General features: G+C 37.3%; 5 protein-coding genes across 6 annotated transcripts in view; 3 read left to right on the top strand and 2 right to left on the bottom strand.

Annotated features, from left to right (window-relative positions):
- The first annotated feature begins 9948 nt into the window (after positions 1 to 9948).
- LOC121399314 (cell wall protein IFF6-like) lies at positions 9949 to 65011 on the top strand. 2 transcript variants are annotated; one of them, XM_041579673.1, is made up of 14 exons: positions 9949 to 10084; positions 15574 to 15627; positions 17682 to 17741; positions 23102 to 23164; positions 27928 to 27999; positions 28531 to 28590; positions 30077 to 30139; positions 33329 to 33433; positions 49763 to 49870; positions 52561 to 52638; positions 56433 to 56522; positions 58570 to 58594; positions 62605 to 62666; positions 64590 to 65011. In XM_041579673.1, the coding sequence occupies exons 1-14, from the start codon at positions 9961 to 9963 to the stop codon at positions 64640 to 64642; spliced, it is 1017 nt and encodes a 338-aa protein (XP_041435607.1). In that variant the 5' UTR covers positions 9949 to 9960; the 3' UTR covers positions 64643 to 65011. The 2 variants fall into 2 exon arrangements, with proteins under 2 accessions (XP_041435607.1, XP_041435608.1); XM_041579674.1 differs by lacking the exon at positions 28531 to 28590.
- A 21119-nt stretch (positions 65012 to 86130) lies between these two features.
- Positions 86131 to 87892, top strand: LOC121398349 (DNA damage-inducible transcript 4-like protein). Its single transcript, XM_041577540.1, has 2 exons — positions 86131 to 86308; positions 86745 to 87892. Exons 1-2 carry the CDS (start codon positions 86296 to 86298, stop codon positions 87224 to 87226), a joined length of 495 nt encoding a protein of 164 aa, XP_041433474.1. The 5' UTR covers positions 86131 to 86295; the 3' UTR covers positions 87227 to 87892.
- An 8590-nt stretch (positions 87893 to 96482) lies between these two features.
- On the bottom strand, positions 96483 to 112004 carry adh1c.S (alcohol dehydrogenase 1C (class I), gamma polypeptide S homeolog). The gene is given in 9 exon segments (NM_001090095.1): positions 96483 to 96619; positions 97568 to 97706; positions 99180 to 99315; positions 100090 to 100350; positions 101868 to 102087; positions 105589 to 105676; positions 108734 to 108875; positions 109765 to 109866; positions 111936 to 112004. Coding segments are annotated over 9 exon segments (1131 nt in total). The 5' UTR covers positions 111954 to 112004; the 3' UTR covers positions 96483 to 96594.
- A 17133-nt stretch (positions 112005 to 129137) lies between these two features.
- Positions 129138 to 133232, top strand: h2az1.S (H2A.Z variant histone 1 S homeolog). The gene is made up of 5 exons (NM_001088140.2): positions 129138 to 129272; positions 129850 to 129927; positions 131992 to 132105; positions 132645 to 132774; positions 132975 to 133232. The coding sequence occupies exons 1-5, from the start codon at positions 129270 to 129272 to the stop codon at positions 133034 to 133036; spliced, it is 387 nt and encodes a 128-aa protein (NP_001081609.1). The 5' UTR covers positions 129138 to 129269; the 3' UTR covers positions 133037 to 133232.
- Positions 133233 to 140764: 7532 nt separating this feature from the next.
- The window catches only part of dnajb14.S (DnaJ heat shock protein family (Hsp40) member B14 S homeolog), a 17189-nt gene continuing 13774 nt past the window's right edge, over positions 140765 to 144179 (bottom strand). Inside the window, 3 exon segments of the mRNA NM_001087175.1 lie at positions 140765 to 141648; positions 143052 to 143218; positions 143852 to 143961. Of these exon segments, the coding sequence (NP_001080644.1) occupies positions 141524 to 141648; positions 143052 to 143218; positions 143852 to 143961 (402 nt within the window). The 3' untranslated portion in view covers positions 140765 to 141523.

Genomic DNA, 144179 nt, shown 5'->3' on the forward strand with positions numbered 1-144179 from the left:
CACTGCCCAGAATTAGACAACGTGTTATCTACAAAGACCCCTAGATCCTTTTCATTTAAGGAAACTCCCAACACATTGCCATTTAGTGTATAACTTGCATTTATATTATTTTTGCCAAAGTGCATAACCTTGCATTTATCAACGTTGAACCTCATTTTCCAGTTTGCTGCCCAGTTTTCCAGTTTAGACAGATCACTTTGCAAAGTGGCAGCATCCTGCATGGAACCTATAGTTCTGCACAATTTAGTATCATCTGCAAAAATAGAAACAGTACTTTCAATGCCCACCTCCAGGTCATTAATAAACAAGTTGAAAAGCAAGGGACCTAGTACAGAGCCCTGCGGTACACCACTAACAACACTGGTCCAATTAGAAAATGTTCCATTTACCACCACTCTTTGTAGTCTATCTTTTAGCCAGTTCTCTATCCAGGTACAAATACTATGTTCCAGTCCAACATTCCTTAATTTAACCAGTAACCTTTTGTGTGGCACTGTATCAAATGCTTTAGCAAAGTCTAAGTAAATCACATCCACTGCCATCCCAGAATCGAGGTCTCTACTTACATTCTCGTAAAAAGAAATTAAGTTAGTCTGGCAAGATCTATTACGCATAAAACCATGCTGGCACAAACTCATAGTATTATGATTTGCTATGAAGTCCAGTATCTTTTCCTTTATTAACCCTTCGAAAAGCTTTCCTAATACTGACGTCAGACTAACTGGCCTATAGTTTTGAGGCTGAGAACGGGATCCTTTTTTGAATAGAGGCACCACATTAGCAATTCGCCAGTCTCTCGGCACTATGCCAGATCTCAATGAATCCTGAAAAATTAAGTAAAGAGGTTTGGCAATCACAGAGCTAAGCTCGCTAATTACCCTGGGATGAATACCATCTGGCCCTGGACCTTTGTTAATCTTAACATGTTCAAGTCTCTTTTGAATTTCTTCATGTGTGAACCATGCATCATTAGTTGTATTACTAGAATTGGGAGTGTTAAGAAGGAAACCTTCACTTACTGGTTCTTCATTTGTGTAGACAGATGAAAAATACGAGTTCAGAATCTGCGCTTTTATTTTGTTTTCATCAACCAGCTGACCCCCCTCTGATAGTAAGGGTCCCACCCCTTCCTGCTTCATTTTTTTACTATTGACATATTTAAAAAATAATTTTGGATTTTTTTTACTGCTTGCTGCAATATCCTTTTCTATAGCAATTTTAGCTTGCCTTATAGCTTCTTTGCATGATTTATTGGCCTCCTTGTACCTTATAAATGTTTTGGCTGTACCAGCTAACTTGAAAGCCTTAAAAGCACGTCTTTTCTTACCCACCTCAACACCAACGCTTCTATTGAACCAAAAAGGTTTTGCTTTGCAACGACGTTCCTTGCTTACAAGTGGAATATACTGACAAGTATATTTATTAAGCAGCATTTTAAAGACTTCCCATTTTTGTTCTGTGTTTAACCCTGTGAAAAGCATTTCCCACTTAATATGTTACAGAGATGCCCTTATACTGTCAAAGTTTGCACGTCTGAAATTTAGTGTTTTAGTTACTCCCTTATAGAATTGCTTCTGCAACAGAATCTCAAAGGAGACCATGTTATGATCACTATTCCCTAAATGCTCACCCACACAAATGTTAGAGATGAGTTCAGTATTGCTAGTTATTACAAGGTCCAAAAGAGAGTTATTCCTAGTAGGTTCTTGAACGAGCTGGAATAAAAAGTTGTCATTCAGCATATTTACAAACCTACTAGCTTTTTCTGTCTTAGGTCCTCCCCCATGACCCCTTACTAACCCCACTGCCCCGTCTACACTAGCTTCCCCATAATCCTTTATCTGACCCACCCCCCCTTGCCTAGTTTTAACACTCCTCCAACCTCTTAGCCATTCTTTCCCCTAGCACCGCGGACCCCCTTCCATTGAGGTGCAAACCGTATAGGTTGTACCCCAACGAAAAGTCAGCCCAGTGCTCTAGGAACCCAAACCCTTCCTTCCTGCACCAAGACTTGAGCCACGCATTAAGCTCCCTAAACTCCCGCTGTTTTCCTAAACTTGCACGTGGCACAGGCAAAATTTCAGAAAAGATTACATTGGAAGACCTTTCCTTGATCTTAGAGCCTAGATCCCTGAAATCATTCTTTAAGGTCTTCCATCTACCATTTATTTTATCATTAGTACCGATATGCACTAAGACAGCTGGGTCGTGCCCAGCCCCACCCAATAATTTGTCTATCCGATCAACCACATGCCGAACCCTGGCACCAGGTAGACAGCAAACTGTTCGGTTGTAGCGATCTGGATGACAAATTACCCTATCCACTTTCCTAATAATTGAGTCCCCTACAACCACAATCTGCTTAGGCCTGACTCTATTCTCCTCCCCACCACTACTAGAGAAACTGGTCTCCCGGCTGTTAGAGAGATCAGCCCCATCTAGAATTGTACTACAAATCTCAGCATCCCCGACACGCTTTGTCTTTGAGCGGGTGTCTGTCGGTAGTTGTTCGACTATTATAAATGACAAATTACTGCTAATAATGCTTTCTGATAAATAAAAACTCCCAAGTGAAATTAAATTCCATGGACTTGAGATGAGGTTTTTTTAAAATTGAATCTGGCCCATTACATTTATTTTCAACTATTACCAGAAGAAAATGACTCTTCAGTGAACCTAATAATTGCTTATAAAAAAAACTATAAACTTTCACCAAAAAAAATACATGAAAAGTGATTTCATCCTTATGTATTTATTTTACCCGAACAGAGCTTTGCAAAGATGGAAAGAGGAAACTGGCACGTTGCAGCCGAAATGACAAGGAAATAGGTTTCACACGTAAACAAGCCAACAGCTGCAAAGACAATGGACCATAAAATGTTTATTTTTCTTGGGCTGATGGTCCCAAAACATGGCCAACATATCACATTCAGATTACTGGAAACAAATAATTAATCTGGATCATATTTTTAGATGAATGATCAAAGCTTTAAAAATAAAATGAACCAGTTTCAATGCAACCTAGTAGCATGGAAATCCTTGTTTTGATTCTTTTTTTTTTCTGCTTAAAGCAAAAGCCTAGGACATTTTCCTTCTTTGTCTGGGATTTAGTGTGGATGTAAAAAAAAATGGTATAATTAGAGAAATGAGTCAGACGTGACTTGGTTCCACTGGCTTGAAATGACTTTAAATAATTTCATACAAAAGATCAGTAATGTGAGAGGGGCGCAGTAATGTTATAGGATCAAATAGAAGACTTCCAAGTCACGTGCGCAGCGTTTGTGCACTGGAAATATTAGGGCCATCATCATTATGGCAGCGCATTACTTGATAACGGACTTTATTTTCTGGTAGAATCACTTCCGGCAGCCATTATGAATCGTGTTCAGGGGATGTGGGCCCATTTACAGATTTAGGACTTGAGTCACATATTTTGGTGTAGCAAATTGAATTAGGGCAAGTCAACCCCAATATAAAAAATTGCCCAATAAAAGTAAACATTATTCTAAGCAACTTTGCAATATACACATACTTTACAATATAATCATTATAAATTTCTTTGCAAGCAAAATAATTCATGGCTTTATTCAATATAAAGCGACACAGGGTTAGAAATACATGAAGTCGTTCAGAATAATGCCAGGCACAATCACAGGTATAGCGGATACGGACAGCATGGCACTACTGAAGGAATAGCAGGGGGAGTTGAAGTAAACACCTTCAAGGTTGTCAGTACCTCATATAGTCCGGATTCCTACAGTAGACAGGGAACGGGGATACAACAATAACCTAATTCTCTTGTCAGTACTGTGGTCCCTTCACTACAGGCAAGGACACCCTTCTATCCACCTTGTTGGATCTGAAATGCTGCTCTTGCTAACTAATGCTCACTGACTCACTCCTCCGAATGCTATAACAGTGGCTATCCTGCACACTAGCTAACCTCTTTCACGGGGTCCCTTTTTCTCGACTTCTCTAAAGTTGTTGTCCCTTTAGGGCCTAACCCTCCTTGTTGACTCCAGGCTCAATGGAACATCCACCCAGATCATATGCTGCAGGCCAAAGAGGAAGGACCTCCCCCTGCTTAGCACTATGTTACAGAGAGGCAGAAAATCAACCTAAAGGCCAGTGAACTGAGTATGCAGAGGTAAGGAATGAAGCCATAGGGGCCACTGTTCCTATGGGTCCCTACACATTTATATTCTATGTGTACTGTATATAGTGAGTGGGACCCTAAGCTCAGTAAGTGACAGCAGCACAGAGCATGTGCAGTGAATCAGCAGGAAAGAAGATGGGGAGCTACTGGGGCATCTTTGCAGGTACATATCTTCCCTGCTAAAGGGATGTGGTTGCCTCGGGCTGGTACAGAAGCCCAAAACATAATGTAAAATATTTCTCCCTACTTCTTTAGTTACGTTTTTTTTAAAAAAGGTATTATTTTTTTTTTTTTTAAAACAGCAAACATTGACAAGACAATAAACATTTATGTTACAAACATGTGTCACTGGATTGTTTTTCCTTGCATCGTACCATTCAGCTATTAGCAACAGGTTTTCCTCGTTCCCTCGCCATATCCTATCTAGGTTGAGTGCCAGGGCCAGATTCCCACCATGGGAATAATTATATTTTTCTTTGCATAATACAGTAATGCCCTAAATCTCCCTCTTGCATGGACTTATGTACTAATTGGTCTACTATCCCCAGTATACACACCATAGGCGATAGCACCTGTGGGAAGTCAAGGGTGTTTGCTAGGGCTGCTATTACCTGAGACCAGTATGAATTGAAAGCACAGGACCAGGCAAAATAACCTGAGATGGCTGCATACACACCATTATTACAACTAAATAAAATACAGTTGCTGGTTCAGGAATGAAACTTTATATTGTAGAGTGAATTATTTGCAGTGTAAACAGTGTAATTTAGAAATAAAAATGACATCATAAAAATCATGACAGAATAAGCTCCATACAGTGATATTATCACATTGCTGATTGCTAAAGCCGAACAAAGGGTAATTCATTTGTATAGATTCTTATCACACTGAATGCCATCCTATTCTTGAATTGTTGATTTTGTTCCTGAATCTCAGCTGAGCTATCATTGCTCTGGCTACTACATCAAATGGTTTGATATCAATAAACCAACATGTCTGCCTGTTAAAAGAAGGATAGACACATATAACTAAAAAAAGAATATTTAAGGAGCAGGGACAGAATGAGGCCTACAGAGACTTTAAGATTGGACACCAATATGTAGAAATATGACAGACCATTATACACAAACTGTCACCTTCCTCTGGTCACAACACTTCTAATCAGCCCTGTGCCTGCGGAGTCAGGTGTAATTCTGTTTGTTCTTGGCTCTTTCAGAGCCTGGAGGAATCCAACTCACTGCTTCTTTTTCTTTTATTGTTTTACATTGTAAAGAAAGCAAATCAATGACACAGTTGCTGTAATCTCTTAATAGACAGCATGTATTCCAGGCAAGTTATAACTCAGTTTTCTCATACAAAATCCTTTTGATAGCGTTTCATGCATTCTAATTAGTATTGTTGCTGCTAGAAATTGGGAGAACCTGATTTTTCTCCAAATATTAATTGCAAATAATAACTGTCTAAGTAGGTTCTGAACATTGGGTGGATGGTAGGTGCTTTTAAATGACCTTACAGTGTATTAAACACAGGCCTTGATAATATTACTGTGATAGTAGAGATGTAATTTCTTCATATTCATCAAATGGGCTTTTTGTTAAGTTGATGTGGCCCTGTGCTTCAATTCCTTGAATAGAGTGGACAGTTACTCAGTGCAGGATGCCTCTAGTTACTAGCAACAGCAACAAAAGCTCATTAATCAAGAAAAAAACATAAAAGTCTTGACATCCTACAAAAAGAACCCAAAGTAGATTTGCTGCGTTAAGAAAACACATAATTAAAAGACTGACCAATTAATGAAATATGGATCTATTTTGTAGAAAACGTAAAGGGCAAAAAGATGCACATGGTCTGTAGTTTCACCACAAACAAGGAGGGAGAAAACACACACACACGGTTAGAGGCAACTTATGAAGAAGCAATTGAAAATAAAGGAACTGATTTGTCTATCCTTTACCAAGTATATCTCTATTAAATACAGACACAGCACAGCTGTTTCTCACATGACCATGCTAAGGTTACTGGAACCCAGAAGAATTCTTGGTGGTACGAAACTCTAGAACAGTGATCCCCAACCAGTAGCTTGTGAGCAACATGTTGCTCTCCAACCCCTTGGATATTGCTCCCAGTGGCCTCAAAGCAGGTGCTTATTTTTGAATTCCTGGCTTGGAGGCAAGTTTTGGTTGCATAAAAACCAGCTGCCAAACAGAGCCTCAATGTAGGTTGACAATCCACATAGGGGCTACTAAATGTCCAATCACAGATGTAATTTGGCACCCCAGGAACATTTTTCATGCTAGTGTTGCTCTCCAACTTCTTTACTTCTGAATGTTGCTCACAGGTTCTAAAGGTTCCCTGCTCTAGAACTAGTGACTCTATCAATATACATTTTAGTGGGCACCAGTGCTGATATCATGTGGTTACAAGATTGTCAATCACACAATTAGGGTCAGTGGTGAAACAACTAGTACCCACTTCCAAAGAAAGAACCAGTTATTTGAACAGGCAACACAGTGGAATGCAAGGCTGTCTTGGATTCATTTCTTGAGAAGCGAGGAACTGTTACCCTGTCTGAACTGGTGGTTATTCCTTCATGGCTCAGTGCTAGAGCAATGGGCTAAAGGATAACAACTATCCAGAAGCTGTTGGTTCAGTTCTGGCTCTTTGGTGATCTATATTTTTCCCCTCTCTGGGTGCAAAAATAACGCCTCCCTGGCCAATAAAGTTAATGCTTGATGCCAATGTTTTTAATTGGGAGGTAGAATAAAACATAAGGCTGGTATTTTTGCCAAGAAATGTTGGCAACCCTAGATCTTACACGCACTTTACACGTAAACAATTCCAAACAACACACCCATTTTACCAAAACATATCCGAGACATGCCGGTATAATTGCTGCAGAAAATTTATAATAAGCATATTAACCTCAGACCTGCAAGTATATTCACTAAATAAATACACACTTAACCCTTTTAAAATTCATAACTTAAAATATTGCATTGTACAATTGTATTGGCAACTTTGCTTGGGGAAAAAGTAGGTCTCATTTATAAGTCTCCAAGGTTGTTCTGTAATTTAATTCAGCCCACACATTATGTCATTTCTTAAAGCCTACTTGTGCTAAAAATATAACACAGTGTACTCATAATAACTGTGGTATTGTATCAGTATGTTTCAATAAACATAAAATATTTACAAAATACTTCAGAATCAAATATAAAATACTCATCTAATAAGAAAATTATTTGTAGTTATGAGATGGTTCATAATAATCATCATCATAATAATTAAAAGTAAGACCAATGAGAAATATTAAAGAATAAAGACTTTAATTAGAATGCAAAGAACTGGCTGAAGGCGCATTAAACTATTGATTAAAGTTATATTTATGTTCCTCTTGAAACTATTCTATTATGCTATAATTTTTTTAAAAACTATTTCCTGTATTCTGGGAATCAAGTTTATCTACAAATGGGTCTAGTATTTATTGTTGTTTTGTGGAAAGGTGGTTGAAAACTAATCTAACTCTTTATGGTTAATAAAACTAAATGTCCCAAACTGTCTATCATCCCTGCTGTGTCCATCAGTCATAGAATGTGTCATTGCTACACCATGGTTAATATACAGATGCTTAAGTTCTCGAAATTTAGGGCAATCTTAGAATACTGGGATACCCTTGACCTGTATGGGCAAGATAGCATTTTCTTGTAGTTGGGGTCCTAGCTTTGAGGTTAAATGGCTCCTGATAAAACTGACCATAGTCATGGTGTTTGTAGGGGATATGGGCTCTTATATTATAAGCTCTACTAAGGCAGGAAGTAATGTGAATAATGTATAATCTCTGTAAAGTGCTACAGTATATATTGGAGCCCTAACTACAGAATAATATTGAATAATAATATTTGAACAATATGGATTTAAGACCCATACCATCTGTTATTCAAAAAATCAACTACTGTATTATCAACTAAAGAAAGTAAAGTTAAAAATCTTTTCTACAAATTTTTAAAGTAGGAACTAGCAGCAGGTTTGGTGGAAACCAATAGATTTGTATTAGTGGATTCCACGGACAAATGGTACCAAATTCAGATAAAATTTCAAATGTATAAAAGAAGTATGCACATATAAATGCTGCCAGTGAAGTTTGAATGTTTAAGTTCTCTACACTTCTATGTTTATGCATTTGTTCCTAATATAGCACCTTGCATAAGTATTTAACCTGTGCTGGTGTTTCCATATTTCTAAGGTTACAACCTTGAATTACATTGGAATTTTAGTCACTGATCTACAAATAATAGTCCAAAATGTGGAACTAAATAAGAATGTACACAAATGACAAAACAAAACAAACAAAATATCTTGAATCTTTAATATATATTGTCTCATTATTCTAAAAGTTCTAACTGTGCTCTGGTACAGGCAGCACATAGATAACTTGTTGAATAGTTTGTGTACACCTGTTACTGGAAGGTCGTAAAGTTTTTTAATGAACATGAACAATGAACAAAAAAACATTACATTTGTCTCGATTTTTCCAGACAAATGTAATTGCCTTCTATAAGGAGGTAAGCAGGAACCTAGACTCTGGGTGGCAGTGGATGTGATCTACTTAGACTTTGCTAAAGAATTTGATACAGTATAATATAGAAAGGTAATGGTTAAATTAAGGAATACTGCCGGCCTGAAACATACAGTAGTATTTGTACTTGGATAGAGAACTGGCTGAAAGATAGATTACAAATAGTGGTGGTAGTAAATGGAACATTTTATAATTGGACCAGTGCATGGGGTCTGTCTTGCTTTTTTGACCTGGAGGTGGGCATTGAAAGTACTGTTTCTATTTTTACTGATGATACTAAATTGTACAAAACAGAACTGGGCAGCAGACTGGCAAATGAAAACATATACTGGGTGACATTTTTCCTATAAAAAAGAACCAGAAGCCCCCCTTTAGGTTAGATTAGAGCAATGGGATTTTCATTCAAAGCAGCAAAGGTAGTTTTTCATGATGAGGGCAGTGAGGTTGGGGAATGCCCTGCCGGGTGATTATGTGATGGTAGATTCTATTAATGCCTTCGAGAGGGCATAGATGATTTTTTGAATAAGCATAACATCCAAGAAAATACACCAGCTACAAATTAGCTTTATTTTAGATCTAGTTTTTATTAATTTGGATTTTTTCATTGGAATGTAACCTCCATCTTGAATGTGATCAATCACAATCTTTGAGTGTTTCTGCACATCCAGAATTTAGACTGAAATGCCAGAATTTAGCAATTGCCTAGCTGTTCTTCTGTTTCAAGTGCTTCTGTTAATTACACAGCATTTTATGGTTCTGACACAAGGGGGTGTTAAAGCAATTTTTTGCTTGCTGTATTTAAACTTTTGGTGTTATTATTGGTTGATATGTGTTTGTATATACATATGTACATATACCGTACATATATAGCTATGCAATATATATATATATATATATATATATATATATATATATATATATATATATATATATATATATATATATATATATATATATATATATATATATATACTTTAACATTTAAAATAATTTAATGTAACCATTTATAGTATATCCATGTTGCAGCACACACATGGTTAAATCAAAGCCTAACTTTTATTCTTGAAAACATATTAGCCTGTCAACTGAAAACAAGTTCCTGTGAAGAATTTAAACAATACATTCCCCCCTTGTCCTGAAATCCCAGCGGGGATTTAGTGTTTCCTCCAGTTCTTTATCAGTCCTAAAATAAGCAAAGAGAGGCAGTGCCAGTACACACCTTTTCCAGATGATAATTAAGTTCCAAACTGCTTGGAATAAGGAACCAAGACAATGCGAAGGGAAGCCACAGAGAACCATGAAGTCCCCAGCAGCTGCAGTCCTGTTTCTAGTGCTGTTTAACCTTGTTCTGGGTAACTATACAATTTTTCAATGTGTTTTCTATGTCTTTTTTAACCATTTCAAAGGGGGGGTGATCTGGGGCTGCTGTAGGGGTCCTGGGAATTCTAGGCCTTGGGCACCAAGACAGTAAAACTTTTCAACGTTTCCATGCAGCATAGTAGCATAGTAAGTTAAGTTGAAAAAAGACATATGACCATTGGTTCATCCTTTTAAGTCCATAAATAACCTGCCTACTGTCAGTTGATCCAGAGGAAGGGAAAACCCCATCTGAAGCCTCTCCAATTTGCCTCAGAGGGGAAAAATTCCTACCTGACTCCAAAATGGCAATCAAACTAGTCCCTGGATCAACTTGTACTATGAGCTACCTTCCATAACCCTGTATTCCCTCACTTGCTAAAAAGCCATCCAACCCCTTCTTAAAGCTATCTAATGTATCAGCCAGTACAACGATTCGGGGAGAGAATTCCATATCTTCACAGCTCTCACGGTAAAAAAAAACATTCCATAAAATTTAGGTGGAACCTCCTAGCAATACCAAGCCCTCAACTCCTGACCAAGACCAGCAATATCTGGACCCAGTGCTCCTTGAAAAGAAAGGGTGCTGGTCACAGGGACATTTGTTGAGCCCTGTCCATTTATTTTGCTCTTTCAAGAGTGCAGTAGCCAATTAAATATGTTGGATAGCTCTATCAACATGAACATTCTCTACTAAAGTACACTGGATAGTGAAATAAAGGGACAGAATTAACATCTGCTTAACAGATCTTCACAAAAGAGACTTGGAAGAGCAAGAAAATGATTTATTATCTTATTATGATTGGTATCACAACATTTATACTCTGTGTTAGGAGAGGCTGTCATTGTGCTACTCTGCAGGCTGCTCTGAAACACCATATTAGCTTTATCACAGAATGCCCATCAGCGGCGATTGTTAGTAGGAAAACAGTAACTCTAGGAAAGGGGCATTTTTAGCCTGGGCATGGAAGGCAATTGCCCTGGGCCTTCAGCATTAGAGGGAAAAAAAGTACAAGGACGTAATTTGTCCGGTTTTTTAATTATATGCACTGGGAATATGCAACCCGCATCCCCCAGTTGTGAAATTATAGAACCGACCGCTGTAGGATATAACATGGTTCTCATAAAGAAACATCACAATAATCACTGTGTTACAATGTATTTTTGTAGGCAGGGGTTGGGGTATTTTCTAAACCTCAACAGAATCAGAGAAATTCTGAGGATTCATTTATGAAGGTAACAGTGTGTCTCGTCTGTTGTCTATTTCATGATAAATTTGATATCTACTCAGCATGCAGTAATAGTTCAGCAGTGTGCAGAAGCTAAATATAGTGTATCTAATTACAAACACTAATCCCTAAATGTAATAAAACACATTACGTTTGCCCATAAGCAGTAGCCTATAACAACCGAATGCTGTGTATATTCATGCTAATTGGCTGTTGCAATCAAATACGTGAAGGCTACAGCAAGGACAAATGGACATATAACTTGTTTTTTAAACTACATTTCTCATTTTCTTTAAAAAATCATGGATTATTGCGTGCATATTCATAATACTTTACTTGTTAGTGTAATAATATACACATTGTATGCTACAAATCTGATCCTCCATGTTGTAATGTAAAATCTGATGAGATGTTTCCTGACATCTAACATCTAGCCTCCTCCCAGTGATTTTCACTTTGCTTGTCCTTTAAATTCACTCTTCATGAAGAATACGTTTTGAACATATTTTTTTGTATGATTGTAAATTTGTATGATTTTTAAAGGTATGTATAATGATAGCAGCCCATACTATTTCATATTATTTATAATAATAACAGGTACAGTTTAATTTGACACTGGGATGCCCCCCCCCCCATTTTGCAAGCTTCTAATTCAAGACATACAGTGGAGCTGGAAGTCTGCATATTATTTGATATGTTTTTGTGCAATATGATGCTTTGATAGCTAAAGATGTTATGTTTTTGAAAGCGGAGACCTGCAGCCACCCCCATCAATACAACGCTGCATATGTTTGGGAGTAGTATATTCATTTGGTGGGGTAAGGCACTTTAAGGTGCTGCCCACCATGTTTTTGCACTGTGCACCCTTCCTTCCATGCTAGATGACTCTGCTACTTCAGTCCGTTTTTTTTTTTAAATGACCCTTATTTTCTTTATAGTTTTTAACCACGTTTGTCTGCTGAATGCATAAAAGTGAGCACATTTTGTTTTTGTTTTTTCCTTTGTATTTCTGTGCCATTTTGAAATATCCTATTAATTGTGTTTTTTATTGTCAAACCATAAAAAACCATGTATTTATTTGAATATGAGACTGGTATATGAATAGGAGAGGCCTGAATAGAAAGATGAGTAATAAAAAGTAGCAATAACAATAAGGGGGTTAATGATTAATGTCCGAATGTTGAAAAATTTGAGTTTTTTTTTTTACCATGAAATCCAAATTTTAATGGAACCTTTAAAAACCTCAAAATGTTTAAGATTTATTATCCCCCTCCCCCCGGATGGAAAAAGTCAGAATTTGAAAATCAGGCATCTTAGACCTGCCGAGGTTATAGTCAATGGGAGAGGTCCCTATACTATTTGGAAGTTTCTGTGCTCTGCGCTGAATTAGCCCAAAAATCTGACTATTTCGGACTTTTTGGGCAAAAATCAGAAAAAATTCTGGCTTTTCGGGAAAAAGCCCGAAAAAAATCAAGCGATCCGGAAAAAAACACACAGTTCAGGTTGATTTTATCGAGTTTATCCCCAATCCTATTAAATTGTGGATTCTAGTTTGGTCAGAAATTTCTAATTTAAAAATTCTTTGACTAAAATGTTCATTTTGCTAAATAAGGCCCCCATGCGAAGCCTTACAGAGCATTTGTTTAAGGATGCAGCCAGTGACCTCCATTAGAAAGCTGGAAGCGATTCAAAAACTATAAAAAAGAAATAATAAAGGCCAATCGAAAAGTTGCTTTGAATTATTAATGCTGTGACATATTGAAAATTAACTTAAAGGTGAACCACCCCTTTAATATTTCATCTGTTGTGGTACAATTCATAATACTAAGATTACACTTTTTTTTACCATAAACGCACATAACTATACACCGACAACTGCGCCCTTACATGCATAATGGAAAATGATTTACAGGATAATAGAGACATGGGGGTCATTTACTGAGACCCTGAACACGAGCGCAACAGCATGTCTCTTAGAGCGTCATAAACTGAAGAGGTCAGCTGTAGTTACTCTGTGACAAATATACTACAAAACCAACTGATTTTTATTATGTGAATAATGTAAATAAATTACATAGGTTTTTTTCCCTACCACTATGCCAACTGGCTTTTGGCTTATAAGCTCTTCATATGCCTTTATAACCATCTGTAGGAAGGATCACTGAGCATTATGGCGTCATTCACACAGGCGTAAGGGGGCACAATACCAAGGTACAAATGAGACACTGGGCATTAACATGTCTAGCACAAAGCCCACTTTTAGCCGTTCCACTTAAAGACACACATAACATATCCTTTTTAATAGATAAAGAAGTGGAAAAAAGTAATTTAGGAGCTTTTAGTCATATTTTAATTCTACTTTTAAGAAGAAAAGTGTCAATTTTGTTTTTGCTACTTTTGTTTTTTCCCCAAAGGTAGAAAAAACCCACCAACACTAATTACAATATTAACAAATTAACAGGCATTAAAACCATTTTTTTTTAATATACCGGTAGTAGGAAAAAGTCTAAGGGGCACATTAACTTAGGGTTGAATATCGAGGGTTAATTAACCCTCGATATTCGACCGTCAAAGTAAAATCCTTTGACTTCGAATATTGAAGTCAAAGGATTTACCGCAATTCGTTAGTTCGAACGATCGTAGGAAAAATCTTTTGAGCAAACGATTAAATCCTTCGAATCGAACGATTAAATCCTTGGAATCGAACAATTCGAAGGATTTTAATTCATCAATCGAACGATTTTCCTTCGATAAAAAAAATACTTAGAAAGCCTATGGGGACCTTCCCCATAGGCTAACATTGTACCTTGGTAGGTTTTAGGTGGCGAAGAAGGTGGTCGAAGCTTTTTTTAAAGAGACAGTACTTCGAATATCGAATGGTCGAACGATTTTTAGTTCGAATCGTTCGTTTCGAAGTCGAAGGTCGAAGTAGCCAATTCGATGGTCGAAGAAGCCAAAAAAATACTTCAAAATTCAAAGTATTTTTTATTTTATTCCTTCACTCAAGCTAAGTAAATGTGCCCCTAAGTGTGTGTTGGACAAGCTTTTGTACTCCTTCAATGACACCACCACATACCAGTGGGGAGAAGGAATAACCCCCCCAGGGTGTAGAGCACTATAAGCACAGTGCAATATAATCTCATTGCTGTTATAACAAGATTTCTCCTGCTACTGAATTGGTAAGAAGAATACCAAAAACCTAACTCCAAAGTAGTTTGAATTTCCTGACACAGGATAGCATTATATAAACAGACAGAGGAACTACAATCATAGCTGCAGCTGAGTTAGAAATAGAAGCCACACAAGTTATAACTAGTAATAACTATTCAGATATTAAAGGGGTAATCTAATGAAAAAGGGCCATAATGATATAGTTGGTGCTGCACTAACTATCCAATGATATCGATCTGCACTGGGGATAAATAAGATGAGCAATTAAAATCAGTGGACTGTGTATGATGCAGAATATTTGGTATGAAATACTGCATATCCTAATATGATGATATTTCTTGAGGCTTAACTGGACCTCAACCTACATAACTGATCCATTGAAAGTCCAAATATATTTCTGTGAGGTTTGACAACTTCTAGTTGCCCCAGTAGTCAAAAGACATAGAAGATGATTCTAAAAGAAAAAGAACTGAAGAACACGGCAGACAGATGGTAAGGGTTGGACAGTAAAACAGACCGGCAGATATACGAGGAAGTGTACAAAGAACAGTGGCCTGAATGCAGCTGAATGTAGAGCAGATATTTGCATGAAACTGCAACTGGCACTTCTGCTATTCCTGTATGTTCTTTCGCTATTTTACAGCTCCTGATAACCCATCATATGCCTTACTGAGTCTGAAACTAGTGGAATGTTAGACTCTGGGAAAATTGGTAGAGGATAATATTAAAAAAATCTGTAATATCTGTGGTTTCAAGTTTATATGAGAGGATGTTTCCATTTAAATGAAGCTAAAAAGGGGTATATATACAAGAGCTATCTCACCAAAACTATGACTTTAATTTATTAAAGAATATAAATATTGCCTTTGAATCACACAAATGTAGTCAGCCGGAAGAACAGAAATTTCCTAATCATTCTAATTTGTGCGTTATTTTAGTACCACACTATGCAAATCACTGAATGCCCATATTAAACTGGACAAGGGTTTATTATGATGTTTTTTTGTTGTTATATAAAAGATTTCCGTGTTTGTGTTGAACAAATATGATTATTCTTTAGCTGTTTTTTATTTTTAATTCCCCAGAATCAGATACTACAGATCCCATCAATACTCCTACTGTTTTGACACCCAAACAAGGTACGTTCTATAATTACTCTCAATTGAATAAAGTCTTGCCTTGGATCATGTTCCTCAACAAACCATTGCCTGCGATTGTGGCAAACCTGGAAATGTCAGTTAATAGGCCTGAAAATGCCAACACAGCAGACTGGCTTAAGAGCCCACAACCAACATTAATGAGGTGGAAAGGCACAATTATTTGGTTTCTGAATGCATTATAGGGTGATGTGATCCAGCCCAAAGAATGGGTAATTAATTAGTTATAGCAACTATATATCAAATATAATTAGAGTCTCTTCCCTACTACTATTGAAGCTTCCTACACCATATCACTTGCATCCTTCCCCTGAGTGTTCATCTCCTGGTAGACAACTTGTTCTAAAGCTCTCAACTTCCTAGAATGCATTGACAGCAGACATGTAGGAAAACACTACAATCAATCATTGGCTGTTGGTAACACCTTTCAGGAAGGAAGTGGCGTCAGGACACTTTAGGGCTAATCCAAAAACAGTCACAAAAGTTTTTTTAATGTGTTATTTTTTTATGTGCCTATATTGTATGACACGACCACACTAAGATCAGTGGGGGGAAAGCATAGACCCCCCAGAATGAAAAAGACCTCCATTAGTCCATTCATCTTGTCGCTGTGTAGGACTAAAGGAATACATCCACATATAATCTTGTTACTGATATAAGTATATTTTTCTCCATTGTCTTTAAAGTCATCAAGCCTTAAGACTTTCTTCAGCAGCAGCAGCAGCAGCAGCAGCAGGTTTTTCTTCTATTGAATTGATTAGAAGGATACCAAAAAGCTAACTCTGAAATACTTCGTGACACAGGATAGCGTTATATAAACAGAAACTACTTATTTTTAAAGAGACATAGTCATCAAAATGTTCTAAGAGAAAATATAAGCACATACACACACATACCTTTAACCATCATATCTGCAACTGAGATACACAGAAAAGCAAGCCAATGCATAAATAGAAATATTTCAGATATTACAGGAAAATCTAGTGACAAAAATTAGTCTGTTTGAAAACAGAGGGAAAATTGCAATGGAGCAGGCACTCAGAATAAAGGCATTCTTCCAACAAGTTGTTCAAACAAAGTAGAAAAGGTTTATTGTGTCTACAGCCTTACGCATTTTGTGTTATAAACACTAAGGGGGTTATTTACCGAATGCAAAAATCTGAAAAAATTTGTGATTTTTTTTTTATAAAACCGGATTTCAGAATTTTTCAGAATTTATTAAACCCAGAGGATGGAAAAGTCCAAATCAGAAAATCCAGCATCTCAGGCCTGTCGAGGTTGCATATAAGTCAATGGGAGAAGTCCCACTGATTTTTTGATGTACACTGGGTTTTATGCAATACCCTGAAGTTTTTCAGAGTTTTCGGGTGAAAAATCCGAAAAATCATGAAAATCGGATGAAAAATTCGAAAAAATTGTGAATTCTGATTTTTTTTTCCCGCAAAGCAAATTTTCAGGAAAATTTAATAAATAAGTGTAAAAAACCCAAACGGATTTGATCGGAGTTTGTAGCAGGAAATATTGAGATAAATTCAGACTTTGATAAATAACCCCCTAAGTGTTTATAACACGAAACGCGTAAGGCTGTGGACACAAATCTTTTCTACTTTGTTTTAACAACCTGTTGGAACATTGCCTTTATTCTGAGTGCCTGCTCCATTGAAAATTTCCATTTTGTCCGCTCCCCGTGCTGAGGGCTCAGGGCGGTGCACCTGGGCCACTTCCCAAATGTGATATTGATACGATGTTTTGGAGACCCCTATTTCAGTTCATCATACCTTTGAAAACAGAGGGAACTTATTGGTGCCAAATGGTTTTGCCAAAACATCTACATATTTCAGATGAGCAATTACAATGAGTGAACTATGGGTGCATGTACTGCAGATTTCTGCATGGGACCACAACTTCCTATTTAAAAAAAGCAGCAGAGGGTTTATGCATGTGTTGTCTCACCAAAACCTTGACTTTCAATATCTAGAGGTTTGAAGGCTGTGTATACTGTATATAATATATATATTTATTTTATTGATTTTCAGAGTCAGATACTACAAATCCCAAAAGTAGTTCAACATCAGATGATCCAACACCCAAAACAGGTGCGTTTTAACTCACAAGTGAAAAGTCTATTTGCTTGAATCATGCCCCTCACTTGCTAAACTTACAAAGCACATAAAGCTAAAATTATGGTACATCTGCCAATGTAGATTAACATTCCTGTGACTATTACTGCAACATGAAATTGTTGGGTTATTGGTTAATCTAGAATCCAGTGACCCACTATGCCCCAACCACCTCCTGGGGCTCTATCTATAGACCTTTAGACCTTGAGCAACCCAAACTCCTCCTACGCAAATACCCTATATACTGGTATGTAACCTGTTATACAGAATGCTCTGGGACCTGGGGTTTTCCCGATAACAGGTCTTATTGTAATTTGGATCTTCATACCTTATGTCTGCTAGAAAATCATGTAAACATTATATAAAACCAAAAGGCTGGTTTTGCTTCCAATAAGTATTCATTATATTTTAGTTTGGATCAAGAACAATGTACTGTTTTATTATAATAGAAAAAAAAAAAATTATTATTAAAGATTCAGAATATTTGGATAAAATGGAGCCTATGGGAGATGGCCTTTCCATAATTTGGAGCTTTCTGAATAATGTTTTTCTGCATAATAGATCCCATACCTATATAAGCCCTATCTTTCTTTGTGATCTAAAAATTAAAAATGTGCTTCTCTTTACACTGCGTTTTTTTTTGTGAACATTAGTGAGGGAGAAATGTAAATGCATTATAGGTTAATGTGATCAAGTACAAAGAACCAGTAATTTGTTAAACTGTAACATAGTCATCCATCAATAAATGGCCCTGGCTGAGTTTTTAATCATACAGTTTCCCTAGGTGGCATCAGGCTGATCCCATGAAAAACAATCCACTAGCTACATAACACAAAAGTTTTCTTGTATTTGTCATGTTATATAACATATATCACTGAACACTGAATCAACACTTTTAGACAACATGGTATGTATAACTCTTTTATATAGATTTTATGTTAAAAAAAAGGCATCATTCAAAACACATCTATAAGTGTAAATATACTTACCACAAAGGTTGCTAGATGAAAATGCAGATACATGTGATGTGTAACCCTATGAGAAAAGTTGTAATTACAGTACATATGAACCACTATTGGCTCTTTATGGTAACGCACAATTTCAGATCAAACGCTCTTTTCTTACTTCCTAATATCATTTCTAGAGGCAAGAAAAGAGACAAACACATTCATAAAAAAAGTCAGTTATTTTGATTTTTTACATATTGCCATGGATATGTAGACTTATTTTATGCTGTCGATTCAATGTGCATTGGTATATATATATATAGTCCAAAAATAAAAGGAAGCACTCACGGCATAAAGGTTGTTAGAAGTCCTTTACTGAATCATATAAACATTGATGTTTATATGATTCAGTAAAGGACTTCTAACAACCTTTATGCCATGAGTGCTTCCTTTTATTTTTGGACTTTATATTGAATTGGTTTAGCACTCTGCGAAATGATCGAATGGCGGAGGTCATCTGAGTACTGGGGTGTTTTCTGAACAATGATTTTTAGTGAAGCAGTATTCAGTATTTGACTGTACAAAAATGTGGGTACCCTTGTAATTTTGCTAATTTAAATGCATGTAACTGCTCAATACTGATTACTGGCAACACCAATTGGTTGGATTAGCTCATTAAGCCTTGCATGTCATAGGCAGGTGTGTCCAATCACGAGAAAAGGTATTTAAGGTGGCCAATGGCAAGTTGCATGCATGGGATCCTCAAAGCAGCGTTCAAAAGATCTGAAAACAAAGATTGTTCAGTATCATGGTTTAGGGCAGGGCTGTCAAACTGCCCCCCCCTGTGTGGCCCTCCAGATGAAAGTCTGACTGCTATATTTGCTTACCTTGTGTAAACTTTAATAGGTATCACTACAGAGATTAACTGGCATCTGCATTGTTTAAACAATGCCCGCCAATGCCCACCCCATGCTCCCTAGGTGTGCCATACTCTGCCCTATTCTTCTTGGGTGTGCCAAACTCTGTTTGTGTGCCATACTCTGTCTGTGTGCCATACTCTGCCAGTGTGTGCCATACTCTGCCTTTCTCTATGAGAGAGAGAGAGAGAGAGAGAGAGAGAGAGAGAGAGAGAGAGAGCTATAACTGTCAACCTTGTAATGAATAAATGAACAATATTACATATCAAATCATGACTTTTCATTCTTACTTTCATTTTTATACCATTTAAAACATTCATTACATTCCCTAATTTTAATCAGAGGTGAACTTCAATTAATTATGTGATGTCATGCAACTTTTTTGTGAAACCTTTTATGATATATGTACTTTCCATATAAATACTATTTTGTGTAGATAAGTGACAACATTTCCAATTAAATCCATTTTAATACCATGTTGTAACAAAATAGAAAAAAAAACCCAAGGGGATAAATACTTATGCAAGGCACTGTATACACTAACACCCCTAACAGAGTAGTGTATACCGTAAATTGTATGCTTCAATTTTTTGGTCAAACTTATCATTAAAAGGAACATTTCTTATGTTTAGAAATATAATTCTCCTGAAGTTCGTCACGGTTATGGTTTTGAAAAGAAGCAGTAAAATGTAATGGAGGCACAAGATTCATGGACAGAAAGCAAGCATTGCCGTCATAACTGCCTTGTCTCAAAGGCATATAAATATGTACTTCCTGAAACAGGATAACGTTATGTAAACAGAATAATAAACTAGGAGGTTTTAAAGAGACCGTAGAATGAAAATGAAATGTTTCTATTGTCTTATAAAATATTTGCTGGATGAATGTTGAAGCAAAAAAAAAAAAAAAAAAAATTGGGGCAATTTGTTGCTCTTTGCACACTGTCTTCATTGAAAATGATCCCTATAATTTTTATATATTTTATAAGCATTTGTAGTAGATATATAGGGGTTCATGTTTTTACTATAACAATTAGAATGTTTAGCGGGATTTATTAAAGCCAAATGCTGTAAAAAGCCGAAAATCTCAGACCAATCAATGGGAGAGTTGCCTACAGGCTCGGATTTGTGGAAAAGCCACCAAAGCCCGGGCCTAGGGCGGCCAGATTTTAGGGGGAAGCGGCATGCTGCTCAACCACACCCACATTGGTTCAGAAACACTGGGGATGCGCAGGAGATATGTTTTTTTAATTTCCCGTTCTCCAATACCCATTGCTCTGGTCCCAATGCCAAAAATATGCCCAAATAAAGGGGAGGAGGGTGACAAACGGCAGTGGGCCTAGGGGTGCCCACTATGTAAATTCAGCCCTGGGTGCCTATCCTATTTGGAAGTTTCTGGAATTAGCATGAAAATCCAACTATTTCTGGCTTTTTGGGCAAAATTCCAAAGAACTTTTCTGGACTTTTCTGGAAAAAGCCCAAAAAATTGAGCAATTCAAAAAAAAAAATCAGAAAAATGTGTATGATTCAGATTTTTGCTCGATCTTATTGAGTTTTTCCCTGACCCGATTAAATTGTGCTTTTTTTAATAATAAATAAGATTGAATCTAATTGTCTGACTTTTTGTTAAAAAAATACTCAGAAAAGTTTGGATTTTGATAAATAAGGCCCTAAGTTCTTTTCCCCCTGATTGGGTTATTTAGAATAGAAAAAAGTTAAAGGGAATACAGAAATAAACCATGTATTTCAAAAGAAGAATAATATAAAAATAAAACATTAAGGGGCAGATTTATCAAGGGTTGAAGTGAATTCGAGGGAATTTTCTAAGTAAAAAAAATCGAAATTCGAAGTAATTTTTTGAATACTTTAACCATCGAATAGGATACTACGACTTCGAATTTACTTAGACTCCGATTAGAAGTAAAAATCATTCGTCTATTCGACTATTCGATAATCGAAGTAATGTCTCTTTAAAAAAAACTTCGACCCTCTACTTCGGCAGCTAAAAGCTACCGAAGTCAATGTTAGCCTATGGGGAAGGTCCCCATAGGCTTGCCAGCGTTTTTTTGATCGAAGGATATTCCTTCGATCGTTGTATTAAAATCCTTCGAAACGTTCGATTCGAAGGATTTAATCGTTCGATCGAACGAATAATCCTTCGATCGTTCGATCGTAGGATTATCGCTAAATCGTTCGACTTCGATAGTCGAAGTCGAACGATTTTAGTTCCTAGTCGAATATCGAGGGTTAATTAACCCTCGATATTCGACCCTTAGTAAATCTGCCCCTAATAGTTCGCCAAATTAAACCTGCCGAAGTGCTATGTTAGCCTATGGGGACCTTCTACAGCATTTTTCTAAGTTTTTGAAGTCGTTCGATTCGAAGGATTTAATCGTTCGATCATTTGATTTTACTTTAACCGCAGAATAGCCAAATTCGATGAAAATAATTTCAAATTCAATATTCGAAGTATTTTAATTTGATGGTCGAATTTCAAAGTATTTTTAACTTCAAAATTCAACCCTTGATAAATCTGCCCCTAAATATATAAAATATAAAATATTTTATAAACACATTTTTTTAGAGCCCTAACATATTCTGCAGCGCTGTAAAATAAATGTGTTTAAATAATATTTTAGATATGTAGGGGCACATTTACTTTTACATTTACATTTAGCTCGAGTGAAGGATTAGAAGGAAAAAATTTCGAAGTTTTTTTTTGGCTCCTTCGACCTTCGAGCCATCGAATTGGCTACTTCGACCTTCGACTACGACTTCGACTTTGAATCGAACGATTCGAACTAAAAATCGTTCGACTATTCGACCATTCGATAGTCGAAGTAGTGTCTCTTTAAAAAAAACTTCGACCACCTACTTCGCCACCTAAAACCTACCGAGCACCAATGTTAGCCTATGGGGAAGGTCAAACTATTTATCAAAAGTATTTTTTTAACAAAAAATCAGACCACATTAGATTTGACCTTATGTATTATTAAAAAAGTACGATTCAATCGAGTCAGGGAAAAACTCAATAAAATTTAGCAAAAATCTGAATCATACACATTTTTCTGATTTTTTTTTTTGAATTGCTTAATTTTTGGGGGCGTTTTCCAGAAAAGTTCAGATTCTTTGTAATTTTGCCCAAAAAGACAGAAATAGTAGGGTTTTTATGCTAATTCCAGAGCAGACCACAGAAACTTCCAAATAGGATAGGCACCCAGGGCTGAATTTACATAGCGGGCACCCCTAGGCTCACTGCCGTTCCTCACCCTCCTCCTCTTTATTTGGGTAACTTTTTGTTATTGAGACCAGAGCAATGGGTATTAGCGAATGGGAAATTTAAAAAACTATCATAAATTATAAATTAAAATTGGTGTGTATGTGGGCACTCCAATCCAATGGTTTAAACAATTACAGCTATACCTTGCTTGAGTTCATTTGGTATTAGTTAAATATACTTTTTTTTTTTACAGATGCTGACAGTTTTGCACAACCGGATGCTACTACTGCTACTACTATTACTACTACTGCTACAGGTAATCTGGCGTAATCTGTCTATCTGGTATTATACATTATTTATTGTAGAATCTTGTTAGGTTTTGGGATTATATCAAAGATGAATCATTCACCCAGAATATTTGTGGTATATTTAATTCCAAAACTTTTTTTGGATAGGCTGTTGCAGAATTTTCCACAGAAACATAAATAACCCTCCTTTCCTCTAACATCATAACATTTACATGGTGTGGAAGGAAAGGGTGGGTAAAAAAGGCAGCATTGTGGACTATGGAAAAGAATGCAGAAAGAAAGTTCAGATTAGAGCAGACAGAAAGTAATTCAGGCAATAATAACATTAAAAGAAGAACACGAAAAGCAAATCAACGCTGCACATATGAAATTCTTAATTATCATGTATTCCAATGATTGTGCCACATTTACAATGTCATTTTTAATATTACTTAATTATATAGCTATATAGAGTATAGATAGTTAGGCATAAACACATTTTTGCAGGACAGCTTTTAAACCAGTTAAGAAAGAATGTACAGGTATGGCATCTGTAACCCAGAATATTTGGGACCTGGGGTTTTCCAGATAAGGGGTCTGTCATTTGGATCTCCATACCTTAAGTCTGCTACAATTTAATTTAAACATGAAATAAACCTAATAGGATTGTTTTGTCCTCAACAAGGATCAATCGTATATTACAAGGTACTGTTTTATTATTAGAGAGAAAAAATAAATTATTTTGAAATTTTAATCAAAATGGAGTCTATAAGAGATGGCTTTCCCATAATTCAGAGCTTTCTGGATAATGGGATTCTGGATAACTGATCCCATACCTGTATATGTCAGCACTATGGATTAGTTTAGATTGCTGCCAGTCATATTGAGTAGTCCTCAGTAGTTAACAGTTGCCTTCAATGGGGATGAACCCTGATTTTGAAGTGGGCAAATACTATTTCTTTCTCCCAACTATGTCATAAAGTAGGAAACTCTTTGACTCATGAATATACAAACACATCACTTATCAAACAATTCTGTATGTTCTTTGTATAAACCCATTTGTTTGATAACGCTGCAGAAAAAGTATGTTCGCACTTGAAAAAAATGTGTTAATAATAATAATTGGTTAATTTCGTCAGTTATATATGTTACCTATATATAAATACATATTTATATATATAGGTTTGTTATCTAACTTTTGCCACAAATATATTATTTTAAATATTTCTTATAGGTGAATCTGATAGTGTTCAGCTTAACCAAGCAGGCTCTCATTTATTATCGCCCATTTTGTATAACAATAAATATAACAATTTGAGTCAGCCGATCCAGCAAATTTCTGAAGTTTTTTTTTTTTCTTCTCTGCCTTTATTCTATCAAATAATTAAGCTTTATTGTCAGACACAGTAACAGGTTTTTTTTTCTTTAACGATGGTTCACTGATAGAAATTCCACATCGTCATTTGGTAGCTATGGCAACCAACCAGCGGTTCTGCTGTTAGCTGCTGTTGCGGTACTAAAACCAAAGCTATAACTGTTTGCAATTTTTGTTTTATTTTTTTTTCTAGACGAGATTTTTGAAAAAGATGATTCCTTTTTTTTATTACTATTTAGATTTAAAGGAAGAATGAAATAGTTGAAAAGACGTATGTGAGAAGTACAATAAAAGTGCATAAAGGACTCAGCTGTGTGCAGAAGGAAGGATACTTCAATTTAATACAGTTCCAGATAACATGACAATATCTCAAGTCTAGGGATTTTCCAAATCCAACATTAAACCATGGGACTTGTTTCTGTTAGCTTTTTTAACCAAAATAATGCCATCAAAATATTTCACTTCATTTTACGCAAAGATTTCAGTAATCTTTTGAAAATGACTGCTTCTCTGGGCATTGTCTAAATAAAGGCATGAATATATATACAGATATTTATTTCCCTCTAACTCAGTGGTCCCCAACCTTTTTTACCTGTGAGCCACATTCAAATGTAAAAAGAGTTGGGGAGCAACACAAACATGAAAAAGTCCCTTGGGGTGCCAAATAAGGGCTGTGATTGGCTATTTGGTAGCCCCTATGTTGACAGGCAGCCAACAAGGGGCTCTACTTGGCACTATACTTAGTTTTTATGCAATTAAAACTTGCTTTCAAGCTTGAAATTCAAAAATAAGCTCCTGCTTTGAGGACCCTGAGAGCAACATCCAAGGGGTTGGAGAGCAACATGTTGCTCGCGAGCTACTGGTTGGGAACCACTGCTCTAACTCTACATTTAGTTGATAGTAACTAAAATGAATCTCTCAATCCACAACTAACCTTGATCATTGCTGCCGCTCTGGCCAGACAACCATATAGTTTTCTAGATCTTCTTCATCAAAAACAGAGGAGTCAGGTGGACATCGGGTACATCCAAATATTTGTCAAAGGAAAGCAAATCAACTAACACATGAAAAATCTCCATCTTGTATAAGAGCCGTAGGTTTTTATTTACTTTTTAATGATGAGTAATTAGCACATTTAAGGAGTAGCAATAATGTGCTCAAGGAACCAACATTTTATATCTATTCTGACCATAACTATCCATTATTCTACCAGGTCTTCTACCATGGATTAATAAAAAAAAATGCTGACAATAAAGCACAAGTTATTAGAGTAGAGCTGATGCTCCAGAAAAGAAGGGGAGGTTAAAAAAACCAAAAACAATGGCAAATATTTGCTACAAATACAGATAGATTACAGATAGATTGAGCCAGTGATTAAACTGTAAAAAGAGAAAGACAGAACCCGTATAGATAGGTGTAAGAAAAAGAGCGGATGGCATACACAGTCAAGAGTCCTGAGGGGGCAGAGAGAAACAAGGTAAAAAACAGAATTAGGGGGGTATATTTAGTAAAACTGAAATTTTTCTCATTATATTAAAAATAAATATTCAACCTAACTCGCAACCATGATTTGGCTTCGTTTACTAAAAACTGCATGTGCAGGAAAAGTCTCAAGAAAATTGCGCGACAGTTTGAACCGTGCAACTTCTTTGAATTGTCGCCGAAAAACTCCATCAAAAATCATTGTCAAACAGGCCGAAACCCTCAAACATGACAAAGGCAAAAAACATCTTCCAATTATAAAAGGGGACATCTGTCATTGACTTCATCATGACTTCAACAGGTTTTAGCTGGAGTATTTTCAGTTTTGAAAAAAAATCAAGTTTTTTTCCCCCTTAAAAACTGAATAAGAAAAATTTGAGGCTTAGTAAATAGGCCCCAAGGAGTCCAATACCTCCCGGTGATTTTTTTCCAGAAAGAGAGGCGTGCTGGCCTGGGGAAAAAACTTTGTAATTTGAAAAACTGTTTTAATTAAAAGTGAAACATCCTTTCTTATATTTTTTTTTTTCAGAGATTTACAGAGATTATTTTCTCACTTAACTGCCTTAGATTTAAAGGAAGAATGAAATAGTTGAAAAGACACATGTGAGAAGTACAATAAAAGTGCATAAAGGACTCAGCTGTGTGCAGAAGGAAGGATACTTCAATTTAATACAGTTCCAGATAACATGACAATATCTCAAGTCTAGGGATTTTCCAAATCCAACATTAAACACTGGGACAAGCATTGATTTGTTTCTGTTAGCTTTTTCAACCACAAAAATGTCATCAAAATATTTCACTTCATTTTATGCAAAGATTTCAGTAATCTTTGAAAATGACTGCTTCTTTGGACATTATCTAAATAAAGGCATGAATATATACAGATATTTATTTCCCTCTAACTCTACATTTAGGGGGTTATTTATCAAGGTCCGAATTTATCTCAGTATTTCTAAGTTAGAAATCCGAGCAACTCTGATTGCCTGAATGGACCTTATTTATGAATAAAAAGCCAGAAAAAATAGGGTAAAGCTTCGGAGCGTTTCCCGAAAACTCAGAATTAATAGTGGTTTCTGTGCAAAAAACTCCAAAAAGTTTGAAAAAATAGTTTTGGAGTTTTTGTGCAGAAACCACAAACTCATTGAATATCGGTACGGACATCAGCGCAAACACTGGGACCTTCCCCATTGACTTATACAGGACCTCAAGAGCTTTTAGATGCCAGGGTTTCTGATTCAGAGTCTTTAGACCATTGGACTTTAATAAATCTCGAAAAATGCGTAGGTTTTTTTCTCCGAAAACTATGAATTATTCGATGTTCGGATATTCAGAGCTTGATAAATAACCCCCTTAGTTGATAGTAATTTAGATCTAAAATTAATCTCTCAGCCCAAATCTAACCATGACCATTGCTGTCACATTCTGGCCAGACAAACATATCGTTATCTAGATCTTCTTCATCAAAAACAGAGGAGTCAGGTGGACTCAGGTGGTACACCCAAATATTTGTCAAAGAAAAGCAAATCAACTAACACATGAATAATCTCCATCTTGTTCGAGAGCCTTAGGTTTTTATTTACTTTTTTTTTTTTAAATGATGGGTAATTAGCACATTTAAGGAGAAGCAAGAATGTGCTCAAGGAACCAACATTTTATATCTTGTAATTTAAAAAACTGGCTTAATTAAAAGTGAAACATTCTTTCTTATATTTATTTTTACACAGATTATTTACTCACTTTGCTGCCTTATTTACTCTCCAATGTAAACAATACCAACTCCCACTATTTCTATAATATACTTTTTGAAATCTAAAGACCAAAATTGTATATTTTACATGGGGCCATACCAGTGATGCACACACTATAATCCGCATTTCTATAGAACCCCACGGGTGGGCCACATACTAATGTAATATTGTATTTTTGGTTTTTTAGCAGTCAACAACACCAAAACAGGTGCAGCATCCACTACTGTAGCTGGCAACACAAGTATTACAAGTACTGCTGGTATGTTTTTATTCTTTTATTTGTAACTACATGTAAATACAGTTTTTTCTTATCCTGTATACAATTAGCAGCTATAATGTCACCCACATGGAAAAAAAAACCCCAGACAACTAATTCGTTTGCCTACTGCCTACTAAAAATGTGAGGTTACAGCTTGATCCTTAACTAAACCTATCTGCAAGGGAGAAACATCATCCTGTAATGTATGGCTGAGTTATGTTTTTGACATGAGGCCCAATGAAAACCGTGCCTAAGGGGGTGCTATAGCAGGGGTAGCCAAGAGCTGGGTCTGGTAACTTTAACACTTAACAATTTTTTTTAAACCGGATATCTGTTTTTTAATGTAGAAAAAAGCATTGCAGGAGGGTTCCCAGACAACCAAATTACTAGTGGCGGGATGCCCTTTAACCAGAGAAAGGGGTAGTCTCCCTTTCATTGGACAATAATCACTGTAATGTTTGTTACTAGTACAGTATCTCTAAACTATGGAGAACATTATACTAATGGGTAGTTTGCCTGATTTTTTTCCAGAAATCAACGGTTCTAAAACAGCAGCAGCTACAGCAGCTGGTAACACAAGCTCCTCAACTGGTATACCATTTTGTGTAGTTATTTATTTAGTAAGGACAAAAGTGACTGTTCTAAAACCTGTAGCGCATTGCCATCCTTCTTTACAATGTCACTTTTGTCTCTTTCTGAGAAGCCATCTAATTAATTTCATGTAATTAGACTTCTTTTGTGCATTTTTTATTGTATATAGTCATTATATAAACAGATTTGTACTGGTTTCTGAGCTGCCATGTGATTACAATATAAATTAATTACTTATTAGTATTTAGTATTAGTAAGTCCAAATTTACAGTATCGCAACATGTTCTGCCAAAAACTCCTAATTACATCTGCACAGGTTTTTTCCGCTTATTTATTATTAGATTTTCCTGACAATGTGGTTTGCGGGAAAAAATCTAAATTTCAAGATTTTTTCAGATTTTCCACCTGAAAACTCAGATTTTGTATGCCACCCAAAAACTCAGAAATCTTCGGGGTATTGCATGAAACACAGCGCACATCAAAAAATGTTCTCCCATTGACTTATATTCAACCTCAAGAGGATTTTCTGATTCTGACTTTTTAAATCCTCAGAATATAATAAATTCAGAAAAAATCATGATTTTTTAAAAGTCAGATTTTATACAAAAAAATCACAAGTTTTTTTCGATTTTTTGCATTCAGAGTTAAGTAAATAACCCCCTTATATTCTCTCTCTCTCTCTCTCTCTCTCTCTCTTTCTCTCTCAGGATTTGAAAAATAGCAAAAAAGATTTATTTAAACAGAAAATACATGCAGAATTCTGTTTCGGTTCCATACAGGACCAGACTATACACAAGTAACCATGCTATTTTTGAAATCCTGAGAGTGCAGCAACTTTCATGTAAAATCTTCACCTTTTTTTTAGTACATCATATCAGAGTCCAACGTTTCATTTCTCAAGGATATACAGTGTATATGTATGTGTATACATATATATATATATATACTCCTAAAACATCTAAACACCTAAAACATCCATGTGTCATCATGATGATTTCCCAGACTTAAGTGATTGACTGTTCATTTAGGAGCCAAACATCTAGATTTTGTTTCATTCCCATTAGTGATGGGCAAATCTGACTTGTTTTGCTTTGCTGAAGATTCGTGAAAATTTGCCAAATGCATTGAAGTCAAGTTTTTTTCACCCATTGGAGTCTATGGGCATCTTTTTTACAGCGAAACCTGGCATAAAAGTTTGCTCATCCCTAGACTTCCCATACATTAGTCAGAGTGGAGGGATTCTGTTTTATTTTTCTAAACAAATCAAGCAGAAAATGTTGGTTGTTAACAGGAAAAATTTTTTCTAGCTAATTAGGATGCTGACCTTCACCTTTGCTCTAAGGTTTCTGTTTTTGTGGCTCAGTAGCAACAAATAACACTTTCCTTTACCTTTCAATGCAATATGCTTCATATAATTATATTAATATTGCATTATCTCTTGACTATGGAAGCTTATATATTGATGGAAAATATATTTCATTTTCAGGAAGCATTACCACTGCTAAAAATGAAGTAGCAATACCTACTGTAGCTGGAAACACATCTACCGGTATGCTTTTTATTATTACTTACTTATAGCGTTTCCGTTTTGATACAGGTCATATTCTGATCCTTCAAAACATGTTTATAGGTAGGGGATCCGTTAAATATATATTGTTTTTCACTGTAATAATAAAACAGTACCTTGAACTTGAGCCAAACTAAGATATAATTAATCCTTATTGGAAGCAAAACCAGATTATTTGGTTTATTTAATGGCTAAATGATTTTCTAGTAAGGAAAGATTCCTTATCCAGAAAACCCCAGGTCCTGAGCATTCTGGATAACAGATACAGTACCTGTACAGTGCAACTAACACCCAATCCCAACACACACACACTTATCATAAACGCATACTAGCATACACGCATATATTCCAATACAAAACATGCCTTCCCTACCAACCCCTGCTGAGCAATATTCACCCCCATCTGTTAGGATGCCAAACTTCCTCTAACAGAACCTACTGTGTAAAAAACAGCCAGATCTACTGTGTGTGTATGATTATGTGTACTTTTAAGTTTGTTCTTTATTATTGACACTAACTATAGTACATGAACATAAGGGAGATATGAAAGATGAAATACATCTATGAAAATAAATTGAATTCATCATCAAGAAATAAGAGGTTTATTTGCAGTACGTAGATAAGGCAAATGGATTTACTGTTAAACCTTGTAGTATGAAGTACTATTTCCATAATGCTTTTGCTCTTACCATGCTTTACAGCTAGATGAGTTTTATCACCCCAGTAGCCTTTATCATCCTATTCAGTATGAGTGATTCATTTAGTTAAGGGTTGAGGACTGAGGATAAAAATACATGACCGATGGATCACAAATATAACTGCAGTAAGTACACCACCTTTACATAGATATTTGTTTAGTTTATACTATTACGTCTGCACCAAAAATCTGATGCAAGATGTAGAAAGCAACTCAAACAGGGGCAATTGGTCACTGGCTAAATGCATTGTCAGTTCAGCTATTTTGCACCTAGTTGAACTGCAATATCCAATATTCAGGCCAAGTGACTGCCCACAAATGGGAATATGGATTCCAGTTTGGTCATAAATATTTGGCTAAGATGCCAACAACTCAGTAGGGTAATTGGTAAATAGTAAAAAACTGAGTATGCCTAGATTTATCCTACAGTCTCTACACAACATAACATATGAGCGGTTCTTTTTGCGTTCCCCCGAAGTCAGTTTTAAATCGTTCAGCTGCAGAGGGGAGAAGGAAAAAAGCAGCCTATTGATTTAAAGGGGCCCATACTCACACAGAGTACGGAACGCTGTATGTTGGCTGTGTTCAATAGACTGTGTTTCTTTGTACGCTTCCCTGCGGCTGAATGCTTTAAAATTGACTGCAGGGGAATGAAAGAAGACCTGCTTGTCTGTACAAGCCCTTAAAGGAAAACTATACCCCCCCAAAAAATTTAGGTCTCTATAAAAATGTATTGCATGAAACAGCTCATATGTAAAACCCTGTTTCATGTAAATAAACCATTTTCATAATAATATACTTTTTTAGTAGTATGTGCCATTGGGTAATCATAAATAGAAAATTGCCATTTTAAAAAATAAGGGCCGTCCCCTGGGATCCTACGATTCACAGTGCATACAAACAAATCATCCATGTTCGGTCAATATTTACAAAATCCAGTTTGGAAAGAATCTTTAATATGCCACTTAAAATTACATAAGCATAAGTATTAATTTTGGGGGTATAGTTTTCCTTTAATTAGTCTTGTGTAAATGCACATGGTGTATGTGTGTCTAATAGAGAGCAATGTTCCCAGCTGTTGACCACAAATTAAATTGACTGTATGCTCCATTTAAATGCCTTACTATGGCACATTTTAATATTAATGCTCATCATGCAACAGAATAAATACAAAATTCATGGAGCTAAAAGCATGAAAGTGCTTTGTTATGATAAATAAAAAGACTTACAATTTACCAAAACCACAAATATAGCTAACATACAGTAGGGGCTCATTGATAAACACTGGGCAAATTTTCACCTAGGCAGGATCCTATAGCAACCAATCAGTGATTAGCTTTTCTCAGATAGCTGCAGGTAGAACAATGTAAGCATGCATCTGATTGGTTGCCATGGGTTACTGCCCTAGTGCAAATTTGCCCTGTGTTTCTAAATGTCTAGATGGACACAGGGTCCAGTGTAAATCCTTATTAGGATAAGTGCCTGTAAGACATATGAATTATTGAGATCCAGGTGTACAGATACATGGGATAAATCTTTAGCAGAATTCTAAATTCAGTTTTCCTACTAGTACAATTACAAATGTTAAGCAGCTGACAAGGGACAAGTATTAACAGGGTAACCCTGGGACTGACAGACCTTGTGTGGCCTGAAGCTCTGGATGCCTCAGTCTGAAGATTAGGGAGTGAGCTGTGAGTAAATGCCTATATATGATCATGGATATTCTAACTATAACAGATCTTTCTTTTTTGTGTATTTCTATATAATACACAAAAGCCATGAATATCTTGTAAATTATATCCTTATAAACGGTGAGTTCTGATGTCATCAGTGATAAACGGTGAGTAGTGATGTCATTTCTGTCACATGACTCACTGAAATTTGTGTATTATAATAAATAAAGTACCCCCAGTTGCAAAATATGAGGATATTAGAAGTTACCTTGGGCCTCGTGTTTTTATATGGTCATGAAACTCCTCAGTAACCTATAATATCCTTATAATTTACAAGAGAGGGTACTTTATTCACTATATAAATCATTAAAGCTGATTGAGTAGGCATGTGTTTACAAGATAATTGTTTTCTATTACATCTGCTCTTAGCCGAGGACCTTGTCTCTTTCTTTCTTTCTTTCTTTCTTTCTTTCTTTCTTTCTTTCTCTTTCATCCCCTCTTTCTTTCTTTTAAATACATTTAAAAATAGAGAATAGATATAGTGCATCTTATACTACTTATAACCAAAAGGGTTATAACCTTAGCCCTCCTTTATCAAAACAGGGTCTCTCTGAATAGGTGCTTCTACTCTAAATGAACAAAACTGTACTCCAGTACAAATGTAATGAAACATGAATCTCATTATTATTAATTTAAAAAACAATCAAAATAAAAAAAGGAATGTTTAGTGGCCATTTGTATTGTACATATACACATTGGTGCCTATCCAATGTTAATCTCTGCTTTTTTTTTCTTCTTTAGATCAGACATCTGTGGCAAATAATGGAAGCGAAGGAGTTTCAGATTCCACAAAAGCTACTCCCATGTTAAGCACCTCTGTTTCCAGGGACCCTAACACTACTAAAGGTAAATTATATTGTCTTATTCAATTGGAGAAAAGCAACTGTATTCCTTTTAACACAGAAACACCATTAGAATCACTGTACATATATAGGATCTATTATCCAAAATGCTTAGGACCTGGGGTTTCTCAGATAAGGCCCCTTTCCATAATTTGGATCTCTATGCCTTAAATCTGATATAAGTTGTTTAAAATTGTAATAAACCCAGTGGGATTGTTTTGTCATCAATATAAGTGCAGCTTAGTTTTGTATTGGTTGAATTAATACAGTTTCTTAAGCTATTTATTTTACCCAGACTTGCATAAATGATGTTGTTATGGTATACTGGATATATATATATATATATATATATATATATATATATATATATATATATATATATATATATATATATATATATATATAAAAATGCAATAGTTGACAGCACTCCAAGGAAAATACACGATGCTTGAATAATCAAATAGTGGAGGTTTTATTGAAATCCAACGTTTCGGTTCCACACAAGAGCCTTCGTCAGGGAACCTGTGTGGAGCCGAAACGTTGGATTTCAATAAAACCTCCACTATTTGATTATTCAAGCATCGTGTATTTTCCTTGGAGTGCTGTCAACTATTGCATTTTTGTATTTTTGACCTACGGACTAGCACCCAGGTTTTTCTTACTATTATAGGAGTGCGTTCCATTCTGCTTGCTATATATATATATATATTGTGGGGAATAGCTCAAAGCAGCCGGTAGGGCTCAGGTAAAACAGTTCTTACAGAGGAGACAGGAGGCTTAGGTTTGCAACAAAAGTGAAACAGGCTCCTGCCTGGGGTTTTATTGTTCAAACCGGACAACTTAAACAGGCACAATTTCCGTGCTAAACAGTCAAATAATAATGTAAACCTCACCGGTTTGCAGTGTTACAGTCCATAGGAAAGTTCCTTGCGGTGGTAACAAACATTTGCCATTTGGAGTTGCAGTCAAACACACAGTTTGTTTCACAAAACACTTCACAGCGTGTGTTCAGAGGTTCTCTCTGACTCCCAGTACAACACACACCCACTCCCCGCAAGGCTCCCTTAAACAGCCCCACCTGCGGACTAATTGGGCAGCATACTGAACTATATCCTTGCTCCAGGGTCCTAACCTGTCTTACCCTGGAGATTTAAAGGAGCCAATACCTCAGGCTGGGTGCTATATACCTCCCATCATATACAGGCAGCCTATTGGGACATAGCTCTTTGTCACATACCTCCCCCCTCTGTTCGAACCCGGGGTTTCGGACACCATTAGCCACCATACAGTGGACCCTTGACAAGGCATCTGCATTACCTTGCAGTTTGCCTGCTCGGTGTTCCACTGTAAAATTGAAATTCTGCAAGGAAAGGAACCAACGTGTGACCCTTGCATTTCTTTCTTTTGCCTGTGACATCCAGGTTAAGGGAGAGTGGTCCGTAATGAGCACAAACTGGCGGCCCAGAAGGTAGTACCGCAAAGCTTCCAGTGCCCATTTAATTGCTAAGCACTCCCGCTCAACAATACTATAATTTTTTTCTGCAGGGGTCAACTTCCTGCTCAAGTAGACCACTGGATGCTCTTCTTCCCCAACTAACTGTGACAATACCGCACCTAATCCAACACCAGAGGCATCAGTTTGCACAACAAATTTCTCTTTGAAGTCTGGTGCGACCAACACTGGATCTTGGCATAAAACCACTTTCAAATCATGGAATGCCTCCTCTGCCTCTGGACCCCACTTAATCATTGTGGACCCTTTCCCTTTGGTCAGGTCGGTCAAAGGAGCAGCCCTGCTTGCAAAATTTGGAATGAACCTACGATAATAGCCCACCATACCAAGAAAAGTACGAACCTGCTTTTTAGTGAGTGGCTGGGGCCAGTCTTTAATTGCCTCCACCTTGTTCACTTGAGGCTTGATAACACCTCTCCCTATAGTGTACCCCAGATAACGGGCTTCTTCCAAACCTAGGGCACATTTCTTGGGATTTGCCGTCAGGCCTGCTTCTCTAATGGAATTTAGGACGGCCTGTACTCTGGGGAGGTGACTTTGCCAATCCCTGCTAAAAATGACCACGTCATCCAAATAAGCAGAGGCAAAATGTTGATGAGGTCTAAGAATTTGGTCCATCATTCTTTGAAACGTGGCTGGGGCCCCCTGGAGGCCAAATGGCATACGAACATACTGGAAGAGCCCTTGTGGGGTAGAAAAGGCTGTTTTCTCCCTAGCTGTTTCTGACATTGGTACCTGCCAATACCCTCTAGTTAGGTCAAGAGTTGTTATGTACCTAGCAGGACCTAGTCGTTCAATCAACTCGTCAACCCTTGGCATAGGGTAAGCATCAAACTTTGAGACTTCATTTACCTTCCTGAAGTCATTGCAAAATCGTATAGACCCATCTGGTTTAGGAACAAGCACAATGGGACTATTCCACTCACTTACAGACTTCTCAATTACCCCCAAATCCAGCATCCTCTGCACTTCCTCGTCGACTGCCTGTCTACGGGCCTCTGGGATCCGATAGGGCTTAAGGCGGACCCGAACCTGAGGATCAGTAATGACATCATGTTTTATCAAATTTGTACAACCTGGTATGTCAGAAAACACCTCAGTGTTTCTTTGCAGAAACTCCCTGACTTCTTGCTTTTGTGGCTCTGACAAGGTTTCAGCTATTTTCACCTTTTGTATACCGTCCTGGGTAGGAGGAAGGGGTTGAATTATAGCCGTGAGGACTTCTCTGTCCTTCCAGGGTTTTATTAAGTTTACGTGGTAAAGCTGTTCTTTCTTCCTTTTATTTGGTTGGTAAACTTTATAGTTCACCTCACCTATTTTCTCGATTATTTCATACGGGCCCTGCCACTTAGCCAGGAACTTGCTCTCAACTGTTGGGACAAGAACCAATACTCGGTCCCCAGGGTTGAAAGTTCGAACCTTAGCTGAACGGTTGTAAACCCGACTCTGGGCCTTCTGTGCTTGCTGCATGTGTTCCCTGACTATGGGCATGACTGCAGCAATTCTATCCTGCATGAGGGTAACATGTTCCACCACACTCTTATGGGGTGTTACCTCTTGCTCCCAGGTCTCTTTTGCTACATCCAAGAGACCCCTGGGATGACGACCATACAATAGCTCAAAGGGCGAAAAACCTGTGGATGACTGGGGCACCTCTCTAATGGCGAACATAAGGTATGGCAGGAGACAGTCCCAATCCCTCCCATCCTTATCTACCACCTTCTTTAACATGTTTTTCAGGGTTTTGTTAAAGCGCTCTACCAACCCATCAGTCTGGGGGTGATAAACAGAAGTTCTTAACTGTTTAATTTTCAAGAGCTTACATAGTTCCTTCATAACCCGAGACATAAAGGGTGTACCCTGGTCTGTGAGGACTTCTTTAGGAATGCCAGTGCGGGTAAACATATAGAACAGCTCTTTAGCAATATTTTTGGAGGCTGTGTTTCTTAAAGGGACTGCCTCAGGATACCGCGTAGCATAATCCATAATTACGAGAATATACTGATGGCCCCGAGCTGACTTAACCAGTGGCCCTACCAAGTCCATTGCAATTCTTTCAAATGGGACCTCAATGATAGGCAATGGCACTAGAGGGCTACGGAAGTGAGGTACCGGGGCAGACAGTTGGCATTCTGGGCAAGAGTCACAATACCCCTTCACCTCCGCAAATATACCGGGCCAATAAAACCTTTGTAAAATTCGCTGTTGGGTTTTCTCCTGACGTAGGTGACCACCCAGGGGGTGAGTGTGGGCCAGGTCCAAGACCATTCGCCTATAGGGCTGGGGCACTAACAACTGCTCTACCACCCCCCCTTGGACTTTGTCAACCCGATACAGTAAATCTTGACTGACAGAAAAATGAGGGAATACACTCTCAGCCCCAGGTTCCTGAGGTTCACCATTAATTACCTTAACATTTTCCCAGGCCCTATTCAGGGTAGGGTCCCTCATTTGGGCTGTTCCAAAGTTAACCCGAGAGACCTCCAAGTCTGGCATATCGGATGCTTCGGAGGGCTCCAAGGGCAACTCTGTTTCACCTGCTAGTACCTCTAGGGGAAAATTATCTGCTTCAAGCATGGTCTCCCCTTCAGTTACTACCTCTGAGTTAGGTTTACAAACCCCTGGTGCATCCTTAGGAATGCCTTTCTCAGACCCCTGTGGAGAACCTTCCTTTCCCCAGAGCTTCCAAAAGAGGGGAAAGTCTCGTCCCAAAATTACACTATGCATCAAAACAGAGGAAACACCCACTTCATGACATGCAGTACCAGTAACAGTTTCAAATGTCACTATAGCAGTGGGATAACTTTTACAGTCTCCATGAATACAGAGCACCCCAAGATTACGTTCATTAACTTGGTCTGGGCTTACCAAACTGGCGTGCACCATTGTGACTAAGCTCCCGGAATCCAACAGAGCTTGAACAGACTTTCCACCCACCTTTACCACCGCCATATGCAAGTCAGTGTCTGCGGTGCACGCAGGGTGAGCAAACAACGACACCTGCTGAGCCGAGTGACAATCCATGGGCTCTGCAGGTAGTGGGCACCGGGCAGCAACATGACCCCACTCATTACATCGCCAGCATTGCACTTGGCCTCGACCCTTGGTTGGAGGGGACAGCTGAGTTTTGTCAGCTCCTTTAGACCATTCTATAGCCTTTTGGTCAGCCCCAGTATCCTGAGGCAACGAATCATTGGCTTTTCCTGGGGACCTTGCAGATGGATGTTTTGTGGCTGGCTTGCGGTGTTGTGGAAACGATCCTAAGTTGTCCTCAGCGGCAATATAACGTTCCACCATTTCCACCAGGTGATCGGCTGTCTGGGGATCTGCATGACTCACCCATCTCCTCAAGGATGGCGGAAGAGCTCTCAGAAAGCGATCCATAGTGACCCTTTCCACGACTTGAGGAGCTGACAGAGATTCTGGCTGCAGCCACTTTTTCACAAGATGAATTAAGTCATACATCTGGGCACGGGGAGACCTCTCTTGCTGGTATGACCACTTGTGCACCCGTTGAGCTCGCACGGCTGAGGTGACACCCAAGCGGTGGAGTATCTCCGTTTTTAACTTGTCATAGTCTTTGGCATCGGCTATGGTCAAATCAAAGTATGCCTTTTGCGAATCCCCAGTCAGAAAAGGCGCTACCAGACCTGCCCACTGGGACTTGGGCCAAGACTCCCTCTCGGCAGTCCTTTCAAAAGTATGCAGATATGCCTCAACATCATCATGTGGCGTCATCTTTTGCAGAAAACGACTGGCCTTAATGGAGCTATCTGTGTTAGGGGCCCCACTCGACACATTGGACCCCAGTGCAATCATCTGCTGTACCACATCCGTCAAGAGTTGTCGATCAGCCTCAACCGCTTTTGCTAATGCTGTCAGTTGAGCTGCAAGCAAACAATTAGTCTCTTGCTGGGTGGCCATACTCTGCCTCTGGATGGTATTGGTCTCTTGCTGGGCAGCATTTGCCTCCTGCTGACTAGCATTGACTTTGGCCAGCTGCAACACAAGTTCCTCCATGTTGTTGAACTACAACTCCCACAGTCTGCAGCAGATAGCACTGCCCTTTTAACAATGGTTGTCCTATTATGCTCACTGTCTCTCTGTTGCCCGCATCCGAAACACCATTTGTGGGGAATAGCTCAAAGCAGCCGGTAGGGCTCAGGTAAAACAGTTCTTACAGAGGAGACAGGAGGCTTAGGTTTGCAACAAAAGTGAAACAGGCTCCTGCCTGGGGTTTTATTGTTCAAACCGGACAACTTAAACAGGCACAATTTCCGTGCTAAACAGTCAAATAATAATGTAAACCTCACCGGTTTGCAGTGTTACAGTCCATAGGAAAGTTCCTTGCGGTGGTAACAAACATTTGCCATTTGGAGTTGCAGTCAAACACACAGTTTGTTTCACAAAACACTTCACAGCGTGTGTTCAGAGGTTCTCTCTGACTCCCAGTACAACACACACCCACTCCCCGCCAGGCTCCCTTAAACAGCCCCACCTGCGGACTAATTGGGCAGCATACTGAACTATATCCTTGCTCCAGGGTCCTAACCTGTCTTACCCTGGAGATTTAAAGGAGCCAATACCTCAGGCTGGGTGCTATATACCTCCCATCATATACAGGCAGCCTATTGGGACATAGCTCTTTGTCACAATATATATATATATATATATATATATATATATATATATATATATATATATATATATATATATATATATATATATATATATATATATATATATATATATATATATACTGAACCACAATATCACTTTTGGGACACAGAAGTGATAGTCATGGTCAATGCTGTTTATATTCTCAAGCAATTATGGAGTTTGTTTTTAGGTAATTGTCTTCATAAAATGTAACACTGATAAAACTGTTGAAGACTCCTGCGTTCTCTGTAACAATGCTGCTCATTCCTGTACACATGTTTTTCAGGCAACTTCCATACCACACCATTCGCTAAAAGCTTTTAGAAACAGACCATATATATGGCTGCATAAATGGCACAGGTTTTGCTATTTAAATAATTGGCAGAGAATGCTGGATCTTACAGTTGTTTGTGCGGCTTGTACTAAGGGCACCTATTGTTGTATTTGGGGTGACTTTTTCTAGTGTATTTTGTTGCTTTGGTATTATTATTTATTTTACTGAGCACTAATAAAACAAACTGATTTCATCTTGCATAACAGCAGTACACATCAGTCACTGCACTTGTCCTTACGCCATTGTTCACCATACACCAACATGTATTTTATGGAGTTTCGGATCTCCAGTATTTGATAACGGTAAAAGTGAAAATTTTAAGTTATTTCACCAAAAGTGAAAATTCCACTCAACATCAATCATTTACTTACAGGAGAATATAACAAGTTTTGGAGAACTCAGTGGTGAAAATTCTCTTTGCATTGGCGACAATTCCCATCTCTTCTCCAGGTGGAATTTCTCCAATTTACTGTTTAGAGCACAAGAACGATTTCTGCAGGTACAGGCTGCCCTTATAAAGATAGAAAAGCCACCCCATCCAAGCTAATTTTCCATATACTGCACCTTATTTCTTCAAAGTGATACATTTTTTAGTTACATTATTTCTTCTTTTTTGCACTTTGCAACCTACATTGCCACGGGTCTCTGGGCGGTGGAGGTACATAGACATCCCCACTCCTGCCCTATACCTCTAACTTTTGGGTCATTCAGGCACATATGTTAGAGGGGGAGTCACAGCTTTCTTTGCTTCAAGACTGAATGCAAAGACCTGTGGCAGACAGTGGAGACAGTGAGCAAAGTGCAAAATAATGGCTGATTGTGGCCATCTCTTGCACTTTGCACACTGCGTTTCCATAAGTAAATGACCCCTATAGTCCCTTCCCCACTAATTAGCAGTCTTCAATGGTGAGGGTATAAAGGTATTTACACTGGCCTTCCTCACTTTAAGAAGTGCATACTATTGTCCCTAAACTCTGATTCTTTCTTGTGTGACTTCATCACAGCAATAAAATGGGGAACAGCCCATTTCTGAACTTCCGGTATTAGTGTTGTTTTGTTATCATTTGAACGCTGTTTTACCATGCTGGCCAGTAAAATAAAATGCAATACTTGATTCTTAATATCAGTTAATTAATACCATATGCCAATTAACTATGAATTGTGTAGGAAGATAACAGAGTTTGGAAAGGTAGTACTTTAATCAGAAAAAGTAACATCCTTATTTGCTGCTTCATTAATAAGTGCTAAATATAACCTGAAACTATATCATTTAATTAAAACAATGGAAATACTCCTTTTCTTTTTATCATATCTTATGATTAGGTTTATGCTATGTGCATTATGATTCCAACAGTAATGATGGGAAAATTCTGGGACAGATCACATTATACTGTAGTTAAAGAGAGTGAGTGTGATAAATGGTAAATGTGTAGCTTGAAAATATATCTGCCCAATGCTTTGTGTAGGATCACTTTCACTTGCATACTCATAGTGATTAAAGGCTATTATAATTGGAAACCACTCATAGTAATTCTTGACTTTTTTCTCCAAAACTGATTGCAAAAAAAGCGACTGCAGCGAAATACATATAAAATGGTCCTAACCCTAAATCGCTGTACGTTTTCATAAATAGTTTATATTTTCAACAGCATAAAAATAAATTGCTGCTAAATATTGTCGTCATTTAGCGAACACAAATGAAGCGACGGTAGGGATTGCCAGTTGAGTGCATCCTTGCCTGCATACTGTTAACTTGAGCAGAAAAACCTAGTATAATTAGGGCTACAAAAGAAAAATAAACTATTTATCTAATTGGATAATTTGTTATCTTAACCAATGTCATTCAGCGATTTTGCTTTCCATTTGACTTCCCAAAAGGCAACGTTGCTGTGTTTCATTATGTTGGCAGTTATTATGCCTCAATTACAAAAGGAGCTGTGATCTTGTGTGTCCTACTTTCCGAGCGAATTGCAATAGCACGTCAACAACTTCAAGAAGGATTTTCATTTGAAATTCTGTGGTGCAATAACGCTTTAAAACGAACATATAGAAAAGAACTATAAAAAATGCGCAGAGTATAATTTGTATGGAAAAGTACATGTAATTATAAGGTTACAAAGAGCTTTGTTTACTTCATTGATTATGGAAATAGTCATGACTGTAGGCTTGTGTTTTTTTTTCTTGATGGACCAGAGTGACTGAAAACCACCTCACTGTGTTTGATATTTATTTAAGATAGCTTTGTGAGTTAATAACAACCAATAGTTTTAGAATTATGATTTGTTCTTTTGCTGCTACTGTCAAGAAAAATCAGTATCCATTTTTTATATATGTTGATAGATAATTAATAGGCAAACATGATGCATACAGGTCATTATATACAGCTATGGGTTTATGTCGGCACCAAGGTCATGGTAGGATACCCCACATGTTTTACTTCTATTATGAGATGGCTGAAAACTATTACCAGAGCCATCTATGTGCCCCTAGATATTTTATGGCGAATGTCAATTTTGTAACAAGCCAAGTGACACTATGGGGCAGATTCACTAACGAGCAAATTTTCGCCAGCGTCAGCTTCGCACCCCTCGCACCACTTCCCCAGGCACAAATGTGCTACGAATATGATAATTCGCTAAAATGTGAAGTTTTGTCCCGGGGGCGTCGAATGCTGGTGAAGAGTCGCCAGCATTACTTCGGCTGTGTGAGCATTTCATAGCGAAGATACGCTAGCGTTCTTTTATGCCTACCAAAAATTCGCTAGTGGTCTTGCACCTAGGGGAATTTGCATAGGGTGGGAAATTTAAAGTTGTATGGACGTCTTTATTATAAATATTGTTGCAAATGCTTGAAGTTACTACTTTTTATTACACATGTCCAGGCAACCTTAATAAAGACAAGAGAGTTAATATAATGCCCTACACATAAGCCCACTGTAAAATTAATGTTCCATATGTTATAAAATGTGTGGAGAAAACCGGTTATCCAAAAAGGTAATTTAGGACTTTTGCAGCCAATCCCGCTTAAAAAAAGGAAAAGTCGCCAGCATTTTTTGGCACACAAGATATGATGTAAGTGACAGAAGATTGAACAAGATCTAGCTTCATTTTAGCACTTTGCCTGATCTGAGGTGGCAAAGTCAACTCTGCGGAGTAACGATCGTTCGCCAGAGCGAAAAGTCACCTGGCGATAGAATGCGAATGAACACTAGCGACGGTCCCATTCGCTAGTGAATTGGCGCCTGCGCCAGTTAGTATATTGTCCCTGCGGGTGGCAACGCTGGAGAAAAGTCGCTAGCGTTAGCCACTTTGCCCTTTAGTGAGTCTGTCCCTATGTCATTGCCTTTAATACCAATGACAGTATTACAAACTCTAATTGAGATTTCTTGGTGGAAGGGGGGGCAGTTAGTTGCTTTCTTTGGCCAATCCATAATGTAATTCAAAGAGATTTTTCTATTTGGGCTTAGTGGTTGCCTGGATACACTGCTTCATTAATAACTGCATTCTGTAAACTGACATCACAAATGAGCATTACTGAAGCATTTATTCAACCCTTACCTCAATAACATTATCACCCTGTTGGCATATCTATATTTATCATTATCTATTAGCATAAAAATGGAGAACTGGGTAAATGTAAAACAGTGTCAGTATGTTAATTTATACAGTATATAATTTATATATATATATAGTACAATTATGTGTTATTGCAATTGCAGGTGGTTAATTAATGTTTATTGTGATAGGTTTGGGTTATTGACAAGTTGTTTTATTTTGCAGAATTGGGAGGTGGGGGGTTGGGTAAGAAAAAGCATTAAATAGTTAAAAGTGTCATGTACTGTATATACAGTCCTGTTAAAGTATATAGTACCCTTAAAGTGGTGGTTCACCTTTCAGTATGTTATAGAATGGCTAATTCTAAGCACATTTACAATTTGTCTTAATTTTTTCTTTGTTATAGTTTTCATATTATTTGCTTTTTTCTTCTTCTGACTGTTTCCGGCTTTTAAATAGAAATAATTGACCCCATCTATAAACACATGTACTGCAAGGCTACAAATGTATTGTTATTGCTACTTTTTATTACTCATCTTTCTATTCAGGCCTCTCCTATTCATATTCCAGTCTCTTATTCATATCAATACATTCTATAGTTCATATTACCCTAGCAACCAAATTTCTGAAATTACACCCCGCTGATAAACATTTTCCTATGATTGTCATTGACAAATACAGAACTGAGTCATGGAATGTCATGGAATTTATTAAAAGATCTGAATATAAAAAGTGTGAACAAAAAAAGCACCAAACGATGCACTAAAAAATACGAATACCTCTAAAACCTGTAAAAAAATTTTTAGACAGTTCCTCAAGAAAAAAAATTGGAAAAATCTTAAAAAGGTCTGATTTGATTAAAAGTGGTCCAATAAGATGCAGTAATAGGATTTCCTTTGTAAGAATATATGCTTTTTAAAGCACATCTAAAGTTATGATTGCATTGTTAATACTTTGCATTTACAGACTTGCACACATATAGCTGCCTTTTTTGTAAGGTAAGAATACTTTAAAAGCCCTGAGATAGAGAAGTATTTTACCCTGAAAACAACACATTTCATATATGTAATAGATTAATTGGAGGTAAAAATCACCTGCGGCATGGCACTCGCAGCGCTTCTTTTTCTGAAGTTGCCTCACGAGGAAACTTTGGACGACTTCGGAAAACGAAGCGCAGCGAGTGACATGCTGCAGGCAGGGCCAGATTTGTCCTCTGCGTGCTTCCAACGTTGCCCCCTGCCCACCCCTCGGATCGCGTGCATGCGCATCTGTTTTGTTCACAGCCAGAGCACTGGGACAGGACACAGAGTCCCTAGTGCTCCGGCTCGGCATAAATTTAAGTGCGGCTGGGCAGCATGCCGCCCCTGAGCTTCTGCCACCCTAGGCCCGTGCCTATACGGCCTCGCCGCAAATCCAGGCCTGGCCACAGATGATTTTTCATTTTAACAGGCGGAAGACAGGGGAAAGCAGTTTGGGAGATTAGTTGCCTAGAAGAAGAGGCGATTAGTTGCCGGGCGACTAAATCCCCCCGAATCTCCATGTGTGACCTTACCCTTAAATGTATTTGTAGCAACATGTGGCAGCTTCTTATTTTCCTGTGTGGCATATGCCTTAACTCAACTTGTTGTTGAATATTAACAAGAGTAAGAATATGTCAACAAAAAACATGTTTTGGGGTTGTTATATTGTATCTACCAAAGTATTGCAGTAAAGCTTACCCATTCGGTTTCAGACAACCCTACACAGGGGTATCTATTACTTAGTTGCCAACAGCAGAATTAACTAGAGGTTATTAGGCATCTATAGTCTGGGAAAGATGATCTGGTTAACACATTGCTAATGAATGTTAGGCCTCCACTCCAGCCCCTATAGTACCAGACACCCCAGCAGTCCCTATGCCTCAAGTCTCTCTCTATAATCCTTATTACCAATACGTAAAATGCACTGAAATATTCAACAAACGTTTTCCAAAGAATAATGATGGAAAGAGCTGGAGTATACGTTAAATTATAGCATCACCTAGTGGCCACTTTATATATAGATTACTGCCCATTATTTGGGTTTTGCTACAAAGACCAACAAAAATCATAATCCAGGAACATAAATGAACAAAAACGGTGCAAAATACAATCCATTTTATTCTATCATACCCAAATAGGTTGGTATAAAAAAGGTGCAGATTTTCGACTGCATATTGCTGTAGCGCTACAACCACCCAAAAATTTCTACTGTCATGCAGATACTGATCTGGTCCCGTATTGCACTTTAAGAAGTAATATTTCCTTGCTTTGTTATCCAATTAAAAATGTTGCATTTTGACAGTGTTTTGCTTTCACAGAACGCAGTGATTTTAGTTTAAAGGGGAACTCCAAGTTAATTCCAAGCAAGCAGCTTTCCAATATACATTTATGCGACATTTTTAGAGTATTGATCCTGGGGCCCCACCGGTCCAGATCCACTTTCCTTGTCTCCACGGAAGGCGGATATAGGAGGGTTGCCTGTGCGAAGGGAACGGGAGCCCAGGGAAGATGTGTAAGGATCCCCATGGGCCCAGACCCCCCAGTCCAACACTGATTTTAACAATTTAATAGTCAAAGCCAAAAAATTTAGGGCTCTCTGCAATGGGCAACAATATGTAAAAATGACTAGATTGTAATGTACTAGATTGTATGTAGACTATGGTTATAATTAACCTAGAATAATATTAGTGTTATCATTTTCAAGACAGAATTTCTTAAAGTTCTCAGTCCCAAATAACAAGGGAAAAAAGACTTCTTAGGACTTTTCCAAAAAAAAAACAAAATCTGTCTTACAAACTATAAAATATTTCTCTTCTTTTTTATCATTACTGGTATTTGACAAAACTGGCAGGTCATTTGACATCCCCGTGACACTTTTCATTTAGACGCAGCAAAGTGCCATGACAGTGGATGACAGCAAGGACTAAACTGAATGCTTGGCAGGACAGAAGCCAGTGGACTTTATCGAGGATTCTGATTTCGCTTATAAATGACAGATCTGAGCTGTTGGAGAACAGCCCAAAAGATATGAAAGAATACACACACAAAACAGAGAATTTTTTTGCACATCATATGTATTTTGTTTGCAGATGAATCCTTATACGTCTTTAAAGCCTCTGTTCAGTATCTCAGATAAAAGATAATCAGACAAAATCAATAAGGATTCTAGAAACAGCAGTTGTATAATGTAGAATTGATTTGCTGCCAGGGATTCGGTTAGAACAGAAGGAGCCCAAGGCAATGCAGAGAGGCTGAATACCACAGCCTGAGAAAAATAATCGTGTTTTCTGATTTGTTACTGTATATATATATTTCAAATTACTTACATTCTCTGTATAACTTTGTGGCCCCATTTGATTGATCTGCTAACAGGGTATCTACCAAGGGAAGGTGAGGGCAGGCATTGCTGGAAGGCTTTACCTCAACAATTGTATTGCTACCTAGCACTCAATTGCTTTTGCAATCAATGGACATTTTTATTTCATTTTCAGCCAGGTAAGATTCGCCTGGGTAAAAACTACTCAGCTGACTTCATAATAGAAACTTTTAGAGACTTACATGATGCAATTACAATGCATAGTACCATTGACAGGTTTCTGCCCTGATTTTGGTTATTGCAGACTATACCCTTTAATTTTGGTTGTACACCAATGGTAGTTTAATTGACCTAGGCACAGTACTAGCACAGGTGCAAGCAAGATTGATCACCTATGCAATCCATGGCCTATGCTTCATCCACGGCAGGGAATCCAGGCAATTAATATGTTGTAGCACCTGTCTATTTTATCGCATATGAATATCTGAATATTTAATTTGACAGTTGATATTTGATTTGACAATTAATCCGAAAATATTTTTTACAGCACTTTTCTCCCTATGTATGCTGAGACACCAGGAGATTAATGGACAAATGTAATAAAATTTGGTAATGGAAAAAATATCTGCAATGCGAAAAGTTATGCCTTTGCAAAAACAAATTTTCCTTTGCGCAAATTTAATATAGGTTTTGCAAACCCGGAAACTGTTTATCGACCTCTTCTGACAGTGGAAGAAGGTTTACGCCAGTTCGTAATGAATGCAATAAAACTCCAAAACATTACAACATCTTCAAGCACTTCTTAAAGGTGCGCAATTAAAATGTGCAATGCAATAGCAGTTTAAAGAAGAATATTACATTGCGAAATGAGAATTTTTATGAATTGTTTTTCTCTTTCCAACTTTTATTACATTCCCCCATTAGTGAATTGTCTAGGGTCACAAGGAGTTGACACGGAGAATCAAATCCTAAACCAAAGGCTCATCACTTAACCTCTAGGTCAGAGATCCCCAACCAGTGGTTTATAAGCAACATGTTACTCAACAACCCTTTGATGTTGCTCTTTGTGACCTCAAAATAGGTGCCCATTTTAAAATTTCTTGAAATGAAGACAAGTTTTGAAAGCATAAAAACACAGTTTTACTCCAAGCAGGGCATCCTTCTGGGCTGGTAACCACATACAGTTACCAAATAACCAATCACAGCCCTGATGTAGCATCGCCAAGGAATTTTTTTCATGATTGTGTGGCTCACCAACACTTTTACATCTGTATGTTGCCCATGAGTAAAAAAGGTTTGGGATCCGTGCTCTAGGCCAACTCAATAACCCCAGACCTACTTAGCACAGCCATGGTGGATGAATTGGTTTGTAACCTTCATTCATTTGAGGTTATACGACAATAGGACGTCCACAAGTGCATTGAGCAAAGTGTGATTTCTAGTGCACTTATGTCGTTTATATATTTTCCCACAATGCAGTGTTTTCCCCCCAAGAATTCCAGCATCGTTGCGGTTGCAACGCGTAATGTGTTTGGCACAGATGCACTGTATCCACTGCAAATATCTGAAAAAATTAAAGGAGAATTAAACCCCCCTGCAGCTGGGGGCACCCGTTTGCCCCCTCCACTGGTACCCTTCCCTAATTCCTCCCCACATGGTGTTGTACTGGAATGGGTGTCCCCTCTGGAGACACCAACCTGTATATGTGGAATAGTGCAGCAGAGCTCAGGGGCACCATGTTTGCTAGCTTTGGTATCTTCCAGATCCTCTTCTTTCTCATCTTTAATTTATGGAGCTTTCCAGCTCTAACTGGGCAAGCACCAAAAGTTGAAGTATCGGCACTCACTTAACGACAATGCCGAAGCTGGTGAACATGGCTCCCCTGTGCTCCACTGTGCTGTTCTGCATGTGTGTGTTGGTGTTGCTAGAGGGGACACTTGTTCTGCTGTGTCTGAATTCGGACAGATTTCCAATGTTTCGGTGTGCAAGTGACATCTGTGCCCAATTCTTCTTCTGATCAGCTAATGGTAGCTTCAGGGTTTCTCTGCACCAATAGGCACTGGCCAAGCGCAACTATATGGATGCACAAGGAACGCATTTTGATGAGTGTGTTTTTATGTGCAACTGACTGCGATTAAATTGTGGGGACTTGCGGGCATAAAAGAGCCCTAATATGTACTTTAAGAGAATTGCTTTGGAACTATGACAATAAGGTATTTAAGGATATCAGCAATGGTTTGCCTTCTGTATTCTTCTAAAATATAAGCTACAGTGTATTTTGTGTCAAGAGGTTTTTGCTAGCAGCAGCTAAATGCATAAACTTGCATTTGTGTATGTGTTCTTCTGTTTACATATGAAGTGATTTGTTGACAGGACACAGAAACATTGAAACCTCAGTAGTTTATGTACCAGATTATGCAGAATACACTTTCTCACTTTCCATTTGTGAAAACTCCATTTTTATGGTAGCAGCCAATTGCATCTGAAATTTCAGCGATATATGTTGTGGCAACAGTTATGTTATTTGGGATGTCTTTGGCTTTTCATTGGTTTATATAGTGATGCATCAGGTAGTTTTAAAGCATCCACATTGTATGTGGGAATTAGAAGGAATTTAGAGAGGTCAAAGGGGTTATAGCATTATCAAATTTAGCAAACCAGAAGTTGTCTGTTAGTTATATTCACTTCTATTGATTCCTCTAGAGATTAAGGCCAAAGCAACCAGCCTTGGTCTCACTGGGTTGTTTCATAACAAAGTGATCTCAGGTACAGGTGTCATTTTGTAAATCAAAAGGTTGTATTTAACTTCTAGCCTGTGACATACCCATTCTCCACCTTTCACCTGATCTTGTCTGTTTGTAACTGGCTTACTCAGCTTTTTGGACTCTAGTGAGGGTCACCTGATTCTATGTTCACTAATAATATGTGTTGTTTCAGGTATAAGCAGCACGCCTTCAGAGGGCAACTCAGAATTTAAAGGAACAACTCAGAAAACAGGAAATACTTCTCTTGGTTTGAATGACAAATCAGTTCTAAGGGAAAATGGTAGGTAAACAATGTTGTATAATATAATTCTGTATAGAAAGTACACTCACCAGTCACTATTTGTAAATAATTAGTACCAACAGTACATTTCTCTTGATTTTGAAAAAAAACAACCATGTGAGCACAGAGGTAAGTACTAAATTGCAGTGGTGTCTGTATGACCCTACAACTGGCTGTGTGCCCTGGCCTAATAATTTGTGTTTTTTGATGTCAAAACACTATTTATATAGTGAAAAATGTGCCCCCTATTGTATCTCTGTTATGTGACGCACCATTTATATAGTGTATAAGCTACCCCCAATTTAAAAAAAATATATATTTTAAGTCACCGAGGATTTCCATGACCATATTAAAGCACGAAATCCAAAATCGCTGTAGCACGCTGTTCATTTTAGTGAATGCAAAAGGTTATTTTATTGGCTCATTGTAGACTTCAAAACATGGCAATGTTATGGGCCACACAGGATCCTTTATCAAGGCTTGATAAAGGTCCCTGTGTGGCCTGAAACGTTGCCATGTTTTGAAGTCTACAATGAGCCAATAAAATCACCTTTTGCATTCACTAAAATGAACAGTGTGAAACAGCTATTTTGGATTTTGGTGTAGATTACTCTGACCCTGAGCAGGGGGTCTTATATGATGTCTAGCACCTGACACTGAAAAGGTTGATTGAGCAACAGGTGGAGCACTCTACTCCTGTGTGGAATATAAAAGAACACGGCCGACTCGGAGATTAGTTCTAATATCCTCATGTTTTACAAAAAGGGGTACTTTATTTATTATAATGCAGTGAGTCATGTGAAAAAAGTGACATCACTAAGCTCCGTTTATAACTGATGACATCACTAAGAGCCATTTTTAAGGATATAATTGGCAGGATATTCCTGGCTTTTGTGTGTTATAAGTAGAGTTATAGGAGTTATAGGAGTTTACATAGAAATATGCCCAAATGGTATATTACTGTATATATAATAAGTTAGGTATTAAAAATATCATATATACCATATTATAACATGTGCTAGAAACATATACAGGTATGGGATCCATTATTCAGAAACCCCATTATCCAGAAAGCTCTGAATTACAGAAAGGCCTTCTCCCATATCCTTCATTTTATCTCTGTAATAATAAAACAGTACCTTGTACTTGATTAAATCTAAGTTATACTTAATCTTTATTGGAAGCAGAACCAGCCTATTGGATCTATTTAATATTTACATGATTTTTTAGTAGACCTTTATGAAGATCCAAATAATGGAAAGATGCATTGTCCAGAAACCCTCAGGTGCCAAGCAGTCTGGATAACAGGTCCCATACCTATACCTGCTATATGCAGATGTTTCATGTATTTTCACTCAGTTACTCAAGGGTGCAATGCCATATTTTTGTATACATAGATCATTCCTTGTCTCTAAGTAAGATTAGTGACTGCAACACCAGAAGAGGACATCCCAGAATTAGTCACTGCTGCAGAACATTCATCCAGGATATTTGGGATGTCACTGTGATTAGATTTAATCAATAACATGAGAAATAACATGCCACCCACGAGTTAAATCGAATGGAATGTTTCCTAATGTATCTCAAAGCTCAATAGGTAGATTGCTCACACCAACAAATCAGAAATATTGAAAGGTAACTAGGATTAAAACAGACTCTGTGTGAGAAGCTAAAAGAGTACTTTCCCCATAGAACTATTTTGCAGCACTTTCCCTGCACAAGAAACAAATCTAAGAAAGTATCATGTTAAACTAACAGCCTCCATCTATGATTATTATCCTCACTTTAAAAGTGTCAGTAAAGTAGATTCATAGGCAAAATCAGTGCATTCTAAAGACTGCAACAGATTTATTGTGGTCCTTATTTGTTCTTTTCTTTTATCATTGTCTAGACCCTCAGCTATTGCGCTTCTATTCTGACATTCTAACAACTACCTATTAACTAGAAAAAACAAACAAACACGAAAGCATGAAGACCAATTGTACATTTTACAACTGTTTGAATCATAGTAATGTTAAGGTTGATATGCTCTGCTACGAGAATAAAATGATCACTTTCAACAGTGACAAGTGTGTTTTCACTGGTGCTTGATTATAGTTACTGTTAGTGCTGATTTTGAGTGTAGCCTTTGGCTCCCTTATAATAGATTATATCTGATTGGTATCTGCAGATGCTGCAGTGAATATAAAAAGTGTTTTGCAAACAAAATTGCAATAAAAATGAGTGAATGTTTTTCCCTCTGTTTTCTGCCTAATTATTACTGTATGTGTATATGTGTATATTTCCCCTTGTTGCTATAAGCCTGTCTACAGCAACTGCATATGGAACCGAGTGAGAACATCTTTTGTGGTTCAGTTTTCCTTTTCACTGTAAACACACAGTGCCTTAAGGGAGGTATTGGACAATTGTATCTAAAACCAGGGGGCACTAATGTACCAACATGGACTGAGCAAAATAAAACATGGGCACTGATCAGTAGTTCTGCAATAAGTTGCTGAACACTTTTATCAAAACTTTACTTTACTAATGATTGGTTCAGTCAGGGCCTCCCTCTACAGTAAGAGAAAATATGGAGTGAAATGCACTGGTGCTGGGAGGATGTACATAAAAGGTCCTTGGATTGCAGAAAAGTAAAGGATCTGGCTATATAGCAATTACTAGCATCTTATATTTGTTTTCATTGAATACAGGAGAGAATTCCACAACTAAGCCTTCAGAAAATGACCAAACTTTAAAAGAGATGGAGCAGTCATCAATAAAGCTTACAGGTGGGTAATAATTATTACTGCACCCTATTTATAAACTGCTTATGCTATATGTTTTAAAAATCTGTAATACCATCCTACTTTCCACAACAGTGGGCTCATATACCAACCACAGGGTGCCCTTTATTGGATTGCCCCTGATGCCTTAAAGTGGGTCTATCACCTACACATAAAAAGCTGTATAATAAAAGTCATTTGCACATTAAACATGGAACCCAAACTATTTTTAATTAAAGCATCCATACCTGTTTTAAAGGTGTTTAAATATCTGAGCTGTCAATCAAATGTTACCTGCCCCGTCTCTATGCCTGAGGCATAGGGGTGGAGCAATCAATTACTTTCACTTTTCATTCAGCACTTACTAGATGTCACTGCTCCCCCCACATTCCTCCTCCCTCCTCACACTCTATAATTGTGTAGGGCACTGTGCATGGGCATTAGGTCCCCCATTCTGGTGCATTCACAAGATTTTAAAGTTTATACACAACTTGTCTTAATAATATTGTCTACAAAATGGCTCCTGCCTGCTTGATGTGATTGTGTAATTTCAAGACTGAAGAAAACAAAATGAAAATAATAAATGTAGTGTAAATTGTATTTTGCTCAACTAACATGATAGAAAATAATTTGGAATTATTACTTAGGGTGGCAGGTCCCCTTTAAAGGAATAGTTCAGTGGAAACATAAAAACTGGGTAAATAGATAAGCTGTGCAAAATGAAAACTGTTGCTAATATAGTTAGTTAGCCAAAAATGTAATGTATAAAGGCTGGAGTGACTGGATGTCTAACAGAACAGAACACTACTTCCTGCTTTTCAGCTCTCTAACTCAGTGACTATAAGTGATTATAAGGGGGGTCACATGGGACATAACTGTTCAGTGAGTTTGCAACTGATCCTCAGCATTCAGCTCAGATTCAAAAGCAACAGATATGACCCATGTGGCCTCCTGCAAGTTACGTTTTGTTTAATCGCTTCTACTGATGGGCGGAATCGCTGAATTTCGCCACAAAAATGACGGCCATAGACTGAAATGGGTGAAAAAAATCGTTGCGCACAAAAAAAATTGACACCCATAGACTTCAATACATTTTTGGGAATTTTCTTAGTTTCGCAAACTTTCGTCAGATTCACCCACCACTAATCGCTTCTACTGCACTAGACCACTAAAAAGTTAACTTGGATTGGTTGCTATTCATTAATTGACATAGGTAAACTGTTCAGGGTCATACTGGGGGCCATAACTCTAGTTCCCCTGCCGCGCGCCGCATCTGTGCACATGCGCACACACAGTGTTTTTGTTGTGACCAGCCCAAAGATGGGAGATTGCGGCAGGAACATTTGTACAGGGAGTTGATCTGGGCCATTGGGTGCCCATTGGGTTTTTTTCCATGTGTCCTGCTGGTCCAGTTTGAGCCTTAATCCGTTCATGTTTTCTATAACCACAGTAATGAAATGCTATCTGAAATATGGTGTTTTCTTTGAAACATGAGTCTACCAGTAAATATGGGCCACTGAATTATAAGGAACATTTCTTTTTTTCTCAAATTACATAGTTTTGATTAAAAGGCGTGAAACATTTAGGGGCCCATTTACTAAGGGTCAAAGTGAATTTACAAATTCAAAAACTTCGAATTTTGAAGTCATTTTTGGGTACTCCAACCATCGAATAGGCAAAAATTCGATTTGAATTGGCCAAAATTCAATTCGAATTGAAAATACTTCACAAATTCGACCATTTGAAGATTGAAGTACTGTCTCTTTAAAAAACTTCGACTTCGACACTTCGCCATCTTAAACCTGCCGAATTGCTGTTTAGCCTAAGGGGGAACCTCCTATAACCTACATGAGCCGTTGGCTAAGTTTTGAGAAGTCGAAGGCTTTTTGTAAAATCTTACGATTCAAATGATTGAAACGATTCAAAGGATTTCATCGTGCGATTTTAATTTTAAGGAAAAAACCTTTCGACTTCGACTATCTTACTACACCTATTCGATGGTCGAATTTCGAATTTTTTTCACTTCGAAATTAGACCCTTGATAAATCTGCCCCTAAGTATAGTAAAATATATAATAATAAATTCCAATACCATACATATTGGAACGTATTCCATGCATTCATGAAACAAAATATTAGTAAAATAATACTTGGCCTGGACCGGTTTAAAGGGGTGGGCCACCTTTAAATGAATTTTTAGTATGTTATAGAATGACCAATTCTTAGCAACTTCAATTGACTTTCATTATTAATTTTTTATATTTTTTAAATTACTTGCCTTTTTCCTCTGACTCTTTCCAGCTTTCAAATAGGGGTCACTGACACCATCTAAAACACAAATGCTCTGGAAGGCTACAGATGTATTGTTATCGCTACTTTTTATTACTCCTGTTTCTATTCAGTCCCTCTCCTATTCATAATCCAGTCTCTCATTAAAATCAATTCATGGTTGCTAGGGTAATTTGGACCCCAGCAACCAGACAGATGAAATTGCAAACGACAGATCTGCTTAATAAAAAGCGAAAGTGAAAGCCAATTGCTAATTGTCTCTAAATATCACTCTCTATATCATACTAAAAGTTAACGCAAAGGTGAAAAACCCCTTTAAGGGGCTTGACAAACAGGAGTATGCTCTGCTGGCATTTTCTCAGTCAGCACAAAAGGACCAGCATCACCACTTCTGCTTCTCATTCTTGTCAGTGGGAAGAACCATAATAACACTGAAACTGATGCTTTTCGGTTTCTGGTGCTATTTTGCAAAGCACAGTTTGAGAACACAAGTGACACACATACACTGACATTCACACTCCAAGCTAAACACACCTGACAGATTCACACTCATAAGCCCTGGGAAAGAAGCTGCTTCTTCAGAAGAAGATTATCTACTCTAATTCTCTCTTTACTCACACAGATGAGGAGCAAAAAGCTTCTCACATAGGGAAGGGGATAGGCTAAATCCAGACTGCTGTTCTAAGCAGTAGAATAGGCATTGGGATGGTTTATTATTTGAAGGGGTGCTGACCACAAGATGTAAGCCTTTTATACAATTATTGCAAGTTCTTAATGGTAAGTTTAAGAAATGTGTTCATATAAAAATGAACAAAACAATATATATATATACAAAATATATATATACAAAATGGAGTGGAGATTAACCCTGGTCTGTGACCTAGTCTAAAGGACAAATTATATGTCAACCTGGACATTTTTGGTTGATAAAATATATATATATATGGCCATGGCTGTGGTTAAACCTTTTTTTACCTCCCCCAAGCCTGAAGTTACTGTGGGGGTCAGTTCACAGGTAAGTATTGAGGGGCTAGGAGAGACAATGTTTTAGTTATATCATATTAGATTAGTGCATTTTAAAATATTACAATTTTACTGTAAAAACATGTCCGTTTCACTTATAATTTGATTACTCCCAACTAGGGATGGGTGAATTTTCTCACCTTGTTTCGCTGCAAAAATGGCGCCCATAGACTTGTATGGTGTTGCATGTCATACACTTTAATGGGCGTTGGCGACATTTCGTTGGCGGCGGATTTTTGGTGAAGCAAATTCGCCCAAGCCTACTCCCAACATAAAGATATAATAAGAAGAATTTAACTGAATCTTCAATAAATTATGTACTAACTATTGCTGATGAACAGCTCCCAATGTTTGGCTCTCATGGGGCGCTAATATTTGTAATTCATTAGCAGCTAGACAGGTGCAAACTGAGACTGCTGTTTTATTACACATGTTCACACTGCAGAGGCCTAATATTTTTGTTTTTTATACTTTCTGTTCTCTCTGTAGGATTAGCTATTCCACTTAGCTGCATTTTGGTCCCAATTTTACTTGTTGTCGCTGTATGTCTTTATAAGATGTGTCAAAAAAAGTCTCCAGGTAGGAATTATTTTTATTACATTCACTGAACGCATTCTATGCTATGTCAAAATGACAATTTAAGGTATCTCTCCAAACAAAGTTAAATGCTAAACAGATATATTTTAGCTTATCTGTGCTTAGTATGCTGATACTTAAAGGGAAACTGTCATGGGAAAACATGTTTTTTTCAAAATGCATCAGTGCTGTTCAAGCAGACTTCTGCACTGAAATCCGTTTTTCAAAACACCAAACTGATTTTTTATATTTATTTTGAAATCTGACATGGGGCTAGACATATTGTCAATTTCCCAGGTGCACCCAGTTGTGTGACTTATGCCCCAATCACTCTTTACTGCTGCATTGCAAGTTGGAGTGATATCACCCCCCTCCCTTCCCCCCCAGAAGCCCTTTTAAAGGAACAGTAACATCAAACATTTTTACAAAAAGATTCGTTAGAATACAACGAAATAAAAACACCAAGACAAATTAAAATTTCAAATAGAAAAGCTTTTATTAAGAAATAACTTACAGAAACTCCACTTCCTGTCCTCTTCAGAAAAGGTGACATGGCGATCATCCATCCTGCTGGGCTTGATTTCTCGTTCCTGGCTATTCACTGACTGCGTGTAGATCTCCTTCTCTTCTTCATCCCCCTCCCAGGATCAGCAGTAGGAAGTCAATGTTCGGCAGCTCCCCCTCCCCCTATAATAACATAATAAAACAATGCTGACTGATCCTCATTCATTTTGCCCAAAAGAATTTCTTCATCCAGCCTTTTGGAAATAATATGTTTTTGTGAGGTCTGAGATGGCAATCAAATTTCTGTGATATTTCTGTCCAAGCGAGGTCTTTAATTAATCGGAAAAAGGAAGGAAAAATTTTAGAATCAAAGTCAGAAAGATCAGACTGTGATCAGAATGAAAAACTGCCATGGAAGTTGAGCTTTTATGAATTGGCAAAGTTTAAAACGTCGACAATATTTTCAGAAATAATCTGATTTTGAATACATATACAGTATATATATATTTTTTTTTATATAGTTTTATAGACAAAGAGTAAGATCTTTTTTTAACAAAATAAGGCAATTAGTAAGGATATGGAATAGAGATTATTATTATTTTATAAAGCTTTTTTTTCAGTTAGCCAGTGCATTTTACCCTCTGTGTTGGATGTCTCAGATGTGCTGGGATTTTGCTGTAAATTAACAATAAACATAGCCTTTTCTTGACAAGGTGCCTGATGAGGGCAAGGAACAAACTGCTTTCAGTGGCATGAAATCTTGTCAGCTTCTTATAACAAAGTTGTAGAACAGGAGCAAATGCCAGCAACATAATAAAGAAATGGCAGAGCAAGCTAGCACTAATCTTTAATTTGAGAACTAGCTGCTTTAAAACACAATCTTAGCTAAAGATGCTATAGGTGAGTGTGCAAAATGTGGGCAGGTATCATTTATGATATAGGAGTTGATGTAATAAAAAAGGGCAACATTTGCCCCATAATAGGAAGGAACACAAGGCAATTAATCAGATGATTTGTGTTCACAAAGCAAAGAAAATTCTACTTTAGTAGAAACACCGTGCCTCAAAAGTTATGTCTTAGGGACAGGTTTATCAGATGTCAAGATGCTCAATCTTGAAGAAAAAATGCAAATTTTGCCCAGATTGGCTCTTTGGCATTTATCAATTTCTTTTAAATATTGTTATAATGTTTTATCAATCATCTTTGCTCTTAATAAATCTTGAACATTGGCGTTTCTGATACTCTTACTTGAGGTTATCACTTTTAGCTCAAAAAACTTGAATTTGAATGTTAACTCTGACCCCTAAGCTACGATGATCCTCATTACAGAAAAAAAACCCTTTTCTACAGAAGACCCAAGTATTACAGATAATCTTGCACATTCCAAGATAATAGATGTTCAAACAGTCAAAGTTTTGAAATGTTGCTAAAATTTTACAAAATGTAAAAAAATGTACAAGAGGAAACTCTCATATTACTTATAACTGTATTCTGAATTTTGTATGTTAAACTGTTATATGATGATATATATTGTCTTCTGTTGTAGCTGCAGAGAGCACTGACACTAAACTGTAAGTAGAATTCTAACCAGCATAGATCATAGAAAAGTTTGATGCAGTTGCTTGGAGCAGTTAAAGAGGTTTAAAAAGCTGGACTGGGAATATATAGGCTTCTATATACTTAATGAGGGTTGGGGGTAAAGAATATGCATGACTAAATAGGTTATAATGCTGTGTTAAAAATATTGTATATGCATTTTGTTAACATGGACATAGTGACAGAAAAAGCTTGTAGGAGGGTTGCTAGGGAAACTATTAAAGTACATCACAGACCCCCTACGATGAGTGAAACCAATGCAATGCAAAACTTCACTATGCTGTTTGATGGCTCATTGCATTTAATATCTGCTTTCATTACAATTATAACGTATACAGTATAACCTAAGGAGCCTGTGCAGCTATGTTGATTCTTACTGTTCAGATCTTGTGTTATAGAATACAAGTCATTTTGCTTAAAGGAAAACTATACCCCTCAAACAATGTAGGTCTTTATAAAAAGATATTGCATAAAACAACTCATATGCAAAACTCTGCTTCATGTAAATAAACCATTTTCATAATACAGGTATAGGATCCTTATCTGGAAACCCGATATCCAGAAAGCTCCGAATTACTGAATGGCTGTCTCCCATAGACTCCATTTTATCCAAATAATAAAAAATTAGTAAAAATGATTTCCTTTTTCTCTGTAATAATAAAACGGTAGCTTGTACTTGATCCCAACTAAGATATAATTAATCCTTATTGGAAGCAAAAGCAGCCTATTGGCTTTATTAAATGCTTAAATAAATTTCTAGTAGACTTAAGGCATGAAGACTCATTATCCAGAAAACCCCAGGTCCCGAGCATTCTGGATAACAGGTCCCATACCTGTAATAAACTTTTTTAGTAGTATGTGCAGTTGGTTAATCATAAATAGAAAACTGCCATTTTAAAAAATAAGGGCTGCCCCCCTTGGATCCTACGATTCATGGTACATACAAACAGACTATACTTGTTAGGTCACATGAGTCAATTAACAGACAGAGTTGTGTCTTTTGCTTCCACACTTCTTCCTGTTATAGTTAGAGCTGCAGTATTTCTGGTCAGGTGATCTCTGAGACAGCACAGAGACCATCATGAAATGGTGATTCAAGGCAAGAGATGTAAAAGGGCAATATTTAATAAAATCTATATTCCAGTTTGATAAGATTCTTTAATATGCCACTTAATTTGATATAAACTATCTGTTGAAGTATTCATTTAAGGGGTATAGGTTTCCTTTAACTAAAGTTAAAAGCACATTCTGGATATGTCATCTTGCTGTGAATGTGGACATGTTCTTACTCTGACCCCACATTCTAAGTTGACTTGCAGGTGCATTCATATAAATTCAATTCAAGTTCAATTGATTTAATTCTATGTTTCACAGTCTAGGCAGTCTGGTCCTATTTACACTGCAGCGGGTCTGATTGGAAGGGCCAGGGTCTACTCTCCAAACCCTTGGTCCTCCAAAACCAGCTGTCATTTATAATACCACCAAGCTCAAATGCTATAGCAGTAAGGGGTGCAAATGTGTGCCTCTTAGTGTTCACTTCAGCACTTGTGCAGGTAGTGCTCAGTTCAAGGAACATATTGCTGGCGTCTGCTTTCTGAAAAAAGGTGTGTGACCTGCAACTACTTACACAATGCCTCACTTTGTTGCTTTTCAACAAAACATGCTGCACCAGATATGGTCACATTGGGTGTCATCCAAGCGCCTACTGTCTTAAAGTGGTTGTTCACCTTCCAAAAACATTTTAATTTCAGTTGTTTTCAGATTGTTCACCAGAAACAAAGACTTTTTAATATTGCTTTCCATCCTTTATTTTTGGTTGTTTTTCCAAAATCGAAGGTTACATTTGAATAATCTGTCTCTGGTGTTTGAATCCGGAAGCTAATTGATCCAGGGGCAGGTTCTGAACTGTTACAATTTGCTACATTTAGTTGAAACAATTAGTTATAAAATAAATAAATTTTTTAGCAGTATCTACTGTATGGATATTAGCAACTATTGTATCAAATGTAATGAAACTCAGGGATTCTGAGATTCTAGAGATAGGCTTTAGATCGACATAATAAGGTTGACAAATGAAACTTTCTACAATGATAGAAAAATGGTCACAAATTAAAATAATTGAAAAAGTAATTATTTTTGGTGAACTATCTGAAACCTGACGTCAAAGAAAAGGTAGGTAGCACCATCCATTGATAGAGGTTAGTAACATAAAGTGGTGTGCAAGGTCATAAGGTATATACAATTGGACACAAAAAGGAAAAAGTATGACCCATAGTATTGCACCTACCCACTCAATTAATCTGAGATCCCAAAAAGAAATAAATAAGACATAACTTTTATTTATTAACCAACTAAAAATGATATGAAACGAAAAAATGTATGTTAAAATATTTAAAAACAAGGTTAGGTATGGAAGCTGAATAGACACGAAGTCAACAGCTCATAAACGGTAACCATAAATTGAGAAAGTTAAGTGGGTTTGTATTCACAGTTTTAACTGTTTCCCCACTATATTCTCAATAGCAGCAGGTTGCTGGTGACCCACAGTATGTGGGTAAACCGGACGGACCGAACGGTATTGCGGGTCAGTATATGGCCTCTGTATATGGTTGAGCCAAAATATGGCAACACACACTTATACCTATAAGCTAGTTATACTTTGATATATAACCACATGGGATTGAGCAATATAGTAACAACTCAGGTCAGGTTATGCCGGGAGGAGATTTAGCGAACCAAAACTTCAATGCCCGCTCAGGTCGTCCCTCGTATCCAGGCTCTATAGCGCAACTATGACAGAGTGTCGGCGTGACTATAGGGGGATCAACGTCCCGGTATCGAGTATGCTACCCGTTTCTTCCCGTACACCCCTCCTTTGAGGTTAAATCAAGGCGCCATGTATGAGTATCCGACTGGTTTGACCCTGTTAGCGTGACAAACGGAGGAGCGACCTGTCGGTACTGTTTACGCTACCCGTTTCCTTCCCACACCTCCCTTCCTTAGAGTTGAACAGAGGAGCTAGGCATAAGTATCCGACTAGCGGAATACATTAAGAGGTGTGGGAAGGAAACGGGTAGCGTAAACAGTACCGACAGGTCGCTCCTCCGTTTGTCACGCTAACAGGGTCAAACCAGTCGGATACTCATACATGGCGCCTTGATTTAACCTCAAAGGAGGGGTGTACGGGAAGAAACGGGTAGCATACTCGATACCGGGACGTTGATCCCCCTATAGTCACGCCGACACTCTGTCATAGTTGCGCTATAGAGCCTGGATACGAGGGACGACCTGAGCGGGCATTGAAGTTTTGGTTCGCTAAATCTCCTCCCGGCATAACCTGACCTGAGTTGTTACTATATTGCTCAATCCCATGTGGTTATATATCAAAGTATAACTAGCTTATAGGTATAAGTGTGTGTTGCCATATTTTGGCTCAACCATATACAGAGGCCATATACTGACCCGCAATACCGTTCGGTCCGTCCGGTTTACCCACATACTGTGGGTCACCAGCAACCTGCTGCTATTGAGAATATAGTGGGGAAACAGTTAAAACTGTGAATACAAACCCACTTAACTTTCTCAATTTATGGTTACCGTTTATGAGCTGTTGACTTCGTGTCTATTCAGCTTCCATACCTAACCTTGTTTTTAAATATTTTAACATACATTTTTTCGTTTCATATCATTTTTAGTTGGTTAATAAATAAAAGTTATGTCTTATTTATTTCTTTTTGGGATCTCAGATTAATTGAGTGGGTAGGTGCAATACTATGGGTCATACTTTTTCCTTTTTGTGTCCAATTATCTGAAACCTGAACCTGATCTAATAAATGCAGTTATATTAGTGTATATATATATATATATATATATATATATATATATATATATATATATATATATATATATATATATATATATATATAATAGAGATAATAGAGTATATATTAGTACATTACTTTATGAATTTATGACTTTCCCACAGATCTGCCCAAAACAAGGAGAGTGTTAAACTACTTTCTGTAAAATCATCAGCTACTGATTCAGGTATGATGAAATATATATATATATATATATTTATATTTATGAACCCATGTATTGTTAATGTTGAGTATTTATGGGTTTACTTGATAAATCCATCTTTTATTTAGACAAAACACAGAAAATGCAAGGATACCCCTGGCAATGTCACAAACGTCATACAAAAGGTTGCCATTCATCAAAAATGGCAAATTTTCTCTATCCTTTGCTGCTTTTAATACATTGTTTATTTTATTATTTATTACAGTATTTAATATAATTATTTATTACAGTATTTAATACGGTCCTCCTTTTGGACTTAAAAAATTAAGTCCAAAAGGAGGAATACAGTAGCAAAACAAAGTGTGTTTCAGGAGTAACCCAGAGGAACCAATTAGAGGTTTGCTTTCAAATAGCAGTCGAAAAAATGATATGCTCTTCAGTTGCTATGGGTTACTAGTACTGGTGCAAACCCAGCACTGTTTATTGCACTAACCCCCGAGGAACAGAGTCTAAATGAATACTAGTTTTCAGGAAAAAGGCGATACAACCCATTTAGAAAATGCTAACTATTTTATACTTCCAATTAATGTACAGTATAGTTATTTTATATGGACCTGTTATTATTTGACCATTATCCAGTATTATGCCATCACCTGCACTTTTCATTTATTCCACTATGTGATGCAAATTCCCTAATCATAAAACATTTCCACCTAACCAACCTGGCCCTGTCATGATGATATTGTTGAAGAGCAACCTATTCCCACATGCTGCCTTCTATTTATATTATGTGATGATCCGAAAAAAACTGTAATTTTAAGTAGAATGTTTCCTTTGTGGATCATTGGATAGATATTGCCTTAAATAGGTTCTGCATGATACTTTATCACCCTCAGGAGCCATATAAAGTTTGGCTCAGTTTTTCAATTTCTTTTGAGGGAATATCACACCATGGACACAGTTTTACTTTTCTGTCGTTATTAAAAACAAAGTTCTTTTCATACCTGCATGAAATAATGTCAACAATTTGTTTCTCGCTGGGGCTGCCCCAAATGTGCTTTGTAATTAAAGACTTTGCTTCCTAAGTGACAAACAGTCACTGTTGCTAGTACAGGTTATCTGTATCTGTTATCCAGAAACCCGTTATCCAAAGAGGCCATTTCCCATAGACTTCATTTTAATCAAATAGTATACGTTTTTAAAAATGATTTCCTTTTCTCTATAATAATAAAACAGTACCTTGTACTTGATCCCAACTAAGATATAGTTAATCCTTATTGGAGGCAAAATAATACTCTTGGGTTTATTGATTTTTTAGTAGACTTAAGGTATGGAGATCCAAATAATGGAAAGATCATTAATCCAGAAAATACCAGGTCCTGAGTATTCTGGATAACAGTTCCCAAACCTGTATGTGTTGTGTTAAAACTGCTGTTTTAATAGTTTACTGACATATACCAGAAACACACACATATATACTGTATATATATATATATATATATATATATATATATATATATATATATATATATACAGTATATATATATATATATATATATATATATATTTATTTATAAAGAATCCTGGTTGGGTGCACTCAAAACAAACTAGCCAACAAATGCCTGGGTGCAGGTTAAAAAAGAAAATTGCATAAAATTAGTAACAAACCACACTTCAAGGACTTTATACGTGAAAAACCAAATAAATAATAAAAAATAATAAACAATAAATAATATTTTGGTTTTCCACGTATAAAGTCCTTGGAGTGCGGTTTGTTACTAATTTTATATATATATATATATATATATATATATATATATATATATATATATATATATATATATATATACACAAAGTACACAAATAATATAAATATACTATATTGCTGAACCTGACTTTTTTTTCAGATATTAATTGTCTCCATTGTTGTCTCTTGCATTTCTCTAGATTTGAAAAGAGCAATGCCCTCCCATAACACAGAATTTATTGCTGAATGCTAAAGGCCAGTTGGTGACTCTACTCAATGTGACTGTATACCAGCATGTGCTCTCATTGTAAATGTAAAATCTTTTGACTCTTGACGTGGAGGGTGCAGACAAAGTCTGTGACTTTACTACAGTGTTAAAAATCTGTTATCCTTTTTTTTGTACTAATTAGAATGTAATGCTTTACTTACATTTTAACTTGCAATACCCTTTTCAATACCACAGGGGTGCCAAAATTATTAGCTTTCCCTATAACATTTTTTTTGCAGTGGATATTAATTAGATAGAATGGAAACCAGTCTCACTGCCCATAAATAGTGATGGGTGAATCTGTCCTGTTTTGGTTTGCCGAAAAAAGTTCACAAAACAGCGAAAAATTTGCGAAATGCATAGGTCAATGGGCGTCAAAATAATTTTGAGACACGACAATTTTGACACGAGCAACAATTTTTATATGCACAACTCTTTTGTCCAAATGCACTAAGTCAATGGGCGTCCGAACAATTTTGAGGCACTAAATTTTTTTTGAATTTTCCATGGCAAATTTTCCCAGCGGTTTTGCGAAAAACATGAACTTCCTAACAGCTAAAGATCCATTTACCATCGTAGTGTGCTCAAAAATGGACGCAATCATTGTGAGCATTTATGCCATTCATTAAAGTTTACTTGTGCCTCAACATTCTCCTTGCACTTGTATATATTTGCTACAATTACAATTTGCATCTATCCAGTCTGTCTTATGAATCGCACATAAGTGCGATGAAGTGTAAAATGCAATATGTGAATGTGGTCGTAATTCATGGCTTCCCACCACAGGCTCTGTCAATATCTAAAAAATCAGGTTTCTAGCAGCAAGTACAACATAATTGTTCACGTAGAAATGTGAGAACTATTGTGTTAATTTTGATGCAACAGAGCAAGTCCTGCCCTGGTGACAATGATGCTGGAATCAATGTCAATTCAACTGATTCATAGCCCACAGCATAAATACAAGTATTATTATCAATATGACACTGCTCTGCCTTTGTACATATAAAGATACCATAAAGAATTCCAAATGCAAATGGTACATTTTTCTTTACCATTAAGTAACTTATCTTATCGCTATAATCCAGTTACACGTACCTAAAAAAAATGGCAATACTACAATGGCATTTTCTATTAAAATGTATTAATGCTAAAACAGAACTTGCTCATATTGTAGAATATTCTGTAGTTTTTTTAGTATTGTACTTAAATCTTATCATATGTTCTATGTGTAGCCTGGAAGTATAATCCTTCCTTTGCAAATGTAAATTCCTGCTGTATTTTATTGAAATCACATGTATTCACACATGTCTACAGTTTTCATCCATTGTTGTATGTATCACGCGGACAAACAGATTAGGGTTTCTAGTCACTAGAACTCAACAAAACGTGCAATGATACAACAAACTGCTTTCAAGTCTTATTTTCCATTCTTCAGCCTTAATCTTGTGATCAAGCAATGGTTATTATTGCATATTTTAGCTAAAATGTGTGTTAAGTAACTAAATATTACTGGGTCCAGCAGCATATTATTTTTTGGGCCCCCAACATGTCTAGAGGTTGACCTGTTTTACCAGTATTTATTGAATTTGGATATTAATTAGGGCCTCATGGGTCCCCTATACCTCCTACCCCCCCTGCAGTTGCAGGGTCTGCTTCCTCTGTAGTTACTCCCTGAGCTGCAGCAGAAGCCAAGGATCACTGACAAACTGCTGACCACTAGGTTTACCTGAGAATGAATGTCACCATTAACATCAATTTATATGCACAAACTCAGAACTAATGAAGTTTGGAAAACCTACTTTGGTGATTGGATACTATGTGAAAAGACTCCTTTTACCTTAATCAATTTATATTATTGCTTAACCAAACATACACTTGAATATGTCTGTACAGGTATAGGACTTGTTATCCAGAATGTTCGGGACCTGGGGTTTTCTGTTTAATGGCTCTCTCCATAATTTGGATCTTCATACCTTAAGGGGCACATTTACTAAGGGTTGAATATCTAGGTTTAATTAACCATCGATATTCGACCATCGAAGTAAAATCCTTCGACTTTGAATATCGAAGTCAAAGGATTTACCGCAAATACTTCGATCGAACAATTAAATCCTTCGAATCGAACGTTTTGAAGGATTTTAATCCATCGATCGAAGGATTTTACTTCGATCAAAAAAAGCATAGAAAGCTTATGGGGAAAGTCCCCATAGGCTAACATTGGTGCTCGGTAGGTTTAAAGTGCCGAAGTAGGTAGTCGAACAGTACTTTGACTATCAAATGGTCGAATAGTCTAATGATTTTTAGTTCGAATCGTTAAATTTGAAGTTGAAGTCGAAGGTAGAAATAGCTTATTCGATGGTCGAAGTACCCAAAAACAGCTTCGAAGTTCGAAGTTTTTTAACTTTGAATCCTTCACTCGAGCTTAGTAAATGTGCCCCCTTGTCTACTAGAAAATCATTTAAACAATAAATAAACCCAATAGGCTTGCTTTGCCTTCAATAAAGATGAATTATATCTAAGTTTGGATCAAGTACAAGGTTTCATAAAGAAAAAGAAAAAAGTTTTTTAAAATTGGATTATTTAATTATAATTGAGTCTATGGGAGACAGTCTTTTCGTAATTCTGAGCTTTCTGGATAACGAGTTTCCTGATAACAGATCCCATACCTGTATATATATATATATATATATATATATATATATATATATATATATTTTACACTGGTAAATAAAGGGCAGTGTTGTTAATTAATATCCCTATCTCTGCTGACTCACACTGATGACAGTCAAGTGCAGGCACAACTGGTGTTGGTTTATATCACAGTCACTGCACTTGCCACAGCACAGGTTACTGAGGAAGTGAATAAAGTAAGGGTGACGTGTGTACATATATGCTTTTGGTGTTAAAACAGAGTAAAAAGTCCTCCTAATTATTTCTGCACTACTAGGCTTTGTAATGTATTCAGAACATCAGACTACATTACTCCTATTTTTATATAAAGCAGTATAGTGCCCATTTCTGTTCCCAAGCAGTTTTATTAATATTTATTGGAATTGTATATTAATTAGGTGCCCCTATTCATACTGGTCCCCCCTGCAGCCAAAGGTCTGCTTCCTCTGTAGTTACGCCCCTGCATATATACTGCATATATACTCAACTATATAGAGTGCAGGAACCAAGGTGACAGGACCAGAACTAATCATACAATTGAGAAGAAAGAAAGCTCAGTCAGTCCACATCCTATGTCATTTTGACCACAAGCACACAAATGTGCAGGCTTGGCGGCACCAGTCATGTAAAGAATATATCACACACAGTGGTGGTGCAGCATTTTCTGTTCAGCTTTATTAAAGGGGTTGTTAACCTTAGATCAGTTTTCATTTTTTATTATTTGTGGTTTTTAGATTTTTTAGCTTTTTATTCAGCAGCTCTCCAGTTTGCAATTTCAAAAAAATTCCCCTAGCAACTATCCATTGATTTGAATAAGAGACTGGAATATGAATAGGAGAGAGGCATATATAGAAAGATGAGTAAAAACGTAGCAATAACAATACATTTGTTGCTTTACAGAGCATTTGTTTTTATAGATGGAGTCAGTGACCCCCATATAGGAGTCAGAAGAAAAAGGCAAATAATTAAAAATATGAAATAATAAATAATGACGACCAACTGAATGGTTGCTTAGAATTTGGAATTAATTAGGAAGCCTACTTATTCACAGCACAGTACATGGTTGTATATGCTCAGGGCTTAGATATGCTTTTGTCAGGAATCAGACTATTCTGATGCAAATGCAGCTTTCCATCCTTAATATCTCATAGATTTACACTGTGCATTTGTTCCTTTTCTCTGTGTGGGTGGTTTAAGCTTCCCATGCAATAAAACATCCCCTGGGTCTGATTGATCTTCTGATTTTCCCCTATCACTTTCATACGATTCTTTTATTCAAGGTTTCTGTGTTCCAATACAATAAAAACAAATGGGAGTCCATTAGCATCAATTAGCTAGTGTATTGTCATTATTAAGCCATAAGCACATGAATTATTTGCCTTCAGCATGGATAGAATTGATTTCTTCTGCTCTTTTGGATGTGAAATTATAAATGAATAATAATACTTGCATTAAACCAAGGGCTATAGAACAGACAGTATTTATTTATTTGTTTTGTTTTTGCTATGGTGCATTGCACTTAAATGATAATGCCTGTCATGAACAATTCAAGTAATGCTGATGGGCAGATTCTCATTAAGGCTTGGGGAGGCTAAGCCTCCCCAAACCTGATTGTTCAAAAAATAAATAAAAAAACCCTCCAAAAAAAATCAAAGCAAAGAAAAGAAAAATCCTTTATTGACTGACCGGTGGTTCTGCTTCTATCTGTTTAGGGGGGTGGGCAGCTGCCGATACCAAATTTCTAGATGTCAGGGTAATTCCAATGTGCAAATGATTAAACTACTGCAAGGTAATCCCAGATAGATCCACTCTTGGACACCTACACCCAGACACTGATTTACAGAATAAAGGACTGAAGAGAAAGGAACTATACTGCAAGTGCTTTATTAGCCCATACAATATATTTAAAGTTAGCCTGTAAAGAGTCTTTATAATAGAGTCTTGTCTTGTAAATTGTGCCACGTGGTGTCTTTGCTGTTCTGTGTATTTGTGACAGTCACAAAGCTACCCTAATACTAGTGTGTTTCTGAGTCCCTAGATTTGTGCTACATTCAGTATTCTTATAGGTGTGTGATAGCAGACCCATGTTATTGCCCATCAGCGCTGAAATTAGAGCAGTGGGAATATTTAAAGGGGTTCTTCACCTTTAAATTAACTGTTAGTATGAATTTACAGTTGGTTTTCATTTTTTTTTTTTGTTATTTGTGTTTTTTGAGTTATATAGCTTTTTATTCAGGAGCTGTCCAGTTTGTAATTTCAGCAATGTGGATGCTAGGGTCCAAATTACCCTAGCAACCATGCATTGATTTGAATTAGAGACTGGAATATGAAAAGGAGAGGCCTTAATAGAAAAATTAGTAATAAAAAGTAACTAACATTAATATTGTAGCCTTAAAGAGCATTTGTTTTAAAGATGAGGTCAGTAAAACAAATCCTCTTTAAGGCTATACTATTAGGGGCACATTTACTTAGCTCGAGTGAAGGAAAAGAAGAAAAAATACTTAGAACTTCGAATGTTTTTTTTGGCTAATTCGACCATCGAATTGGCTACTGCCACCTTCGACTACGACTTTGAATCGAACGATTCGAACTAAAAATCGTTCGACTATTTGACCATTCGATAGTCGAAGTACTGTCTCTTTAAAAAAACTTCGACCAACTACTTCGCCACCTAAAACCTACCGAACATCAATGTTAGCCTATGGGGAAGGTTCCCATAGGCTTTCTAACAAATTTCTGATCGAAGGAAAATCGTTCTATCGATGGATTAAAATCCTTCGAATCGTTCGATTAGAAGGATTTAATCGTTCGATCGAACGATTTTTCCTTCGATCGTTCAATCGTAGGAAATACAGTAAATCCTTTGACTTCGATATTCGTGGGTTAATTAAACCTCGAACATTAGTAAATGTGCCCCTCAATGTTATTTAAAAAAACTATAAAAATTAAATAATGAAGACCAATTGAAAAGTTGCTTAGATTTAACTATTCTATAACATACTAAAAGTTAACCTAAAAGTGAACCACCCCTTTAAAGGTGCTGCAAGTTATGATAGAAGGAGACAGAGGAGAGGCTGATTGCATACCCAGCGTGAAAGGCATAGCAGTCCAGTCAGTAAAATAAAAAATGTAGGGAAATTAGGAGGAGAGCCTTGTGCATTAGAGCGATTGCATTACAAATTATAATAGAAGAACACTATTGTCTTACCTCACTGTCTACTCTCTAGTGCCAGGGTCACATACAATGGATTCATTAGTGGTGCTAACTTTCTTAGTAACGGTGATTTATAACATGAATTGTCCCTAAACTATAAAATTAAGGTAAACTGACCCCTGGTATCTCATAAGGGCAATACCCCCTCCCTGTGTCCATTTTTAGATTTAAAAAAAGTCCTCTGGCTGAGGATAAACTGCATACTTGTGAGGTAGTGCCCAGGTGAGAGCCAACCCAATTACTCTTGAGCAGCTAGGCCAGATTGTGTAAGGGCAGCAGATTCTGTAAAACTTGCCTAAGAAGATAATATTAAGAATTAGGCCTGCTTGGTGAGCAGCTTGGGCCCCACCAAATTTTGATCTGGACAGTATGTTTTTTCTTCAGGCTTTCTGGTTCAGTGTGTAAGACTGCATATTCATTGCATTTTATGTAAAAGTAGACCATAAAATGATTTGATGGTAAACAACCCAATCATTAGTTCTGATTTATAGTAATGTGGATGAACATCACATTGTTCTATAATGTTATTACTAATTGTCAACTCATGGAAGATTCAGTTGAAAACTGTGAGATACACCAACGGAGAAACAAAAGACAAGTAGAGGGGACACAGATGGAGAAACATCATAAAAGTCTTGAAGTATCATATTAAAAGCAAAGCAGTGTCATTGGAAGTGGGTGTTCAGCTGCCTCAAGGGCAAAAGGCCAGATTTTCATTATTACAAGCACATCAATAAAACCCACAGTGACAAAAACATTGGTACAGTAATTCAGGGGAGGATTGCAAGGTGAATCCAGACTGAGAAACTACAAAGTAAGAAACTACAAGGATATGTCACCTTAAAGTTTTAACTAGAAACAGAAAAAAAAGATTTTATACTTACCTGTACATAAAAAGTAATGTTATCAGCAAATAAAATGGCAGTATTCATATTTGTAAGACACCACACTATACCATAAATAAAACAGAAAGAAGGCACCCAGAATGTTATGTTAAAAAAGGATAGATGTTTAATACAATATTACTATGCTGAATAATATGAAGACAGCACCATAAGCTGCAGCGATACACACAATATTAAAATACCGATTAGCAACGTTAGCATTATAATAAATATGCACTACAGTATAATACACAGTATTAATATTCTGCACAGCAGCAAAAATAGCACTATAGTAATTATGCACTGCATAGATAGATACACACAGTACAATTCTTTACGACAGCAGCCCATCTGATGCAAAAGGATCCACCAATAAGTATCCTGCCTGCTCTGTCTACATTTGACTTTCTATCCTATAATAGTTGCTACAGGAGTTAAGCTCATTTTTTCTGGCTGTGAACACTTAAACAGTTATATATACACCCTTGTGGAGTTTGATTACAGTATAATCTTGACAAGCAAAGATTCTCAATGGAGAATTTTCTTGCTAGGGGTGCCTACTTGGACAATGAGAGGTAAACAAGAATCATTCAGATAGGTATATTCACTAGAGGTTTTTAGAGCACATTTTTCACTTCTAATAAGATCTATTTAACAACCCTTTATCTGTTTGATAATATAATTTTTTTATATACTCCCCTTTGTGATGAAGTTAGCCATCGAGTCCACTCACTGCATAACATGAAAATAAAACAAGTGCACACATAACATCCATGTCTCTGCTTATGAATTCCTCCTCTGCCAAAATATTGTATCTCTTTTCCGTCTACGCAGAAGCTGCCTGTCGCATATCATTTTTCATGCTGTAAGTAAAAGGATCATATTATGCATATGAACTTTAAAGTGTAAACAACTGTGCAGAAGGTAAGTGGCTGCTACACACAGTTTGCAAAGCACCTAAGGGTTGATAGAAAGATCTTTTTTGTGCATATTATCCAAAGGAGAACGCTGTGTGCCCCATGAATAATATAAGCATGTATTTTGCTAGGATATCCAGTTTATCAGCTTATTATTGCAGTTTATTTACATAGGCCACAGATTGTGTTTTCAATTGCATTATCATTCTTGCAGCTGTCAGTGGGCTCTTTCTAAACTCCCAAGGCTTTGATTGATTGCTCAGCTGCCTGCATTATCAGATTCCTATTTGTTTTATTCTGCTGAACACTTTGGAAACTGTGTTCATGCAAAACTTTTTTCTTTTTTCGGAAAACTGGAAAACAAAAGAATCATCTGCATCAGAGATCAGCAATTTCTACAAGCCTTAAATATGACGTAAGATTGTGTTAATTTACAAGAACAAGCGAAATGAACAAAACCTTAATGAGTTGCTTCTTTATTTTGCAAACTGCACACCAGATAAAAGTGTAGGGTGCACATATGCAAGGGAGCCCCGGAACTAACAAGGCTCCCTTGCATTTAGAGCATTTGTTCTCATACTCTCATATAAAAACAAGAAACAGTGGTGCAGGGGCCCACAGTGAAGGCAATTTAGGGTGAGATTTGAGTGACTATTTGATCTACTTAAAGTCCATTAAGGTAAGATTTGGGGTGTCCTAGATATTATTAAAACTAAGGGTAAATGCCTGACATTGATGTTTTCCTATATTATATGCAATCATTAGCTAAGGGGCCTTATACAAAATTAAACATCCTGGAGACCTTGGACAGAAAAAGTAAGATAAGATAACCACTGATGTGGAGTGGAGACTAGGGATGAGTGAACTCTTTTTTCTGAGATAGTTATGCAGAGACATTATTGTTTTTTACAGTGGTGAAAACTCTTGTGAATTTTGCCAGAAAAATAACATTCGGAAAAAAAAGCAGGAATAGACGCATTAAGCTTTTTTCAATGGGGCTGTACTCACACAGGCGCGTGTAGGTGCCGAACGCAGGTTGAGACTCAACATGCTGCATTTTTCCTGTTTTCAATACTGACCTCAAAAAAGAAAACAATTTGTTTACTCCTCACATTCTGTAATATTTCTTACCTTTGTATGCATCCTCTTTTTAGGTAACTGCAGCTCTTACTGAGTTCAGCCTTCCATGTGATTTGATGTTGACATGCAAACTACTAGCAACAGTTGGCAGTACTGCAACTAAAACTCATGAGATCCTATTAGTGATTCACGGGGCAAGACTTTTCTGCACCTTCTCATCCCCTCTGATAATGATGTCAGAGAGTTGAGAATGCTTTGATGCTTACATTTTGTAAGAGGGATAGGTACGGGCAAAGACACCATGGAAGTTTAGTTCATGACCTACCTATGACTGGCCCCAGGAGGTTGTATATTGGAACTATCCAGCCTGACCTATGGATAAATCTGCATGTCAAAAGCCAACCATCAAACAGCTAGGCCCTATACTACTAGGCTGGCAGGTACTGAGTTATTGCTGCTTGAGCTGCATATGGTTGGTCACTACCAACTAATTAATTATTGAACCGCAATTTTAAAAAATTGCTTGTTGAATCCACTCCAGTTATACTTCATCACATACAAACATACCCCCAAACTATCTTAACCCTGTCTATTCACCGTCAAGTTCAGCCCCCTCCCCCCCGAAACTGGACCTTTGCATCTTTTAGGATCTCCACCAGGACTAGATATTCACCTGCCATACACCGACAGCAGCACTGAAAGCCTGCAATAGTTATAATGGTACAAACAGGCTACATAACCAATTACAGCCATGGATCTGACACAGCTGCCTTCCACTCACTCATGGATCTACTTCTTCATGCTTACAATGAAAACATGGGGTGGGTCACAGCTCTATCCCTCCTTAGAATTTATTTTATGCAGATAGGAAAGTTCCATTTTATGGAGGTGTTTACTGGCAACAAGATCAAAATAATAGGCCTTTAATTTGAAAACTGCTAGAAGTAACTGCGTGCACAATTTTAACTAATGGTTTTGTGGGCAAAAAGCTAAAATTTAATAAAAAATGGAAACATATAATGAATTGATAGTAAACTGAGATATTAATGCCGCCATCTACACTATACCGAAACATAATTTAACATTGAATTTTCACTTTATACATTTTCTAGTTGCCTGTTGTAAATGGAAATCAGGTTCATCAAGGTGGATATTATTTTACACATATTAGCAGCCATTTGCTCTTAGCCCATCAGCTAGTGCAAATAATATAGTGCTGGATACGTGGTTGGATTCCTGTGCACATTAAGCCCTTCTGCAAGCATTGTGTTTACTTATAGTCATTAACAGTAGACATAATGAACTCTGTCTGGTACTGTAAAATTCCATTGCTTAATTGACTGAGTCTTAAAAGCACAGACTCCTAAAAGCAAGCTTGGCAATGTTCAGTAAATAACATTCTTCTAATGTGGGGAACTGAAATGTGTTTTTAAGCAGTCAGACACTCCTTCAGCATATCCCAAATGCCAGCTAATATACAATTAAAGAACAGCCACGCTACTTTATGTTGCTCTTCTTATCATGTACCATAAAGAAAAGGGTCACCGTCTGACACACAGTAGGCAATGCAAAATGGGCAACAACAGGGAACAGGGGTTTGTCACTCTTTGGCATTGTCAATGAATACCAGTAATTACTAATTACAGATTTCCTTGTCCATGTCCTCTGTGACATATCTACTATACTTTATATGCACATTTAGTAAGAAAGTTCAGGTATTGGACCTGGTATCCGGAATGCTCGGGACCTGGGTTTTTTTGGAGAAGGGGTCTTTCCATAATTCAGATCTCTTAAGTCTACTAAAACATCACTTAAACTCTAATTAAACCCAATAGGATTGTTTGGCCTCCAATGCAGAGTATTATATCCAGAGTTGGGATCAAGTACAAGGTTCTGTTTTATTATTACAGTGATACAAATTAAAAATAAGAATTATTTGTTTAAAATGGAGTCTATGGGAGACAGCCTTCGTGTAATTCAGATCTGGATAACAGGTTTCCAGATAACAGATCCCATGTCTGTATTAATGGATTAACCTAGATACCTGGGTACTGTGTATGTTCAGATGGAGCAAGCCTTATGGATGATTAGCTCAACACATTGCAACATGACACAGCTTTTCTATATTTCAGTAGTAAATTGTGATGTTCTGTATTTTAATAACAATGATTTATGGCTATTCCATAACATAACATAAATTAGATTCCTGTGCAGGGATGTGTATGTCAGCTATGATCCTATGAATTTAGCCTTCAGCAGAGCAGTTGACTTAATTATACAGAGTGCTAGTAAGCCTCCAGAGGATATAGATATGGATCAAACTCATGGTTTTGAATTTGACTTTTTAAAATATTAATGTACATTTAAAAGTTTCTAATGCTAACGGACGTCTGCTGCATAAATATGGCAGCCCCCTCATACAGGAACATGGGGCATCAGACAGGTAATGTAAAAGCTTTGTGTGAATACTTTATGGCAAAGTTATAAGTAGCTTTCAAAGGCAGTATTATGATATATATATATATATATATATATATATATATATATATATATATATATATATATATATATATATATATATAAAAAAGAGTTTAATTTCTGGTGTCAGTATCTCTTTAAGCTAAAAAAACTCGTATATGAAACTTTGGCATCTAAAACCTTGTAATTTCATAAAGAAGCCAACTGAAGCAAAATTTTAGCAATTTTTTCAGTTTGAGTTTTCCATTTCTTTTGGTTGAAATTTTTGGCGAGTTTCCCTATGAGAAATTGAGGTGGCAACATAAATATAAAGCAACTGAAAAAAGTTACTGTTTCTGATATTTGAAAACAATATCTTATTTTTACTTAAGCACCTTCTGACTCTATTGTTATACCCCAATGTAAGACTTTGTAGCAAAGATATATGAGGTGTAGTCAGATAACTTTATCCTTGACATATTGATTTTTATGGTTTATTGTGAAAACCAAATAAAATATTTCAAACACAAACACTTTATCCTGGCCAATACAGCAGTTATAATGATTTAACTGGAGCCACACACACAATTCATGAAGTTGAACTAAGGAATCTTTTAATTCACAGCAAAAGATCTTATCATATATATATTAATTCAGCAGGTCCATTATTGTCACTATTCTTCCCCTGCTTACGTAATCCATTAAATGTTTATGTTAAATGTTTATTTAACAGTGCTGTTAAATGACCACAATTAGCACCCCATCTTGCTAGGCAAAACATTTCTTCTTCAGTGCTGGCACATTGGTACCTCTGGGTCAGCACCATAGATACTACAATGAACGGCACTTGAAAGGTTAAATAGCAAGAACATATATGTTATACTGTATTTTCATGTTTTAATTTTACGTGTGTGCAGTAAATTATTATGCAATAACACAAATTGAATGCTGTAGTGTGGCGCTAACCCGACCAGAATCTTCAGAGTCCAAACTGTGATCCACACTGAGGAGGTGCCAGGAAATGGGACAGGAAACGCGTCAGTAGTTGTTAAATGCACTGAGCCAATGCTAACATGTTTTTATGTATTTCATTAAATAAAAGATTTGACGAATGTATAAATTCCTGGAAAGAAAGATGTCAGTTTTTGTGAGTATGTAAAAGTATCTGGTGCGTGGAGGTTGGACTAATGGACAAGTGACCGTCTGGATCCAGAGATGTGCAGAGAGAAGTGGCAATAGACAGCTACTTCCTCAGAAGCCTCATTATGCATGAAACACAGGTATGGGATCCATTATCTGGAAACAGGTTATCCAAAAAGATCTGAATTTACGAGAAGGCCATCTCCCATAGACTCTGTATTAAGCAAATATTTCGTTTTTTAACATTGTTTCCTTCTCTGTAATAATGAAACAGTATGGGTATGGGACCTGTTATCCAGAATGCTCAGAATTAAGGGATCTTTCTGTAATTTGGATCACCATACTCAAAAATCTACTAAATAAAAAACTAAATATTAAATAAAGTCAGCAGGATTGCTTTGCCTCCAATAAGGACAATTTATTTCTTTGTTGGAATCAAACACAAGGTACTGTTTTATCATTACAGAGAAACAGGTACTCATTTTTAAAAATGTGAATGCCTTTCTGTGATTCAGACCTTTCTGAATAACAAGTTTCTGAATCACAGGTCCCACCTGTGCTGTGTTAGTATTGTAAAAACCCATTTGATTTCATTGAAACATACATTATGTCTTTTGAGAGTATTATTTATATTATTATATATTATTAAAACAAAATAAGTTGTAAGTTGTAACACCAGTACTATAGGTAAGTTATATACAGTAATCACAACAGAGCTGTCAGCTATTACAAATATTTATACTGGACTGGGTAGAGTTGTGGCTGTGGGACTAATAAGGTACAGGTATAGTAAACCCTTTATCCAGAAAGCTTTGAATTACAGGATGGCCATCTCAGATAAACTCCATTTTAATGAAATAATTACAATTTTAAAATGTTTTTCCTTTTTCTTTGTATTAATAAAACAGAACCTTGTACAGGTATGGGATCCGTTATACAGAAACCCATTATTTATAAAGCTTCCAAATTACGGAATGGCTGTCTCCCATAGACTCCATTTTATCCAAATAATCAAAAATGTTTAAAAATGAATTCCTTTTTCTCTGTAATAATTAAACAGTAACTTGTACTTGATCCCAACTAAGAAAATCCTTACTCAAATCCAACTAAGTAATCCGTATGGGAAGCAAAACCCCTTTTAAGTTTACATTCTTGCAGACTTGATCTGAATTATGGAAAGATCCGTTATCCGGAAAACCCCAGGTCCTGAGGATTTTGGATAACAGGTTTCATATCTGTACTTAATCCGAGCTAAGATATTCCCTATTGGAGGCAAGACAATCCTATTGGGTATAATTAAAGGAAAAGTATACCCCCAAAATGAATACTTAAGCAACAGTTGGCATATTAAAGAATCTTATCAAACTGGTACATATATTTAAGTAAATATTGCCCTTTTACATCTCTTGCCTTGAACCACCATTTTATAATATTCTCTGTGCTGCCTCAGAGATCCCCTGACCAGAAATACTACAGCTCTAACTGTAACAGGAAGAAGTGTGAAAGCAAAAGACAGAACTTTGTCTGTTAATTGGCTTATGTGAACAGGGGACGGCCCTTGTTTTTTAAAATGGCAATGTTCTATTTATGATTACCCAATGGCACATGTTACTGAAAAGTATATTATTATGAAAATGGTTTATTTACATGAAACAGGGTTTTACATATGAGCTTTTTTATGCAATAGTTTTATAGAGACCTACATTGTTCGGCGGGTATAGTATTCTTTTAATATTTGAATCATTTTTAGTAGACTGAAGCTATAGAAATCCAAAGACCCCTTATCCGGAAAACCCCAGGTTCCAGGTATTCTGGATAACAGGTCCCTTGCCTGTATAGTCATGGTGTGATAAGTTGTGACCAGGGTATAGCAGTATAAAAATTGTGTATGATGAGGCATAAACATAAATCTAGAGCTTACCTATGCATGGCTCACATCATCTCTGTCACAAAGCAAAACAACTTAACAGTTTTCAAAGCGGAATTAGTGGGTAAGTGGTAATATTCAATAATGAAACAGAACATAGTGCCATCTCATGGAGTCTTTATTAAATAAACAATAGTAGCAACTAGCAAGCCAATATAATGCAGTGTATCTACTGGCCTGCAGCACATAAAATAAATGCATTAGAACTATTTAGTATGCCACGGTCAGCAGCTGACTATCAGTCGGTAAATAAAATCAATACTTAAAGGAGTGAATTTTCTGAGTCCAGCAATTTATTTTCCTTCTTCCATTATTGTCCTTGTATCGTCATGAATTCTTTACTGCTTAAGTACACAGACGTGAATAATGAACATTTTCAGCATCGCTTTTAAAGCGGTGCATAATGTTTTATTAAAAGGCCAGAAAAAAATCAACCATTGGTTTTAATGTGAAATCAAATCTAGTATTTTTTTTGTTTGTTTCCAGACACACACATTACATCCTATGCCCCAACTCTGTGTCCTGTCTCACACAAACAGGAGTGATATGACATACACATGGTGCTGTTTTTGTCTTAATTGCCATTGTTTAAAGCACACCATATGCAGAGGAGTCGGACTGGGTTACCTGCAGCCCATTGGGCACATGACTCAAGGGCCCACAACCCAGCCGCCAAAGGACCGACCTATGCTCCCACTTCACCCAAGCCAAAGACTCTCCAGCTCCCTATGCTTTTTACTTTGCTGTTAAAAATGAAACATGGCAGCGGAGTGGGGAGTGAGCCACTCCAACCCTGAAGACGTAACTAGAGGATACAAGGTTCCACAGTAAATAGTTTTAACTGTCCTCCACACCATAGCACATAGAAAATATTTTGAACACACATAATGCACTCTATATTACAGAATCTCACATCAGTCTGCTGTCTCTATTGTTAGGGCAATGGTTGAACCTCTCTCTATTATGGCAATAGCTTGGCACTTGCATGAGCACTTCAGGTTATTGCCATAATAGGCATAGTAGACAGTTCGGGCCAATTTGATGTCTCTTCGCATACTACGTATTAAGAATCATGGGCATCAATAAGTTTGAAAGCTCCGCAAAAGTAAGTAAGTTGCATAAACTCTTTAGAGGACAACAAATCCCAAAAATTAGCGATTACCAGTGATTAGCGAATTTTTGCCGTGAAACTTGGCCTTGAAAAAAATGCCCATAAGAAAAACCCTTTGACTTTAATGCATTTGGAGAAAAAAGTTGCCATAAGAAAAAAACGCCTATTGACTTTAATGCAGTAGGACAAAAAAGTTGCCATAAAAAAACTCCTATTGACTTTAATGCGTTTCGCAAAATTTCGCCACAATCGCTCATCACTAGCTATTACCTTTTAGCTACAAGACAAGGGAGTAGCTGAGAGTCCTTAAATCTTTGCAAATGAATTTGGCCAATAATCATGTGTTGCACCTCCGCCTAACTAACTATGAGTGCGAAATAAACACTTTTTGAGCAGTTAATCTCTGTATTTTAGCTGCAAGCACTATGTTCATCGTGTTGTAATGTAAAATATCGAGATTACCATTTATGCTTGCCAATGTTCCACTGTAATCAAACCTCAAAAGGATGGCTGTAGTGCTGTATCGGTGATCCACTTGTGAGAGAATGATGTGAAGAATGGGGAGAAAGGTGTGTCAAACAGACTTGTAAAATAATTCTCCAATGGGGATGTCACCTACTCTGTGTACATTTTATTCCATGTATTTGCAAGTGGATTGGGAAACATTAAACTCAGTATTTAAGAGAATATGCTCCCCGTGCTTGATTACAGTGGAATATAATTAAGCCAAAATTACAAATTACATTTGTAACATAACATGATGATTGACCAAATTCCATTCTCATTGATGAACTACCTTCCATCTATAATTATGTTTTTGGTCAGCGGCATTTTCACTGTTTAAGGCAGCTTCTGGCACAAGTCACATGACCAGGGGCAGCTGGGAAATTGACAAAATGTCTAGCCCCATGTCAGATTTCAAAATTGAATATAAAAATATCTGTTTGCTCTTTTGAGAAATGGATTTCAGTGCAGAATTCTGCTGGAGCAGCACTATTAACTGATTTTGAAAAAAAAAATTTTTCCCATGACAGTATCCCTTTAAGGCCTCTCATCTCATCCAGACCTGAACACCCACACAATCAATAAAGAAAATGCTTGTTTATATCACTGTCAGCACAGTAATGGCAGAGTTTGCAGGGATATTTTGCATCTGTATCTGAAAGTCGGTTCAAATGGAGAGGTTTTGTGAAGGTTTGTGTCTCCTTTACTTTCCATAGTTTTAGGGGCAGATTCATTAAGGGTCGAATTTCGAAGTTAAAAATACTTCGAAATTCGACCCTCGAATTGAAATCCTTCGACTTCGAATATCGAAGTCGAAGGATTTAGCGCTAATCCTGCGATCGATCGATCGAAGGATTTTTCGTTCGATCGAACGATTAAATCCTTCGAATCGAACGATTCGAAGGATTTTAATCCAACGATCGAAGGAAAATCCTTCGATCAAAAAATCACAGGCAAGCCTATGGGGACCTTCCCCATAGGCTAACATTGACTTCGGTAGGTTTTACCTGCCGAAGTAAAGGGTCGAAGTTTTTTTTAAAGGGGAAGTACTTCGACTATCAAATGGTCGAATAGTCGAACGATTTTTCGTTCGATTCGTTCGATTTCGTTCGAATTCGAACGAATTTAACCAATTCGATGGTCGAAGTACCAAAAAAATACTTCGAAATTCGAATTTTTTTCATTCGAATCCTTCACTCGAGCTTCATGAATCGGCCCCTACTTAAAGTTCCTTGCTATTGGCTTATATATGTGCATTTTTGTCTGATACGTTTTTATTTTCTGCAGCAAGAGAGGATTAGTAGCATGTGGCAAAGTATATGAATTTTTTGGCATGTGCAATTTCTTGAGCCAATATTCTATTGCATATTTTATGGGTTTGGGAAAGTGGTTAGCACTTAATGATAAATATATATATTGATCTACCCTTTGAGCAGCTGGTATTTATTGAACTAAGATTCAGCTGCCTGCTTGAATGACACACGTTGATTTATTTAAGTTTTAACCTCAGTAATCTTTTGCATTTATTTCATCTGGCTTTATATTTGTTACTTATATATCTCTCTTCCCTTACAAAACTCACTATTATCTATCTATCTATCTATCTATCTATCTATCTATCTATCTATCTATCTATCTATCTATCTATCTATCTATCTATCTATCATCTATCTATCTATCTATTTATTATCTATTATAAGTGTGGTACTGAATAAATACTGGGTAATTTTTATAATGGCTATTATTTATTAATGTACCCCTGAAGCAAGACTATCTGCTGCTAGTTGTAACCTGAAATTACATTATATGATTTTGCACTACATTCGTCTTTAACTGCTTTTGAAAAAAAAACCAGTAGTGGAGTTGCAGTTGAACAAGGAACAAGGAAGTGTACATACATTCTTTTCAAAAAGATCCACTTTCATGGCTCTACATATATTTGTATCTATTTATTTTGACTCCACAGTTTTGTTACCTGTCACTTTTTATTTGTGTATTTTTCACAGGATCTGGGGCAATAAAACTATTTTGGGTCTAGGGGGGAGATTTGTGGCCATTAAACTAATTTTTCCCTTGAAACCCAGCTTCACCAAGTACACAAATGTTTTCAGATGAAGGTGGGTTGGAAGACTTTTTTTCGCTTTAGATTTTCTGGTTAGGTTACTAAGAGTTTGGGACTTTGGGCCTTTTTATCAATATAGGCTGTTGTGATACTAAAATCTACAATTAGTATAGATATTGGTAAGTGCAGTTTATGTGAGTGTTTGGAGGGGTAAGTGTGTGTGTATGGAGACTGTGTTTCATTTGGAGGGATGAACTTGATGGACTTTGGTCTTTGTTCAAGCAAACTTAACTAGGTAACTATGTAAAGGTGAATCTGTTGCATCCTTATGTGCTCTGAGTGTTTTAATACACTTTTGCACTTAAACACTACACGAGCTTTAATAAAAAAATAAAAAAAATTGTTTGCAGCATACTGTCCTGACTGCGCTTTAAAATCAAGTGGGTGAGTCTCTTGGGTATTCCTTTTAAATGGACATTTTAGGAGTAATCCTGGGCTTCTGCTTTACATACAAATTAGGAATGTATATTCATAACTAAAATATGTTTCTAATATTCTAAGTTGGAACAAGGGAAAAATGAAAGATAAAAAACCAAGATAATTAAAAAGAAGGTGGCATGGTAGCCTTGAGTCCTTTCTTGGCTTCTTTATATCAAAGGAAATTGAGGCTAGGAAGCTTGGCTACATATTGTATGACTTTATGTGAATCTGTACACTATTGATGTACAGGCTGGCTCAACACCCCCAGGTCCCGCAAGTTTACCCATTGGTTGGGCAGGTTTGGCCCAGCTCCCTCAGATGATCACTAGGTTGCAAGCATTCAGTGCCAGCTTTCGACAGCAGCAGCCTCTATTTACAGATGCATGTCTGCCCCACTCCCTCTTGTTATGTCAGAGATGGGCAGGTCAGGCACAGATCTATAAGTAATGCTGCCTCACAGGGTAGGTAGGGTTCGGGTTGGGAAGGACAGGGTGAGGTTTCTATTTTACTTTATCCGCACATCGATACTGTACACATTTATGTTGGGTTGTCTCCCAGACAAGTTGGGTAGCCATTCATATTGGCTTTTGTTGTACTCACGAGAATCAGGGATACAAGCCATACAGGTGAAAATACAAGAACTAATATTTTTGTCAGTAAAGTTAATATTTCCATGAAAAGGAACTTAGAATATCAAGATGTTCAATTTCTATTTTACTTTTTTAATATCTCACCCAGAATGTTGGTAACACTTCAAGAACATTAAAAAAACAGTGTGTGTATATTAAAGCATTGCTGGAAAACAATTATATATATCGTTTAGTTTCCTTACTTTATGTATGTTTTGCTACATAAACTATATTAATAAGCCTAATAAGAAATATGAAAATACATACTCTGGCCTGATAGGTTGACGTTTACACTTTTTAATTTCTCCAATATACTTTTGCTCTTTTATGGCACCAAAGTGGTTAATGAAGGGTGCCAGAGACTGTGGGGAGGAGCTAGGGAGCAGAGGGAACTCTGAGTATAAATACATGGGGGTGAATGAAGGGCTGATATAAAAAGGAGATCACTTACCCCCCTCCTCTTTCAGCACCACGGACACCTGGAGAGCTGTGCAGCCTTGGCACAGTGTCTGGTCTCCCATAATAGCGTCCGATCATCCCACCCCCGGCCCTATTGCATTGTTTTATTTTATTATTATTATTATTATTATTAACATGTATTTATATAGGGCCAATTTTACAATATGTTACTTTAAAGGTTTTTATTTATAAAAAAATTGCTTACATTTGTCAGTATGGTGTTACTTGTACCACTGTTTTGATGTGTTATATCACAGCTGCTGGTGAATAATTGATTTTGGTCCTAATATCATTAGGTTGTGAGATGATAATGAAACATTAGAGGATCATTTACAAATGCAAGGTGCAATATGGCCATATTTTAGCAAGTGGTTGTCAAAACCTTCTAGTTCAACCTTTTAGCTAGGGTCCACATTTTGTTTAAGCCCCTTAAGGATCCAAATAAGTGCATATGTACTATGTAAGAGAGCAAATGGCCACCTCGACCCTAACTGGCCTTCAGGCTGAGCCCCCCTGGAACTGCCCCATGCCACTCCCCAGGGGGTAGAGCCCCACAGTTTGGGAGCTAATACTCTAAGCATTGCCCCAGTGCACCAACTAAGCCTACTAATGCATAGTAGGTGCTAGACTCCAGGCAAATTAAGCAGTGACACAACGGGACTAACGACAACTAACAACAACTGGAAGATATCTGCCTTTTGGGGAAACAGTACCCTAAACAAAGTCTTTATATTTGAGCCAAAAAAATACACCATCTTCAAATAGGTTTTAAAAATCTATTATGTAAGATTCATTCTAATGAAGAATATAACATTGTGAAATGTGAAATTTTATTTTTTATTTATGTAAAGGTTTTTTTTTCATTTACCACTTGTATTACTTTGTCCTACTGGAATTCAGAGATTAGAGTTGAGATTAGCAAGTCAAAACAGAAAAATATGTCTCCCCAGGTAACTAAGTGGCTAGTGTACATAGGCTGGCTCATTAATGAGCGAACAGGCAAAAATGTTTTTAAGGCTCATACAGGGTGCACTTGTTCATGTAGCTTTCAGGTGCAGGCTGTACACTTCACTATGTGCTAGATTATAAAAACAGGTCATGGCTTTCATGCCAACACCTCCTGGCCATATTTATTCATCAGATGTAGGTACTGCATATAGAAAGCAGCTCAATTCTTTACGCTCCATTGTGAGAGCAGGCAATATCAGGAAGCATTGGGCAAAGTGCAAAAAAACAGCATGCTGTGTTGCCTTTTCTTTTGCCCTGTGCACCACCATCATTCATGAGCCCTAAGTTATTTAAGGCAATATTATTATTTCAGACTATTGTTGCGCAATATACTCACATGTTGCTTAAGGTCAGGCATGTGGAAGGAGCAGATCTTCTTTAGCCTGTTTTGAGAACATGACATCAAAGTCAAAATGAACTAAGCAAGTCTGGGAGACGTGTTACTAAACATAACATTTTGGATTGGGTAAGAGTAGGGTGAAGGTAATGGAACATGCTTTAGCAACTTTACTCTGTCTTATGAGTTACTGACAAACTGTCCCTATACTACTATAATACTTTTCTTTTCTAAATACTTATTCCTAATAGCATCAACTTTGAAATGTGTTGTCTCAAAACAGAGAAAATATTGTGTACAAATTTACATCTATCTAGTACATGTATATTTAGTACTCCAGTGAAAGAATCCATTAGTAGAAGGTGTATACATAAGGGATAGAAATGCTTTGATTTCTTAGAAATAATGTACAATAGTATTAAATATTTGTCTTCTCTAATAACATGACCACTGAACTGTATTACAGATGATATCTCTGTAGTGTTACTGTTGTGTTGTCAGAGTGAAGGTATTTTGTTGCAGTGCGTTGGTAACATGAGAGGACTGCTATTCCTTGCTTCCAAAGAAAGCTTCCAACTGGTTCTCAGAATAAAATCACAGTCTAGTAAATAGACCCAATATTCTGCAGAGATAAAAGGGGCAGCTGTGATTCTAAGAGCTTATATTGTCCAAGGCACTACACAAGTGGCATAGGAGACCATACTGAATAAATTACACCTGAAGTTTTAAACATTAGCTCATAAAAGCATTTCAGCCACCATGGAGCCTGCTGGTGAGTAACTCTGTATGCAAAGCAGCAGCATTCGTTTTCCCTAGGTAAAAGTGTATATGAAAGGGTATACTATAACAAGAACTACAGTTAATGCCTTCTATAACATCTAGATTAAGACCTTGTTAACTCTTGAAAATTGCTTGATTTTGCACCCTGTGTACCATTAATGAAAAAAAGGGTTTCATTTTTATATTTTGCATTTTGTAATTATTATTGTATTATTATTTATATTATTAATAAGTACTTGTATTTATGCTATATGTATGTACATGTGATGGGGAATAGACACACACATACAGTATATGTATCTTAATGTATGTTCTCAGATAGTTGTTGAATATGTATTTCTTGCTCATAATGTTTTTTAAGAATTTTGATCATTGATGAAATGCAATGATTTATGAATTAATGCTGCCTTTCATTCAACTTTTTACAGGCTCTGACGCTTTGGAATACCTTTCTAATGCAATGAATATCCAGGATGCCTTTACTGTAATGAGAACTTACCACCTGGCATCAATGCTAGAAAATTGCCTATACAATGCAAAATGCACTAAACTCCATTGTACAAAAATCCTTGTGCCCAAAGGACTACTCACAAGAGTGGCACAGGAGATTCTCAAATTCTCTTTAACTGAGCCCTGTGGACTACGAGGATGCATTCTTCACGTGAACTTAGAATGTGGTGGCAAGAATTTAACGCTAGATACATTAGCGTATGACTCCGCAGTTGAGCCTACTTTTGAAGTGAACTTGGTTTTAAAACGAGAAAGTCAATTATGGGACCATCTCAATGACTTTCATATCCCTGGAACTTGGTTTCTAAGTCTTTTCAGAGGCATCGTAAAACTTAGTCCCAAGTTCTTACTTACAAAAAACGTATTATACTTTTCAGTTGGCGGAAGTAAAGATTGCTAGTCAGGCCTAGCTTCCAGTTCCTAAGTGTATTTACCTGATTGATTGTGAATATATTGTCATAAAACTGTATTTGTACTTAGCAGATGTAAAGAGAGATTTATAAATACCATTTTTGTTTGCAATTTTTCACTGTTATATTCTTACTACACAGGTATGGATCCCTTATCCAAAAAACATTATCCAAAAAGCTCAGTTTTAAGCAAATAATTAGAATTTCTAAAAATAATTTCCTTTTTTTATTTAAAAATAAAACAGTAGCTTGGCAACTAGGCTGCATAAAATCGATATTGGCAAACTTAATAAAATGTAATATTTTATTGATTTTAATGATTTTTGGCAGATTTAAGGTATGGTAATCCAAATTATGGAAAGGCCCCTTATCTGGAAAACCCCAGGTTCCATACATTCTGGTGGATAGATCCTTTACCTGTACAGCACATTCTTTAAATAGAAAAACACAGAGCAGGTTTTATGAACACTAAGGGGCAGAGTTATAGAATAGCTGTAGAATAGCTAATTAACTATTAGAATAGTTAATTCTAATTTGAATTTAAATTTCCGTTTCAAAATTCCCACTTTTGAATTTTAACTCCCCTATTCAAATGTAAATTCGAATGAAAGATTTATCACACCTTGACCATGGAAACAGAACTAATTTGAATATTCGCCACCTAAAACCTGCCGAGTTCATGTACAAGTCAATGGCAGAGCCTTTAGGACATTCATGTTTTTTTTCGGAGAAAAACTTGATTTGTACGAATCGAATACGATTCCAATTTTCAGGTCGGAACCATTCAATCGAATGTTAGACATTCACATTTTTTCTTAAATAACCTCCCAGTCTAATTGTAACTATAATCAAATGGAAAAAAAAATTCACATGAATTCAAAATTCAATCTTTGATAAATGGGCCTCTAAAAGGTGACATTTGGAAAATAATTTCAGTGGAAAGTGTTTCTGCTTGATTTCTTTATTATGCTATGTGCATGTTCCTATTATTTCTTGTCTTACTCTCAAAAGTTATACTAGACAATATTAGTCTTATATTTGTGCAACATATTTAGATAGCATTTATTAATGCATGCACACATTACTTAAGCATGAGTAAAAATCTAAATGATGAACTAAAATGGTTGACTATTCAATATTTTAAATAGTATATAATAAGTAAAAGTTCATAATGTTAATATATACATACTGCCCATGCAGTATTTGAGGCTGCATTGTTCATCAGAACAGAGATTCTGATTATTAATTGATGTATCTATTCAAGTGGTCTGCCGGCTAAAGAGGCAGATATTGCCTGGTTTCATCATCCACAGGTTCAGCCAATATGTTCTGTTATTAAACAGTAAACCTTTCTGAGGACAAAGTCAGAAGTATGAAGGATGTAACCTAAACCTACTAGTGATATATATACAGTAACAAACTGGACATATTACATGGTATATTGATCATAAAATCATTTTGTATTAAACATAAGTGTATGTATGCATAATTATTTTTTCATATGTTTTTTTTCTATTCATTTAATAACAACATTAAATAACTAACTAAACATCATTCTTTAGTTTTCTCCATATGCAGTGAATATTGACATTTTATGTCTAAATTCTTTTTGGGTCTGATGGTCTGTGTCGCTTGTTATGGATATGAAATGAACACCAAATTAATCCACCTTTGCTTCTGTAAAAAAAACACTGAAGAGCTGCTTTAACAATGGAACAGGTGTAAGTGCTGGACTGCTAAACTTAGATCCAATGTTGCACCCTTATGTTGACCATTAAGTATGCAGCAATGCTAGGGGGCATATTTATCAAGGGTCGAATTTTAAATTGAAAATACTTTGAAATTCGAATTCAAAAAGACCAACTGAAGTGAAGTCTAAGGTTTTTTTGGGTCGAAGAGGTCCGTATTCAGCCGTATTCGAATCATATGATCGAAGGAATAGCGCATTCGATCGATTCAAAGTTTTCCCCCAAAAAACCAATTGACTTCAAATAGGTTCTAGGAGGTCCCCCATAGGCTAAAACTTTGGCAGGTTTTAGATGGCAAATGGGTGAAGTCAAAGCTTTAAAGAGATAATACATAAATTTCTATATTCGAATTTTGAAGTTTTTTTCAAATTCGAATTTGGACTATTCCCTTGGACTATTCCCTTGTCGAAGTACACAAAAAATAGCCAGAAATTCAAAGTTTTTAACTTCGAAAATTCACCTCAACCTTTGATAAATCTGCCCCTAGGTGTTGTTTTCACTGTATAGTTCATTTTGTGCTCTTCAGCAAGTGCAAAGAGTTACACCTATAGGTATCAGAAGGAGCAAATATGAGAGGAGCAAAGTGAAAATACCCCCCACAATTTAAATATGACCCTGCTGTAAGTGCAGGAGCAAACCAGAATAAAAATGCACTCGCCAATGCTCCCTAATTTCAGACATGTAAAATAGGAGGTGGGCAGGGAAGCATCTATTGCAGGGGTCCCTAAACTTTTTTTTACCCATGAGCCACATGCAGTTGTAAAACAAGTTGGGGAGCTACACAAGCATTAAAAAGGGCACCAAACAAGGGCTGTTATTGACTATTTGGTAGTCCCTATGTGGACTGGTAGCCTACATGAGTCTCTGTTTGGCCGTAAATCTGGTTTTATGCAACCAAAACTTGCCTCCAAGCTCCTGATTTGAAGCCAAGGGGTTGGTAAACAACATGTTGCTCCCAAGCCACTGGTTGGGGATCTATTGGTTGAACAGAGGTAGAGCTGTGTTTATGGTGCAGAAGGTGGTCTTTTTTCCACACTTTGGAAACAACATGCAACAGAGTAAAAAACGTGGCTGTATGTGCCTGTGCCTGTATGTGGATGTTTTGCTGCACTTCACTCTACTCTGCACGTCGGCAATAAGGCCTATGCTGTTTTCATTCATAATGCTTGGTAGGAAAGCCTGAGCCTGATCATTCTGGCAGCTTTATTTGAACTCTGGAATATAATTTAATTCTCCAGCACCTTAGACATAAAGTAGAGGGAGAATGTTATTTACAGTCGCATTAATAAACATATTATTTTCAAATATTTTCAAAATTTGGTGCTTGGGGGCCAGGACCAACATACTCTCAGAACAAAGACATTCTCAGCCCTACTGTAAATCTAGCCATGGGTGTTAGTATATTTTAGTGTGTTAAAATAAAACCACACATCAGGCAAAACAAACAAATAATTAGGAAACTTGATATGTGCATTCTGCACTGGAGTATAAGGTCTAAATCAGTTATTCTCCTGATCTGTTCTTTGAATTTGCTGCATATTTGAATCACAAACTACATTTTATGTTGATTATTTGCACATAAATAAGTCACGAACAGCACATGAGCAGATAATATTCATGACTTTTTGTCTTTGTTTGGGAAATTAGGTCTCTTTCTCATACACAAACAAATGTGTCAGTGTCCCAGGATTTCCTGTGGTGTGTATCAGATTGAGCTGCTTCTATTTCTAAAAGGAAGCACGTAAAGCACTTACAGTACCTGGGTATAAAGCATACCCTGATATTTTATTAACTCCAGAATTGTATAAATAAGAATAGCAATGAAGACAGGAAAAATATCATGAAAGATGAGTGAACGGTTTAAACATCTTTGGAAATCATCAGATTGAGCAGATTTTATTATTTTAGAAAGATCTTACTGTGGGTTTCAGCCAAAAACATAATGCTTATAACACTGCAGAATACAAAAAAGAAATCAAAACAGTTCTGCTTCACATCCTTTTGAGTATAATAATAAAATATTACAGTAAATTGCATATTTGAAGAATAATGAAGATTAGGGGAAGGCTGGGTCATTGCAGAAAAAGACAACTATCATTAAAGAATCAAAACTTCTGCACAATAATGAAATATTCAACATGAAAGAAATAGTCAAAAACTCTTATTTTAATCATCAGAACCATTTACCTAAGTTTCTCTATTATATCTATGTACCTAGACTGTGATTAAAGAAAACCATAAGGAAACATGATGACCCAGAGCCTGTTCGGAGGCTGTGACTGAAAGAAATATTAAACTGCAAATAGAACAGATGCTTAAACTCCTGAGTGACTTGCACCAGCTGGGGCTTAACTTACAGGTTATCTTCATACAGATTTAAAATAATTCAAATGTTTCTTTGCATTGCAGTTATTACTTACTTTCTATAGACCTAATTATGTCCAATCAGTAAGTTGTTTTAAAATATATGCAGAGAAATGCCTGAAGAATTACACTGACTAATATATCATCAACTAACAGTAAAATATCAACCACCAGCAGTGATCTAATACTATTAAAAGCACACAAATGCTTTTAAAAGACATGTTGGTTTTACATGAAGAAAGTTCTTTAGAAATTGTTAACATACATGATATAGGATTTTGCCTGTGGTGCAGCTGGGGAAGTCGTTTTTCTTGTATTCCTGCTCATTTGTGCTACTGTAATTACAACTCTGTAGGTACTAAATTATGCAGCAGAAATAATATGGTTTATTAATGCAATATGGTTTCTTTTTTAGTACAACTAAGGTATGACGATCCAAATTACGAAAAGATCTGTTATCCTGAAAACCCATGGTCCCAAGCATTTTATTATAAATAAAATTTAAAAAATTGGACTTTGCCCCAGCTGGTATTCATAATATATTTTCCAGAAATAAACATACTCATTATCTACCTCTAATATAGGGTTGCCTATCTGGCCTAGCTGGTAAAACCATACCATATTCTTGGCAGATACCCCTCCATGCTATCATATCATCGTATGATCGGACTTCTCCATCTCCCGACCTGCCACTAACCATTCCGATCAAATAAAGTAGAAAAGAGCAGATCAGCCGATGTTCTGCCCCTGACAGCAATCGTACGAAAGTTATGTCCGACAAAAGCTGGCAGAGATATTATCGGCAGCCGACAGAAATCTTTTAACCTGTCCGATCTCCGCCGGACGAAAAATGTCGGGACTCTCCACAAGGTCCGAAAATCGTATGTATTCTCGATTTGTATGAGTAGATCTTTGCGTCTATGGCCAGCTTTAGGTCTTAAGAAAAATCCCCTGGATTCAAGGCAAATATATCCAATTGACAGTTTGTTAGAACAATTCCTGTTCTGATAATGTTTTATACCTTTTCTTCTACTAGGGGTATAAACTTGCTTGGTTCAGAAAGATAATATAAAGCAATGTCTTTCAGGAATTTTAAGTTCAAACTTCCCTTTATGGTCCAACATTTGGTTCTTCAGATTACAGAGATAACAAAATATTGTTTTAACGGTCATGCTCAGTGAATTTATAGGACTTGTGGGCAATTTCTACCGACTCAAACAATGTGTTAAATCAATGCCATGCCAATAATGTCACTGGGCCACCCCAAACAATAATCAATCCAACCCCAAATGTCACAACACCACCCCCCCCACACAAAAATTGGCCTGTCCTCTGACATCATCAGCTTGCCCCCTTTCTACAGCTTTTGCTTCTAGCAAAGGTGGCAACTCCAATGCCAAATTCAGGTAGCGTTACAGTTATTGGGACACAGCAGGTCTCTGCCCAGATATAGTAATACATAGCAGTCACTAGTTTAAAAGTAAACCTCTTATTGGTTGCTACGACTAATACACCTGCAAACCTGCTGATTTTTTTTTATTACATGTGGAGAACAGATACAAGAGCAGTGGCCAGCTCCATGTTATAGTTCTCATCATTCCCCAACTATAGACAGGTGATTCCTGTGGTGGCCCATAAAGGGAGTTCGAACCTTGAAACTAAGCAAGTTGCAAGTAAAACTTGTGCCAATAACAAATAAATCACGACGAACAAAGCAGAATTCTTAAAGGGAACTATCGGTAAAATGAAAATTGAATATAAGCTCCAGCATACGGAAATAAGAAACTTTCTAAATACAATCAATTAAATATTCTGCATCGTTTTTGAAATAATCAAGTTTATGTGCATTATCCCCCTCTCAGCATCTGATTCTCTTCATTCTGCAGCGGTGTCAAATAACTGATTCCAGTACAAAGAAAATCTAACAAACTGCCTTTTGCACAAATTCTGCATGTAGAGAGACTTTTGTTGTGATTTTAATAGAGAGAGCTCTAATACACCTTCTAGGCAAAAGGAGCCCCCTATATGATATATTGTATCTAACTGTCAATGATTAATTGACACCCAACGCCTGCATGAAGACAGAATGAAGAGAACCTGATGCTGAGAGAGGGATAGTGAAGCTAAACTTCATTATTTCAGAAACAGTACAGAGTTTTTAATTGATAGTATTTAGAAGGTTTCTTATTTCAGTATGATGAAGCTTGTATTTAAGTTCCCCTTTAATGAAAGTGAGGGCCAGACCAAGAATAACTTTGACGTAGCTGGCTATCTTGAATATATTGCAATTTATTGACAAACAATCCCTATTTTCTTCAAAGGTTAGGGCATTTTAGTAGCTTAATGCACAAATTGCCTTAATGTCCTTGATAATGGATGTGTGTAGAGGACCTCTATTTATTATGTGGAGTATAGAGTTTTACTTGATGCCATCCAGTTAAGAACAGTTTTGCATATTTTAAGCCAAGCCACTATAAGCCTCTGGTATTACACTTTAGTATGCTAAACTAATTAGATCAATTACACAAGATATAGGTTCCTCACTGGAAAAAAAAGAGATAAATCTGTAGGGAGCAATGGAGAGTCTTTCATTTGCCAATGCATATGATTGGTGTAATGTAGAGCCTGCAGCTGCCACCCCTGCTCTTACCCATCACCCCCTACCCAGGAAGCTCTGGTTACTGCACAATGTAAAGACAAGTCACAAGTGGCCTCATTTACCAATGATACAAGCCAAGCGTAGGACATGGCTCTGTTTTTACAGGCTGAAGAACATGTTTATCAAAAAGGATTCATTAGATTTGCTTTGTTGCTGTAATTTGTACAGCAGTTTTTTGTTGTTGTGCCCCCCAATGCTGGCTCTGTGATCTTGGCAACCAGCTATGCATTATTAATTACACACTACCAATGCCAGATTGAGGGAGGAGATCTTTCTTTCCAGTCAAGTTATTCTGCACAGCAAGAAAAGGAATTGCTTTTTATTGAGCTGGTACAACTAGAATGCAATGCGATATGCCAGTTGATATAATTCTATTAGAAGATGGTGATTTAGAGAACTGAATGTGTATTGCGTATCTTTCAAGGAGTCATAGTGACATCTAGAGTTCATGCTTAAGAATACATGTGCTGCAGTCTGACACATAAACTAAAAAAAACAATAATAATAATAATAATATTACCATATGTTGCCAACCTTATCCCAGGAATAAAGCTCATTATGACCATTACCCTTTGATTACATGAATGTGACTTAACAAGTGGCTATAGAATAAACTGAAATATAAAAGTGGATATATGAGCATATGAGCATGGCATCATGGGTGATCTAGTATCTATTTTGCTATTCTGTTTATTCATACTTAATAAAGCTTCTTCAAGAGTTCAGGAATGAAATACTTAGTCATTAATGGCTGAATATACCCCAAAAATATTTGATGTACAGTATCTTTAGGGTGACCCTGTGGTTTGCATCATAAGGTGCTATCTTCTGTTTAATCATAAATATGATAAGTTACCATACCATTTCAAGATAAACCCCATACTAGCTGGTGCCATCTTCCCTGGTTGCATTATCTTGGAATGCCTTTACAAATGTATGTTGATCTTAGAGATCTCTCCATTATAAAAACTCTTTATTGCTGTCATGAACAACTTAGATTTATGGATTGTGTCAAAGTGTCATATTGAGCAGAAAGCGAGATCACATTTTTCAAATAAACTTTGAATCCAGTTGAATAAAGGGGATATATTTTCTCACTGCAACTGGCAAACTGAATGATGAAACAGTTATTTGGTGTGCTATAAGATTTAAGCTTTGTTTAAAAAAATGTATTTTTGTATTCTTATCTATTGTATATATTATGCTTTTCTAGATGCTGATATGGATGGACTGCAATTCCCTTTTTATAGCGTTTTTTTTATTTCTAGATCTTCTAGATAATCTTTGTAAGACTTTGTATGTTTTTTTCTGAGATGCCCCTATATCTCATTTGCCTTGTATATCAGACTTAGTTTTTAGTTGGAAATTAAAGACTTCAAAGCTAGACCTCTAGAGCATGTCTTGATGGGTAGTACAGATAGCATGTCCACATACAGTATTCACCTTTTTATATCTTAAACAAGTTTTAGTTACAAAGGTTCATAGCTGCTTAGAACCTTCCCCAGGTGATTGAGAATAATTATAAACTCTTTAAAGCAAAGTTTTATCAAATCCAACTTATCCAAGCCCTAAACCACCTGTGTGTATTTGTTAATGCTGTCACTAGAAGTAAAAAGATTGTGCTACAGTCTGTGTTTGCTAAGATACACTCTGATGTATTCATTGAAAGGAGACAGAAATGGATGGGTGTGTAGCTGCCACACATATGGCAGAAGGAGCTTATTCGCTTATTCAGTCCAATAGCAACTTGAATGCTCTGTGTATTAGTGGGTGTTGAGTGTGTCTAGCCAGCATTGAGCCCACCCACTTGGTGATATAGGTGGCAAGATATTGGTGCCTTTATTTGAGGCTGCTGATATAGATTTGATGGTAGCTGTGCTGTTTTTTTATGACTTTTCTTTTAATTCTGCTGGTTGTGGTACAGACTGTGGGTTCAATACTTTTTTTTAATTGATGTGATCCAACAAATTGTTATAGTTACTGTCCACCCGCTCCAAAGCACATGACAGATTCAACTCTTCCTCCTCCTGTTGGAACTGTCACATACATATCAACTGTCTCCTTGGATGCTGCTACATACAGTACCATATGCAAATTTATATTTGGGGCATTTCATTTGTTTTGTCTGCTGTTGTCCTCGGGGGGCTATCTTCTATAAGGAAACTTAGTAAAATGTACGTCACACACATCACAACATAGCATTAATAAAAAAATGCCAGCATATGCTTTCAAAAGACAAAATACCCATTCCTCTATAGGAACACTATAGGAATATAGAATTCAAAAACATATTTTTCTTCAAAACTAGTTGAGTTAATAAAGTGCAGGAACTTTGCAGAGGTAGCACTATATAAAACAGACTGGGCAAAGCATTAGAAATAGGTTTGATTTTGGGTGGCCCTGAGGGAAAATGACACTAAGGGGCCTATTTCTCATGCTGTGTAAAACATTGGAAAAAAACAATGCACACATAAGGAAATTAAATTGTCTTTTGCTTTATTCTTGCATGCAATACATCTGGATTCTTGAACATGAATAAGTACATCTTAGATTAATCTGTGGTGGTAGATGCAACGTGTACCAATGTTTAAACCAACAAGATTGTTCGAATACTGAAAACAAAGATAAAACAAGATCACTAGAGATTAATATTGCATATCTTTATATTTTTTAACATGGCATAATTAGCAATGAGACTAGGTTAGCTAAAAGTCCTGCATCTCCAGTTGTGCATTGCTGTTGGGCAAGGGCAGCTGTCATTGCATGCAATGAGTGCTACTGGGACATTTGTCAGAAGAAGATCTACAGTGAATAATGTACCCCCTATTGTATAATATAGGGCTATTATAAGTCACAGAAGACTTCCATGACCCTATGAAAGCACAAGGCGGAAGGTTATGTAATGTCCTCATATTGTACAGGGGGTGCATTATTTATTATAATATTCAAGTTTCAGTGAGAATGTCTGCCTATATAATTCACAATACTTAGCAATCCTATGATCGTATATATATATATATATATATATATATATATATATATATATATATATATATATATATATATATATATATATATATATATATACACATACACTCACATATATACATTAATACATTTTAGAATAGAAACATGTGATATTGTTTTCCTGAACTGTTATAGCACAAAATTAATTTTAATGCACAAGTAATAAAATACAGAGTTGGAACTCTAAGATGTATACCTTGGAAGATGTGCATGTTGTTGGACTTAGCCCATAACTAACCCATAGCAATCAATCAGAAGGTTACATATTGGTTGCTATGGTTTACTGCTCCTGTGCAAACTTAATGCCTTTTATTACATGTGGGGGTTAGAGTTTCTGTTTGTGTAGAAGAATTTCAAACCTAGGAGCAAGGTACATGTCTCTGAAACATACAATGCAGTGTCAGAATTTCATTTGGAGATTCTGATGGCTTAAAATAACATCAACTTAGTTATGATTAGTTCTGTATATGTCCAATGCAATGGAAATTTTAACAGTAATGAATGTTATGTATAAAAAAAAATACATGTTTTACCTTTTGCCAGAATGTAAAAGATCAAAACCTTCATTGATTTTATCTAACGGTAACCGATGTGTCACCAACTTTTCCAGGTCAAATTTCTTCGCCATAGAATCTAAAACCAGTTGTGGAACAGAACTCTTACTCTTCCAGCCTAGAAAATAGAGAGCGAGAAAATAATAGGTTTCCTTTTTATTGAATATATAGAAAAAAAAAGCAAACAGTTGTAAAAGCATAATCAACAAAGACAAAAACTAAACTGTCAATACAAAATACATTTCTGGACAAGTAAAATTATAGTATGGAGTTTTAAATAACATATTAATGCATACTTAATGGCAGAAATACTAGAAATAAGGTGAAAACTGTCATTATCAATGACACATATATATAGTTATAATTTATAACATGCTGGTGTGGTACAATATATTAATAAAATAGGCATATAGAATTACAGTAGGATTTGAGGCCCCTGCTCACAACAAGATCTACATCTATAGATCTACAAGCTAAAGAATAGTATGGAATACAATTATCCTATTGCATATTCTCCACTTACATGAAAAGAAGTACTAATATACAACATACTGCACACATTTTGCTGAAACCTACAAGGGAGGTTCTCTAACCCAAAGTCTCTCTAAGACCATCTACGGTTCCTAGTTATTTAGAATGATGTACTCACTTAAGTTCTGGTTCTAATGGTATCATTAATTGGTCAACAATATGGAAGAGCAAGGTAGGAAAAATTGGAGAGGAGGATATTTGATTGTTTTGCTAGTGTTTGGAAGGAGATTAATCGGGCTGCAGTTTATCTATTTTGTATATTTATGACTCAGAATGAACTCTTAAATGGGTGCTCATATCCTTATTTTTCGCATTAGGTATTTTCTAAGCTTAAGGGCTCCAATGACTTCTTTGGAGCCCTTATTTACATTATATCATTTTATATTGTACAATACACAAACATAATTGTAATAATTATAATATATAGCAATATATATAGCTATATATATATATATATATATATATATATATCTTATATTTAAGTATTACATTTTTTTTAAATATAATCATCATTTTACTTTCCATGCTCAGAGAGGAGCAAAGAATGAATTGCAGTAACAGACCATCTTACAATTAAAAACAAAGTTGGGTTAATTTTCATAGAAATGGGGGGCTTATTATGGATATATCAACATATACAATGTCAATGTAATTTTTTTTTAAATAACAGAACATAAGAGGAAATAGCATTTCACCATGAGAGCCACAAGGATGTCATGGTTATAGAATTCACTGCTAACAGAGGCAGTAATGATTTAACTGGCTTACAGAACTGTTTAAGACAACCTAGAGAACAACTCAAGTGCTACTGGTTATCGTGTAATCAATGAAAAGCAGACTGATCTTTTATTAATATTACAGTAACTACTGCCTTTGGGTTAGTAAAGACCAGAAGATATTTTCAGATCTTTTCAGTTCTAGTATTTCATGTTTTAATAGGTTATGAGCTGTGCTTTATTATCCTTCTTTTTGCAATTGGCTTTGACTTTTTTTTTTTCATTTCTATCAGATCAGAAATGAACATTGAAAATTGAAAACAGAAGATGAAAATTGACTATACCTCCAAAGACAGAACCTTTCAGTGTGCGCCCAGTCAGCAGGATCATTGGATCAAAGGTAATGGTTGCTTCTTTTGCAGACACTCCAACTATAACTGTGGTGCCGTATGCAAAGTGACTTGAATTTAGGGCAGCTAACTGGGAAATGAATCACAGAGTAGATTACAGAAATACCTACCTGTATTTTTTTAAAGTCATTTCATATATATGTGTATAATTACAAAAATAAACGAAAAGATGTACTGAAGAAACTTTAATAACCAACGCATACCTGGTTGGGTTATTCTCCAAATAGACCTTGTTTGCTTTGTGTTTATTAATACACAGGGGACCGTTCATATTGCTAAGTTTGCCAAAGTAAAATGGCATTTCATCTACAGATTAATGTTCAGTTCCGCCACCAAGATGTATTTGCTTAAAATGGAGTCTATGGGAGATGACCTTCCCATATTCAGGGCTTTCTGCATAGAGGGTTTCTAGATAATCTAATCTATCTGTATTACACAAAGTAGCAACCAGTTATATTCGTGAGGAGAGTTGGTAATTGAGTATAGATGTGAGTAAGTCCCTTCTCTGGCACTAATGCAATTTTCAGTGGGTTCTATAAAAATGGGTAGGTTGTAGATCTCTTCCTCCTGAATAATATAATAATCAGCAGCACAAACTCTGCAGAATAATTGATTGTTAGTGTAAAATATTCATTGTCTGTAATTGTTTATTGATCTACTGAAAAAAAATAGTTTTGGGGGTTAGCACCTCTACCACAGTGCCATTGATGTGTGCAAACAATACTGTAGCTTGATTCTTGATCATTTTTTTTTTAAATGCCCAACAACTGATAATTAGAATTTGTTTTTAATGCTAGTATTAAAAAAAAAAAATGAGGATTTGGGATTAAGTTTAGCTACATACCATGGTCTCAATGTGGCCAACACATTCAAATGCATAGTCTACACCACCTCCAGTCTGCTCCACAATCACTTGTGCTACTGGTTTATCATAATCCTTGGGGTTTATGCATTCAGTAGCTCCTAGTTCCTTTGCTTTGTCAAATTTGTCAGGATTGACATCTACTCCAATGATGCGACCAGCCCCAGCTATCTTACATCCCATAATGACAGCAAGCCCAATACCTCCTAAACCAAATATGACACACGTCGATCCTGGGTGCACCTGTACAAAAACATGGAATTATATAAATTAAATAAAAGATTTGTTTACATTCACAGCTTTGCACTTTTTCAGTTCTTATATATCCTAGTTATTGCCTTGCATCCAAAACTGCACTGCATTCTCAAAGCAAGGAATTATAATGAATATTTAAATAGGCAAAATTGCGCTTTCATTACTTGAGCCAATGCTCTTTTTATACAAGACAGTTATTTATTTACTTTTGCCAACACTGATGCTGCCTAGAGTTCCACCGTTTGTAATCCACAATAACCCCTGACATTCTTCTCAATTAAGAAGGCTCCAATGCAATTTCATTAGGTGTATAACTAGCATTATAATATTACACCTCATTTCCAATTTGAAACCCAGGCCCACAATTTTATTTAGTCTTAAACAAAACCAAATTTGAACCCCTAAAGAAGAACGAAACCACAAATCACTGTTGGGTGACAGTCTCTACCCTCCTACCCCAGACTGGCACTCCTCTGCTTTAATATGCATCAGCTCAGTGTACTTTAGTGTGGAGTGTGCTGCCAGCATCTTAATGTCTTCTCCAAAGTATCATCTGCACTAAGCAGCAAGATGGTAACAAGCTCTGCGGCATTGTATATTGGATATTGAGTCTCGTGAATGAAGGTTATAGGGCCTGAGCACCTGGACCAGATACCTTTGGTTGAGCTCTATTTGATTGCTGTCCAAGTGGATGGCAAGAGAAGTCTTGCCTTCTCCTTGCCTTATTATCATGATTTTAAAAGGCTTTATTATAGCTTGTTTTAACTACACGAATGTTATGATTCATTGCGTGTAGAGCTCCATTTATTAGGACAAAAAAGAGAACAGCCTAACATGTTTTGTGCCTAATGGGGCACATTCTCATAGGTAGCCTTAAATTAACTTAAATGACTTGTGCTAAGTAAATTGAATGCCTATTGATACAGCCTGCATTGATTTGGCAGCAGTGACACTGCTGAAACTGTGCATAACAACTTGCATAGGCTCTAACTAACAGATTTTATTTGGAAAAACAATGCATCGTGGACACAAAATAGCCTATCTGCACACAATAACTGCACTTTTCACATTGCACTTGCTAGAATAAGCTCTATAATTGAACTTTTTCCTACAAGGAACTGGTTTTGTCTTCTGTTACTCATAGTTTAAGATATTACTACTGTAGCCCCTAACATCAAAATGGGCTACCCAAGTTTGGAGAGTTTAAACCGAATGTTATGGAGGCTGAGAATGCCACTACTATAACTAGTACTTCTTTACTCATTTAAAAGCTGTAAAATGTTTAATTGCAAGCAAGTTGGCCAGAGTTGCTGATTTAAGCAGTTTATTTAATATTTACAAAATGACAAGGACAAGAGTACCAAGAGTATAACTACCAAAGGTCCAAGATACCCCATGGCACAATACTGCCCCCCATGTCACTCCCTGTCACGTGATATTTCAAACCATGTAGCTGATAGGAGCAGCTCTAAGTGCAAGCACAGATAACCACAATAGATATTTACCTTTGCAGTATTTAATGCAGACCCATAACCAGTGGAGAAACCACATCCAATGAGACAGGTATTTTCCAGAGATGCCCCGCCATCGATCTTAGTGACTGCCATTTCATCAACTACAGTGTATTCAGTAAAGGTGCTGGTGTTCAGGAAGTGGTAGATTTGCTTCCCTTTGCAGGTAAATCTGCTGGTGCCATCAGACATAACTCCAACCGATTTTGTCAGTCTGTTATGATACAAACATTTGAAACGAAGTTGAGGAAGGATTAAATTAAAGTGATAGCAAAAATAAAATACAAGGGCTCAAATAAGAATACTGTTGACAACAATTTATTTAAATTAACATTTACATGTGTAATCCTGTAATGTCACTTTATAATATGCTATAGATAACTCTGATAACTACTTCACTGGAAAATTTAGATATCTGCTACTCTAAGGGGCAGATTTACTAAGCTCGAGTGAAGAATTCGAATGAAAAAAATTTGAATTTCGAAGTATTTTTTTGGGTACTCCGAACATTGAATTGGTCAAAATCGATTGAATCGAATGATTCGAAAGATTCGAAATAAAAATCACTCGACTATTCGATAATCGAAGTACTGTCTCTTTAAAAAAAACTTTGACTTAGCCTATGGGGACCTTCCCCAGCACTTTTCTCAGCTTTTTTTGATCGAATAAAAATCCTTCGATCGATTGCTTAAAATCGTTCGAATCCTTTGAGGTTTAGGCCCATGGCTCATCAGGTAGAAATGCCTTTACTGTTCAGGCTGCCTCTTATTAAATTTAATTAATTTTTGCCTTGAAATTTGTACATGTGTGGGGGGTCAGCAGTCTAGAATTACACAGCCCTTTAAGCCTTCTATTGCTCATATGTAATGCACAGGACTCCCTGTGCATCTTTGCATGTTATTTTAACACATACACAATCTAAGGCATTTTTCAGTAGACACAATTATGCTTAATTACAGGGTCAATATTTTGCACTTAGCCCCTGTTAATAAATGAGGCCCTATGTCCTTTTCTTTGCTTCACTGTACGTGCCCAGTTTCCTATATTTTCTTCCTGTACCATATTCCCCTACAATCCCATCAGCATTCCTCCAACCCCCACTTTTTTTAGTGAGTTTACCTAATCATAAGGGGAGTTCTGTAAATATTCAGCAGGTAAGAATAATGAAAACAAAAGAATAATGATGGAAGCGGGGTATTAACAGAAATTTTAATCTCCCAATGTGCTGTCATACCACCAATCCAGGCCCCTCAAGGGGCAGCCCCATAGTCTTGGAAGCATTGGTCTAGAAATGTTTTCATTACAGACAGAACCAACTTTGTGATGCATCCTGTATACCTTGGTTTTCCTTGAATACCACTCCTCAGGAGTAGACACTTGTGTTGTGCAAAATACTTCACAGAAGAATGTGTGGTGGTGGTGTTTGCATCCTCAAAATATAATCTGTTCTTTCAAAATAAGGAATCAAGTTCCTGTTACAGTCACTAATAGTGAGCTAAGTCAGCAGTGGTGTAACTATAGAGAAATCAAAACCTGTGGTCGCAGGGGAGCCTGGGTAACAGGGAAGTATGGACGGCAGGGGTCTGATTCCTCCATAAAATTATACTGCAGCTAGAATTTCTGCATTCGAGGCAGGTGCATGGGCACACATACACACACTATGCAGGGTGGCAGTGGTTGGATGTGCTAGGCTCCGTGAAGCACCGTAGTAAGCTCCACCTGGCAGGCAGAAAGGGCAATCGGCCAACCAGCATGCAGCAAGTGTGTTGCTAAGCCCCCTGAAATTTTTTGTGTAAACTTCACATCCCACAACTACCAGGATGTGGTTCCTGTGAGGTACATAATTAAATTTACCAGTGCGCAGATAACCCCACAATGGATAAAAACCAAACCAAACGAAAACATGTTTTAATTTTGCTGTTTGTCTTATTTAGGTAAAGAAATAAATTGGGAAAATTTGATCAGCACAAGCCCTCATCACTTCATTTCCAAAGCTGAATGCAGTGTGCAAAAAGTGCAAGAATGGCCTCAGTTGGCCATTTTTTGCACTTTGCAAGCTGTTTGACATGTGTGGCCTGGCCTTTGGATCCAGTCTTAAAGGGATACTGTCATGGGAAAAAAATTTTTTTTCAAAATGAATCATTTAATAGTGCTGCTCCAGCAGAATTCTGCACTGAAATCCATTTCTCAAAAGAGCAAACTGAATATTTTATATTCAATTTTGAAATCTGACATGGGGCTAGACATTTTGTCAATTTCCCATCTGCCCCAAGTCATGTGACTTGTGCTCTGATAAACTTCAATCACTCTTTACTGCTGTACTGCAAGTTGGAGTGATTTCACCCCCCTCCCTTGTCCCCCCCAGCAGCCAAACAAAAGAACAATGGGAACGTAACCAGATAACAGCTGCCTATCACAAGATAACAGCTGTCTGGTAGATCTGAGAACAACACTCAATAGTAAAAACCCATGTCCCACTGAGACACATACAGTTACATTGAGAAGGAAAAACAGCAGCCTGCCAGAAAGCATTTCTCTCCTAAAGTGCAGGCACAAGTCACATGACCAGGGGCAGCTGGGAAAATGTCTAGCCCCATGTCATATTTCAAAATTGAATATAAAAAATTCTGTTTGCTCTTTTGAGAAATGGATTTCAGTGCTGAATTCTGCTGGAGCAGCACTATTAACTGATTCATTTTTTTTAAAAAAAAAATTTTCCCATGATAGTATCCGTTTAACTATGTTAGTGCAGGATCCACGAAAGGGAAGCCAATGTTACTGGTGCTCTGTGTTTAAACCTCCTTCACAGTGTGGGCTTATGGGTGACCCCTATTGGTGGGAGTGTGAATATATAAGTCAACTATAAAACAAGACTAGGCTGGTGCACACAGACATATATTCATGTAAGTGTGACCTCATATTTACTGGGGTCACACTATGAAAATTTCCAGGTAAATCTCCACGCTAGGTTTGTGGAATTCAGTGACACTTAAAGGAGAAGGAAACCCAGTGGGCGCAAAATCCCTCCCCTGTGTTGCTTCCCCTCCCTCCTCCCCCCTGGCCTACCAGTCCCGCTGGGCAAATGCCCCTAACTTGTTACTTACCCTTCTGCGCAGGTCCACTCCACAGAGTTCACAGACGCCATTTTCTTCCACGCGATCTTCTTCCTGCTTTGACTGGCATTTTGGCGCACGCACAGTAGGAGCATTTCGCCGGTACGGATATACTGCGCATGCGCCAAAAATCGAAAAACTTTGTGACTTTTGGCACATGCGCAGTAGATCCGTACCGGCGAAATGCTCCTACTGCACATGCGCCGGTCAAAGCATTTTGGCGCACGCACAGTAGGAGCATTTCGCCGGTACGGATATACTGCGCATGCGCCAAAAATCGAAAAACTTTGTGACTTTTGGCACATGCGCAGTAGATCCGTACCGGCGAAATGCTCCTACTGCACATGCGCCGGTCAAAGCAGGAAGAAGACAGCTTGGAAGAAGATGGCGTCTGTGAACTCCGTAGACTGGACCTATGCAGAAGGGTAAGTAACAAGTCAGGGGCATTTGCCCAGCGGGACAGGTAGGCCAGGGGGGAGGAGGGAGGGGAAGCAACACAGGGGAGGGGGGGAGGGTTTTTGCGCCCACTGGGTTTCCTTCTCCTATAAGTGAGAACGGTACCAAAAGTGAGTGGTTTGAAAAACCATAGTACTGGTGCTTACTTGGTTGCAATGCAGATATTGCTCCTTGGATCTTTGCAACACATACACTGTTCACACTGAGGTGCAAAAAGTGGGATGACTCTGTCCCCTAGAGAAAGAAAACATATCATAATACATATAAAGTAAAATGATTTCAGGATCTAAAGTAGAGCAACAGTCTGCACATTTTTATATTATTTTGATAATATTTGGACATTTTTAAGTTTCAGACCTCACGTAATGCATTCAAGTCAATGGGGAAAATTCAAGAGGCAAGCAAGTTCAGGCAAAAGTTGCTCTATAAAAAATATATAAAAAGCTGCGATGGATGATCCCTGTATTTTCCATAGCACTTTCAGAGTTACAGTAGATTTGTTTGCAGAGCCATTTTATAAGCAGTGATGTGTTACGTATTTGAAGACCATTTTTTTACACAGTATAATAAATAGGCCCCTCTGTGTGCTACAAAGCATTGGTAGGAAGCATTTCTAGTACAAGTGTCCAAAGCTTGGTTTGTGTAAAAACAAATGCTCTGAAAGGCTACAAATGTATTATTATTATTACTACTTTTTATTACTCATCTTTCTATTCATGCCCTCTCCTATTCATATTCCAGTCTCTTATTCAAATCAATGCATGGTTGCTAGGGTAATTTGGATGTTAGCAAACTGAAATTGCAAATTGCAAACTGGAGAGCTGCTTAATAAAAAGCTAAAAAAAAATGAAAAACAATTGCAAATGGTCTCAGAATATCAATCTCTACATCATACTAAACGTAAACTCAATGGTGAACAACCCCTTTAACATACTAAGGTATGTATATATGTATATATATATACATATATATGTATACTGTACAACAAAACAATAAATTAGTAACAAACAAGGGGTCATTGAAATAAAAAGTAACAATAAGTACATTATTAGAAATACAATTCACATAAATATAAAATATAATTACAATACAGATTAAGTGCTCAGTGTCCAGGAGACAAAAGGCTAGAGGACCCTATTTTGATAGACAGGCTGGGTAAAGCGTGGCCTTTTTAAGAATAGGCATTACACAGTCCTCTTTGAAAGGAGAAGGGAAGGTTCCAGAAGCTAGAAAAGAATTGAAGATGTGAGTAAGTAGTGGTGTATGCTCTGCAACACGGTGTTTGAGCAGAGAAGAGGGCATAGGGTCAATGGGGCAAGTTGTGAGTAGGGAGACTTCAGACATTGCTAAGGTGAACTACTTCACAAATCACAAATAAGTGAATGTATTGTAACCCTTTCTTGGCACTAATATCCAGGGCCACACTGGGGCGCTAACAGTATAGATCCCAAGCCTCCGCTAATTGGGAGATTTGTGGGGTTTGGATAAGTTAAAGGTGTTGTTCACCTTTCAATTAACTTTTAGTATAACATACAGAGTGATATTCTGAGACAATTTGCAATTGTTTTTTATTTTTTGTGGTTTTTGAGTTATTTAGCTTTGTATTCAGCAGCTCTACGGTATGCAATACTAGCATTCTGGTTGCAAGGTTTCAAATTACCTTAGCAACCATGCACTGATATGAATATGAGACTGGAATATGAATAGGAGAGGTCTGAATAGAAAGACGAGTAATAAAAATTAGCAATAACAATACATTTGTAGCTTTAAAGAGCATTTGTTCTTTAGATGGGATCAGTGACCTCCATTTGAAAGCTGTCAAAAGGTCTAAAAAAGAAAAAATGAAGGCCAATTAAAAAGTTGCTTAGAATTAGCCTTTCTATAACATACTAACAGTTAACTTAAAGGTAAACAACCCTTTAAGTGCCTCCACCTAGGGCTAGAACCAGATATTGGTGGGCTTACAACTCCCTGGGAACTGCAGTAGCAGTGATAACTGTACACAATGTCATACATAATAAACCACACACTATTTAGAAACTGTAATACAGTATATTGCAATAAGAACAGTGAAATAACAATAACACAATTAATGTTAGGCAATATAATAATGATCAACCCTTGTATGAAAATGTTCGTTGTCACTTTCATAATGGTGAGTGTGCACACTATGGTATTCAAAGATAAATAAGTAATCCCAAAGTTGTGTGAGCAGAGTTATGTTTTGCAAAACCAAATTGATGCACCCCGGGGTGTGTAAAGCAAAGGTCTCACCAAATCCCAGTAATTGTGAAAGGAAATTAAGTCTGTGAGGCAGAGAAAATGCAGGGAAGCAGTCTGGCAGCTTTGACCACACTGAGCTTGAAATGCAGGTGTTACAGAGGCTGATGGGAAATCCACAGACCAGATCCGGTGTACGCACTGGCAACTCACTACAGAGCTGAAGTCCTAACTATCCTACAGGGATTACTACCCTAGCAATAGCTCAGGCCTGCTGCACTAGTCCCATTCAATATGAAGGCTTAATGGGAAGGGTTAACTCGCTCCCTGTGCTCTGACTATGGGGTTTCCTATATGGGTGACAACCCTTAGCTCCCTACTAGGGTTGCCACCTGACCGGTTTTGACCTGATTTTTTGAAGGGCTGCCCAGGTCAAAACTGCCTGCCCTGTTTTCCAAATTCGGAAAACTGGACGGGATTCCTTGAGATTGATGTCACAGCCCCTCCCTCTATATCATGGCCCCCCACACAATGTCACTACCCCGCCTCCCCATCCAGAGGAAAGGTTGCAACCCTACTACCAACTCAAATATATTAGCAGGAACATTCACAGGAGAGAAGGAGGAATCACAGGCTGATTCTCAGTATTTCTGTGCAGAGTCCATGCTTTTCTTGTTGCTGAAAAGGTCTGCCTTACTTTCATTTTGGCTCTAAAACCTCAGAAGCAAAGCCTTCTTCCTGATTGGCCAGGCTGTGGCTGAAAACTGTCTCACTGCACTACAAGCAGCCATGTTTTTGGCTGTCCCAGATTTAAAGACATGGGGCTATGCATTTAGGCAAAGGTTAAACAACACTTCCCTACAGTATGATGAGTGTAGATGTACATTTAGGGTTGAATATACTGATAAATATTGTATAATATGTTCAAAATTAAATTATACTACTGGCTTTTCTGTTGCCTTCTGCCTTCAAGGTTCCTTGTAGGATTTAACATTCACAGTAACAGAGTAAAGAATTTAAAAAGAGGATGTGTTATTTTGTGGTGCATTTAAAAAAACGTTTTTCACATACCTGGCTTAAGGTTCTTAACACTTTCTCCAGTGCTTTCCACAATGCCAACAGCTTCATGGCCAAGAATTATTGGGAATTTTACTTGACTCAGTTTCCCCTCAACTGCATGATCATCTGACCGGCAAATACCAGTAGCAATAATCTATAATATAAAACACATATCATATACTTACTATAAGAGATATATTGCCCCTTTAAAAATATTTTGAAGACATTTTATTGAAACTGTTGGATCAAAGCATCCCCAAACACAGCTTTAGAATAAGTCAAACAATCTACTAACTAATGACTAGGAATGGGTGCCCAGAGCAGTCCTGCAGCAAAATGGAATGAATGTATATTGGAAAGTTGCTTAAAAATACAATTTCACTGTACAAAAAGGCATCTTTTGAGTCCATTTAAAACAGTTTTAGTGAAGTGCTGCATTTTTGCCATATTGTTATCTCAAAAGAAATACCATATCTTTCTGTGTTCCAGCATTATAAAAATACAGTGGTGTAATTAATGTCACAATGCTTATCGGAGGTCAAATTACTCATAGCATTCAATCATATGGTTCAATTTTATTTTTACACAATTAATGCTCTACTTCCATGTGTAAGAGAGTAGTGAGAATCTTCATAAGGAGGATCATGGAATCTAAGTGATTAAAGAGCAGGCAACTTCAGGCAACCTTTGCTATGAGAAACCTGACTATTCTGAGAACAGCTTAAGTTGTGTCTAATATGATAAATTGAGTATGAATACTTTAACAAAGTCATAGTGGCAAATGAGAGTTCTGAACCACAAAAATTAGAAACATGTGTATCAATGCAGCCACCAAAGGATTGTTCAGAAATTAGATTTGAATCTGAATAAAAGGGTTGTATAAACGTTTTGAGAACCAGATAAGAGCCAAAAATGCCAGCAGTGTCTTGCAGAAAAGAAGCTAAACATATTTTAGATGTATTGTTTTTTTGTGATACATTTACACTGTCACTATATATTATGTGCTCTATATACTGTATATAGCAGTATACATAGAGGCTTACCTTTATGCGGACTTCCTGGGCTTTTGGGGGGGCCACTTCAACTTCCTCGATAGAGAAGGGTGCACCTTTTTCCCATGTAACAGCTGCTTTGCATTTTATCACCTTTAAAAAGAAAGTAATATTGCATTGTGCTGTTTCGCAATATGATGTATGTTTACTGTGATATTGCTGCATTTCTGCAATGACTTAAAAGATCCATAATTATACATTACCCTTTATAGTGTGTGTTGGTAAGGTGTGGTACACCACATAGGTTTCTAATAATATACCTCCAAAAGGAGCAGATGTTTTTCCCTGGACAAGCTGCATTTTATATACTGAATGGGTTGTGTGAGCCAGATGCAAATATGAGGCCTTCTCCATCGATGTGTAAATATGTCTGTAAATAGTGCTACCCATAAATACTCCTTGCAAATCTGCTTGGTTTCATATAAACGAGGGCAAGTTGTTTTCTTGTTTTTTGCACATTTGTCAAGAAAATGTATGTGATAAAAAGAGAAAGAAGTATCTCTCTCTGTCTCTATCAGTGGCGTAACTAGAGTGTGCCGGGCCCCCCTGCACTCCAATCCCCATCCTCCCACCCACTTCCTGTCCCACCTCCACCCCACCCACATCCTGCCTCCGCCCAAATTGCGTTCCCCCTCCTCGCCAGAGGTAGAGCAGCTGGGAAGAAGGTTTTTTTTTTATTAGCTATAGAGAAAGCAGGGTCTGCTTCCTCTGTATTTACTCGTGTTCCTTGTATTCCGATGGGTTCCCACTCCGAGTCGCAACCCCCCCCGCTGGCCCACAAGGGTGTGCGCGCATGCGCACCTTCTATTTGTCGTGACTTGCAGCAAGAGGAGCAGCGCAGGGAACAGGACTGGGCCAGCGGGGCCCTCAAGAGCTGGGGGCCCACCGGGTTCTTCCCCGGTGCCCTGCTGGCCCAGTCTGACCCTGTATATATACATATATACCCAGAAAGCTCTGAAATATAGGATGGCCATCAACTATACTTTACATTTTGATCAATAATTCACATTTTTAAAAATTATTTCCTTTTTCCTCTGTAACAATAAAACAGTACCTTAGTTGTCCCAGCTAAGATATAATTAATCCTTATTGGAGGCAAAACAAGCCCATTGGGTTTAATGTTTAAATGATTTTTAAGCAGAGTTATGGACTAGTGTTCCAGGTTATGAAAGAAAAACCTTATCCCAGGTCCAGAGCATTCTGGATAACAGGTCCCATACCCAGCACCGTTTCTACACCAGGAGCCGCCTGAGGGGGCTCCTGCAATGTGCCCCTCCTCTCCCCACCCAGCGCTTACCTTTCCTACAAAGGAGGGTGTCCAGGGTGTGACTAGTGTAGAGAGTGCAATTGGAAGGATCAGAATTCTCACAACCAAAGTGAATTTGACTGACTGTTGGGTTCACTTTAGGATAACTAGTATGATTGTAATGCAGGGTTACGCATTGTAGTCGCAGATCAAATCAGTAGCACTTCCTCTAGGCTTTAATTACCCTTGGAGCACAACCCAAACCACAGCTTCCCTGTATTTCAGTAGCTTATCAGAGTTATTCTACAGCAGGCCAAACATACTTGTGATGTTTGCTCATTTAATAGTAGTGTTAGGCCTTTATAATGTGCTGGTCTTGGAAATCTATCCCCTAGCAAAGAAAAGCTACAAGAGAGGTAGCCCTCTAGGGCCAATGCACCAGTACCAGCAGTTATTTTCTTTTCTACCCTCCCCCCTTTATATTGGCATTTAGTGTTATGTAAATTCTTCTGCTGAAGGCAAGCTGCAGGGAGTTAGATCCCACCAAAATAGCCCACAAATGGTTTATATGTCCTACATATCAGTCAAAATGGTATTTGTGAAAAATCTGATTTTCCCCTATAGATATAGGATCTGGAGAGCCATATGAAGAAATACAGCAATGCCATTCCTAGGATTGCCACCTTCTTTCTGTTTATAATGTCTCATGCTGGGCAGCAAATCAGTCATTGGAATAATCCCTGTTAATGCTACCTGATGTAATTATATTAATTATTGATTTACAGAAAATAGAGAAGTTCATGTTATGTGTGTATCTTCTTTTATTTAGAAAAAATATAGAGGACATAAGGCAAGAACAATCTGCAAAATGCCTGCACAGAAGAAATTCATATTCAAATAAATGATACTCACTTACCTTTCCAGCTGTATCCATTCTCTGTGTTTATGCAAACAAGTGAAGTGAACTGAAGTGCAACGCAGTTTCTGAGGGTGATTTGTTGGATCCCAACACACAAAGTAGATATATACTCATTCATACGCCCAAGTTAATCATTCCTAAAGAGTAATGCACTTGAGCCAAATGAGCAGAGTTCAATGAGCCTTTGAACTATTTAAACTACTTTTCTAAAAAAGCAGACAATATAAAATGTTCTCGTCCTTCACTTTTTCCATACTATGATTATTAACTAGATAATATGGGAATGCAATATAACCATCTCTTGAACCTACAGTATAAACAAAACAACTCTAACAGGGCAATGTACAAGCCACCATTAGTTCAAATGTTCTTGTGCAATATGGTCTTCAATCATTAATATCCCATTGTACCTATGCTAAAGAGGAACTATCGCGAAAATGAAAATTTAATATAAGTTTCAGCATACTGAAATAAGAAAATTTCTAAATAAAATCAATTGAAAATTCTGTACTGTTTTCTGGAATAATAATTTCATCTTCACTATTTCTCTCTTAGCATTTGTTTCTCTTCATTCTGTCTTTATTCAAGAGTTGGGTGTCAGATATTCATTGACGGTTAGATCCAATATACAGTATCTTATAGGGGGGCACTTTTTGCCTAAAAGATGTACAGTATTAGAGCTCACTTCATTAAAATCCCTTCACCAGAAATCCAGTCTACTATTTTGTTAGTACTGGAATTGGTTATTTGACCATGCCATTGAATCCAAAGTCAGGTTTAGCGAGCTGGTTTGATGCATACAAAATGTTGTTTGCACTGTTTGATATCAGAACACCAAGGAAATTAATGTGTTTTGGTCCTTCTAAGCTACACTGATATTATACAATTAATAATTTCACTTAGAATACCCATTGCAAAAAGTAAAATGAGTAAATGTAAACAAAGCTAAGGTCACATACGCCCCATTGTGATAGAGCTAATTGTTAGTATTGCCCAATAAAAAAATAATTTCTGCAAACTATTAATTCTAACAATTACACCACAAAGGCATTGTGACCTTTAAACAGAATACCACTTTGAGATATGAGGCTTCATTTTCTAAAGGGGGAAAAATATTCCACAATGTTTTCCCCATCCGATAATGCACTGTTTTTCCCAGAATACCAGCACTGGTATGCACACTAGGCATATCCAATAACACAGGCCCAAATCGTACACTCATTTGTAAAGTTGGGTCTGTGACATGAATGGTCCCACTTAGATGGGTCATGGCTGTTAACTTACACATCCACCAACTGAATGTAGTTTAGTTGGAGCCAAATAAAAATTTTAGTTTACAAATGAAACTGTGGACTTTATACCTGGGCAATATAAGTGCAAATTATGCATTAGGCCTTATGCCTAAACTACAGTTTTCAAAATACTAAGTCCTATTTTTAATGTTTTTTTTCTAATTATTCTAGGAAATATGCTTTTTCTTTCTTGAAGGCAGAGAAGAAATATGCTGAGCAAGTAAGATTTGTAGTTTTCTGTGCCCATTGCTTGTGTTTTCAAAAGAGATAACGTATAGGTTAATAAATAACCAAAGATAGCAACAGAATATCATGTGTGCATGGTAGTGACATGGAGAGGTGTTAAGTAAAAAAAATAGTATGCCCCTTGGATTGAAAGTTTTTCTAAAAGCAGAACTAAGACTCAACAATTAATTTGTCTATATATGATACATTCTATGGTTAAGGTTTCTATAGTAGCCCAAGGCCACCACAGCCCTTTAGATCTTTGCTATTTCAAACATGCTCTGAGTTGCTGTCAGGATAAGAGAGTGCCTCACCATATACAGTAGATATATATAATCCACAATAAACTACTATTAAGTATTAAATTAAAATTCAACTTAATTTGCAACATAGATACTAGTTTGTTCTGCATCTAAATGAAATATTCAGCCTTTAGCTTCAGCTGCTATGATAGATGTACATGTGCAGTGCATTTTACATATCTTTTTTTTTTTTAACAATCCTTTTATTGAAACAAACATATATCCAGTTAACACAGCTGTTGTAAACACAATGTTTGTTCCTTTTACTATTCGTTACATATAAGCATTTCAGTTTTAACAATAAAACTTAAACAAATAACAATAACATGGTGTCTTAGTCGTTCTTAAGATTCTTGTCAATGTCTTGTCATTATTTTATTATTAATATTTTCCCTATGTTTTCCTTGTCATATTTATTAACAAATAGTACAATACAGTTCTATCCTGATACATCCAGTAAATCACAGTGTATCTACAACATTACATAGTACTGCCATAGTCTCACAATTTATTACTGTATAAAGATATTGTTATATTCCTATCCCACCTATTTCTCACACATTATTGACCTCCATCCACGTTAAGAGTTAAATTCTGCAAAGTAGTATTAAACCAATAGATTATCCCTTGACACTCCCACGTCTCACTAGAATATTATGGACAGATAAAGGATAACGGGAACTCAGTGTTTTCAGTTAGAGAGTCAAGGGGGATCTAGGTCAGGGTCCTCCTCAAGCCACAAGCCCCATATCTTATTAAATTTCTCAGGGCAGCCCCTTTTCATGTATGTAAATTTGTACAATGGCAGGGATTTTTCCACTAACTGTTCCCAGTCTGTAACATTGGGTCCCTCCCCAGACTTCCATTTAATTGCAATCGATTTTTTTGCATACATACAGAGTACAGATAGTAATGTACGATGTGCCCTCCTCGGGGACACTTCCTCTAACTGACCCAACAAAAGTACTCTAGGCTCTAACGGCACGAAAAGGTCAGTTTTATCTTCAATGAGCTGTACAACCGCCCTCCAATACGATTTAATTACAGGGCAATCCCACACCATATGAAAAAAGTCCGCTGAGGAGTGGTGACATCTGGGGCACTCTGAGCTAATGGCTGGATTCATTTTATGCAGTCGTTGTGGGGTAAAATAAACTCTATGCAAGTAGTTAATTTGTGTCATTCTGTCTTTACTACTGATTACTCCTTCGAAGATGGAAGTCAGTGATTCTTCCCAGTGCTCCTGCGTGACCTCAGGGATGTCCTGCTGCCACTTCGTTCGTAAGTTATTTAGAGGGGCACCCCTAACAGTCTGTAACTGTGCATAAAAATATGAAAGAGGCTTGCCCAACACCTGTTTATGTATATTTTACATATCTTTTAGGATATTTAACAAGCCTTTGGGTATGTTTAAGGAAATATTTATTTTATAATTTATTTAAGACGAGTACTAAATATTGGACAATGGAATATGTGTTAAGAATAACAGAATGCACATAGTGAACAATGTTGATTTTTTTTTATAAGAGGTTATGCTAGACACCAACATTCCTTAATGGTCAAAGTTCTTTCATTTATAAATCGTTAGTTATAGTTAACTGCCTTCTTGCCTACAACATGAGAATCAGTTTATATTTAACTTAGCAGGAGACATAGTTTTGATTTTATGCAACATATATTTATTCATGTGCACATATTAATATATCCATGTATGTATAGAAGTATCTATGGGGCAAATTCACTAAGCAACAAAATGCACTAGCGACTCCTTCAACGCACTTCGCCAGGGCGCTGCTAATTCACTAAAATCCGAAGTTGCGCTCAGGGAGGCGAACGGTAGTGAAGTTGCGCTAGTGTTGCTTCATCAAGAAAAACAAAGTTACGCTAGCGATGGCTAATTTGCATACGGCGCCAAGTTAAAGTACAATGGACGTATATGTAGCAGCAAATACATTACACTACACAAGGCTGGGAAAGCTTCATAAAATAAAATAGTGTTGTTATTTTGCCCTATACATGTGCCCACTGTACAGTTTAGGTGCCATATGTTAGAAAATTTAGGGGGGAAGGAGGGTACCCCCAAAAAAATGTACGATCTTTTTCAGCCTATCACCCTAAAAAAAGTAAAAGATGCCAGCGTTTTTTGGGACTTTGACCAAGCAAGTCCTATCTACTCTATTGCACTTCGTCTGGTCTGAGGTGGCAAAGGCAAGTCTGGTGCAAGAGGTAACGTTGCGTAGTTACGTCCCTTCGCCATAGCTCAACTTCGCCTGGCATAAGGGTGCGAAGTAGCGCTAGAGTAGGTCCACTTCACTAGCGAATTTACGGCAGCACCTGTTAGTAAATTGGCGAAGTGGCAAAATGACATCACGCTGGCGAATTTTCACTAGCGTTAGCCACTTCGCCCGTAAATTTGATTATTGACTGATTATTTTTGTATTCATATACAGTTATGGGTATAAATTAATTAATAATGTTCAATATCTTAAAGGGGTATAAACAAGGTTTATTTTCCTTTCAATACTATCCCTAATATTTCTGATTTGTTAATCTTTACAGTTTGTTTAAAGTAACTGAGTTTTCCAGTTTCTACTTTGTTTTACAATTATTCTGAACAACTTTGGTGCAAATTAATTTTGTAAAAGAAAATTCATGTTATGTGTTGTTGTATTTTCTAGGTAATAACACAAGGGGCAGGTTCAAGCCAACTGGACGCCTAGGCAACCCTAGTAGCTACCATGTGTGCGCATGCATGCACCGTGACATTGCATGGGGGAGCTGCACCGACAAGAGGGTAGATTGGCAGAGGGAGTAAGCAAACCCAGACTAGAGGGGTAGGCAGAAGACCCTTCAACAGATACCAGCCCAGTGCCCCCCCCCCCATCAATGTGCCCTAGGCAGATGCCTCTTCTGTCTAGGGCCTCTGGTCCTGATAATACATTCTGCATAAAATGAAATGTTAATACAGTAAAAAACTGCTTTAGTTGTAGTTTAGTGTAGTGTAGGGTGTAGAAAAAAAACACAATAGACAATATTTAAAGGCATTGTTCCCCTTCAAGACATCTTTTTTCAGTTCAGTTGTTTTCAGATTATTTACCATAAATAAATACTTTTTCAGATGTTTTTCTTGTGCTTATATATATATATATATATATATATATATATATATAGTAAATATTGCCCTTTTACATCTCTTGACTTGAACCCCCATTTCATGATGGTCTCTGTGCTGCCTCAGAGATCACCTGACCAGAAATACTGCAGCTCTAACTGTAACAGGAAGAAATATGGACAGAACTCTTTTAATTGGCTCATGTGACCTAACATGTATGGTTTGTTTGGATTGTATGTCTGCACCGTGAATTGTACGATCCCAGGGGCGGCCCTTATTTTTCAAAATTTTTCAATTTTCTATTTATAATTAACCAATGGCACATGCGACTAAAAAAGTATATTATTATGAAAATGGTTTATTTACATGAAGCAGGATTTTACATAAGAGCTGCTTTATGCAATATCTTTTTATAGAGACCAACATTGTTCAGGGATATAGTTTTCCTTTAAGCAGGGTTGTATTTATATATAGGCCCCCAAGGGCCTGTGCCTAGGGCGGCATGGTTTTGGGGGCAGCCCTTGGGTGCCTATTTTTTCAGTTTTTTTTGTTTTGTTTTTTTAACAAGGGGGTCTGAGGAAGACTGCGGAAGTGACGTCATGCACACAGTGTGCTGACGTCACTTCCGCTGAACGCGTTGCGTGACCTCAGTGCACACGGCACGTGAGGTATGCACGAGGGCACATGACGGCAGCATGCATGACGTAGAGGCATGTTTAGTTTCTATGCCTAGGGTGGCATCACACCTAAATACAGCCATGCCTTTAAGCTTCAGTTTTAGAAAAAGTATCACAAATAGAAAAAAACCTTTGTATTTCTGGTGAACTATCTGAAAACAACTGAACTGAAAATGTGTTGGAAGGTTAACAACGCCTTTAAGAAGAAAATCCATCACTCAGAGTGAAGCAATTTTCAACAATGAGAAGCAGGATGCACTGACACTGAAGGATTTGTAGTGAGTTTTTTGGATATGATGATCCTCTTTTCTGAAGATACAGAGTTTGACTTTAGCAAAAGATTGCTTACTGTATGCTTATGCATACACTAAGGGGTTATTACTAAACTCGGATTTTTTCTGGTCAGAGTTTTAAAGGGGAAAAACACAATTTTTTCGTAGGAAAAAAACCCTAAAAAATTTCCGGATTTATTAAGCCCCAATGCTGTTAAAAGTCAGAATAAAAAATACTGTATAAAATCAATGGCAGATGTCCCATTTACAATTGAAAGATATCATGATCTTCGCTGGGTTTTGTACAATAATCAAATTAATTTGTGGTTTTCAGGTGATAAGTCTTCAGGCGTCAAAAACAAACTCAAATTTTTTCACGATTTTATCGAGTCTTTTCCTGCACCAGATTTTATCGAGTAAATTTATTGGTAAAAATGTGCATGGGAGTTTGGTCAAAGTGGTTTTAAGAAATTAGTGAGACATTTTCAGATTTAAGTAAATAACCCACTAATTGTCAGGAATTTTGGATTATGGTATCCTGTACCATAAACTGTTGTCTTTAATGGACACATTTGGGCAAAAAACATATATTCTGGTACATTGGTAGTCTGTAGCTCTCTCTTTATCTAATGTATACACTCATGAATTAATCGATGCGCATACACATACATCTCCTACAGTCCTAGACATTATAATGAATTAGACATTTGTTTGGAAAACTGAAAGTAGGGCGAATGTTGTTGTTGGAATTCTAGCCCCGTTGTGCCCATCAGGGAGACTGTGCCAAAAACAATTGCAGCCAATGTGTTAAGTTTAGAGGCAGGCCCGGACTGGCAATCTGTGGGTTCTGGCAAATGCCAGAGGGGCTGCTGTAAGTTGCAATAGACAGGCCCTATTTAGTGGGCTGGTGAGGTGCTGTTTGGGCCTCTGTGTAGCTGAAATGCCAGGGCCTATTTTGAATCTCAGTCCAGACCTGTTTAGAGGATGTTGCAGTTGGTGTCATTTTCGTCATTTGGCGTGCAAATGATGTGTGGGCCCTGTTGTTCTAGTGTAGCTGCACTGTGGCAACTGACACAGGTCACTATTTGAACTACTGCCTGGTTCAGACATTCATTTCAGTTTATAGGCCCACTTATGTCTCAACTAGTGATGGGCGAATATATTCGCCAGGCGCGAATTCGCGGTGAATTTGCGCGATTCTCTTCCAGCTAATAAATTCCCGCAAAAATTTGTGCCAAAAATTTGTGGGCGGCAAAAAAAAATTTCGACAAAAACGGACGCCGGTGTCAAAAACGGGCGCCAGCGTAAAAAAAAACGAGACGCCGCCGTTTCACGAAATTCGCAAATTTATGGGCGAAGCGAAACGGCGCAAATTCGCCCATCACTAGTCTCAACGTTTTATATGCCTCTGCTGTCAACAATCAGGAGAAAAAGAGCATGGGTTTCCTAGAGTTATTGGACATGTTTTTTGGTATATCTTCTTTTATATATGCTATGAAGTGTTTAAACTTGTTTTTTTTAGTATATGGGGGAACATGGAGTACCCAGAAGTAGAGCTCTCTGCAGTGTCTACACGGTAATCATATTTGGGACCTTATCACTGAAAGGTAGCAGGTGCTCACTGAACCATCAGGCAATAGTTCTTGACCTTCTAGTCCCCAGTGAAGTCTCAGTGAAGCTCAGTATCAGTCAAATCTCAAATTGTTTAGCTTACTGTCAAATCTGCCATTATGCAGTTAGAATAAATTCACTAAGCAATGCTTTCAGTCCTAAATCTAATGTTAAGTGACTTTCATACAGCAAATTAATACACAAATTATTATGTATTAATTTTAAATTACTGTTTCTGGGTGCTCCTATCAAGTGCACATTGAGCATAGAGGAACCAAAAAAATGTTGGGCCTCTCTAATGCACATATACGAAAGTCAATTTATTGTGATATACAACCATCATTTCGGAATAGGTGCACATTATGTTCAATCAAGTAAACAAATTACATGGCACAAGAGGTATACAATATATATTAGAGCAGAAGCCCCCGAGCAAAGAGTAGAGAAAAAAAGACAAGTCAAAACCATAACTACAGAAAGCATATTAAACAAAAAGCAATACAAGTTTAGCATGGCCCCTCCTATATTTAACTGGGAAGCAAATAAAATGTAAAATTAAAATTTTAACAGATAAAAGGCCAGATTAAATTTGATCAGTAAAACATATCTAATACATTTTCACTTGAATGCTGAATTTAAATCCATGGGAATATCTGTAATTGAATTAGGAGCTATAGTAATCTCAGAAAATGTAATCTAAGCAAATATATGATATTACTTACAAATCAAATAAAAAAATTGTAAAACAGAAAAGGTAATAATTATGCCAGGGACCCCTCACAGAGTGTTCTGAAGTGACGGATTAGAAATGGAATGGGAAGGGCAGGGCAACAGAGTTAATCAAGTTCAAAGTCAAATTCCAGGCAAAGATCAAGGCAGGCTGAATGTAATCATTAATTATTCATCAATTATGAATAAATTATTTCAATTATGTGCCCTTATGTACAGCACTGAAAAATATGTTGGTGCTTTATAACTAAATGCAATAGTAATACCACTATGTAACCATTATCCTCGAAGTTTGCATGTAGGGTTGTAAAATAGTGACTTCATCTATAGGAAAAGATAAAAATTATTTTTTCTTATAGGCCCCCTTATGCCCATGGTTCAGGCAGAAACCCCTCTTACCATGCCCTATACTATATGTAAAATTGCACAACATTATGAATTTTGTGGTTCTTTGCTCACAGTTTTGGATCACTTATTTAAATACACTTATGCAGATCAAACAACCCATACTAAGTTTCAACAAGAGTATAACCTAAAAAATAATTTTTCTGAAACAAGAATGTGAGCAATATTATATGGGGTTGTCCGTTATAATTTAAATATGGGAAGTAAATAGAACTGTTTTTCCAGTGAGGCTAAGTTTGTATCCTAGTTTATACAGCATTTGTGCAAATGTGTTAAAATTAGTCTAAAAGGCGTAGAAATACAAATTTACATGTTATGTCATTTTTGTCAACTGTCGTGTATAAGGTTTATGCAGTTTGTTGAAGGTCATTCTTAAAACATTAGTCAATCAGTAACTTGGTTCAATCTATTTGATGGCAAATCAGATTTCAACATATCTCACTATTACTAAGCCAAACTCCAGGAAAATCTGCAGTCTTTTTGTAAGAAATGAATTTTGACTCATGGCACTAGATTTTGAAATCAGCCCAGTTCAACTATAGAGCTTTTAAAATGTAAATAGTCTATAAACTGTAGTCTTGGTTTATACATGTAGTGCAGGTATGGGATCTATTATCCAGAATGCTTGGGACCTCAGGTATTCTAGAAAAGTCTTTCTGTAATATGGACCTTCAGTCTACTAATAAAAAGAACAAACAAACAAACAATGATCATCACCAACATGTATGTTTGCAGCTTAATTAAACATAAAGTACAGTTCAATTATTACAGTACAAATAAAACTCTATGAACTCTACTCAGTTATGTTTCTCAGTTTTCAATATAAGTTTTCAAGATAATAGATCCCACATCTGTTCTGTAAATATTGCGCACTTACTTATGCTGGCAACAGAATGAAAAGCCCATTCAAGAAAAGAGTGTTGCTCTCTGTAGAGAAGAATATATATATATATGATGAATCTAAACTGCACTTGATTACACTACAAATGTCGGGACTCTCCACACACGGTCCGAAAATCTATGGATCTTTGCGTCTATGGCCAGCTTTAGTCTTCCATTCAGCTATCATTTAAAAGAATAAACTAGTAGAGCAGCTACGATATAAATGCTAAGCATAAGTGAACCAGAGGATTTTATTTTCCTATGGCACTTTGTCAGTAAAGAGACTCTGATCTTGACCTTATTTTTTAATTTGACTTTTGTCTTGTCAGTGGATACTCTAATAAAGTATTCTTCATCAGCTACAAGATGCTTCAGGTCTAAAGTTATTTGACTTCAAGCTGCTGGACAGCCAATGTAGATGTATGTAAAAACTTGCAGCCATTAATGTAGTAGCCTAAAGTGATTGGAAAACACAGGCAACACATACTTTCCAACTGGTGATTTAGATTAATGTAAATCGGAAGGGATATTTTGTCACCTGCGCTATAAGAGATTACGGTAAGCGCAGGTGACAATTTGTCCCATTTGTCCCAATGTGCCATTGCCCCAGGAAGCTCAATTGCAGGACTCTCTGGATAGCAGGATTCTTTTGGTTTTTTTTTTGTATTGTGCATAATAGAGAAATGAAGGCATAACCTCCCCCACAGCATCAAAAGGGTCTGACTGACCCACTCTGTTTACATGGACAAGAGCAGATAAATGCATTTTTGTTGCACTTCATCTAACTGTGATTGAAGGAAACAAAAATAGCCAAACAATATATACTTTTTTTCTTTTAAAACTGCAGCTTATTATATAGCAACACAAATGTCCCCAGTGCTTTATTAGCTGTGACACAGCAAAACAACAGTGCTTTCCGGCTATCCACAGGGCCAAAAATATAAGTTAAAAAGTTACTTAATCGTAGGCCTTTGTGGGTACGAAACAAGTAGGGCCTATGGAGATGTACTTATACTTTTAACTATGATGAATAAAGACTTAATTGTTTAACTTATATTTTTGGTCCTGAGGATTCCTCTAAGTGTTTTTCGGTTTGTCGCTCCCTGAAGCTGGGGGTCTGGTGCACCTGTACCACATGATCGACTTTGTGAGCCCTTTACATTATTATTCTGGAGCACCTATCAATATTCTTTATTGTAACTTGATTAGCTGTGAACACAAACTGGGGTATATTTATTATCAGGACCGCTCCTGCCATGAGACAACAAAAAAAAACGCCCCTTGTAACTTTAAGAACCTAATTTTGTAAATAATGTTTTTTAAACCAGAATGTGGCTCTTCTAGTGGAATTACCGCAATAGCTCCCTCTGCATTAGCGTTGCCCTGCCACCCTTGAATCTGCTCCGATGCTAAAGTTTTAATTGCAGAGTGGAAGGGAGGGGTGGCGTTGAGGCTGCTGCCTGAGGTGGCAGCCTCCCCAGAAATGGCATTGCTAATTATAAATTAAACTGTGAACATTAATATTGTAGGTTAGTAGCACACAAGTCCATTTCTCTGCTGACTTAATTATACCAATGGTGAAAAGACAATTTGTGGCCTTCTGCTACCTGATTGTGTGCTGACAGGCACTATACAGACAACAACACTACATACTTTAGCATGTCCATGCTGAAATCCTCTCTGTGTATAGACTGATGGGCTGAGATCCTGTGCCTGTCAAAGCACACAAATTCAGATACGTACCTGCTCTGACGCCTACCCCATTGTCCGGTTCTGTCTTTCGCCGACTGCCATGGATAATTTCTTGTAATTGCGCATGTGCACATGCAGTTTTGCGCATGCGCGTCGAGCGTGCAGTCAGCCGGCGCCGTGCCCAGCCAGGTTGCCTAGGGCGTCTGGCTGGGTTGGCCCGGCTCTGAAGATAGCAGATCAGCTTTTCTCTGCTGGAGTATATACCCCAGTGCAGAAAACTTTCTGTGTGCCATTAGACTTAGGGGCAAATTCACCAATATGCAGAAAATCGCCAGTGCAGGCTTCGCTCACATCGCAACACTGCGCCAGGACAACTCTAATTCACTAAAATCTGAAGTTGTGTCCAGGGCGTCGAACTCTGGCGAAGTTGCGCTAGCGTTGGCTAATTTGCATACGGCGGGAAGTTAAAGTTGAATGGACGTATATGTTGCAGCAAATACATTACACTACACAAGCCCAGGAAATCTTCATAAAATAAAGTTATTATTTTGCCCTATACATGTGTCCAGTGTATAGTTTATGTGCCATATGTTAGTAAATGTATAGGGGAGCCTGGGTACCCAAAAAAATTTTTACGTACTTTTGCAGCCTGTCACCCTGAAAATGTAAAAGACGCCAGCATTTTTTGGGACTTAGAAAATTTTCAACTAAAAATTGAAGAAGCCCTATACATTCTATTGCACTTTGCTTGGTCTGAGCTGGTGAAGGCAAGTCTGGCGGAACAGGTAACGTTGAGTAAAATGCGCATCTTAGTGAATTTGCGAAGTAACACTCGCCTGGCGTAAGAGTGCGAAGTAGCGCTAGTCTATCTCCTTCACTAGCGAAGTTACGCCTGCGCCCGTTAGTAAATCGGCAAAGTCCCAAAATGATGTCACGCTGGCGAATTTTCACTAACGTTAGTCACTTTGCCCTTTAGTGAATTTCCCCCATAGTGCTGGAAGTACACAGATCATGCTTCAGAGCAGGCACATGTAATTCCTGTGATAATCAAAAAGATGGCAGTGTGGTGTAAGGAAACTTTTAATTTCAGTAACAATCTGGGACTGCGGATTGAGCTGTCAAAATCTGGACTGTCCCGTGAAAAATGGAACAGTTGGGAAGTATGCCAACATCTGTTTACATCATCCACACCCACTGCTATCTCTCATCTTAAATAAACCTTTCTATCTTGCTGTTCATCACCTCTGGAATCCTTCTCCGCAAGGAACATTATGAAGCCTGAACTTGCATCCTGATAATGTTGTCCTACCTTTGTGTACTTTTATATACTGTAAAATTGTACAGTGCTGCATATACTAGTACTGCTTTATAATTAAGATATACATACATATAGGCCCAGACTATAACTCTGGCAGATGCCAGAGGGCTGCTGTATAATGCCAGGCATAGACCATCGCTATTTATTGGGCCTGAGGTGGGGGGCTGTTTGAGCATCTGTGTACTTCATATGCCAGGGACTACTTTGAATCTCACTGCAGACCGCCATGCATTGTAACCTAGGCTTGTGTGTTTCTCAGCAAAGTGAAAAGCCAGCCAGGGGTCTAAAGTTATTATAATGTAGAAGGTTTATGCAAATTGGCACCACACAGTGAGTAACCCTCTCATCTGCCTTTAAATCTTATGTCAGACCAAGCAGACAGAGAAAACAATAAGTCCCAGTGATGCTAGAAACAAAATGAATGGAAACTGTGAAAAGTTGGAAAACTTTTGCCAAATACACATTTTTCATCCGAAATCCCCAACAATCACAAAAATACTACACTATATTGGTTTTATTTTTCTTTTGTTGCCATAATTTTCTCCCCCTGCACACTGCTTGAATTGCTGCATATTTGTTCTGAGCTGTCCTTCGCGCTGACTGGGTTAATCATTTGGAAGTTTTATAGTTGTACTAATTTTTGGACCGTCTGGGATGTATTTAACGGTCTCGACAATTTTCGTACCATGGCGATCAGTCATTTAGTAGAACAGACTATCTGAAGACATCCATGGTTGTCACTACTATTTCTGGGACATAACTTTTGTATGATTGCTGCCTGTCAATTAATTACCAGAATTTTGTAGGTTTTTATTTTTCCTACTTTAAAGGGGAACTATCGCAAAAATGAAAATTTCATATAAGCTTTAGCATATTGAAATAAGAAACTTTCTAAAAACAATGAATTAACAATGCTGTACTGTTTCTGGAATAATCAAGTTTATCTTCACTATTCCTCTCTCAGAAACTGTTTCTCTTCATTCTCTCTTCAAGCAGCAGTTGGGTGTCAGATAATCATTGACAGTTTTTGTGCAAAAGGCAGTTGTTTTGTTAGATTGTGTTTATACTGGAATCAGTTATTTGAGTAAGCTCTAATTCATCTGCCAGAAAATGACGCCCCCACCCTATAAAATTTATTGGATCTAAGTGTCAATAACTATCTATTTTATTTTTGCGATAGTTCCCCATTAAATCTACAATTTTAATCTGAATGGTTAGTTTTAGATTGTTGCATTCAAACATACTATTGTCATTGAAGTGATACCTACACAATCTTATCAAAATCATAGGAACGTGTCAGTATCAAGTAGTTGCTGCGCCCGTAATATTTTCCCTGAAGGCCCCCATCAAAGACTCCCCCAGTCCTGCAAACCTGCGTTGAACTAACCCTCCGACACTGCTAAAAGATCTTCTGTGCTGTTTCAGCGATGCTGGGCTGGGGGCGGCACAATCCTTCCATAGGCTTATTACGCTTCAGCCTATGGAAGGATTGTTCCGCCCCCAGCCCAGCGTCACGCAGAAGATCAGTTAGCTGTGTTACTTAGCACAATGTTTCGCGGGCCTGTATAGTTATTTGCCTTTTTCTTTTTGCAGATTTTAAATGGGCGTCGCTGACTCCCTTCTAAAAAACAAATGCTCTGTAAGGCTACAATATTGCTACTTTCTATTACTCATCTTTCTATTCAGGCCCACTCCTATTTATGTTCCAGTCTCTTATTCAAGAGACATTATGAGCAGCAATCAGCAAGGCTTTAAGAAGGATAGGTCATGTCAGACTAATTTGATTGCTTTTTATGATGAGGTAATAAGATACTGGACAGTGGGGGGCAGTATATGTGATCTATTTAGATTTTGCCAAAGCGTTTGATACTGTGCCCCACAAACGACTGCTTTCTAAACTAAGGTTTGTTGGGCTTAAAGAAATCATTTGCACATGGATAGGAAACTGGCTACAGGATCGGGTACAGAGGGTGGTTGTTAATGGGACATTCTCTACTTGGAGTAAGGTTCTTAATGGGGTCCCTCAGGGCTCGGTATTGGGTCCACTTTTATTTAACTTGTTCATTAATGACTTAGGGGAGGGTATTGTAAGTAATGTATCAGTGTTTGTATGACACAAAACTATCCAGCCCAATTAATTCAATCAGGATGTGGCATCCTTGCAACAGGATCTTAACAAACTGTCAATCTGGGCAGCTAAGTGACAAATGAGATTCAATGTTGATAAATGTAAAGTCATGCACCTGGGATCTAAGAATATCCAAGCCACTTATACCCTTAATGGGACTGCACTAGGCAAATCCACTATGGAAAAGGACCTTGGAGTCCTTGTAGATGATAAACTTGGCTGTAGCAAGCAATGCCAGTCAGCAGCATCAAGGGCAAATAATGTCTTGAGCTGTATTAAAAGGGGCATTGAAGCGGTCATTCTTCCACTTTATAGAAAACTGGTAAGGCCCCATCTAGAATATGCTGTACAGTTTTGGTCTCCATCTCTCAAACAGGATATTATTGTATTAGAGAAGGTCCAGAGAAGGGCAACTAAGCTATGAGGGAAGACTGGCCAAATTGGGGATGTTCAAGCTGGAGAAGAGGCGCTTAAGGTGAGATATGATAACTAAGTATAAATATATAAGGGGATCATATAATAATCTCTCTAATGCTTTATCTACCAGTAGGTCTTTCCGGCTGACACAAGGTCACCCATTCCGATTAAAAGAAAAGAGGTTCCGCCTAAATATTCGGAAGGGGTTTTTTACAGTGAGAGCTGTGAAGATGTGGAATTCTCTCCCTGCATCAGTTGTACAGGCTGATACATTAGATAGCTTTAAAAGTGGTTGGATAGCTTTTTAGCAAGTGAGGGAATACAGGGTTATGGAAGATAGCTCATAGTACAAGTTGATCCAGGGACTAGTTTGATTGACATTTTGGAGTCAGGAAGGAATTTTTCCACCTGAGGCAAATTGGAGAGGCTTCAGATGGGGTTTTTTGCCTTCCTCTGGATCAACAGGCAGTAAGGCAGGTTAAAAAAAAAAAGTTAAAAGGTTGTACTTGATGGACGTGTGTCTTTTTTCAACCTAACTTATTATGTTACTATGTAAATCAATGCAAGGTTGCTAGGGTAATTTGGACCCTATATACCAGATTGCTTAAAATGCACATTGAAGAGCCGCTGAATAAAAAGCTAAATAACTGGGAAAAAAACTATAAATAATAAAAAAATGAAAACCAATTGCAAACTGTCTCAGAATATCACTCTCTACTAAACTTCATCTCAAAAGTGAACAACCCCTTTAAGGTTGCTACCTTTCCAAGAAAAAAGAATACCGGCCTTCCTATATATCTATATTTCTTCCCTATTAATAACTGGGGTTGTGTATCATTTTTACCAGCCAAGTGGCAAGCCTAATTGCCATCCAAATGTTCATCATATAAGGAATGAAAGGGGAAAATAGCCACTCCAGACTCATCCCTCATGAGTGTCCTCTTCCCATTCGTTCCACACTAAGTCCGGGTGCTCAGCCACCAGCGCCCCAGCTGTGCATATAGTTACAAAATGGATTTAGGCGGCACTTCGGATAAAACAAGAGAGCATTTATTGCAACATAAGGTGGATCCACACCACATGATGCGTTTCGGAGGTAAGTAAGATTACCTTAATCATAACCTATGAGCAGGCCAGACTGGCAATCTGTGGGTTCTGGCAAATGCCAGAGGGGCTGCTGTAAGTTGCCATAGACAGTCACAGTATATTGGACGGGTGGGAGGCTGTTTGGGCCTCTGTGTACCTGAAATGACAGGGCCTATTTTGAATCTCAGTCCAGGCCTGCCTATGTAAGGGAATACTTCCCGAAACGCGTCAGGCGATGTGGATCCACCTCATGTTGCAATAAATGCTCTCTTGTTTTAACCGGAGTGCTGCCTAAATCCATTTTGTAAGGAATGAAACCAGTCTATGCTCCGGTTACAAATGCGTGCAGGCTCGGAATTGCAATCTGTGGGTTCTGGCAAATGCCAGAGGGGCTGCTATTAAGGTGCCATAGAAATTCAGTATTTAGTGGGCTGGTGGGGGCTATTTGGACCCCTGTATGGGCTGCTTGGACCTCTGTGTACCTAAGGCCAGGGCCTATTTTAATTCTAAGTCTGGACCTGAGTGAATGTAGAAAATGGATGCACTGTGGAGATAAAAAAAAAGGCTCAGTTCTGTCTTTGGCTGACACTTTTTATTAAACATTTTCCTGCTCCATGTTTGTTAGTTTGCTTCCTTTTTAATACAATCTTGATAAATAGTCGTTTTTCATTTGGCCAGCAACAACAGAAACCCTCATTCTTTCCCACTTTCAAGCTTTGTTTAACATTTTGTTGTATGCATAATTGCGCCAATAGCAATATTATCTTTACTCCATAAACGTTCTTAACATTCGAACACGTACCACAAAAACACAATCCTCACAACAGTATATTAGGTATGATTTAATTCATTTCAAGCAGTTTTACGCCTGAGTCAAGAAATACAGGCAGAGAGAGATTGTGTGACCCACTTACAGAGTTAACAAAACACATCCCTCAAAAATTTCGCGCCCTCGCACGCCTTGTTTCATGAACAATGCAGCGACCAAGCGCCACGCCCCAAACGCTTTCGTCGCACGTCACTGGCTCAGCCTAGAACAAGAGTGGCGGCTCTCTATTGGTCGGGCTCTGAGCTCAGGTTCCCGGATGCACTCGACCCTTTTATAAAATTGGCCCGGGAAGAAGGAGACTTTCGTATTTCAGAGCGTCTGTTTAGGTTTAACGAGGACTTGATTGAGATAAAAATGGTAAGTAACTGTGCGCCGGTCCTTGGAATACATAATCGGTGCCTTTCCAATTCCAGCCCTTTTTAATCCCTTTCGATTCAGTGGGGAGGCTGCGGGATTTCACGGCAGCGCGCAATTTTTATATATATTTAACTTGGCGTTAATTTTTCTTTGTAAGTGCTTGTGGCGGCAGGAGAGGGTTTGTGTATGTAGTATTGTACACCCTTTGTCCCGCTTGCACGATTTAACTCTCTTGTGATTGAGGCCGGTACTGTGTGCTTAAACTCTTAATTCACGGTTATACAATACGACTGTTTTTGTTTTAATCGTGTTGATGCGCTTGTATCGCGGTATGGGAATTTAATAGTCTCGCACGCAGCCATGGCTCTTTGTGGACTGTATTCACTCACCGGAAGTCGGCATGCTGGGCGTTGTAGTTTAGAATAAGGCGCGTAGGTCTATGTTGGTGGTCATAAAGGAGACTACATAGGGTCTAGTTGCCCGCGTTATTATAAACACAAGCCCTGACCAGCTGAGAGATGCATAGAATTCTGTGCCCTATCACGTGTTTCAATGTGTATTTGTCTGTCCCGTACAGGCTGGAGGCAAGGCTGGCAAAGATACCGGAAAAGCTAAGGCAACCTCTATCACCCGATCCTCCAGAGCTGGGCTGCAGGTACGTGCGCCATTGTGTATAGTCACAGGGCCAGACTAGCGCCCGGGCCATTCCACTTTCATTGGGGGGGGGATGGGATTTGTAATTGTTGCACTGAGGGGGAGGAGCACCACCTGTTCACTGAAACGTTCTAAACATTTCCACTCAGTTCGCTGTAGGTTGTTACTTCTCCAGTACTGTTGCATGATTCTGTCATTTTTATCATGCAGTTTTTATTTCTAAATTGCATTGCAAATAATTCACACTCAAATATAACCTTTTATTCCTGAACCAACAAGTGTGTGTGTTTTTTTTTTTTTTTTCTTTGTTGTAATGCCTTGTCATGTGCTTTTAGAAAGAGCTAGCACTTTAGGATGGAACTGCTTTCTGACAGGCTATTCTCCTATTCAATGTTACTGAATGTGTCGCAGTGGGACCTGGATTTTACTTAGAACTTCCAGGCAGCTGTTATCTTGTATTGGGGAGCTGCTATCTGGTTACCTTCCCATTGTTCTGTTAGGCTGCTGGGGGGAAAGGGTGGGGGTGATATAACTCCAGCTTGCAGTAAAGAGTGACTGAAGTTTATCAGCACACGTCACATGACTGGGGCAGATGGGAAACTGACAATATGTCTAGCCCCGTGTCAGATTTCAAAGCTAAATATGAAAAAAAAAGTTTGCTCTTTTGTGAAATGGATTCAGTGCAGACTTCTGCTGGAGCAGCACTATTAACTGATGCGTTTTGGGGGGGGCGACTTGTTTTTCCCGTGACTGTATCCCTTTAGTTCAAAAGTATATTTGTGGGTTAAAAGAAGGTAATCCCCTTTTCACACGGTACACGTGCCCCAGCCTTACAGTATTTTGGAATTTAAGATGGCCATACACTAACATCCACTTGTTTGGCAACCTTGCCAAACGAGTGGATTTTCCCCGATATGCCCACTAATAGTAGGGTTATAGTCGAATGTTCGGCCCTAGGGCCAAATGAATAATTGGATTACAAGGAGCAATGGGCTCTGATGGGTCGACCGCCTGAAAAATTAAACCTTCGCGATCGAAGATCCATCTGAAGCCCCCATACACTGGCAAGACGAGCTACCGAATTGGTCTAAAGGACTGATAGCGGCAGCTTTAATCTGCTCTTAAATTGTATGGGATATATCTATAATCACTAAAATGCCAATAAAGGTAACTGATACCCCTTTGTTCTTTTTTAATGTGATAAAATTATCAGATTTTCTTACTCGTCATCTTTTACATGCAGCTAAAACGTTAATTCCTAGGTGGTGGAAATCCTCCATCGCATGCTAAATGAATGGCCCTAGTAGAAGAGACAAGGAAAATAGAGGAAATAACTTGTATTTTCTATAATAGACGTTAAGAATATTGGAACATATGGTAACCTTAACTTAATTACTTAATATACAAAGGAACAGTAAAACAAAGCTGGTCAGCTACTAGTACAAACCCCATGACTTCAACTTGGTAGTATAGGCTCAAACCCACACAACTTCATAATGTATTAGAACCTGGTTTAAGGAATATTGCTGTATGAATAGTTAAACCTTGTCATGACTTGTATACTCTTGAATTATACATTGTTTTCTGTATCTCCCTTGTTTATTATTTCAAAAACTGAAAATAAAGAATATACAAAAAATCTAGTACAGGTATAAGATCCATTTTCCTGAAAGCAGTTATCTTCCTCTGTTTTACAAGTGCCTTTTGTTATACTCTGTATTCTAGTTTATCCACCTGGTTACCATTGCCCATGTTTAATATCCCTTATCTGGAAAACTGGTATCCAGAAAGCTCTTGACTATGGGAATGACATCTGCATTTAGAGACCAATTTAAGTAATAATTTTTTTCTCTAATAAACCAGCACCTTGTAATTTATGGTAACTAAGGTACATGCCTCATGTTGGTAGCAAACAATCCTATTGGGTTTTATGTTTAAATGGTTTAACAGACTTAAGGTATGGGCACATTACGAATATTCCTTGTCCAGAAAACCATAGGTTCATTGTACAATTGCATAAACTACTGCATATATATTGCTATATACATGGTTTTGTTCTTTTTAGTTTCCAGTTGGTCGTATACATAGACTTCTGAAAAACAGAACTACCAGTCATGGACGTGTGGGTGGTACAGCAGCAGTATATACAGCTGCTATTTTGGAATATCTGACTGCTGAGGTAATGTAGATTTTTTTTTTTGCTATTAAAGGTGTTATTCGCCTCCCACCTGCCCCAGTTGTCACTGCTTCTCTCCGTCAAATATTAATGAGAGAAGCAGTGACAACTGCTGAAATGAGAGCTGCATATGAAAAGTATCTTTCAAATGCAGCGCTCATTGCAGAGTATCTGCTTCTCTAAGGCTCATTAATAAACAGGTGGAAAAAATCATAGGGAATGCATGTGTGGCTTAGCCTACAGTAAGTAGTTACATTTATCTTTGGCCCTGCTGAGCAGAATCCCTGAGTTTCATTAAAGGAATTGTTCAGTGTAAAAATAAAAACTGGGTAAATAGGCTGTGCAAAATAAAAAATGTTTCTAATATAGTTACCTAAGCAGCTTTCCATTAGGCAATGATGCTTGTTGTAAGAAATAGTTTGTCATTGTAATGTTTTGTGGGTACGTGCCATGAAGGTTTACTATTCCAACTGGACAAACTGCATAGTTGCATTATTGGTCATTTTGTTTCAGCTACTTAGATGTATTTGTTGAAATTTCAGGTCCTTGAATTAGCTGGAAATGCTTCCAAAGACCTTAAGGTAAAGCGTATTAGTCCCCGTCACTTGCAGCTTGCCATTAGAGGTGATGAAGAATTGGACGCTCTTATAAAAGCAACTATTGCTGGTGGTGGTAAGTGACTTTTGTGGTCTTCTTGCTTTGCTTCCTTATTTTGTCTTTTAACATCCGTCTAATTTCTCAATGGGAATATCTTCTGTTGCCTTGAAAACCAGCATGTCCGTTAAAACAAGCATATGTTAGGCCTTAATTCATAATTGTAGCACAGGTGTAGTTGGCTCTTGTCTGCATCTAATTTTTTTTTTTCTCTGCAGGAGTCATTCCACATATACACAAGTCCCTTATTGGAAAGAAAGGACAGCAGAAAACAGTCTAGGCACTGTCAGGACTCACAAGAACTGGTCAGAGTTGTGCAGCCTTCTTCTGTTAATCTATTTTGACCGGTTTTCACACTCATCCAAGACTTAAATTCCCATTTCAAAGCAGATGCTTGGTGGTTTTAATGATACCATGGCTTCCAAGAAGCCAGTTCTGATGGACTCTGGTTTTACATAATTTTTTTTTTTTTTTTTTATGCAAGTTGTTGGGAGATATATAAACATGGAACAACTGATGCTTGATTTGTTTAATAAACGCATAAATAAATGTTTGTCTTGATGGGTTATGACTTATGCAATTGCATCTTATTTCTAGCTGTGAAACAAGCTGAATTGACAATTGTGCAATAGGTTGTGAAATATTTGTTGAATCATGGAATTAAAATACTGCAATTTGTGGTTTTAATATAGACATGCTGATTAATCGACAACGTGTAGGCAAATACTTTTCTTTGGGAGGGAGCGGCTGTATTTGTCTAGGCAAATACTGTAGTTTTTCCTTTAATTGCCCATGTGACTAGTTTATTCAAAAGTGTAGTCCAGATGAGTTTGATATTTCATATACTGTAAGTTCAAGAGGACTTAGAATAGTACATACTCCATGACCTTATTCAGCGCGCCCCCCCCCCCCCCCATTAAGGCAAACCATGGAATGCAGGCCCTCCCTGACTTATTCCACTGTGAAGTGTTGGATTCTGGAACTTTAAGTCCCCCTGCTTTCCAGAGAATCAATGCACCACTCACTATGCTGCTCTGGGGGGGGACTGGAAGTCTCTGAATCCATCATTTCAGAGTGAGCCTAATGAATGTTGAGAAATGGTTTCAGTCTTCATTGGTGATGATTTCTACATAAGCCAACTGAAAGATCTAATATCTAAACGGTGGGCATCTTTTCCATTAAGGTTACGTACACACTGAGTCTCGGCCTAATAAGACCATAAGCTTACATCCTCATTCTTCTGTGTCTGGCAGGCATATGGAGTGGATTTTGGCACAGAAATGCATACTCCTGAACTACAATGCTGAAATCCGTTCTGTGTGCATTCACGTGGGATGATTCTAGCATAATGACTGATTCTCTGCATGCTCAAGATAAGAGCATGAATAAGTGTTTTTGTAGTTGCTTGAGGAAAAAAAAATGGATTTTACACTTGCAAAGAAAAAAAATTACAGGTTTTGGTAATGTTATTAGAGAAGGGAGATAGCATTGGGGATAAATATGATTAATAACTGAGTAATCGTGACCAAAAAGGTCAGTAGGGCAAGGTTTGGCCAAGAGGAGATAGCTAGGAGACAAAATTGTTGTCTCCGTTTTAGGGTTGTCTAAATACATTACAGTTGTGTTCACTATCTTGAACAATCAGTTTTTGTCAGAAATTATATTTTTACATGGCAAATAATTTTAGTACGTGTAGTAGCGTTTTAGAAAACCAACAGTCATGACATGCATACTGCTGATTCTGTGTAATTAAATTATTATTTGAGGCTTGTTCAAAATAATAGCTAGTTCATTTAGGGAGTTCATTTACGTCCCTTATTTAAGGAGGGAAGGCAGCAAATGTTGTGCATGCTGGTTATAGTGAATTTTTTCTCTGAAAATCTGAGCAAAATGGGTTGTTCCAGACATTGTTTAGAAGAACAGCGTACTTTGATAAAGATGTTGATTGGAGAGGGGAAGACATTTAAAGAAGTGCAGAAAATCATAGGCTGCTCAGCTTAAATGATCTCAAATGCTTTAAAATGGCAACCACACCCTGAAAGATGTAGAAGAAAATAGAAAACTGCCATTGGAATGAAGACTCAGCCAATGATCAGCTCCAGGAAGATCAAAGAATGTCTTAAGTTACATGTGAGTACTGTTACAATTAGAAGACGCCTATGTGAAGCCAAGCTATTGGCAAGAAGCTCCCGCAAAGCCCCATTGTTGAATAAAAGTGGTTATAATTTGCCAAAGAACACATTGACTGGCCTAAAGAGTTATGTACATTGGCATAGTGTGTATAGGATAGAGATGCACCCAAATTGGACGCAGACTACTCTGACCCCCCCCCCCCCAATCCTTGGAAAAAAAATTTGGCTCTTTTTTGGTCCCCTAGGATAGAGCACCAAGGGAATAATACAATGTCAAGTCTTTTGCTGATATTGGTGTTGGCAAATCAGAGTAAAATCTGTTGTTCATTTCTAATAATTGGTCGAAAGCCCTTTTTCTGGCAATGAAAGCCTGAAGTCTTGAACTCATGGGTTTCCTCCTTTTTAATGCTCTGCCAGGCCTTTACTGCTGTTTTCAGTTGCTGTTTGTTTGTGGGCCTTTCTATCTAAAGTTTAGTCTTCAACAAGTGCTTGCTCAATTGGATTCAGATCAGGTAACTGACTTGGCCATTCAAAAATATTTCACTCCTTTGCTTTAATAAACTCCTGGGTTGCTTTCGCTGTATGTTTTGGGTCATTGTCCATCTGTATTATGAAACGCCTCCCAATCAATTTGACTGCATTTAGCTGGATTTGAGCAGACAGTATGTCTCTGAACACCTCAGAATTCATTCGGCTGCTTCTGTCCTGTATCACATCATGGATAAACACTAGTGTCCCAGTGCCACTGGCAGCCATGCACTCCCAAACCATCACACTGCCTCCGCCATGTTTTATAGAGATGTGGTATGCTTTGGATCATGAGCTGTTCCACAACTTCTCCATAATTTTTTATTGCCATCATTCTGGTAGAGGTTGATCTTGGTTTCATCTGTCCAAAGAATGTTTTTCCTGTAAGCAGGAGCGGCATATGCAGAGGATTGTGAGTGGTTACAGACAACCCAAAGATCACCTCCAGAGACCTGCAAGAATATCTAGCTGCAGATGGTGCATCTGTACATCATTCTACAATTCAGCGCAATTTGCACAAAAAACATCTGTATGGCAGGGTGATGAGAAAGAAGCCCTTTCTGCACTCACGCCACAAACAGAGTCGTTTGTTGTATGCAAAAGCTCAAGACAAGCCTCAGTCATTTTGGAAAAAAGTCCAGTGGACTGATGAGACAAAAATTTGGTCATAACAAAAAACACATTCCATGGTGGAAGAACACCACATTTCAAGAAAAACACCTGCTAACTACTGTCAAATTTGCTGGAGGTTCCATCATGCTGTGGGGCTGTTTGGCTAATTCAGGGACTGGGGCCCTTGTTAAAGTCGAAGGTCAGATGTATTCAGCCCAATCAACAAATTCTTCAGGATAATGTTCAAGCATCAGTTACACAGGGGTTGGATATTCCAAAAAGACAATGAGGCTCATTTATAAACACTGGGCAAATTTGCCCTTGGGAAGTAACCCATAGCAACCAATCAGTGATAGCTTTTTTTAGCCAGCTGCAGGTTGAACATTGAAAGCAATCTGATTGGTTGCCATGGGTTACTGCCCAGGTGCAAATTTGCCCGGTGTTTATAAACAACCCCCAATGACCCTAAGCACACTTCGAAATCTACAGTCATTTATGCAGAGAGAGAAGTACAATATTCTGGAATGGCCGTCACAGACCCTGACTTGAATATCATCCAAAACCTATGGGATGATTTGAAGCAGGCTGTCCATGCTCAGCAGCCATCATATTTAACTGAACTGGAGAGATTTTGTATGGAGGAATGGTAAAAAATACCGACTTCCAGAATCCTCAAAGGCTATAGGAGGCATCTAGAGGCTGTTACATTTGCAAAAGGAGGCTCAACTATTGATTGATGTTAGGGTGCCCAAATTTATGCACCTGTCTAATTTTGTTATGATGCATATTTTCTGTTAATCCAATAAACTTTATGTCACTGCTGAAATACTACTGTTTCCATAAGGCATGTTATATATTAAAAGGAAGTTGCTACTTTGAAAGCTTAAAAATATAAAAATCTCCAAAGAATTAAGAGGGGTTCCCAAACTTTTTCATATGACTGTATATTATGCTAGAAAAAACATACCCCAGTGTAAACTGCTTTGCATGGAAAATAATTTTATTGTTTTACATAAAAACAAACAATAAAAATACTGTAATTGTAGAAACATCGTCTATACGCTTTATACATTATTTTAATGAATGCAAGGCTTTCATTAACAGATGAGAATATGAACAATTACTTCTTAAAATGAAACAGAGTTTCAAGGAATTCAAAAACAAAAATGGAAATATGAACAGGAAAAGGAATGTAATCATGTCAGGGACTAAGTTTGCCCATGTCAGGTATTGCTAGGCTTCGAGCCAGGGACCTTTGGGTTTCTGGCTCGGTGCCTTAACCATTTGGCCAGGTGAGCAGTCTGTAGGGATGCTTGCTATTTGTTACCTGGCCTCTGCACCCCAGCCCAGCTGCAGCCTGATTGGCCTCTGCAGCCCCAGCGCAGCTGCCGCCTGATTGGCCTCTGCAGCCCCAGCCCAGCTGCCGCCTTATTAGTTACAATCAAGTCAAATCAACTGGACTTGCTGTGCTTTTTTCCTTGAAGACATTTCACCAGTTCTCCAACTGGCTTTCTCAATTTAGAATTGAGAAAGCCAGTTGGATGACTGGTAAAAAGTGTCTTCAAGGAAAAAAAGACAGCAAGTCCAGTTGATTTGACTTATTTCTATAGATATACCATGACCTGGATGAATGAGAATCTTCACAAACAATAGTTTGAGATATTCTGGCTACACAGGAAGAAATATTATAACCACTAATGCATAATATGAATAACTGCTGTTTTACCAAGAGTACAGCTTGGATTTTTTTGTCAATGTAATCTCCAAAAACTTTTACTGTATATTTTAACATCCATGCCAGGCTCCTCCATGACTGTTGGTGACTCCTCGTGTCAGTACAAGTATGTGTTACATTTAACAAAGTCTCTCAATCTACATTTTTTCACTTACAATCTGCCAATCAGGGCTGACTCTACCCTATTAAGGTCAGCCCTCCAAACACACCTTGCCAGAGCATTGTTTCCCAGACTTCCCTGGCCTAGTTATGGAACCTCTTTGTAAGAGACTCATGGCTAACACGAGTCTGGCTAAGATTTTTCTGTCATAACCAAAGAAAAATTTAAGAGAGCCAGTGCACCAGTGGGGTTGGCGATTATTGCCAGGAGACATTCCCTTACAGATCATACAGCTCTAAATATATAATAATGCGATTACCATGAAATCTGCATGTCTTGCTGCCTACTGAACTGCAGATAAACTCAGCCCCCCCCCCCATGTGCCATATCTCTAAAACGAAGTGCAAAAAGGTGCCTTTTCTGGTATTTATTGTGTGTCAAAACTACAACAATTCCTAATATGAAAATACTCCAGCTAAAACCTGTCAAAATCACAAAGAAGTCAATGGCAGGTTTCCCTTTTACAACAAGATCATTCTTTGATTTGTGGTTTTTGGTTGTCTTTGACACTGGCTTTTTTGCAGCAATAAGAAAAAAGTAGTAGCTGTCATGCGACAAGTAAAAAAAGTTGTGGTGTTCACAACTTTTTCACATTGGTGTTTTCTCAGTTTGGATCTTTTAATACATTTCACAACATTTGCGGTTTTAGAGAAAGCAAGTTTACTAGGCATTGACTGAAGCCACAATTCAAATTAAGCCAAAATGTTACCAAACTAAATCTGATGTCTTAAAATCATGAAAGGGTATTCTGTAGCATAACTTGAAGTGTAGCATCCATACTTTGTCAATTGTATGACTTTCTCTCTTGTATAAATAAACATTTAAAAAAATTTATATGTTTAAAGTTGAATACCACAATTTTCTTTGTCACAAATGATCTTAATTGTTTTCTCTCTTTCTAGGGACAAAATTTGTCTACTTTTATTTTTAGACAGTATTTTTTCCCTGCAGAAGTCAAAAATCTGAGCACTTGTACTCCTATACAATTTTTGGAGAAGAGTCAGTATCTGATATTTTTATAAAAGGATTAGATCACATTATTATGATGTACGTATTTATACTGATTCAGACTTGAAACAGATTCTGGGTATAATCAATCGAGAAAAAAAAACTAGTCTTTTTTGGGTTTTCGTAGTCAATATGCACGCCCCGAAAAAATCGCGCCTTAATAAATAACCCCCTTAGTGTGATGCAGGCATTGACATTTTAAGATTCATCAACTAGTCTTTTTTCCCCCTCCTTTTTTGTGATTTTATATTATTTACCTTTCTATTGTTTGTTTCTATCTGGTTGCCAGGGTAAGTGATGCCCAAAAACCTGAAAAGTAATATTAATTTGGAGGCAGTTCTTTAGGTTTTTTTAAACCTATGTTATTCATGCCCTCTCCTATATATACTCATCTTCCATTCTAATCTCTGACAAATAAGGGTTCCTAAGGATTTGGCCTAACTAAATACAAGTAATTTAAATCATCAAAGTTCCAGACAACTTAATGAAACATTATAGGGAGCAAGGTCACTTAAATTACTAGTAAGGGTGAGTACAGATTCTGTAAAATGTTAGTACAACTAATATTTGCTATTTATTTCTGCATGGAAAACAGCTATTAAACATATTGTAGCTCTCAATTCACCTAACCTGTTCCCTGCAGTGTCGACTGAAGAATGCTACTGCTTGGGGCCAATGGTCATTTGGTCTTCTGTCAGGTTTGAACCTTTTAATCAGTCTCTAGTGTCTGCCCACTTCATGTTGTTATTGAAATGGTCTTGGATGGATATGACCAAATTATCTGGTCTGTAAATCTTTTTGGTCTTAGTGTGCGTAGTCCATTAGTCAACAATCCTAGTGTTCAAATCATGTGAAAATGTGTCTTTTATAGCAATCTCTTGGACAGTTGTCACTATTACTCAGTCAATTTGTTCCTCTTTGCAAACACACAAAAATGGTGTTGGAATTGTATGAAATGGTATAACACCCCCAGAGTTTGGTTTAGAAAAGCTATTTTCTACTCCGCTAGACAAGAGTGGCAATGCAAGTTTGGAAGGTCTGTTGTGGTTTTATTTGTAAAAGTTCAAATCATAAAGGGTCTCCTACCTACATGAAAAAAATTGTCAGCAGTTGCTGCTCGAGTTTGTCTGGTTTGTACCCCCACTATTTATTTACTTTGTATCAGCACACTGATTTTTTATTGATCTTTTGAATTTTCTGGTCCTGAGGTAGAGATCAGACAATCAGAATGCTACAGAATGTTTTCCAACCAGGAAACACTCAGTATATCATTTCCTCTGAAAAGCAATCACACCTGAAATCAATGGGAGCAAACAGTCAATGGGAAAAGACAGTACCAGAAAAAACACTGTTGGAGATTCCACTTAAATGGGACACTAGCCTTAGGGGAAACACTATTTTATTAGTTAATGCACTTTATACACAAAAGGAAAAACCTAACAAAAGCTCACATTTATTTTTTCTTGATTGATGATAATGTAATAATATCCAGAATGTTATTCTTATTGTTCATATTGAAACCATTGCTTCCCCCACATCCCTCTGTAACAAACTGGAATGGACCCAGGCATTCCTACTACCCTGACTGCCATAGTGAGTGTGTATCCCTGAAGTTAGCCTTGGGTACAGGGCAACTGCCCAGACGTCTAGGTCTGATTAATGAAATCTGAAATCAGTGTTGATTTATACAAGAGAAACTCAAAATGTATATGCACTTTTGGTACTGGGTGTCAAGTATTTCATACACTCACTGCAATGAATCAGTAATATTACTTTTTGGCCTTCTCCATCTAGATTCAATTAACTGAATAAAACTTATTTAAAAGATACAACTTAAACAAAATCCAGTTTTATTGAATGTTATTTTTTTTTTTAAATAACAGGCACAAAAACAATAACTTATTTACGCTTTCTTTCTGCAGTCCTATATCAACTGCTTGTTCAGTAAAATCAGTGGCTGGTCCACAGTTCAGTTGGTCCAAACAACCAAATTGTTTCATGTACGTCCAGCTTCTCTTCTTTGTCTGGCAGATCAAACTATTCAATCAATGGAGCCTGATTTTTTGAGCAAGCAAGATCACTAGAAACAATGTGAGTGCTTAACTATTAGGGGAAGACTTAGGATCGCAAAATTAACTCAAGAAAGTGGCCGTAAGCACCTTTTAAATTGTTTAAGAATATTTTAAAAGCTACACAATTAAATAGAACTTATTTTCACAGTTTTAAATCTAGTCATATTTAATGGAATAGTATGAAAATCTGATCCAATCACATCTGTAACTATGTACATAGAAAATTCTTGACTCTTATATACAATAAAATTAAGTGAAATATTTACATGCCCTTCGTATATTCAAGATTCCAATGCCGTGTCTGAAATTCATTTTTATGGGACTTTAATAAACCAATGGTAAAAAAAAAAAAAAAATATGGACCCTGTGACTCAAGTTATCAGGATGTTTAAGAAGCCTGAAATTAGCCGGATGAACGGTTCATATTATACTCCCTGTATGGCCAGTCATGGTAGAGCACTTAGCTTGTATTTTATATGAAACAGGATGTCCAAAGAAATGGAGCAATAATCTTTGTGTTTCATCCACCTCGGAAAAGTGATGTGAGTCGATTAAGTTCTTTACAATTTTCCATAGATATTGATTCTGCTTTCATTCTTAGTCTCTCATCTCGATATACTTTTGCAGCATGTAGTAAATCTTGTTCTAAAAAGAAAAAGCACAGATTATAGTAATGGTACATGTTTTAAAGCAAAGGCAAGCAAGTTTCTAATCCTACACATCACATATGGTACTTGTATTTCTATAAATGGCTGGGGTTTGAAAGTTAAGAAATTAAATGTCTAACCACTTTGTTTCAAGAGTACATTTTGATTCCTGGCCACTAAAAGGAAACTTTTGAATCCAAAGATGTCCTGGTACAGGGCTGCAGCAGCTCAAATTCAGTCATGTCTGGAAGTCAGGGTGCTGTTCTCAGCCACTGGATATCCATGACAGAAAAGCTTAGTATATTGGAACACTTTTTATATCACAATCCCAGGAGTGTCTGTATTGTAGACCCTGCCAGACAAATGTAATTGCCTCATATGCCAAGGTGAACAGAAACCTAAGCCTTGGTGTTGCCCATTGTTGTATTCTTGTTGAATTCCCCCCGAAGCTCCCTAGCCTGTGTACGTGAATGATGCACAAACTTGGTGGCATTACATGGCGTCACATTAGGGCAATAATGAGGTTGCTTTGTGGCTCTGCACAAGGTTTTCTCTAATCAATGTTGATGCAAATAGTATCTCTTCCAGCCCTTCTTAAGGCAGGGCTCTCTTGTACCGTGTACTTTGTACCTTGCAGAAAATGCTCCTAAGTCATCAGATTGGCACTAGGCACAAGTATATTTATGAATAGTGTTAACATTAGCACAGTTATACAGGCGATTGTGTGCTTTAACCTTGCCTTCATGCATAATATCACCTTTCTTGACGTGTTTTCCCTATTGACCACACTCCTGAAAAGTTTAAAATGTTTTGTCCCCCCCCCCCATCATGATAAATATCCATATGTCACATAGGCCTTAAAGGAACAGTTCAGTATAAAAATATAAATCTGGTAAATAGATAGGCTTTGCAGAATAAAAGTTTGTTTCCAATATAGTTAGTTAGCCAAACATTAATGTATAAAGGCTGGAGTGACCAGATGTCTAACATAACAGAACACAACTTCCTACTTTTCAGCTTTCTAACTCAGAGTTAGTCAGTGACTTTAAGGGGGGCCACATGGGACATAAATGTTCAGTGAGTTTGCAATTGATCCTTAGCATGCAGCTCAGATTCAAAAGCAACAGTTATGACCCATGTGCCCCCCCTCAAGTCACTGATTGGTTACTGCCTGGTAACCAATCAGTGGAAACCAAGAGAGCTGAAAAGCAGAAAGTAGTGTTCTGGCTATTATGTTACACAAACAGTCACTCAAGGATTTATAGGTTACCGTACAATTTTGGCTAACTATATTGAAAACATTTTTTTATTTTGCACAGCCTATTTGCCTAGCTTTTATTTTTACACAGAACAATTCTACCAAACCAAGCTATTAACCCATTATATTTCTTAACTACTTACTCTGTTGCCTTTCTCTCCAGCAGTTATTTCGGACATTGGCCACATAATCTTCTTCAATGTTTTTCTCTAATTTTTGGAGCAACATGCCATTGTATTCAGACTTAAAATCCTTGCTCACGTAGTAGGAAATTTGAAGGTTTTCTGTTACACGTTTAATCGTTTGACCACTGGGAAAATGAATACATTTGGTACTTTAAATGAAGATGAGAAACCATTGCGCCTCCACCATATTTTAATGTTTAACTTATATATGAATAATACATTTGGTTAGCTGGAAGCCCAGAGACTATACAGGTTTTCTTTTGTATTTGGCTCTGATTGACTCCAGTTGTCTTGATTAATTCTGACAGCTCTGAAAAAAGTGCAAAGTTTATGTCCACAAACCCAATGAAACCAATCAGATAGACAGTCTCACTATTATAACTGCACTAGACCAGTGAAAGATAACTACTGGGTGCTCTGGGTTACTGGACTAATCTTTGCACATAACCTCTAACTACAACCTACACACCTAGATTATAGTTATAAACATCACAGTTGATATTGCAAACAGATTCTGATTTTAGGCCCACATTGTACCATTCACAAAACATTTATGGATATTTCAATATATACACGAAAAGCATAAGCAAATACAATTTGAACAAACTCGGAGAACTCAGCAAAGAGTAGGAGAAATATGAGGATACACAATTAGTTAATGTGCATTAAAAAGTTTATTACTAAGCTGGCAAAAGCAAGTTTCAGCAGATGTACATGTAGTGCAATAATTTCAGCTGAAGCCAAATTAAAATACTTACGATCTTGGATATAAACTGTATGGAGGGTTGGAGACCATCAATTGGCTAAGCAAGGACACAAGAATCAAAACAATTATAGGCATCAGCTGGATAAACATGGAGAAACCACCCTGTGGAAAATGCAGAAAGCAAGATGAAACATCCAAACTCAACAGAAACAAAATGTTTTGTTGGTAGGTACTTGCCAGACTACATTGTGCTTTTTTGGAGCCTACATTAAATGGACATGCCAGCCCATTGGGAGTTGTCAGCATTTATTGGCCTGCATATGACAAAAGGTAGATGGCAAAAATAAGTTATTTAAAAAGGATATTGTAAGCTTCAAACT

This window comes from Xenopus laevis, chromosome 1S (genome assembly GCF_017654675.1).
Source record: "Xenopus laevis strain J_2021 chromosome 1S, Xenopus_laevis_v10.1, whole genome shotgun sequence".
In the NCBI taxonomy this organism is placed as follows: Eukaryota; Metazoa; Chordata; class Amphibia; order Anura; family Pipidae; genus Xenopus; species Xenopus laevis.

What these genes read in the sequence shown, in the direction of transcription:
- LOC121399314 (XM_041579673.1), top strand. Translation starts at nt 9,961, where the DNA reads ATGATAATTAAGTTCCAAACTGCTTGGAATAAGGAACCAAGACAATGC. An exon ending in GCTGTTTAACCTTGTTCTGG is followed by an intron (nt 10,085 to 15,573) that starts GTAACTATACAA and finishes TTAATTCCCCAG; the next exon opens with AATCAGATACTACAGATCCC. An exon ending in GTGTCAAAAAAAGTCTCCAG is followed by an intron (nt 56,523 to 58,569) that starts GTAGGAATTATT and finishes CTTCTGTTGTAG; the next exon opens with CTGCAGAGAGCACTGACACT.
- h2az1.S (NM_001088140.2), top strand. An exon ending in TGGAATATCTGACTGCTGAG is followed by an intron (nt 132,106 to 132,644) that starts GTAATGTAGATT and finishes TTGAAATTTCAG; the next exon opens with GTCCTTGAATTAGCTGGAAA. An exon ending in AGCAACTATTGCTGGTGGTG is followed by an intron (nt 132,775 to 132,974) that starts GTAAGTGACTTT and finishes TTTTCTCTGCAG; the next exon opens with GAGTCATTCCACATATACAC.